Raw genomic sequence first — 138,212 nt, 5'->3', positions numbered from 1 at the left:
TTCCCTACAAAACCCATCATCACATCGTGCAGGAAAGGTTTCATTTTAGCAGCGTGTGTGTCTTTCTGTTTTTGCATACGCTTCTCCATTGGAGAGACATTGAGGCCAAGTCTCAAAAACAAATATATGTATATATATATATATATATATATATATATATTTGTATATATATATTGCCATTATAATTGGGTGAAGACTCAACTTCAGAGGCCACCTGTAAGTTAAGTTAAGGCCTTTGACACGTGGTTGCAGTTCAGGAAAGGCTTTAAATTGGCCTGAACTAAACAATGTAAACATGAAATCAGTGTAAAGTCCTCACTAGAGACTCTGCTTTGTGTGTGTGTGTGTGTGTGTGTGAGTGTGTGTGTGCGCACGTGTGTGCGCGCGCGTGTTTCGGCCATACGTTGCTTCAAAGAAGATTAGAATCAAACTCGGTGGAACAATGTGGTTCATAGATTCAACTGCAAGAGTTGAAACAGCTACTGTCACATGTTGCGCTCCTGCTCCTTCAGTACCCCCCCCACCCCCCCCCCCACACACACACACACGCACACGTGCACACGCGCACACATTCACACACACACACACACGCACACACACAATGGAGAGGAGAGCACAAACATCAACATGCTGGGGAATGAGGGGTTTCCTCCAGTCGGCTTCAAGTGTCTTCCTGCCGTGGTATGCACGAGTACACACACACACACACACACACACACACACACACACACACTGGTGCATTAGCCAAACCACCCCTGGCCAGAAGTGAACAATGGGAACAACTGTCACATGACCGCCGTTAAGAGCCAGCCTTTGTTGGTGTGTGTGTGTGTGTGTTGGGGGGGGGGGGGGGGGGGGGGGTGAGGTGTCCCTGCTGCGCTCTTCAGTGTGTGGGCCCACCAGAGATGTGTTTGTCCAGCACGTTTGCAACATGTTGATGAAGCCGCGGCTGAGATCCCACGGAGTCCCGCAGCTGCAGCATCGGAATCTTTGCGCGGCGCTCATCGTGTCGCTCGTGCGCCCACTCACGGCGGGAACAAATGTCCACGTACAGTCGGCGATGGTCGATGGCCAAATCGGTCACAAGAGGAGAGGAATTCTACGCGGAGATGTCACTCATGATCAACTCGAGAGCGGGTGGACGACATTCAGAAGAGAAAAGAAAGACGTTCCGGCGAGATGAAAAGGACCCTCGCGTCGGACGAGTTTTAATGCATGACGCATTAAATGATGGTGTAATGTGGGAAACGTGATGGATAATCATGTGACGACGTTGATAAGATCTTGTTGTTATGGGTCATGCTGCTCGCAGTCGGCCCGATAAGGGATTCACCAATTGTTGCAGTACTTGAGCGGGGGACTCAAACTGCACTCTGAGGCTTCATTTCTTCTCTTCCAACTCGGAGGTGTTTACCTCCTCCCTTGTGTCCTTGCGTTGAATGAAAGAATTTGATCCTGCTCAGACATGATAACCCACCGACGCTGCTTCTCTCCCTCAAAGACTCGTTTTCCAGCGACCTTCGCTGCCACATTTTGGCCTTTTTGCGGCTGGAATTTGAGGCGCACTTTGAGCGGTTTTATGGAGCGTGACGAGCCAGCGTGACCAGAGGTGGCAAAAGTACTCACATTCTGTACTCAAGTAAAAGTACAGATACTTGTGTGTAAAAAAAAGAAATACTCTGCTCGAGGTAAAAGTACTTTTACTTAAGTAAAAGTAAGAAAGTACAGGTTGTGAAACTGTGAAAGAGTAAAACTTGGGATTTCGACGTTGCAATGATAAGATGAGGTGTCAGTCATAATCTCCCTTTAAAATATGATCCAGTTTTATAGTTCACTGCACACAAGCGTCATTCTCATACCCCCCCCACCCCCCCACTTAAAGCAACAACAACTACAATAGTGAGTGAGTTACTTTTCACACAATTTGCACCTTAAACACTTATGAACACAAAAGTAACCAGCATCTAATGTAAGAAGTAAAAAGTCCAGATATTTGTGCGCAAATGTAGCGAGTAAAAGTCAAAAGTCATCAGCGAAAGTGCAGAGGCCTGAGAACTCGACTGAAGTACAGTCGCAAAGTATTTGCACTTTGTTGCTTCCACCCTCTCTGAGCGTGACTGGCATGCAGACCAGTGATGACGTCGTCCGACTGTCTTACCGGTAACCCTGACCCAGCAGGTCAGTGAACGCAACACGCACAAACACACAATGGTCAACACAAGTGAAGCGTTTTTTTTTTTTAATCCGCCATGACTCAGCTCCTGATCAGAGAGTCGGCTGTAACCTTCTGTTTGTTGCGCCTGCTGGTTTTAGACGAGGCGACCACCCCGCTCGGCCACACGCGTGCGCTTTCGGCCCTGCGACACTCGCGCACAGATGTGTGCGCGAGCGCTTCGTCACACTCATCGGCTCCTGGGTGGCTCGCCGTTCAAAGACGTGCGGCCCGCGCGGCTTGAGGTCGCAGTCCGAATCTGAGCTGCCGTCACTCAACCTGTTGGAGCGCGACTGAGCCGCTTGATAGCCGATACTGCAGCTCTCTTGGCTCGGTGGTGACTCGTACTGACTCTGACTCAGTGGCTTGGGGACTCGGCGTTGACGCTTTGCTTCAGCTCCAACTGAATTTTCTGACGCGCACTCTTAAATTCTATATTCTGGAGTCGAAATTCAACACGAATCAGACCTGAATCAGGCGGAAACGTGAGACTTTTTGATCCTCCGAAACGGTGATTAACCCAGCAATTTAAAAACATCGCGTCTAATCAGTTTCATTTCACCTAATTACTTCCTGTCTGCCTGGACTTTCCGTGCAGTGCAGTCAGTGGCACCAAACCCCAGCGGCCACAGTTACGCCCAGCGCCCTGGGACCACAACTTCAGACTTAAAGTCCAGTGAGAGAGTGGAAGTGAGGCTGTAAACAAGCAGGGGGGGGGGGATGATGCAGGAGTTGCACGGACGGCTGAGGGCGAGAAAGAGCCGCGCGGAATAAAACATCTGACAGGTTCAGAGGAGCAAAGATCAGAAATGTCTGTTTTTTTTTAGTTTTTTTTTTTAAAAACATTTTAGATGAAAAAAGTGTGAAACTTGGACGGCAGCAGCGCCCGGAGGCGGAGATGACGGTGAAGACAACACACACACACACATGCGCCCATTCCTACACACCCCCACTGTGCATGATGCTGAGAGTGCACCGCTCCTACCTGTGCTGTCAGCGTCCCCTCCTGCTCTCTTCCTCGCTTCCCTTCTTTGAACAGTTCCTCAGTGAGTGCTCCTCTATCTCCGCTGTCCCATCTCCTCGCTGTGGCTGCGCTGGACTCAGGGAGCCGCTGTCACGCTGGCTGCTCCTCCGGATGGGCGACAACTAAGCAGCGCTGCGCTCTCCTCGCAAGCAGGCTGCCCTCCTCCTCCTCCTCCTCTTCCTCCCCCTCCTCCTCCTCCTCCTCTCTGGGGCCAGTGATTAGTGAGCGCCCGGCGGGCCCCTCCTCCTGCTCCGCAGTGTATGGGAGGAGTTTTCTTTCTTTCTTTTTCACCAGAGTTGCCACCCCCCGCTCCCCCTGTGACCCCCCCCCCCCCCACCCCTCAACACACACACACACACACACTGAAGAAAAACTTCTGCCCCCAGCACTGAACAAAACTCTCCCCCTCCCTCCACCCCCTCCTCCTCCTCCTCCTCCTCCTCCAGCTCAGCCTCATATTTCACGCTCGCAGCCCTTTTCTTTTTTGTTGTTTGGGACGTCTGACACCAGCAGCACCACGGGCCGCTCCGGCGCTCGGAGAAAGACGTAGACGTGACCTAATGTTGCTATTTGCACAGCGGGGATCTCAGCACGGCTGGCGACATGTTTGAGCAACTTGAAGTCCCATTCAAGACAGGAGGGGCTTTTCTTCTTCTTCTTCTTCTTCTTCTTCTTCTTCTTCTTCTTCTTCCTACTACCTGGCGTTGTTGGCTGAAGCATAAATCAGCTCAGTGTGAGAGTCATGAGTCCTGCTTCAAATGGAAAGAATGTCACTGCTAAAACACGTAAAGTTTTGTTTTTAGGTCAGTTTTTGTTTGAATGCACCGGCGATCACTTTTGACCAGACGCAGCGATTACTTAACGCATCTCTTGGATTTGTGTTTTCTCTTTTTTAACCACCTATTGGTTCTCTAAAACATAAATTAGCTCAGGTTTAGAATTAAAAGTCCCCTTCAAGTGTTCCAGCCAAACTGAAATAGAAGGATTTTTTTTTTTAAAGAAGAACAAAACTCTCAGAAAGTTGAAACAATATTTTTTTGTTCCATTTCAAATCATCATTAAGCCAGTTCAGTTTTTCACTATTGATCGCGTGCAACATAGTGTGTCCCGAATAACTAATTTAAATTGCACATAACATTTTTGTTATTTGGGTGCCGAATGAAAAAAATCAAAAGATAAAAAAAAAAAAAGTTTCCAAGGGTATAAAATTTCATCCAGTGCACAGATCAAAAAAGATGATCGGCTTGCTTGTGTCACCACATCAGGTATGAGGTCATCGTGGGTGTGTGTGTGTGTGTGTGTGTGTGTGTGTGTGTGTGTGTGTGTGAGCCCCTGAGGACGGCACTCTCTCTCCTGCCTTTGTCCTCCTGTTCCTCCATATTGTCTCGGCGTGACAACACGCAGACACGTGCATGCGTGTGCGTGCGCGTCTGCGCGCGCTTCCTCTCAGACAATACGGGGGGGTGGGGGGGGCATCCTGCCGCTGCGCCAGCCAAGACGATCAGATGGCCCGCAGGAGATAGACGCACACTGGCGTGCCAACTTGTGCACGGATGCACATCACACAAGAAGATTCACAAAGTATTTCAAGACTTCCAGACCGAGAAAACCACTTTAAAGGTCCCAGATTAGACACTTTTTACACTGTATTGGGGCGATTTTGCATGCTTAGTTGTCTAAAAGAGACTTTTACACCGTATATTTAGCCCTTTGCTTACAGTCTCCTGCAAAATAAAAGATCCTGATGTTTCCACCTGATCTTGTTGTACCTTCCTCATTCGGGGGAAGAGAAACTCTTGGAGGATGCAGTCAACACCTAACCAAGCATCTGCCTTGGAGCGGTATCAGTGCCCCTTGTGACATCAGAAAGGGCATAACAGTTTAGTTTAGCCAACTTCAATCAATGGTGCGAAGCGCAAATAATAACAGATAGATTTTCTCACATCTGTGCCGTTCATTACATATATTATTATTGAAAAAAGATATTTTGCAATTGTTCTGCGCAGGCTCTAATTTGCGTTGCAACATTCTATATCTATGTTCTATATATATATATTTTTGCTTTTGCATAAATTGAATTGAATCAAAACAGAAGATCATATAAACGTACAAAAGATTCACCTTTAAACTTGACGCATGTTTAAACTGCACCTCCCACCTCCTGCAGGTGTTAAGCGTGATCGCTGCTGAGTACATGTTCAGACACCTCGGCCACTTTTGGTTTCACTCTCAAAAAAGTTATTGTGAAATTCCACGAAAACATTGCATTTGTTCACCTCCTCCTCGGTGGTGAGACTGACTCCAGATCGCACTGCAGTGGCCATCCATCAAAGGTGTTTTTGCTTCCCAAGTGGTTTGGCAAAGGGATGCTGGTGTTTACTGAGGCGAGCTGATTGATTTTTCTAACATGCATAGAATGCTTTTTTTTTTATGATTTACAACTTCACAAGGTGATATCGGTGTTTTTGTATTTAGTGCTTGTGGGGGGGGTAAACAATATGTAGTAAGTCTTGTAGGGAATGAGACATTTGAAAAGCTTTCATCGAGTACTTTACCAAATGGATGCTTGACGTCCATCCTCAGGGTTTTGGAAACGCTCCATCTATTGTGTCGGGGTTTTTTTTTGTGTGTTTTTCTTATAGGAGGCCAACAAACAGTCACAATAATCAGTCACTGTAACGTGTCACAAGTGAAGTCCTCCTTTTTTTCAGCGACAGTTTGTCTAATACAGTTTAAAGCAGTTGCAGTAAAATGCAGTTGCAGTAAAAGGAGTTTGGGTGCAAAAATACTCGACTGAATATTTTCTTTTTTTCTTGAGCCTTATTTTCACGCACGGCGTGTAGAAATTCTTGGCATTTTGTGTTGGCGCGAGGGCGGCGCTTCCAGGAAGACGTACGGTGAGTCAGGAGCTGAAGCCTCTAATCATCTCCTGAATCACCCGAAACCTTCCAAAAAAAAAAAAAAAAAAAACACAACAAAAAACTGTTAGCAGAAGAGGGTTTTGTTGCGGATGAGCCCCCGCAGATCAACCGCCGTGGATGACTTGAGACTTGAAAGAGCCGTTTTCAGCCGAGGCACCAGGAGCCATTCAACACACTTCCTGTGAGTGGGCTTCCTCCGAGGCCGAGGCCTTTGTGGCCCGGGCAGCGCTGCGTGTTGGCACAACACCTCGCTGACTCAGTCATTTCACAACACTGACCTCCGTTTCTACCTTCAGGGCAGGCCAACCATTAAACAGAAAGCGTTTGGCTTCCACACCCACTGAGGGGGACACCTGCGAGTTGGCACATTTCAGTCTCTCCTCGGTCTTCTCTTCTTAACCACTTCGCAGTTTCTAAAGGTGCAATAAAACACATATTTATACATGTAGATGATTAGATATTTAGGTAGACAACTATAAATCATCCAACTGTTAGCGCATAAGCCTTAATTCTCGGAAAATCTCGTCCCTCTAGATTTACAAGAATTGCGTTTTGCTTTTGTCTGTTTACATTTGTTTGCTGTCAAGAATGGTTGTTATGTTTTTCTCTTTGATTACTTGCAAAAAAATGTTCACTTTCCTCCTCAGTCCATTTTCACTTGACGTGAACTGGTCACATGACCCCGTACGTCGCGTTCGGTGACTTGTAAATGTGAATGGATATGGATATCACGGACCTCTTGACAGCGTCAAACCCTTTCAGCGATATTTGAGAGGTTTTTCAAAGTTTAGGTGTCACCATTGACAGTTTTGTATTGCAATATTTAGGCTTTGCGCAAATTTAGGAGTAATGGAAACGCAGCCAGAGTTTCTGTAATTATGAAATTTTCCCCAATGTGGGATCAATAAAGGCATTCTCCTCTCTTCTCCTCTCCTCTCCTCTCTTCTCTTCTCTTCTCCTCTCTTCTCCTCTCCTCTCCTCTCTTCTCTTCTCTTCTCCTCTCCTCTCTTCTCCTCTCCTCTCCTCTCTTCTCTTCTCTTCTCCTCTCCTCTCTTCTCCTCTCCTCTCCTCTCTTCTCCTCTCTTCTTTTGTTTTGTGGAGTTCTTGTAGCTTCTTGGAGAGGAGATATAAACAGCGCAGGGCACATTCTCCTCCTCGTCCTCCTCGTCCTCCTCTCTCCCCCTCATTCCATCTGCTCATCGTCTGCCTCTTCTCTCGCCTCTGTTCTGGCCCTAAAATCCTTTTTGTTCCCCTCCCCTCGTGAATTCGTATCCTTGCGTTCCAGTGCATGTTTCCAGGGAGGAGAACGTGTAAATAGTCAAACGTTCACTCCTCATTCCTCTCGTTGCAGCTTGATTTTAAAAAAAATAAATAAATACATAATAAAATATCATCAGTCATGTAAGTCTGTTCAGTTTTTCTGTTCTGTTTTTTTTTTTTTTTTTTTTTTTGTCTCATGCAATGATGCCTTCGAGGGAGGTTATAGACATGGATATTTGAGCCACAAGACTCATGTTGGGTATTTTAATTACGCAGCTGAGTATCACAAGAGCATCGCTCAGGATTCATGGGCAGCTTTTATGTAACGCAAGCGCGCTGAGGTCGCAACACAGAGTGGCCTGGAGCGACGGCGAGGGGGCGGCTCTCTTTCAGCCATTTAATCGCTTAATGGCTGCTGTACGGCACCGTGCGCATCACGTGATGGCTTCAAGGATGCATTTCACGCCTGGGACATCAGTGACGTCATATTTAGTCCACACTGAATTAACACACCTCATATTACACCGCGGCTTGAGAATTCATACAGAGTCACACTAACACATTACCTCACCTTCACAGAGGTGACATAGTCGAGCAAACTGTAGTTGCTGGATCATTTAAATCATAGTTAAGACTAATTAACGAAGGCCACTGCACTGCAGTGCACTGGAGCCTGCAATGTGGGTTCTGCTGGCCTAAGGCAGATATCATAGAACCTGACAGCGCAAGTTCGCTGAAATATGATTGGATAAAAGCTTTACTGTAATGCACAACAATGGAAGCAGCGCACGCAAGTGGATATTACACGACGTGAAGAGAACAGATGATGGGGAATGACTTTATGATCATATTTATGGGAAAATGTGCTTCTCCAAGCATGCTTTAGGCCAGCGGAGAAGGCCCCACTGGCCCCGACGACCCTCCACTGCATTTGTTCAACTGCCAGGATGATTTAGTCACTGTTTTGGCACCGTGGCCGAGGCCAGAGTGTTTGCGCGTGTGTTACATTTGGATGTGCTGTTTTGTTGGGCTCACCTAAGGCAGCGTTCCACTTTCACCCCATAACAACCAGGCTGGGCTCCCCCTGACCTTCAGTGCAGGGTGAGTTGTTGAGAACGCTCTCCGACTGCTTTGACGGTTACAGGTCCAAGGATTTTCTTTTACTAGCATAGAAAAATTCGTCCAAGGAGTTTTGGATTGTGCGATGGAAAAATCAAAAGAGGAAAGCTCATATAATCCTCAAAGATGTCTCAACAAGAGTAGATATTATATTGCATGATGGCAGGTTCCAGTGCAGGGGTAGGTGTGCCAGTGCACGTTAATGGTGCATGTGCAGCGCGTTTACCGTGAAGCTGACTTTAGTGTTTGTTGACGTTTACGCACATGATTGATGGCGATGATTGATGATGACGTGTCACCGAGCTGGGTCCCACCGCTACCCTGTCACGTCAGCGAGTGAAAAAAGAAAGAAAAGAAATCCCACCATAAACAAAATCAAACAGTGGCCAACGCAACAGAGAAGGACGACCTTCACAGTCCCAAACCCTCCGTTCTCTTTCTGTCTTTGTGTCGTTCTCAGTGCTATCTGGCAGCAGTCTGAGTCTGGGAACTGAATCTCCTCCTTGTTTTGACACGGCAGTGAGAAGATAACACCTTCAGACGGTCAGACACGAGAACATGTTGATAGTACACTCAGTATTAACTCTAGGTCGTGTTGGTTAGCCTGTCATCTCGGTGGCAATTCAGCATGTGCTGCCTCCAACCTGTAATAACACGAAATGTTTCGCTCTCATTTCGAGAGAGACTGAAATAAAAACAGTGTTTTGAGTTGTGATGCGTGTGAACAACTTAGTGAAATCTAGCTTTTGGCCGTGGAGATGGTGATTAGTCTGACTGGAAAGTGGCAATATGTTTTGACTCCTCAAAGTTACATCATTTAACATGAACACACTGTTTACCAGAGCGACACACCACTGTTTCAGGGGGGTGGGGGGGGGGAATGCTCCAATCTCTGTGGTCTGATCCGAAGTAAAAACACATTTCGTAACTGCAAATGAATTAATTAATGGTGCAAATCTGGAACAGTCAAAGCAAACAATGAGTCATGATGTCAATCCGAACCAACCGCGCTGGTTTTGGAGGCGTGCTGTGGCTCTCTGACCGCTGTTACAGCTGTTAAAGAGTTGAGTGTGATATGACAGGAAAGACAAGCTAACAAAAAAAAAGATCAAACCAGACCTCAATGAAGTTGCTCACTGGAGTGCATTCGCCAAAAAAGGTTTTTGGCTTCCACATTAACGCGCAGTAGTGTCACTTCCCATCATGCCTCTGTGACCAACGTGATCTAGAGCTGAGACACAGCAGCACTGTACAATATTGTGACGTCGAGCTGGGAATAAACTCTTTTCTGCGGATTTTCTGGCCTTCGTCATTTTTCTTAAACAACTAAAAGACCATAACTGAAAAACCTACAATAGAAAGACTTGCTATGAACCGTGTATCAGGCCACAGTCATCTTGTCAGCCGTTTTAAAGGTGTTTAGTTTTGTAATTGCGGTTTATGGGAAAAATGCTTTTTGGGCCTATGGGATTTTCTTTTTACTGCAGTACCTCGAGTGGCCACTGGGAGAAAATTGGTGTGCCTTCATATTGCCATTCCGGTATCCACTTCTTGTAATACACCCGTGACCTGAACGCCTAGCTGGCCTTGGTGTGTTGGACGAGTGAATAAATGCCTGCGGCCCGCGAGCTGATTATCGTGACGAGCGATGAGCACCGCTTTGAACCGCCAGCTAACTCCCGACTGACCGCGGCAGGCGTTCCGCCGCCGTGGCAACTCCACTGCACAGCTTGTCAACCAACAAGCAAACAACTCTGTCGGAACGAACACCTGCCGCCTCCCGTTGACACGTGCACATGCACAGCAATGTAAAGCTTGCGTGTGAAACCGTGTTCGACATGGTGTGGTTTACCACTGCGGCATTTGTGTGTGTGTGTGTGTGTGTGTGTGTGTGTGTGTGTGTGTTCTGGATTTCTCATCAGCCGCTTCCTCTCATCAAATCTGAGGGAGGGACAGTGTTCATATGACCCTCAGAGGGCGCCGCCCCCCTTAAAGGTCAGTGAGGCAAACGCTCTGCAGTGGAATGCGGTTGGATAAGCCTTCAGCATTGTCTTGTTGTAAACACAAGGAAAGCTGTTGTGACTGTACATTGCACCATCTATTTAGATGTATAACACTTGACCCCTTGCAACCGGTGCAATAATACACCTCATAATACCCCAAATACTGTCAAAACTTTCAAATAAATGGAGATTTTTAGACATTCGTCCAGCAAAAGTACGCTACGTCAGCTAATACACACATTTTAAATTGCAAGCGATTCCGCAATTTACCTCCTCCTCCTCTTGCTATCGGCTCTCTGGAGTTAGATAAGTCAATCCGGCTCTTACGAGTGCTTGTCCAATCACCAGCTAGCGAGCCTTGGCATCGCAGACTCGCGATCTGATTGGCTATCGTAACTGACAGTGGTCCGTTCACAGCGCACGGGAACCTGCAACGTGGATTCTGCTGCTGACAATACAAGCTGGCAGATTGGATAAAAGCTTTACTGTGTTAAACAACCCTGGAAGCAAAGCAGCGCCACCAAGTGGTAATTATGATGAGAAAACAAAAAACTGGCTATGGAGAGTAACTTTATAATCGTATTTATGGGAAAGAAGTACGTTTTCTGCTTCCAATAATCTTGTATGCACCAGTTTGACTCTGTTCATGTCTCCTTCCAGCAGCAGTGGTAAAAATGGTAAATGTACTGCGCTTATAAAGCGCTTTCCAGCACCTTCACAGTAAAAACTGAACGCGAGAAACATCGCATTGCCTTTGGTGTTGGGATTCTCCCCGCAGGCGGCAGGTGTGTGGTCTGTAGAATCCTCGAGGTTTTTACGAACTTAGAAACGAGCAGCAGAAATCGTCCTCGGGCCTCTTCTTTCGGCGCATTTAGAGAGAGAAAAAAAAGAAAAACAGGTTGAAAACTCGATAATCGCCGGGTGTGCGGCCGTGCTTAGCAAAGAGGGCTAAGCTTCGTAAGAGGCTTTTAAATGCAAGGCTGTTTTGTGGAGACCTATAGAGGGTTGTTAGTTGCTATTGGTGCACATTTGCTTCCGGATGAAAAGCAAAGATCTGATAAAGGATCTTAGAATTGACCCACAACCAGTGAGAAATCGATACTCTGGCTGTGTGGTGTTGCATCATTTGTGTGCAGGAAAACCAGGCGCTTAATTAAATGACAACACATTCATGCCAGATGTGTGTGTGTGTGTGTGTGTGTTTGCGTGTGTGTGTTTTTTCGATGTATGGCTTTGCAACTGCGCCACAGGCAATCTTAATTATAGGCGTCGAGACGAATCCGGCGGCAGGAAAATTGCTGCCATCGATTTCATCTGAGCCCTGAGTGTGTTCTTCTTCTTCTTCTTCTTTGCTCCGCTGGACCCCGACACAATAAATCAAACTGTGCGTTTTCCTCTTTGATTTCGATCGAGCGAGAAAGATCAATTTCTGGTCATATCTCCATTCATTTTTTTTTTTTTTTAAGAGCCTGGGGTTCGAGCCGCCGTCTAAACCAGTGGTCATCAATTGGCGGAGTCTCAGGACCAACGTTCTCTTTCCTTATCACGAAGGCCCGAGCCAAATTTATTCCACAGCACTCACAGAAATGAAAAGGCCAGCCCACTTTCAAGTAAATAAATGAATGAAATTATTGAATCAATTTGTCAATTGTGTGTCCTGCAAAACAAAATGCGCCTACATTTTCTCTATAAATATATGATTAAAAAAAAAAAAAAAAAAACTGCCCATGAAGCCGCGACCCTATCAAAACAGCTCGGCGACCCACTTTTGGGTCGCGACCCACCAGTTGAGAAACACTGGTCTTAAACGTAAAAAAAAAAAAAAAAAAACGTCTCCAAATCAGCAACAAATGCAAAAGAAACCAGAAACCAAAGTGGCTTGAATGTTGTGAAACATGCACACGTTTGACTGATTCTGCTTATTTCACCCTCTCATTTCTTTTAATTGGCGATTCTTGTCAATTCCTCAGCCAACGGGGAAAGTACCAGACGCGCGCACAGTCCGACTCCCAGCCGTGTAATCAAACTCCGCTGCTGAGAGACGGTGCTTCAGTGAAATGAACACGCAGCACATTTCACCTCTTCAGCTTTGTACTGCAGCGATCCAGTCTCCATCTCAACCGGGTCAGAGTTAACAAACTCAAAGTATCTCCCGTTCTGTGAGTTCTTATGCAGGTTTTTAGAGCAGCATCTCTCAACTGGTTTGCAGTTTGATTTTAAAGTACTTATATTCACAGAGAAAATGTTGGGCATTTATTTTGCAGGACATACAATTCAATTCAATAATTTCAGTCATTTATTTATTTATTTATTTATTTACTGTTTTTATTTCTGCAGAATAAATTTGGGTTGCGACTTCATGGTGAGGATAAAAAAATGTGGGTCCTGAGACTCCACCAGTTGAGAACCACCGATTCAGACAATGCAGGGTGGTGTTTTATGGCACCGGGGACATTTTGGGCCATCGTCAACAACTTTGAGCTGAACACTCAGCAGCTTCAGACGTCCAATGTATGAAGTGCAGTTCAGTAGCATTAGGCGCCTTGTGGCCGTGAGCAAGGATTTAGACTCAGGCTGAACAAAAGACTGGAAAACTGAAAGGAACGTAATGTAAAGTCCCCAAAAAAGACGGAGAGATGCGTTTGTGTGTGTGCCGCGCACACGCGTGCGTGCGCGTTGGATACCATTAGCTGAACAAATCGGGCCTTTGTGCTAATGATAGGGGTGGCAAGCTGCCATGCAGACAGATAATACCACAGTAGTTGGTGACAGAGTGATTTCAACCACAGGCTGCTTCACCTCAGCAACAGGCAACCTCCAGCTTCAAGGTTCGGCCTCGGCGCTCACACAGGGATCTCAGGAATGTCAACATGTATGTGTCTAAAGTGGCAATCTCACTTTAGACTTCAGCCGCTGCTTTGTACGTCGGGCTGCTGGGAGCTGTTGGCTTGTCAGGGCAGAGCCATTTCCTCGGACACTTTGTTTGTCCCGTTCCAAGAGCTTTAGTTTATTTTTCATTCTCGCCCTTTTTTTTTTTTTGTGAATTCATCACCAACCCCAATGGGTTCAATGTGCCGTTGATAATCCATCCATCCTACACATGTACATCCTAGACCAGGCATGGGCAAACTACGGCCCGGGGGCCATATGCGGCCTGTTAAACTTTTTAATCCGGCCTGCTGAACTTGAAATTAATTAATGAAAATTGTTCATTTTTTGGGGCGACACGGTGGCGCAGTGGTTAGCGCTGCCGCCTCACAGCAAGAAGTCGTGGGTTCGATTCCGGGGCCCGGACCTGGGACCTTTCTGTGTGGAGTTTGCATGCTCTCCCTGTGTCTGCGTGGGTTCTCTCCGGGTTCTCCGGCTTCCTCCCACAGTCCAAAAACATGCATGTGAGGTCAATTGAACACTCTAAAATTGTCCGTAGGTGTGCATGTGAGTGTGAATGGTTGTTTGTTTCTATGTAGCCCTGCGATGAACTGGCGACTTGTCCAGGGTGTCACCCTGCCTTCGCCCTAAGACAGCTGGGATAGGCTCCAGCAGACCCCCGTGACCCTGAATAGGAATACGCGGGTATAGAAGATGGATGGATGAATGTATTCATTTTTTGTTCATGTTCTCTGCTGCTTCTTCTTTTAAAGACAGGTCTTCTTGATCTGAACGTGCACTCACTTGATTACTGTGTTAAAAGTATTCTCATATTCACCTCTCTGAGGTCTCAGCTGAGCGAGCAAACAGAGAATCCGCGACAAGCCTGCGCTTGCATGACAATCCGCCAGCTGACGAGCTGCTCCTCAACGCTTCAAATACTGTTCTTAGTCCCACTGATCCCGTTTCCAGTTTTTCTGGCACTGCAGCAGCAGCTGGATCGCTGAGATTTCAAGTTTGAAATGGTGCAGATCGGTTGCTGAGCGCCTTTAGCCGAATCGCATGACGTTGTCGTCGACAGTTCATGCATCACCTTTGTTCAAAAAGGTTCAAAAAGGTTCAAAAAGGCAGTCTGGCACCGGAAGCAGTTTCCTCAACTTCTAGCAACAAGTCTGTCTGCAGTTCAATTTTTCCATTTATTTATGTTACTGCGAATCAAACCTGATTCATGATCGAATTACACGAGCAGTCAAAAGTTTGGACGCACCTGTTTCTTCTTTATCTTTACTCCTTTCTACACTGTAGATACTACACACTGAAGACATCAAATATACGACCAAGATATGTGGATTAATGTGGCAAAAGAAAAAAAAAAGTTAAAGGGTCGAATTTCTAGATCACCTAAAATATAAAACTTGTTTGAGTTTATTCACACTTTTTTTGTTGAATACATATTCCATATGTGTTCAGTCATACTTTTGATGCCTTGAGTGACAATCTACAATGTAAACTAGTCATGAAAACGAAACAGAAACCATCAAATCAGAAGTATGTGTCCAAACTGTTGACTGCTCGTGTACATCGCTGTTGCTTCTTTCGGGAAACGAGCGACTCAGCAATTTTATCGCCTCTGGCCGGTTTGCTGGAAAGAAACCACATGTAAGCCGATGACCAGAGCGTATCTGACGCACGATTCTGGTTGCTAACCGCTGGATCATCTGGGAGGAGGGAGGGGGGGGGGGTCATCAAACGTAATGTCTGCAAAAATAAATGTGTCACTCGGAACTGGCAACTTGGGACCGGCGGGTGCGCGGCTCGGTCGCCAGGACGACGGTCGGACCTGCCACTATAACGCATGGGAAAGGCGGCAAACAAAAGCAGGCCGTCAGCGGCACAGAGAGAGATCTACACACACTTTAAGGAGTGATTAAACCCAGCAGGACTGCAAGCCTCAGCACTATTCCCTCCTTACTGTGTGTGTGTGTGTGTGTGTGTGTGTGTGTGAGTGAGAGAGCGCCACACAGCATTGTCCTCCACACCAGACAATCCCCCCCTACCACTACCGACGACCCCCCCCGGCCCCCCAGGCAGGAGCATGTTGCTACATGACAGAAATGCTATCAGTCTCTGTCTTTTGGCTGACAGCGGGTGGGGGGGGTCGGGGTGGGGGTGAGCGGGGGTGTTGTGTGTGTGTGTGTGTGTGTGTGTGTGTGTGTGTGTGTGTTGGGGGGAGGGGTGGGGGAGGCTGAGACGGAAACTTGGAGACAGCGAGCGCGGAGCCAGGATCAACAGGCTGAGGCTGATGGGACGGATAAAGGGCAGACCAGCGTGCGTCTGCGGGGTTTACCTCTCCTCCTCTCACGCTCCTGGAGGAGGCGCAGCGACGTGAGAAGGTGCAGCCGGTGGAGGTGGTTGTGGACTCCCGCCTCCAGCAGGTCGTACTCCGAGATGTGGAGCAGGTCCTGCAGAACCACAACAACAAAAAAACAAAACAAAACAACAAACCAACTTGAGTCTGGAATGATTGAGCAGTGATGCTGTATCATCCAAATCTTGTGTATTTTGCCGATAATTACATTTTACTTGGCCAATGTTGACGCTCAAAATGAAATACCCCCAAAATGAGAAAAGTCCATTCTTTATGTGTTCAGTGTGCTCCACTTGAGAGAAAACCCTGCATCTTAAAAGCAGCCCTTTGTGATGTCACCCAGGGCACTGAAACCTGCCTCGTTTGTGTCCCAAATATGTGGATGGTGGAAGATCCGATTGAAGATTTGAATAGCTTTGGATTTCGATGATTACTCATCACAGACGGTAAGTAGATCTAGAACTGCACTTCTGACTCTGTCTGTATAAGGACAGTGTGTATATAGATGGATTGATGGATGGATATTGTTTTTTTCAGGCCCCGTGGACAATTTGAGAGTCGGTTTTTGCAAGCTGCCGCCTCAGTGGGAAACTGTTAACGTGAGGCCGGACTACCTGCTGCAACCGTCGCTCACGTCGCCCGGGTGGCTCTAACCTTTGCACAGTGATGCGGTGGCCCTACCCAGCGGCAGGTTGAGCCCTGAATTAGGTGGATAAAACAAACTCAACAAAGGCGTAAATGGAGCAGAAGTAAAGCCGAGCACACACAAGTGAGGTTGTAACAGGCGATGCGTCGCTCACCACAGGATATTAAAAATGATCCATCGTGCGTGACCTCATTCGCAGCCAGTGGGCACTAAATGACTGTCGTCTGACAGAGCAACCTGTTGTCGTGCATGGCAGCGAGGGGGAAACCAATGCCAAAGGCCAGAATGGGTGAAAGTCTAAAAGGAGGAGATGAGTCTATTACAGGGGTGGGCAAACTTTTTTGTCAGTGTCTTGGTATCGGCACATATTTCACGAGTACGAGTAGAGTACTCAACCCCAGTGTCGGTACCAATACGCGATACTGTTATTGCGTATATCGGTACGATACCGGTATCAGGGCATCCCTAAAAAATTGTTTGTATACATTTGTGGGAAAAAAAAAATTCGGCCTCAGATCCAATTTATTTTTATTTTTATTTATTTAATTTCTTCAAGTTCGGCCGGCTGGATGAAAAAGCTTAACAGGCCGCATATGGCCCGCGGGCCGTAGTTTGCCCATGCCCAGTCAATTGTAAGTGGTCATTATGAGATTTTATTGTGAGTATGTGAACAAAATTTAAAAACTGAATTCAAAAAAAAAAAAAGTCGACACCTGTTATAAAAGTAACAACCGACGCCTTCAGGGCCTCCGCACGTGACCTCAGGACGCGGTCACTCTGAGAAAACCAGACGAGTCGACGCAAAAAACGGCATTTGGTCGAGTCCCGGGATGTTGTTTTGAACGGTGGCAGCGAAGGGGAGACCCGGGCTGTCTAGACGGCTCAGCGGCTCCGCGGGGCCGAGCCGCCGTCCCCACCTCCTGTCATCCACAAGTGTGTCGTCTCCTCCCCTCATCTCGCTCCTGTCATTACGCCGTTGACTTGAGCACGTGTGCAGAAAACCACCCTCTCCCCCCCCCCGCCCACCTGCACATGCCCGGCCACCGTATCGATCCCTCACTATGCCATTAACGCTAAATGGCCCCTGAAACGGACCAATGAGGGGAAGCCAACAGAGTCTTTGAACCACCAGTCAACCTTGTGCTGGAATGGAGTGGCACCTAAAACAGACATGCATCTAAATCTCTCTCTCTCTCTCTCTCTCGTACACACACACACACACGCATGCACACACACACACACACACACACACACACACACACACACACAGTGCTATCACAGACCGTTCACGGCTCAAAACAAGGCCTTGTTATTTTTGCTCTCTCAACAATACGGCTATTCTCTTCATATCGCAAACACAGCTCTATTTAGGCTACACCCACCATCATGTCAGCATGCAGCTGGCAAGTCCTTGAACACTCATGTACGCGCACACACGCACACACAGACAGGCCCGCGCACATGCAACAACTCACGTGAAAAATAGGGCAGTAAGTCACTCTTAGTCACACATGGCAAGTGTGAACTTTGAGACGCACCGGCTCCCTGGAGTAGTAAAAGACTCCTCATAGACACACACACGCATCAATGCATGCGCGCACGTACGTGCACATAGGAAAAAGTTTGGAAAAAAAATCACTGAAGATTGCACAGAATGTGGACAAAACAACAAGAATTGCTAATAAGATGCTGAAATAGCCAATAAAGATTATTTGTGGACACACATACACACACACACACACACACACACACACACACACGTGCATGCAACCAGCCAATCATTGAGGTCAACGTGCCTTGACAGCTCCAACCTAATAACATGTTAGCAGGTTGGAGACACTATTCGTCCAGCCGATGATGACCCCAGTAGCACAGTTACGCGCACACACACACACACACACACACACACACACACACACCAGGGTTCCATTGTCTGAGTACCTGTGTGTGTATTTGCATCAGGCCAGTCTAACTAAACTGGGCCGACCTTCCCTCGTCTCCCTCTGTGTCCAGCAGCAGGCTGACATGTTGTCCTTGTGCTTTCTCTCTGCACTTTGCGCCGAGCGGCGCCACATTGTGGACTCACACAGCCGACCTCAGGAGAGTTGACACAGCAGCTATCGCTGTTGGCTCTGCCTGTGTGAATGTTGTTGTAGCAATTATTTGGCGGGAATGTCAACCAAAAGGGCAGTGACAAAGTTTTGCTGTGAAGATTTTGCGTTAAATCAGTCGGAACTCGTCCTAGTTTGCCATCGACTTGAACGCATCTTTATTTTTCAGTCAATGCGTCTGAAAAGGTTGCGGCTTGTGGCTTTAATTTTGCATGAAAAGCAATCCGGTAGATAAATCCGTGATTAAATGACAGTCATTAGTGTGTAGCCTGTTTTGCGGAAACTGGCTGTGTTGATTTAGCCAGATAGCTCAGAAGCACTGAGCTGGATGTTGTTGTGATTATATTGAGAAAGAAGGTTATTCCCGGTGAGCCCGCTTCACCATGCATGCATGAGTTATGGCTATAGAGGGGTCAGACCGTGGTTTTCGGATTGCATTGTCTCCATAGCAGCAATCATTGACCGGCATGAGTGAGACAGCGGCGGTGCAGCAGACGAGAGCTGCTGATGTTTGACTTCCAAAAGAAAGCAAAATGTTGAAAGAAAATCTAAACAACCAATGAAATTTAAAAAAACAAAAAAAACAAAAGAAATGTTAACAATATGATTGAAAGAATTGTCTGAAGCTTCAAATGTATCTTCATTTGATCGTAAGTCAGTCTTGGGCCAATTTGTGAAGGGCGTCACTCAGTATTGAGTCAATACCAAGCGCAGTAACACAGATTTAGTCTTGTGGTGGAATTGTTAAATAAATGTTCGCAGTGTCCACCAATTGGTGTAATGTTTTTTTTTTGTTGTTTTTTTCAAGTTTTACCTCTACTCCGTCATATTCCTGCTCCAGCACCAAACAGTACTGCGGCAGCCCCAGCTGGCTCAACCATCTGGAGATGGACTGGTGCTTCATTTTGGTGCTCCACAATATATCAATGCCACAGAGGTACGTGCGCAGGTGGACCTCAAGCCGCTTCTCACCGTCTCAGCAGACCCTGAAACACAGAATGAGGAACCTGAGATGACCTGGATGACTCGAAGAAGAAACATCCCAGACAGAAACATCCGCATCGTTGCCAAAAGTCCACATTTAGAAGCCGTTGTTTTGTAACGTCAGACTCATGAATCAGTGTTGTCTGCGGGTCTGGTTGTTGGGAGAGACCAACACGACGGTGGTGATGCACGCTCGCATTGTTTCCTGGTGTGGGGACCTCCCAGTCGATACCGAGACCTGTAATTACAGGCAGCGTGCGGTGGGTTCAGCCGAGAACTTGGAAGCCATCACACCAGGCGAGGCGTCGTTGACTCTGCTGAACCTCTGCTGCAGTGAATATACTCCAGAGGAAGATAGAGGGGAAAATGGATTAAGTGGACACAGCGGTGGTGCAAATACATTGTCACTGTACTTAAGTAGATTTTTCAGTTGTGCTGCAGGTGCACTACTCAGGGCAGCAAATTCAGTCAAGATTATTCTGTCGCAACTTTTCAATTCTTGCAAATTTGTCAATTTGCTTTGGTTCAATAATGACCCAAAAACTTGTTCTTTTTTACTTAAGTACGTTTAAAAACCTCTACCTTCATACTTCTCGTGGAGTGAAGTATTTTTTACACAAGTATCTGCACTTTTACTGAAGTACCGTTTCTGAACGACTGCTTGTGACACCTCTGTTAATGCAGTTCTCCATAAAAGCGAGCTGTGGTTCAACAGCCCCAATCATGTCTGGCAGCTACATCTGCTACCAATGAAAACTTCATACGGAGAATCTGGAGCATTACGCAGGATTAACATTATCTAGGCACCTCAGCACAAACTGAACATTTCGTGATTTCTTTCCACTGTGAGACGGTTCTGTAATCAACTCTTTATCAGGCCTAATGAGCGATTAGCTGGATCGCTGCAGACGCCTGGAGGCGATGAAGCCCGAGTCTCAACAGGAGGCTGATACTGCGGCCGTGAGATCAGACGCTGCGTCTGTGTCTGCTGCCGCCGGCCGAGATAAAGGCATGAAACACTGAACGTGCTGTTCCCCACAGCACCAACTGGAACTGGACGCTGGGAATCAGAGCAGCTCTCAAGAACGCACCTGTGTTTGTTAACACAACATGCTGTATTTATAATATATATTTCTCAATCAAGACACGTATGAGTTGCACTGCTTGAGGTGATAAAATCTGTACACGGTGCTTTATTAATAAATCCTGCATATTTTAGGGTTTCAACACATCCAGAAACCTCAGAGTCAGAGGATGTGAATTCACAAAGGATTTCTTTTGCTATCGCAGATGGTGTTTTCTTGGGAAATCCAGATGCCAAACTGAGTGCCTGAATCCTGAGTCACTCGCCAGTGCACTAAAGTATGTTTCTGATTTACACGCCAGCGTCCAAATGAAGCGCTGCACTTGTTGCGTGTGGAGCGGCGGCAGGCTACGATCAAAGACATTCACATTTTGGTAGTCATTTTTGCTGCTGGTTCATTGGACACAAAGGCATGATTTTCTTTTAGCTTTGATCATTATTGTTTTTTTTGTTTTTTTTTTATCTCAAACAACATTGATAAATAGTACACGGAGCAGTGACGCTGAAAAGGAAGACGTGAAGGGCTGTAATCAAAATGTTTGTAATGTTTCTTGGGATTTCCTTTAATTAGACTCTCACTCAAGTCAGTTTTAGCTTTAAACCACGTTTAAACCAAAGCTTTCCCTTTGTCATTAGTTGTTCAAAATTACCAGGCAGACTGCAGAACAAGAATATTTTACTTTTCTCCAAAAGAATAAACTGAAAGGGATTCAACTAAAATATCTAACAACAGCGCCGAAGAATCCCTTGAAATCTTTGGCACTTCATCTGTTTTGTAAATAATCAATTTTAAAATCAGTTGCTTCAAATGCCGTACGTAACATTCTCTCATTATCTTAATAGAGTTATTTCTCTACACAATCAGGATAGCTGCTGCAGCACAAACCGTATAGCAGGAAATGTGCACATCCAGATGGTTTCCTGTTCCTGTACATTAGCAGTGTAATGAAACAAACACCAGCAAAAAAAAGAAAACAAAAGAATCCACTGAAATACAAAAATTTGCATTATGGATTTTAGCAATTTCTCTATAATAAATGTGGTTCACCTTAATCCGGATCGATGTGAAACCAATTATTCTGGATGGAAAACAGTGAGGTAAGGTTGTGTTTGAGCAGCGCTGTGCTGTGCTCCTGGTGGAGGAGTGCGGCCGCTCGCACTCTCACTATGTTTTATTCATGTGCACGCACGTGTTTATGTCTCTATTCACTTGGCTGTGGAGGTATATCAACAATAGGGCAGCAGCTGAGCATGTGCGGCAAACACCCCCAGCCCCACCCAATCACACTAAGTGATGTCACAGGGATGCACATGATGTCACATACGCACATGTGAAACACACACACACACACACACCAGCCTACTCTCTCAGCCCCATCAATCCAATCTCCGTGTGTGTCATCATGTAGATTACTGAAGTCGTTCGTACACTATATGGACTCCCATCACAGTTCAACCTAATGGAGAAGCCGAGGACGCTGAGGAGGATGTATGACCTCTAATCCTGCAACAGCGAGCCTTGAAAGAGTGCAGTACACACACAGGCTGCACATCAAGTAGCCTCTTACCCTCCTGTGGTAACAGAATGACATCGTCAGTCACAGGCTTCACACTTTTTCTCTTCCCACTTGAAAGATAATTACGTTTTTACAGAAACTGAGAAAGTCTTCTTGTCGTTTATCATCACAATCAGTTACTATAGAAAGTGAAAAAGCATTTGATCCGATATCTCAAAGCTTTTATATAGTCCATCCGCATTATGTGCATAAGAGTCCCATGGTGCATTAGTTCCATGAGCAATATATTTATTTGAAAAAAAAAAAGTTTTGATCATCGTCATCATGAAATTCAAAATAGAGCATCGACAGCGTCACAGTTTAGTAAAGATGAATTACTGGATCATTTGCATAACTGGCTCAGTCCTTGTGGTGCGCCAGGTAACACATCATGCTGACGTTGCAAGTACACACACTGACATATCTCATCTCCATCTTGCAACTGATTCAGATTATGTTCTTAGACAGTACTGAAGGTCACTCAGATGTTGCGGTAAATCATGCAATGCCACACGCTGCTGTTGATGAATACAACAAATCAGTCCACCCATCCATTGTCAATACCCGCTTCCTCCTGCACGCTGGGGTGCTGGGGTCTGCTGGAGCCAGAATGAAAAACATTATTCACCCTGCAATATTTGCATTGGGAGAGTTTGTCTGGTTCTAATAAGCGCTTGCACCATATAGACCATATCGTGTTTGCTGTCTCACTCCATCCCTGGTTTGTCTCATCCTACTGTATTGCGAGACTGTACTGATAACACTGCACTTCAGCAGCACTGATAGTGACTGCAGCTTGAAGTGGTGCTGCTGCCTGAGACATATTTCCCCTGAGGCACAATAAAAGTTTATCCGGAGATCTTGAGGTCTCGGCTCCCTCCGGGTGCTAACCATAAAAAAGAATGTGTCGTCAAGTTCCTACTGTCTGGTTTGTGCTTGATTGAGGAGCATGTGAAGGAGGCCGTTACCAATGAAAACCCAATGAAAACACACACACACACACACACACACACACACACACACACACACACCAGCTGCATCTTTCAGCCAGATGATCCTTGTAACTCTCAGTTACAGTTACTCCGTCTTTTTACAGCTGTGTGCCGTTTGAATGTTGACACTATCGCCTGAAATTGGTAGCGGTGAACTCCAATAAAATTTCCAATGGGCTTCCCGTGGCTGGTAAACAGCCGTGACAGAACCCATCCAGGCCATTAAAACTCTTGCTTTTAATTTCGGGGAGATGAAAGGAGAGGAGGAGGTTGAGGGAGTTGATGGAAACCACTTTGCTTGGAGTGGAGAGAGAGAGGGGGGCGCAGTCTGTGATTGGCTGAGTGACCTGTGAGAAAGTTGGATGTCTTATACCGGAGTAGAAACAAACACTGGTTGTTCTCATACGTCAAGGGCAGCTCAGCCGGGATGCACTCTCGCTGGCCAAAGGAATCTCTCTCTTTTTTTTTTTTACGACTCTGGCATTTACATAGTAGGGAGGGTACGCATCCCCAGCAGTGCGGACAGAAGGACGCTAGGGTATTCGGGTAGTCGACCAACAAAAAGGAAGCGCTGCGAAGGAGCATTTCCCATATAAGCATTCACTGTGAATCCCTAATGTCCCGGGAGACTTCTTCTTCCTGTCTGGTCCCTTCCAAGCTGCTTCTCCTCTCTCTCTCCCTGTTGGTTTGACCTCAGCTCTTTCCCATGGCCACAGAGATTATAGGACCATTGGATTACAGGAGATAAATTGACCTATCCCAGCACTTCATTCACTAAATGATCCAAACAAAGGCCACCCATTTGACAGGCGCTCTCTAAATTATGGAAAACATCAAAGGGCGCTCAGCGTTGGAGGACAGTATTCCACTCATTCACTCACTCACTCACTCACTCACTCACTCACTCACTCTCTAATGCCCGTTCTGGCTGCCTTCTTTAGTCCAAGGGTATCTGTTTTTGCCAATCACATTAGCCAGACCCAATCCAACCAATTGAATTACGCCGCAAAAACAACATCAGCATCGCCACCAAGGCCAATTCCAGCTCCAGCAGCTCCTGACCCTGGCAGCACTCGCTGTGGCTTCCTCCTTTGTTTTATAAGGGTTACAACGCACGGGAAGGGGAGGCCCTCTCAACGTCCCACAGTGTAAAGTCAACCGTGCCTGGGATTGTTGCAAATCAGCGTTGCTCCCTCCCATCTGAGTTAAATGACTGATGGAAGAAAAAATGCTTAAAGAAAAAACATGGAGACATAATGAAATTGTCTTTAACAGCATTACAGGAGTAATGCCAAGTTTAGATATCTTGCACATTTGGCATTTAAAGTATGTTACACTTAATATTGTCCCACGTGTCATGTTTTTGACATTGAGATCAGACTTCTCTCCTTCAAAAACACACCTATCCACACACACAGACGCACACACACAGACGCACTCACACACAGGTGCGTATGGAACATGGCCAGGCTTGCAGCAAAGTAACCAAACCGTTGCAAGCATCTAATTTGCGTGAAATGCTATGATTTTCATGGTATCTGCTGTGCTACAGAGTGGCTATTATCACTGCACCTTTTTTTTTTTTACCCACAGTTTTCATTAGTTAACATTGAGTTTTTACTCACTGGGCAGATTACGTTTTAATCCTGGCTTTCTTCCCATTGTGAATTTACACCAACTTTTTATAGCCAATTTATTTTTTTTCATCATTTTTCCAGGACTTTTAACTGGGATACAATTTAGTTAAAATGAATTGTCTTACAAATGTTGTGGTCACACCTTACGTTTTATTGCAAATGCAAAACTATATTAAAGGTATGTTTCCAGGAATTGCAGCATGCTATGGAGGTATGGAAGCTTGTGGTCTGGTGATAACAGCCCCTCGATAGGTGCTGGGAGAGGGGAGCTATGATTTGCATGACTCAGCTCTGAGGTAAGGGCATTCCTCGGCAAGGCTGCCTGACTTCTGCACATACTAATGATCCAAAAACCAAACCTTGTGTGCAGCATCTGTTTTCCTTGCAGGAGCTAAAGACAGTGGACACAGAAAGAAACTACCCTATCCTACTGCATATTCAACACACAGCACAATCAATATAGGAACTGCATTTCCCACGGAAAATAAATAAATTAATACATGAAAGTTATGAGTGCACAATGTCAACAGGAGCCGTTTTAAAACCCATTTCCCTTAATTAAACGGGCCAATAAAGTGCGCTTAAAGTGCATGCATCCCCAACCTGCACCCAAAATTGCATCCTGCCAGCTGGAAGCATGACGGATGAGTTGGCTAATAGTTTTTCCGAGGACGTTCTCTCTAAATAAGAGAACGCTTTAATCAATCTGAAAGGTCTTACCATAAAGTGGATGCAGCAGATGCAACAACACTCGTGCTGATCCATACAGGCTGCGCACTTGCTGAGGAGGAGATGGACTGAAGTCTGATGCTCTTTGAAAATCCCCCGTTAGAGATGTGATTGCTGTCGACTCTCCTTGGCACGTCCCACTCGGTGAAGTTTCAGACAGCCAATGCCATCAACTTGCTGCTCACCACCGCGGTGCAAATCCGCAAGAGTACCTGTCGGCATCAAAGAGACGGAGAGAAGAGGGGGGAGAGAGAGCGAGAGGAGGGAGATAGGGGAGGGGAGAGAAGAGGGGGAGAGATAGTGGAAGATGATCATGGTGCTGCCAACTTGTGCACACCATGATTAAACCTCTCCTCCATAACGTTCCGATCAGAGTGGCACTTTATTTTCAAGCTTCATCTTGAACATTTTCATTCTAATTAAATTTAATTTGACGGCTTTAATTTTGGAAGCCTTCTCATGGCAGGTAACTGAGAGATTTCTCTCTCATTACCTCTCCATTTTTAGACGTAGACATGAAGACCCAGCCAAGCGTTTTGCATCAGTGTCTAATGCGAAATAGTAATCTCATTAGTTCTTGTTCATACTGGTGTTAAATCAAAGGCCAACACGATAACCACCGTAAACCATCAGCACGCTGTACCATTTAGTGAGCCCAAACAGTCACTGTTATGGATGCCACACATTTCCGTGACAACATCTCACCTGAGTGAACCACAGCCTAGATTAATAAGTACCGTTTGCCACCACCTGTGTTTACACTCGATCTTGCCAAATGTTGTGGTGAGAAAACACCTATTGTCTGATGGTCCGGGCAGCCTATAGCCGCTTGGTTCTCCTGCTTTTGCAACAAGAAAGCAACAATTTTCATTCCAAAGTAAAACACTTCCTTCCTAAAAGGCTGCCTCCTCACTCTGGGCTCCATGTGACCAAACAAAACAGACCTTTGCGACACTATTAATAAAGACAGAGAATTTGATGTGTAAGCCTTTATATTTTCCACGCAATTGTATCCGTCAACTTCACTGTTCCCATCAATTGTACCGCCTCAAGATTTAACAAAAAATAATGTTTGACCCTCAACACACCTGATTATCTCTTTCGTAAAGCAACCCCTCGATCTCCCTTTGTTGTTAAACTCCTGCCCCTGTGTGGTGTTTTATAGTTACTACATCAGTAAGAAGAGACTCGATAAACACATTATTATTGTTGTCAATACGCGCTACATTCTTAACATCTGTCTAAAATCCTTCAAATAACATTTTCAGTTTGAAGTGTAAACAATGAGCAAAACATCACTAGGTTAAACGAAAAACATCCCCGTTATTCGTACAGAAATACGTTTATGTGAAAACTACACACAACAAAAACAACACAACAAAAATAAGTTTGTAGATTTGTATGTTGTATATTCCTGATGCTTTAAAATAAAGTATCTAGGTTCGCTCCCCAAAACATGCAGACAACTAACTGCAACAGTCAAAACGAAAATCCTGAGACCGTCAAATCCACCGAGGCTTTTAGTCGTTAGCCAATGAAAACTTCAAATGTGACACAACCAAGTGTGTGTGTTCCAATGAGATTCGGCGGTGGGCGGGCACTTGGTTGTTGTGCCCATAGATATGTCTATGGTCGCGACGGCTCACTTCCTGCTTCGATCCGCCAAATCAATCAACTGAAGGAGACAAACGCGAAGCAGCAGGGACCGAGAAGAAAGTGAGTTCAAAACCCTCCAGAAAAGTAGGTGTGGCACGCGGAGCTGTTTACACTTTTAAACATCGACCGAACCGACTTTAGTCGCCTGTGCGCGACACAAGCCTCGGGGAAACGGAGAAGGAAATGAGTGCAGCCGCACAACCTCCAGTCCACCGGCCGCTCACAAGACTGCAGCATGTGATATCGATTAGAGAGAGAGAGACACACAGACACACACACTGGGTAGCCGCAGCCTCGCTCCTGCCACTGAAACGCGTCCATCTTCGGTCAAATCACATTGTTTAGTTTGTCCGTAAAAGGCTGTAAAATAAATAAAGATTTTAGAAGATAGAATATGTGTTTTGTTTTTGTTTTTAACTGTGAAATAAATCTTCATTTCTGAGCGTATGGAGCGGTCAGTGCGAAGTTGACAGGAAGACAACTAAAGGAAATGCGGAGACTGTATGCTTCAACTTCTAAAATCATCGTTCGTATTCAAGACATAGACCCATGGGGTTTATTAAAAGTAAAAGCAATATTATTCTCAAAGAGTATAAAAGATAATTCTATTCCTCTCCCATTTTTATAACATGATGCCATTTTATATTATGACCATTTCCAACAGTGTTACACCAGTACATACATCTTCAAAAAGTTGGCATCAAAGAAGATTTTCTCTCTCTTTCTCTCTCTCTCTCTTTCTTCTTCTTCTTCTTCTTTTCTTTTCTTTTCTTTCTTTTTTTTTTTACAGAATAGGCGGGTCAAAGTTCCGGCCCAGTGTTGTACAGCTTGGAGATTTCCACCCTGGATCTTCCCGGTTGATAGAGTGAACTAAACATGGTGCACGTCTACAACTGCCACCCTTTCTCGTCGCAGAGGATCGTGCAGGTGAGCCGAGCTCGGTCGACGCCGCGGCGAAGCGCAGAGTTTGAACAGAAACACCTCACGCCCTGTCGTATCACATCAATCTGCCTCCGTGGTGCAGGTGGAGCAGGAGCCTGGACTGGTGTGCTGTGGAGGTGGAGCGCTGTTTGTCGTAGCCACTGGAGGATGCAAGGTTACCGTTCTATTCTTCTCTAAGCCGCAGCTGTTGTTGACAAGAGTGCTTAAATGCTGGTAGTTCCTTCTTGAAAATATATCAAAACTACCAACTACCGGTTTGACACAGACAGTTTACGCTTGTGATGTTCGAATTTGAATTTGTGATGCGTCCGTGTGGAACTGAATCCAGGTGGAGGCCTACAGTGTGGAGCAGGAGGGCTGCCCGCTCATCTGTCGTTTTGCGACCATGGGCACCGTGAGGAGCATCAGGCACAGCCTGATAGGTACAAACGCTGCCGACGTCTCCTAGGAGGCCGGGCAGATGGTTTCACATCGGCACGAACTGCAAACTGTACTGTTCATCACAAAACAATCCAGATTTCTAACAACTTTGTGCTCCAGGGGATTACCTGGTGACCATTGAGGAGAAGAACAGTGCCACCTACCTGAGAGCCTACACCAACTGGCGCTACCAGGTGAACAATGTCCAAACCAGCAGACATACAAAGGAATGCATTTGAACTCAACTTTAACTCGCACCGTTGATGCCAAATATTGATTTCAAGGTTTCAATGACGTGATGTTTTTCCCCATCAGGCTGAGGAGAAGGCCCGGGTCGGGGTGCGCTTGTTAGGCCACCTCTTGCGCGGGGCGTCTGTGCGGGGTGGAGTGCAGATGGAGATCATTGAGATTCCTCTGTCGGAGCGGCCCATCGCTGTGGCCTGCTGCCCTGTGAGCGGTGACCTTCTGGTCGCCTGCGAGAAAACTCTGGTTCTGTTTACTCTGAGGAGACAGAACCAGCAAAGCCTGGTAAGCCTTTTCACATTCACTGGACTTCATCTGTAGAGATGAACTTATACTCGACTCGTCATACTCGACTCACACTTTATTCTAGTTACATTGGTTTTGGTTGTCGTCGTGCGTCGTCATGAACTGACGTTGCAATAAGTTGCTGTGTTGCGCACTGTGTTTAGCAGCAGCTAAATGTTTCTCTGTGTGGATCAACAGCAGACACAGACTCAGCAGATTGTCCAGAGCATCTGGCCAAACAGTCAGCAGAACTCCACTCAGAGTCAAGGTAACTTCCAGCCACTTGTAACCTTTTTTTTTTTTTTTTTTGAAGTAATGAAACGTTACAAAAATGACAGAACTCCAACACACTTCATCACTTTGCCATCTTGCCAGCCTGTAGCAAGGAAGCCAGTTGTTAATATTAGTCTAATATTAGATTTCCAATATGCTGCTCTCTCAAAGCGTTCTGTTTCTGCTTCATCGTCTCTTGGTTGTTGTAGGTGCTGCATCAAGTTCACAGCAGAATGTTTCTGTCCTGGATTTTGAACGTTCAGTCATCCTTCACCTTCCTAAATTCAAGCCTCAGCGGGTATTTTCACAAACACCTTTCATCCTTTTTCAGTATGTAATTGACAAGTGTAGTTATTAACATTTTCCTGTGTTTATATAGTAGTCATTACATACAGCACTGTAGTGTTGGTAGCACTGACTGTTCAAGGAACAAAATCCCATGAGATGAAAACTCTCTCTGAAATCTTTTTTCCCCCCCTAGGTGGCGCTGTGTGCAGGTTACGTGGCAGTGCAGGCAGAGATGGAAGTGTTGGTCCTGAAACTGGATGCGTTGTCTGAGTCCAAACCCCAGGAAGAATCTACAGACACCAAAAAAGGTTGTAGCAACAACAAGGCAGACTCACTGCTGGTGCAGAATCATAAAATAAACATTGGAAAAAATGTATTGAATTAATTATTTTTCCCTCTTGTTCAGTTCACTTCCCATCCGATGAGCAGCTGGAGGAGCACTCTGACTTCCTGGTTGTCCCGAGGCACCAGGAGTTGCTGGGCGACCGAGCCAAAGAGTGCGACATCCATGTCAGCATGGAGAAGACGAGTCTGGAGGACGGAAGACATTACCTGCTGTCTTATGTCCTCTTCAGGTGTGTGTGTGTGTGCTCTCCTGTTTATTTTCCCTTCTTACTCTCTGCCATGAGTGTGTTTTGGATGGGTAACGTGCGTTGATTTGCTCTGTCCTGCAGGCGTTTCACGCCAGAGTTCTTCCAGGGCTGCAGTGTGGAGGAGACTCAGCTGCACTCGCTGCAGCTCCACCCACTCTTCACCAGTCAGTACCACACATCAAGCAGAGAGGCGCTTTGGTTTACTGTTTATTATCATCAGGGCTGCAAGTCCTGGTTAATTGGTCTGCACGTTATTATTTTACACGCTGCCAAGTAAGTTGTTGCTTTTTAACGCAAGGAGATTCTCTGTGTTCACCACTTTACAGACACAATAATGATTAATTTTTCGGTTGTTATTTACTTTTACACACGCATGCATCACCACCATACATATTAAATGACAGGATATGGTAATCTTATGTTTCTGTTTGTTTCCATCAGGCAACCAGTCGGTGTCTCAGGAGGAACCAGCCTGTGTCTTCTGTTTTGTCTCCCTCCCCAACACCGGCTACCTGTACAGCCTGAACGGGGGTGTGGAGCTGTTCTCCACCTATCAGTATCCGGAGAAGATCCTGGAGGCGGTGCTAGCCGACCACCTGTTGCATGTCATCACAAAGTGAGCTTCAAGGCATCCATACATCCGTCCTTCATTGGATGACCTGTCCAGCAAAAAATCTCCAGACAATTTATCCGAAGCTGAACATTTGGATTTCGGAGGGGGAAAAAAATCAGTTTGGATAAAAACAAAATGTCACTTTTAAAATGTCTTGTTTCATTACAATTCATGACAAACAACCCTGAGTGCAGGAGAAGCAGATAGATGTCTTTTGCATCATATCAAGTTAATCAGTCACTTCCAGGGAAAAAAGAATGACAGTAATAACACTTTTTCCGTCTCTCTTGGTTGCTGTGTTTTCTGCCAGGAATGCATTGCAGTCCTTCACAGTGCGCTGTGCAGCTCTGGCAGCCAGGATTGAAGACCCTTATATTGACACCACCATGAAGGTATGATCTGGTCTCTCCTAACCTCTTCTTAGTGACTTACACCATGATTTAGTTACATTTAATTAGCTTGTTTCCAGCAGAGAACAGCCTCATGAAATGCTTGCATGACTATTGCGAAAAGAATAAAGATGAAAAGAAAAGGCAGGTGAGCAAAAAGGTTCAAGGTGAATGCAGCAGAAACGGCAACTTTCAGACGGGCTTGTTATTGAACTCGATCTGACCCTTAAAGATTCAGTTTAAAACTCTTAATTGTATGTCAGCTTTAGTGTTGCTGCCCTCTAGTGGTATAAAAAGTTTTGTCACTGTTATAGTTAGTAAAGTGTTAGAATTAAAAAAAATAAAATAAAAAAAAAGTATATGTATGTTTGTGTGTGTGAAGGCGTGCCCACCCTGCAGCCTGGAGACGTGCGCGCTGAGGATGCAGCTCTTCATCGGCCTGAAGTCGGTGTGCGTTGAGGGCTGCCACGTCATCCTCCTGTCCACGGCCGACGCGGACGCACCGGGGGAGTCGGAACGCACCACGCAACGCAGAGGCCTGTATGTCACAAACACACAAACCCTCAGCCAGCCGCAGACAAAACACACAGCGGTGAATAAATGAAGAGGAGCTTCAGCGTCAGAGCTTGTAGTTGGTTTCTAACTCGTTTTAAAGGTTTTGAGTCATCAGTGTGGGTGCAGTGCACGCGTGTACGTTTTAAAATGTATTTGCCGTGTGCACCTGTGTGTGTGTGTGTGTGTGTGTGTGTTGTTTTAGCGAGTTGAAAGAGCACACCATGCTGACTGGTGTTCTGCTGGCGGTGGGAATCGATCCCGCTACCACACCAGCTCTGGAGAGCCTCCTGTCACGCCCCTTCCTGTAAGACTCGTGACCCCTCCGCCCCCTCCTCTCCAGATCCCACCCCCACATCAAGACCCCGCCCCCTAGTGCCCCCTTGTCGCTTCGAGACCGAGCTTGTGGGACAGCCGTCAAACACATGTTTATTATCCAGTTTCTTTAGTGGTTGGGTATTGGAGAATGCAATTCATCCCATATTTTGTTCTGAATAATTTATCAGCTGCGATCTTTAAAGGCCAGGTTGAAGAACCTGGCGTTTAAAATTTGAAAGAAACATGATAAAGTCCAGCAAATTAGATGACAAATAGGATCTGGATGTCCCTCTTTGGCCACTGGTTGCTTTCTCAGCAGAATTGCATTGGTTGCACTAATGTCCACCAGCATGGCCAGCTATTGACAGAATATCTAAATACAGTTTGATTACAAAAGTTGTGTTTTACTTGATCTTGTGCGGAAAATGGATCATAAACTATGTTGGTCTTTGATGTGCGTTTCTCTCGGCAGTCGCTGTTGTTAGTCCCTAAGCTCCTCCCACTAGCAGCTGCCTAACTGCCCCTAGTCTGTGTGTGTGTGTGTGTGTGTGTGTGTGGCCCTTTGCTCACAAACTAATGTCACTTGAGCCCAAGTTTGAAAAGCTTGGCATGTTGCTGCACTAATTTTAAGAGTTTTGGTGTTGCTCACATGAAGGCAACACCAATGACAAAATGTGCATCCTTGTTTCCAACTCACTAGTGTGTAGGCAGTCGTATTCACACACACACACACACACACACACCCCTCAACATACACGTCTCTCTTGTGTTAATAGGGACAAAACTAGACATTAACCCCAATCACTTGTACTGCCGTTGGATTAGAATAACCTCATTAATAAGGAGTGTGTGTCGGTGTCACTGATCCTGCAGGACCTCCACTTCAGGTGTGTGTCCGTCCTTAACAGCATGTGAAGTTACAAACAGTTCGGATGAAGACACTCGTACAAAAACAAAGAAGAGGAAAACGGCAAAACGTCATTAATATCGGGCCGCCGTGTGTTTTCTCATTTTTCCAGCGCTGGAAAAAAAAAAAAAAATGGTGATGCAAAGCATGTTGTCATCACTGAGTCTGTGCATTGTGATCCAAAGACATGAAGACAACACTGACCAGTGTGCAGATTGGGCAATGTGATGCTCTGATTAATTGATTGATTGATTTTCCCTGTGTGACCTCTGACCCCAGCAGCAGGAAGTGGACTCTGTCTTCTCCCAAAGAAACCACGACAGTCGGCCACGGCTGGAACCTCTATGTGGTCGACACCGTCTCCCCGCTGGCTCTCTACCAGGAAATGGTAAACAACACTCCTGCCACGCCCGCTTTGCCAAACTGTAGAGCGCCTGTGCGTTTTGTTTCACTCGGAGGTAGAAGAACAAACATGTACAGACACGTGTATATACAGTATACACTACCAGTCAAAAGTTTGAATTCACTCTGTGAAGTGAATGTCTTTTCTTTCATTCTCATGACTCATTGACATTGCAGTTTCTCACTGAAGGCATCAAAACTACGTATGAACACGCATGGAATTACGTAGGAAACAATGAAAGTGTCAAATAACACGTTTTATATTGAAATTCTTCAAAATAGCCACCCTTCATAAAAAGCATGTTTAGAGTTATTGAACGTGTTTTTCTTGCATACATCTTGCTCATGTATTGGATGTCTTCAGTATCTATCTGCAGTGTAGAAAGTTGTAAAGATAAAAAAACAAAATTGCACGAGACGGTGTGTCCAAACTTTGTATTTTCCATTAAATATTCAAACTCAGCTCTCGCCACCTCCTCACGTCACAATATCAGCTGTGCTTCTTGTCCTGTGTGTCAGGTCGAGTACAGCCAGCGGTACGCCGAGGCCACCCCACAGGCGCAGAGCCTGCGGCACCTCCTGAGCGAGGCTCACCTCCTCCTCCGCGCCGCCTTGCTCCAGGCTGCGGCCCGGCAGCGGGATGGCCAGAGCGGCCAGGACGCGTGCGTCAAACCTGGAGGCGAGCAGGCCGAGAGGGAAGAGCTGGAGGAAGCGCTCAGGCTCAATTGCGCACAGTTGGCCGACTGCTTCAGCAGGTAGTGAGCGCACGTAAAAGTCGCTTGATTCTCTTTTGATTCGTGACATTTGCAACGAGCATCTTCCATCTGTGAGTAAACAAGTGAGTTTACCTCCTGAAAAATATTCCCTGCATATAAACTCAGGGTGTTTTGACATCATTTGTGGGCGTGGTTGAAGCTGACAGAGTGCCGAGTCTGCCCTATATTACCTGTTATTGGGATGTAGTAGACAAGTAGACAAGAAAAGCTTATAGTTTCAATAGAAAGAAGAAAAAAATGAGGGTTAGGAAGTCAAAGCTTTCTTTCTTTGTCTGCAAATAATTAGAAATGTGTTAAAAACGCCCTTACAGAAAATTTCAAAATATTTTTCAACCAATAAAAGTCTTTTAGATAATCATCCAAACCCTCCATGGATCTCTGTTGGAAGCTTGTCCAGCCTTTCTTTCACCGTCCTGTGAATCTGATGCTTTGCTGTATTTCACACATTTGGGAGAGTGAGTGAAGTATCACTGACCCCTCAAGACATCATAAAGGCACAGACCTCACCCAGCAGATTGACTTTTGTCAGCAGTGACAGGCTGGAGCCACATAGTATTTCCTTTTAGTTGATTTTCATTCTTCTCAAATAAGATTGACAATTAAAAAGCAACTGTGCAGAGTGATTTTTCATCATCACTTCTCTTCTCCCCCTTCCTCCTCTCTGTCAGGGGCAGCCAGAAGGACTGCCACCTGGCTCTGCCCTACTACAGGATGTCTGGCCTGTCAATCACCGATGTCATCTCCAGGAACCGCCCATCTCCCAGCAGCCTTCACTCCTACGGCTCCGGCTTCCTGTTTTACCTCAGGCATTACCTGATAGAAGAAACTGAGCACAGCCTCAGCCAGGTGCACCACATCAGTGTTGTGACAAGACAGTGTCTTATTGTATTTAATGTATTTATACTCACCTGGGCCTCTTTAGATGCACACAAAGCTGATATACTGGGAGGAAAATAGACTTCCATTAATTTTTAAACACAGTCACTTCACAATGAACTAAGATAGTCACTCAGATGCAACATGTGACTGCTAGTAGTTTATTCGTCATCCTATGTTTCTGGTGTCACAACAATGTATAACTGACGTGAAATCTGTACCAGGGATTTAACTATAGTCCTTCTGCAGGAAACTGCCGACGAGATCATCGACATTTTCAGCCAATCGGAGCCGTCGCAGCTGGTCGGCGTGTGCGTGAGTCCCGCCCTGATCAACGTCAGTCCTGGCCGGACGCTGCGGATGCTGCAGCACCTGGAGGACACGGCGGGTGTGTCTGTGGCGCTGACGATCGTCATGGCGACCATGGCGCTGCGCATGGACGACCTGCCGCAGTACACGCAGCTGATGGACCGGCACACTGAGGTGAGAGTCTGGGTGCAAAGAGATGGACGCAGCTCTTGGTTTTTAGAAAAGGAGGCAGACACGGAAGTACCTTTAAAAAGAAAAAAAAAAAAAAAAAAAAAACTGCATTCTACAGTTTGGCCAGCAGGGACCGCCAAAGGTGGTTGCGAAAAGGCTAAAAATGACTGGCTGTCATTATGCATTAAGATGGTGCTGGTGTACGGATTCATCGAGGAGTCGCGGCTGCTGCTGCACGGCGGAAGCTGCGGCCAGCAGACGCCCGCCCGCCCCACAGCGTTGACCTGCCAGATGGCGAAGTCTCACCCGGGGCTGCTGGTGGCCGCCATGGTGGCTCTGCACGAGAACAGCAAAGTTCAGCTGGAACAAGCTGATCACATTTTCAAGGTGCGCAAACGCAATTGAGCTTATTAGTATTTAAAGGTCCAGTGTGTCATATTTAGCTTGACTTACCGACTTTTATTTTGGTAAAAGCTTAACATACTCACTAGTAAAAGTGTATAATCACAGGACAATGAATATAATTTTGTTTTCCTACCCTTAGGACAGTTATAAATATATGTATATTTAGTATTATTATTTCTATTATTTATCATCATGCTGCACAATTTCGACATGTTTGTGCGTTTGTGTTTGGCTGCGGCCTTGTCGCAGGAACTGGGCTGTGAGAATTGCTTACTGGTGGATTTCTGGGAGGCGATACTCATGGCCTCGTCCCAGGAAGCTGTCATCCAGGAGCTGCTCTTCAGGCTGACCTCCGTCTACATCGACCGGCTCACAAACGCAAGCTTGCAAACGAGCGCCAAGATTCCACAGACGCCACAGAGACGCAGGCCTCTGAAGACGGCCGAGGACCTGGTGCGGGGTTTGAAATCTCATCCTAACCTCGTCTTTTTCGGGTTTCGGGCTGCTTTTTGCGTTGTACAAATGACATTGTGCGTCAACAGAGGGTCAGAAGGTCAAATCAAAACATCAGACATCTCCGTCACACACTTATACTGACTAGTTGTTGTTGTTGGTCTTTCAGATCAACTCCTGCTTCCATTATGGCCCCCTGTACCCATGGCTCACAGTGCTCAGTCCAGCGTACACAACCAGCTACCAACACCAGGAGGCGCTCCACAAACTGCAGGTAATGCGTCCAGGATAGAGGTGATCCCTCCAAAGTGCTAGAAGTCGACTCACTCAGTTGTCCATCCAAAATCCCTTAAAGTCAATTATAGATCCATGTTCAGGCTCATGCAGTGTCAGGTTGACCTTTAACCTTTTGACCCCAAGCGCAAACATTTAGTTATAAATAAAGAGTTCAGTTCCAGTTACGGAACAATTCTGTAATTCTGTCAGTGAATTGTGGGTTTTTTATTCTTACAGATTTTTTTTTTAATGTATAGGAAAAGAAAAATCTGTTAATAAACCTGTTATACCCTCTAATTAACAACTCTACATTTACATTCTTTTGAAAGGATTTGAAGATTTAGAGGTTTGGACCAAAGCATGAATAAAATAAGGCAGATCAGAATCAGTCAGTGTCTATCTGCATCCTTCAGTTTGCCAACTAACATGACAACATGAGCGACGCCTCTCATCTGAATGAGTGAATGAGTGAGTTTGTTCTTCTAATTTTTCTCCCTCCTTCCTGTGTGGTCTCCAGTCCCTCCTCTGCGGCCCCTCCCTGTCCGTCAACTCTGTGCTGCCTCTGCTGGAGCAAATCTCTGAGACCGACACCTTGTGGGGCTTCAGCCTGCACCTCCTCTGCTCCACCAGAAGGGGGCAGTACGAAGGCAGCATAGAAAAGCTGCTGGACAGATGTCCGCAGGCTATCATTGCTTATGCCAATCACCACTTGCAGGACAGAAACATGGTCGGTGGCCTGAACAGTTTCCCTTTGCCATTTGATTCCTGTTTGTTTGCTTGCTTGGGTTTTTCAGTGTTTTTCTCCTCTGCAGGTGTTGTGGTGGCAGAAGCTTCTCCCCGAACTTTGCGAGCGGACCAGAGCGGCAGCAGACAACAGCATCCTGTTGGCTGCCCTTAAAGGTACAGCACTCTTTGGATTTTGAATGGTATAAAGGTCCAGTGTGTAAACTTTGACTGAATTCATGATTTTTACATTGGTAAAAGCTACACATACAGCCCATAAATACATCAATAAAAGTGTATACTGACAGTAGAATAAAAGTCATTTGGTTTTCCCGCCCTGAGAATCTACATATGATGTTTCTTTTTAAAAAATCTCCAAATATTACACACTGAACCTTTAAACAATGAGGTTTGTCTGAGGTCAACTTTGCTTTTCCTCCAGAGATCATTCAGCTACATTACCACCGAGTGTGCACAGCCTCTGTGTGTAGTTATTGTGTGTGTTATTGGATATGAAAGATTTAATGTTGCTTCTTTGGGGTGAATACATTTATGAATGAATATATAAATATGTACCTGTTTTATCAGCTCTAGGTTAAAAAAACAAAAAAACAAGAAGATGCTTGTGTGGATTAAATAGACCGATGGTGTGCATTCATCTGCCAGTGCTTACAGGTTATTGTCTCATTACTGTCTTCATGACAGTCAAGTATTTTTTCTAGACAACAGTTCTGACCAGCAGCATTGTACATATCATCGAATTACTTTTTTTTTTTATTGTTAGGGTGAAATCTTTTGTTATTGTATAACTATTGTATTCAATTTTGTTATTTTGCTATTGTATCTCGCTGCCATCTGATTATCAACAGTGGAGAAGAAGTCTTCTGCAGAAAACACCTTTGTTTTCTTTATTTTGCCTGTCTTGTTTTTTTGAAACGCAGCCTCATGAGCTCTCATTAATGATTGACTGGCATTCACTCAGGTGATAGCGTGCAGCCCTGTGACTCAGTGCATATCAATGCTGTCCTGGATTTAAGTTGTCAGTCATCACGGACGGGCGTTCAATTTTTTATTTTTATTTTTATTTGTTTGTTTGTTTTTTTTGTTTTCAGAGACGCTCATTGTCGTTGCCACGGAGACGAGTCCCGCCGAGTTCCTGGAGCTGCTGCCCGACGATGGCACCGCATCCTACTTTCTACCTCACCTGTTAACTTGCAGCCAGAGGCATCAGCTGGCCTAGACACACAGTAGCTGCGGTTGAACGACAACTTCCGCGACGGCGTCCTACATTTCCTGCCAGAGCTGCAGCTCAGCAGTCTGGTCGGTGTGAGAACAATCACAACCAACGCTTTTAATCCAAATAAAACCCAGGACCGGCTGATAAAATAATTAGAAAAAGTTGCTCGGCCGGTGCTTCCAGTTCACTTTCAGGATTGTGAACCTCAGCGACACTCTTGGCACACCTGCAGTCTGAAGCCACCGTGTTGAAGCGCTAGCAATCAATTTCAGCTGCTAATGCTGAACAGGTCCTGCTGGGATGCCGCCAGTTCAGGCTTGCACAGAGTCCTCATCTCTTCCCTGTGTGTGTGTGTGTGTGTGTGTGTGTGTGTGTGTGTGTGTGTGTGTGTGTGTGTGTGTGTGTGTGTGTGTGTGTGTGTGTGTGTGTGTGTGTGTGTGTGTGTGTGTGTGTGTGTGTGTGTGTGTTTCCAGCTGCGTACTTTTGAAAATGTTTTACATCAGCTTGAAAATTCCCCTCTGCCGATCTCGCTGTGTTGAGGGTTTTACTTTCTGGGACGTGAGGCCTTTTTCCCCGTCTTTCCCTCGAGAGGAGCTCTTAAAACAAAAAAAAAAAAAAAAAAAAAAAAAAAGTGATCCACTTGATGCGGCAGGTCTGACTGGCTGAGGAGTGTCAGGCCCAGGAGGAGTGTGAGAAGGAAAAGCTCTTCTGCTATTGTAATGAATCAAAGCTGCTTTTTCCAGAATGTTTGCTGTATAGACGGGAGGATAAAAAAAAAAAAATGATTATGAACACGGATCTTGTTGCAACCTGTGAAAAGTAAACTGTCAACAGATGACGGTCACTCTGAAGGCTTTCCTTTGTGTGAAAGTAAAGGTTCTTTCCCGTTGACTAAGCAACTGGCGTGTGATCAGCCAATGAGGAAGATATTTAATCCACGTTGCGCAAAGTGGGAGGCTGTACTTTGTCCTGAGTGACAGAAAAGTATGAAAGTTGTCTCTTTTACAGTACATCACTTTCAAAATATTTATTTTCTGGATATATTCTTTGTATATTTATGTTTGACTCACAGTGTTATTTCTGAGGTTGTTTCGACAAGTTTTAAAGTTGTTGTTTTTTTGTTTTTTTCAACTAATCATTCGCAGCGGATTGGATGTCAAGAAAGCAGTGTTGTTTGTATTCATGCTGAAACAACAGGTAAAAAAAAAAAATCTATCATAAAGATACTGCAGCTGTGACCTCGTTTCCTGTGTTCTTTCACGGAAAGCGTCCACAAGCACCACAGTCAGCTTTAAGCTGATCAGCCGTCACAGTCCCAGCTGACGACCCATCCATTCTCTCTCTCTCTCTCTCTCTCTCTCTCTCTCTCTCTCTCTCTCTCTCTCTCTCTCTCTCTCTCTCTCTCCCTCTCTCTCTCTCTCTCTCTCTCCCCCGACCGCCCGACTTTACCTGAGTAGACGACAGTCACAGAAGCCAGACGACTCATCAGTTTGCATTCTGTTCTGCAGATGAAGCTGATAGCGTATCTATCTCAGAGGATGAAGCAACGTCGGTAAGGCTTGATGAATCAATAGCTGAGTGTTTGCAGAGTTTCTTTGTTCACAGACGAGTAGAAGCTGGTGTCAGATAAAGCTGATGAACTCCTGACCTGCGGTGTCACGATGAGAACATGAGACTGTCGGCGGAAGCCAATTGTGTATTTACAATTCATGAGGCAGTGCGCGTTCTGTTCCTTTATTTATCCCCAAAAAACAGACAACCAAAGTTACCAAATGTTGTTGTTGTAATGAATTGCAAACACATGTTTGCAGGCCCCAAAATACAAATGGAGCACTCTGCCTTTTAGACTTTTTATTTCAAACTAAATGTATTTATATATTTATTTATTTATTTATTATTTATTATAACTTCAACAAAAAGTGGAAAATAAAAGTTGTTGAGTGCTGAGGGTCTGATGGGGCAGAAGTCCCCAGTGTTGCCACTGCAGCTGTTTGGCATGTTGATCCAAGATCACCGGCTGTGCGCTTCAATGCCGTTCAGATCACTCCTTCAAAGGAGGAATGATGATGTTTGTTGTTGCGTCTCATGCCAAACTAACCACAACCTTAAAGTGACGGCACTCACCGGCCAGCACAGTCTTCATTTTGGGAGCGGCAACATGAATAGGCATTTTAAGAAAGGTTAACACTTCAATACACTTTTTTTACTGAGCGAGCTGAATTTGCTCTTTTGAGCATTTAATGGAATTACATCAAAGTGAACATAAAAAAAAAAAACTGATCCAATCTGCAAGTCTGAAAATATTCAACAATTTTGTCATCATTTCGAATACAATTAAAACAAACAACAAAGGCCTCCAGAAGTCCATCGTAATACCGACCAATGAGAGCCCCAGAACTGAACCAATCACCGGTGACGCACCTTTGAACCAATCAGGGTGTTGGACTCTGATAGCTCTCAGCTTGTGGCAATAAGACCTCAGCTGGTGGATGTTTGGAAGGCTGCAGTCACCGAAAGGCCACTTGGACCTTGGACTTTTTATCCCTAATAAATAAAATTCAAGACAGTGAGCGAGAGGGAGAGAGAGAGACAGAGTAAAAAGGAAAATTGACAAAGAGGGAGATTCTTCACAAGAGAGCCCAAACCAAAGAGGTTTCTAGTGTTTGACAGGATGAAGAGTGAGAGGAAGGAAGCGCTGCTGGCTATCAAGGAGAACATTGAGATGAAGCTGTTCTCCTCAGAGGAGCGCTGCACGGTCATCCAAACACAGGAGGAAAAGAAAGACAACACTTTTGATCAGGTGAGCGAAAACTTGTTGAAATTCCCTGGAAGGAAAAACGAGTCGATTCCAGGACTTTTTTCCACCATTGTATTCACAAACATCATTCAGGAAACCTTCATTGATGGCTTTACAAACTGAAAACTAAGTCACTCCTGAAGGATGATATATAAGAAGAACTGAAATATTAAATATTCAATGAAATATTAGAACTGAATCTGTGATCTGGTATGAGGGTTGCATTGGGTAAATTCAGCTTGTTTGTTTGTTTGGTTTTTTTTCATTAAAAATTTTGCTATGGACGGTTCTCTGAAGAAAAACTGACATTTCAACAGTCAGTCAGAAAAAACAATACAGCATATATGCAGCATACAGCAATAGCATGGAAAATACTTCATGAAAAAGGCTTTGTTCCCCCCCCCCCCCCCACACACACACACCCTTAAATATAATCATAAAATAATCAGATTTCAAGCTCATGTCAATTTTTTCAGAGTAAGATTGCGAGATGTTTACACACTTGAGGCCTGTTTCTGTTGAACTCAGAGACACCGGGAGCATCCTCTGGTCGCTGACAGTGAGGAGGAACCAGAGTCGGAGCTTCAGGCTCAGCCAAAGCAGCAGCAGCAGCAGCGGCAGCTCAAGCTGAGGCCCAGGAAGCCACCTCTCGCCCGGTCAGCGGCCAAGCCCTGCCGTCTCCTGCCAGCCATCAGAGAGGAGGTGGAGATCGAGATGGAGGTCTGCAGAACCACCCAACCTCACTGAGCCTCTGTCTGTTCTTCTTCTTCAATGTTTATTTTCCTTCTTTGCAGCTTGTCCCACCCATCAGAACCTATCAGAGCAAGCCAGTGGAGGTAACCGAGCATTATTGTTTTATCAGAAACATATCATCTATGCATTTATATTTTCATTTGTGTGTAAAAGACAGAAAAGTTTTGTTTTTTTTGTCTTTTCAAAATTTCTACTCGTACTGAATTTTTTTTTGGAAGAAACACTGGGAAGTTTGTCATTTCAATACTCAACAGTTTGTGTTTTTGTGACAATACGTTGTGCAGCAGTCCTCCAACAAAGTCACCCATCTCAAATGGAAAAGAAGGACGTCCCCGAAGGCGGCGCTGGTGGTCAGAGACGTGGTGTGTCTGCCGAGGGGCCACTACCTGGCGCAGGCCGACAGGTGAGGACGTCCCTGGTTCCGCTTGATGGGAGGACTGATAGGCTCGGCTTGTTGTGTGCCTGCTTCTGTGGTGTTGTCGTGCTTGAAACCGGTCTCAGGGACTCGTAACATTCAGTGAATATCAAGCAGCAATCTGACTGTAACTTCCAGGAACTAAACATTCAGGTTTCTATTGACTGCTTGCAGCACTGTTCTGCAAGTCGGATCACGTGTGCAGGTTGACTTGCGTAAGATGTTGCATTTGAAGAAACGTGTCATTGATATATATTTAGTTTCATGGTCCATTAGAACTTTGACAGTTTATCCACCGTATTTATATATGTACATTACCATTCAAAAATGACCATTCTGCACCAGTAATGTTCTCAGAGCATTTCAGTAGATTATGTCATGAAGCTGTTTATCACGGAGTTCAATGCAGAAATGAGTCAGCGACCCCAAAAACCTTTGAACGGTAGTTTACACATATATGTTTATGCAATAATGAGCCCATAGATGGTGATATGTATTCCCACTGTGATTCTTCTTGGCCTCTCTGCCACTCTGTCTCCGTCTCCACCTCGTGCTTTTTCAAGCCAGTGGGTCAATGCAGACCGCTCTTCAAAGGCGTGGGTCTTCTCAAGGTTTCTTCCCCCGAGCAGGCTTTTGTTTTTGATATTGTGCAAAGCGCTTTGAGCTGACCTGTGATTCAGGTCTGTATGACTAAAACTTGATTATTGATTGATTGATTGATTGATTGATTGATAAGAAATGAGGTCCAAAGGCACAAATACTAACCGTGGTTGTATTTTCAGATACACAGTTAAGGAGCGATCACCTCCAGGGGCCAAGGGGATCACTGCCCGCATCACCATTGACTCCAGCTGGACAGCCAGCCAGATGCACAGTCGCCTGGTGCTGCTCTTCCGGGGCTGGTTCGCTAAAGGTGGCCGTGGGCAGAGGTTCTCCTTCACGTATCTGCAGGTGCGCGCGCAGTGTCGTCTCATTCCTCTGCGAGCTCTCGTGGTGTCGACGCCGTGAGGCTGATGGGAGTCTATTCCAGTGTACGCAGGGTTCCAGGGTGCTGTTTGCCCCAGTCACCCCACCAGAGGGCTGGACCGGGAAGCACGTGCTTAGGATCTCTGAGCACAGCGCTCTGTACATCCTCAGCCACCATGAATACCTGCAGGTAAGCATCAGCTGCTCAGCGAGTCTCGTGGAAAGAGAGGAAGTTAAGGCCGACCGACAGTCTGTAATCAGGGTGTTCGCTTGCGTTTTCAAATAAACGAACAGAGAAGAAGGTGGACGAGGTATCCAGGTTTGGGTGCACAGGCCACCGTAGCTCACTGGCAAGCTCAGGAGGGGGGGGGGGGGGGGAGAGAGAGTGAAAGACACTGCAATCTGAAATGTAACCACTTAATGTCGCAGTTTCTTCTTCAAAATCTCCAAATATTACACTCTGGACCTTTTAAAGAAGAAGAGAGAACAGTATTGAAGTACTTCCTCGGGTTAAAAAAAAAACAGATGCGTTTGCTTTCCTGACTGCCTGGCCAAGATGGTCGTGAAAAACAAATGAACATGAATAAATGACAATTTTGCCCAATACGCAACTGGGTTGCTAGACACGAAGACACACATTCCAGTTAGAAACTGTTCATATGTCCAAACCAAATGAAAATGTTCCATGTGAACACCTCATTGGGAATAAATGCCAATAGGAATTTCTTTCCGTTTCAGAGCTGCTGATGTAAAGGAAAGTTCCATCACATAATCGATGAAACTGAATGTTGTGTGGCTGCATTCTTTGTCGCACGCACTGTTTTGATGTAGCAAAGAGACGTTTCTTCACACCTGCAGACGTGACGTCTTCCAGGCAGAGCAGAACGTTGCGTTGGGAAATCTCAAAGATTTTAACATTGTTGCACTTAGATGGCCCCAAAACTCAAAATGGTAAACTTCAAAGTGCTTCCACTGGCAGTGGCCAGCTGTTGCTTCAATAACTGCGTGACACATCCGTCTTCAGTCCTGTGGCGTTTTGTTTTACCTGCGGATGTCACACGGCTGTCTAAAGTCCTGACTGAATAAATGCAGTGACAAAACCGGTGCAAAAACCAGATGAGAAGACCTTGTGAGATGCGTAAACATAGCGTGGGCTTATATAGATTGACAGAAGAAACGTTTATTTTCCCTGTAAAGTTTTAATCAATTGAATATTTTTTGCTCTTCAAATAACATTAAAATTGACTGGCACCTTTTCTGGGTCGTCAACAGGCACAACCAGAAAGGTCGATGAGAATGAGCACCCTGATGAGGTGAGAAAACAGTTGTCTCTACCTGCGTAAAAAAAAAGTTTGGGATGTACTAAAAATGCGTGACAGAAATAGAAGTCATATTTCTTGTCCCTGGTAAAAAAAAAAAAGAAAGCCCTATCTAGAAACCTCAGTCGTGTCCAGCGCGAATGAAAAAGAAGAGACCGGAAGATTAGAAGAGCCTCAAGTCCTCAGCACCACGGACAAGGTGAGTCAGTTTGGTAAAGTAGCAGAAATTACAACAACAACAAAAAAATGAGTCCAAAAAGTCTGCGATTAGTCTGAACACGCTTGTCTCTCGTAAACCATTTGCTGTGAAGGCTCGGCTCAACCTGGACACCATCATGAGCCACATCAGATGGAAGAACCAGGATCAGAAGGCCAAAACGCACGTTCACGTGAGGAGAAAAGAGCTGCTGCACGGCACCCTGAAGGCCATGAGGGGTCCGGATTTCAGCTTCAGGAAGACGCCTGTCATCCTCTTCACCGGGGACGACACCGAAGACGACCGCGAGGAACCAATCAAAGAGTTTTTCAGGTCATGATCACAAATCATGGGGAGGAGTCGCTTCTGTGTGTTTAGGAGAGGAAAGAAACGACAACTGGTTTTCTGTTCTTCCACATCATAGATTAGCTTTGCAGGAGCTGCAGAAAAGTCCAGTGTTTGAGGGACCTCCGGGACGAGTGTTCTTCACCTACGACCTCACGGCTCTGGAGCAGCGCAAGTATTTTGAAGCAGGCGTGCTGATTGGCTGGTCCATGGCCCAGAGTGGACCAGGACCTCGCTTTCTCCACCCTGCACTCTATCAGGTTATTGATGATGATGATGATGATGATGATGATATGGCTTTATTGTCATTGCAACACGTAAATGTGTACAACGGTATTATTATTATTATCGTTATTATTATTATTATTATTATTATTATTATTATTATTATTATTATTACAAAAACTGTAAAAGCTTTATGTTACTCGTATTTTATCTCAAAGTTGATGTGCGGCCTGAATCCATCGCTGGAGGACTTCAGCTGGACTGATATTCCTGATTCTGATACACGACTCCGACTGCAAAAGGTTCAGCTCTCTCCTTTCTTCTTTGTTTTTTTGTCTGTAATTTTGTCATTTGATGTGAGAAAATAGAAAAGACACACGCACACCTCACTCACTCACTCCTTTTTGTAGCTGCAGAGTTGTGCCGATGTGAAGCAGCTGCCTGCTGCTCTGCGTGCCTGGATGTCCAGCAGTGGAATCCCTGGAATCTCTTCAGGCTATTCTGGTGGAATACAATCTATGTACTGCCAAATGGTCAAACATTACATTTACCATAGGTAGGACACCGCGGCCCACGCTCAAACTTATAGATTTGAGTGTGCGCGTTCCACTCCTAATGAATTCCGAATGTGATGAATGCCACTGTGTCGCGATGGCGACCGCCTGTGTAGCTGCCGGCTTGAAGTAGGTCTGCTGTCGCTACAGGGTGGCCAGCATGATCTCCCAGTTCAAGGAGGGCCTGAACAGCTGCGGTGGGTTGTGGGATACGGTGCAGTCCCACTGGAGGATGTTTCTGCCGCTGATGACGCACACGCAGCAAAAGCCGCAGACGCTGGAGGAGTTCAGACAGCTGTTCACCGCCTGCTTCAGCCACCCAGACCAGCGGCTGAGGGAGGAGGAGGAGGCCACAGCCCAGCAGTGGGACGCCATCCTCACCTTGGTCAGAGGTACGAAGCCGATGGCTAATGCGGGTTCTAATGGAGTCTGGGAATGGTTGAGGGTCAATGAATTACCAGCCTAATCCACACCTGCTCTTGCTAGACCACAAGGCTGATTTTTCCTTTGAGGACCTCCTGACCTTCATCACAGGGGCTGAGCATCTGCACCCACTTGGGCTCTCCAGTCAGATCTATCTGCGTTTTTACTCCCAGGTGCGTAATTTCCCTGCGTCTTTGTGTAAAATATTGTTTATTTGAGGTTTTCCACAGAACTCAGTGAAAACCAGTGGTGATGACGCAACATACATGATCGTGTTCGACATTTATAAAAGTGAAGCGTCGCTTAAATTACATTCAGTTATTCTACATTTGCATCTATATACATGACCCATAGTACTGCAGTACTCGGCCATGAGTACATATAGCTATCAGCAGGCAGTTAGCATCTGAAGCGTAGTACACAGGTCTTTATTTTATTAAGTTTCATATCCTTCTACTTTTCAGTTCAATAATCTTTCAAGATCTGAAATATTACAGGATCTATTAATAGCACAATTATTTGTGTCTTTCAGAGAAGCCCATTGACATTGAGCTCTCATTTCCATTAATATCCTCGTTAAATCTTAAAAGATGTTTGAAAGCAAAATCCAAAAACGAAGCATCTCCACTAAACCACAACTACTAAAGCAATATCTTGATGAACCATACTATTGTCAAACTGCTTTTCATTGATAGTGGTATTATTGAAAGATAAATTCATAACTGTGTTTGTCCTCTCCAGGACAAAAGCGTGTCAAAGGTGCGTCTGCCCTATTCCTCACCTTCTGCCCTGGAACTCTTCCTGCCACGGGGAGTAAGAAGCGCTGCAGAGTTGTCGAAGCTGCTGAGCAAAGCTGTGCACGACGCTCAGGGCCAAACTCATTGAGGACTGCAGGCACGAGGAACCGTTGGACAAGCAGTACTGCAACCCGCCTTTAATGATTAACATTCAACTTCACTTGATGAAAGGGTTTGTTCTCCTTCGCGAAGCGTTGAACGATGAAGACAGACACACAAACACACAGTCAACATTTTAGTTTTGTTGTATAGCAATTGTTTATTTCCGACTTTCCATGAATGACAAAATACTGTTTTCATTTTTACTTAGTTTCCACTTGTTCCGTTTACATTTTTAGGGTGAATTTAATGTAAGAAATCTAATAAATAAGTAGGACTCATGCTAAAGATGTAATTACACTGGTGACAAAAACAATAAAAACAATGATCCGATGAGTTAATAACCTGATGTGAATTTTGTCTAGTTGTCAGACAGAGTTGGGTTTAAAATCAGTTAAGCATTATCTCCAGAAAAAGCACAGTGCCACCGTAAATAATTCATCATAATTATATCTATGACAAAACGTTGCATGAATCTCAGTGCAAAAATAATGCTGGAATGCTGCTCCTGCATTGCGTTGGTGCAAGGTAACCTAGTGCATTAAAATAATGTAATACAATTAATGACACTACATGAATATGTGAAAATGAATGTACTGTTAGCAAGCGCGTTGTATAATTTTATAGGTCGACTCTGTCTCCATGACATAGTTGTGGCATTATTAAATACTTTTTAAAGAGTTTCTATGTTTCCATCATTGCTGATCTGAAATGAGCATATATTTTGAGTCTCTTGAGTAAAAGTTTTAGGTTAAAATATCAATTAATAACAATAAGATGAAGAAAAAGAAAGGAAATAGAAATGTGCAGCAGCAAAAAGAAAAGACGGCTCAATGTTCAGGGTTTACGTTGTGATTACAGCAGCTCAGATGAATATATTTGAATTCCATTCAGTGGAGCTGGATTTTTCAGGACTGATTCAGACTGATAAGTTGTTCAACGTTGCCACAGTGACATGGACAGGCACTCCCACTGGGAACTGTCCACTGGTTTTTATATCAAGGGTCGGAAAACCAAATGGACATTGTTGTGTTTGGATTTTTTTCATTATTTAAACACAGAGAAAAGGTTGTCTGGTTGAGTTGCTTCAAGCATTCGACTGGCTAAATCGTGATTATCATTGCTGATACTACCGCATAACCCTCACTCCTCCCTCTGGCTTCAGGGAATTGACAAAGGCGACTTGAAAAACCAGTTGCGCCTAGAAATTATAGTGACTGCAAGCTTGACTTACAGCAGCGAGTTTACAACATGCAGCGCTGGCAAATACACGGTTTTATTCCTATTTTAACTTTTACCATGACTTTGCCACAATATCATGTTTCTTTCTTTCTTTGTTTTCTTTTGTCCTGTCTGGGCAGAATGGCGAACTGGACTGGCTGTGAATGTCTTGATGATGGCTGACAGATTTATTCTCAAAGGTGGAGCTTGTGAGCCGAGAGTGTGAATCACACAGGTCGGTTCAGGAACTACCTGTTGAGTAGCTGTATTATATTATTGTGATCCTGGCCCAGAATGGACAGAGAGTGAAAGTGAGAATAGAAAGGGAACCTATAGGTGAGGGGCAAGAGAGGAGAGAGAGAGGGAAAAAAGAGAGAAAAGGAGAGCAATGGCAACAAAACATTTCTGTGGCACTAAAAAAAAAAAAAGAGTAACATATGACCAAGGCTTTGACTACGTGTGAGAGAGTGAGAGTGAGAGTGAGAGTGACTTCTGTCCCAGATGGCCTCTCACACTATTCTCCTTGCCCTTACAGTGCCATCTATTCTGATGAGAGCCGCCTTTCTACTGTACAGGACTTTGACCTTCCTCAATATATTAATAGAGTATTATGTTGCAACATCCACCGCTCAGTAATACCTACTGTGCTTTATCCAGGAAGACGATTCAGATTTAGTCAACTATTACTCAACTATTTAGTCAACTATTACTTCGGTGAAAAGCAAAAAGAATAAATAAATAAGATAATGAAGAGTAAATAAAAGAATGAGGAGTAGAAAATCTTCTACAGCCATTGGAAGACTGTTGTTGGAGGCAGTGGTGAAATAGCACATTTTTAACACGCAATTCTTCATTTCGTTAAGTTATTGTCCTCCAGCTAGCAGGCTCGTTCACACCCGTCGAATTGTTGTCACAGTGAAAGCGTGGGGGAGGCCATTCAGCTGGGCTCTTAAATACTAAAAGAGAGGAAACACAGATCACAAATGCAGACCAGAGGACAGGTCACGTTGCCATTATGTGGTTCCTAGTTCTTTAATTAGGTCAAGCTGTGTCAAAGTTATTTTATAGAACTTTTTACATACCTCTTCGACATGATAAACGACTGTTTGTTGGCTAAGTAGTTCCCCAGCGTATTTAATCCTGATCTGTAGACGTGCCAGTATTGCAAAGCCTGTAATGATAATGTGGCAAACATATTAATACAGTGGATAATATATTGACTTGCATATCCTTGTACTTGATCATTGCATCAATAATAATAATAATAATAATAACAATAATAATAATAATTTTAAAATGGAAACATGGGGAGTGTGGATATTTCTGTTTCTATGTCCTGTGTTTGGAAGGGTTAGACCCTGGAATCCATGATATAGACATCCAAATTGTCGTCTCTAAATTATTTGGGATTTTAATTCGTTGCCATCTATAGGGAAGGTTAAAAAAAAGAAAAATACAGTCAACTGCAATTCTTGTGCCAACAGGTCAGTAGAGAATTGTCGGACAGATTTGAGATGACAGAAAGACAACTGTTAGTAAAGTATATACAGTAGTGGACTATAGTAACAGAGGACCCCGTTTGGTCCCCCTCCTGGCAGCCATGAACAGAAAGCTAAAGCGCCAATGAATGTGGATTTTTAGCTGGTAAATCTGAAGCTAACATGCCAATATGGACAAAAACATTGAAAGAATGTTTCCAGCACCTTGATCAATTTATGAAACAAAACTGAAGTTCAGAAAGCTTCCTATAATTCACCTCTGTACCGGCAAGGTCTACCTTATAAAGTGGCCAGTGTAGCTTTTGAAGTTAAATACAAGAGGTGTCCAGAGAGCCTTTCTCCAAACAATTCCTTCCTAAGCACTCCAATGAAAAGAACTTAAATGGCTTGACTTGTTGGTGGTGTTTGCCTGGTGATTTAGAATGTTGTGGTTTTAATTGAGGCAGTAGTTTGTTGAAGTGGTTAGAATTATCAAGGGTGTTTTGGCAGTTATTTTTTTTGACCAGATATTAAGGACATACATATGGTAAGAGCGACTTTGTAATCAGGTAGTCATGACGGTATCATACCTTGTGTTGTCGTCATGTCTGGAGTTGAGTGTTCTGTGGATGTAACAGGTGTTTTGTCCAAAGTTGTTGAGGTGGTTTTGGCTTCAGGTGTTGTGTTCAAAGCAGTTGTCATTGTTGAGGTGGTTGTGGCTTCAGGTGTTGTGTTCAAAGCAGTTGTCATTGTTGAGGTGGTTTTGGCTTCAGGTGTTGTGTTCAAAGCAGTTGTCATTGTTGAGGTGGTTGTGGCTTCAGGTGTTGTGCCCTGAGTTGTTTCAGCTGAAGTTAAGGTGGTTGTGTTCACAATTGCTGTGGTTGTTGGTGGTGTACTTGTGGTTCCAGGTGTTCTGTCCAGAGTTGTTGTGGCTGTAGTTGATGTGGTTGTTGTTGCTGCAGTTGTGGCTGTAGGGGTTGTATCTAGAAAAGTTGTGCCCTGAGTTGTTGTATCTGAAGTTGAGATGGTTGTGTATAAAGTTGTTGTGGTTGTTGGTGGTGTGCCTGTGGTTTCAGGTGTTGTGTCCAGAGTTGTTGTGGCTGTAGTGGATGTGGTTGTTGTTGCTGGAGTTGTGGCTGTAGGGGTTGTATCTAGAAAAGTTGTGCCCTGAGTTGTTGTAGCTGAAGTTGAGGTGGTTGTGTCTAAAGTTGTTGCGGTTGTGGGTGCTGCGCTTGTGGTTTCAGGTGTTGTGTCTGGAGTTGTTGTGGCTGGAGTTGATATGGTTGTTGTTTCTGTGGTTGTAGCTGCAGATGTTGTGTCCAGAACAACTGTGCTCTGAGGCATTGTAGCTGAAGTTACGGTGGTTGTGTCCAAAGTTGTTGTGATTGCTGTTGATGTGGTTGTGGCTGTAGGGGTTGCATCCAGAAAAGTTGTGGCCTGAGTTGTTGAAGCTGAAGTCAAGGTGGTTGTGTCCAAAGTTGTTGTTGTTGTTGCGGTGGTTGTGGCTTCAGGTATTGCGTCCGAAGCAGTGGTTGTTGGTGGTGCGCTTGTGGTTCCAGGCATTGTGTCCGGAGTTGTTGTGGCTGTAGTTGATGTTTTTGTTGTTGGCGCTGTTGTGGCTATAGGGGTTGTATCTAGAACAGTTGTGTCCAGAGATGTTGTGGCTGTAGTTGATGTGGTTGTTGTCGCTGCATGTGTTAGGTACAGAATCACTGTGCTCTGAGGCATTGTAGCTGAAGTTGAGGTGGTTGTGTCCAGAGTTGTTGTGGTTATTGAAGGAGTGCTTGTGGCTCCAGCGGTTGTGCCAGCAGTTGTGGCTGTAGTTGATGTGGTTGTTGTTGCTTTGGTAGTGGCTGTATCCAGAACTTCTGTGCCATAGGTGGCTGTGTCTACAATTGCTGGGATTATTATTTGTGTGTCTGTGACTCCAGCTACTGTGTCTGGAGCTGTTGAGCTGGTTGTGGCTTCAGGTGTTTTTTCCAACGTTGTTGTGTTTGAGGCTGCCTCGCCAGAGACTGCTGTTGTCGTTACAAAAACGTCTCCTTCCAAAGGTGTGATCTCTGCAGTAGCATTGGTCATTACAATTGCAGTGAATAACATGAGCTATATTATTTTTCTTCCTTTTGTGTTGAACTTTTGAACAAGAAATATATATCGCATAACATCTACCAGTCTCCATATCCGATACAAAGACAGACATTTTCTCCCTATTGATTACTTTAGCTTTCTTTTCATTTTGGCCCACATATTCCCAGGATCACCCCTTAAACAAGGAAATCTTACCTCTTTTGTTCATTTTATTAATATATGAGCTAATTGGCTGGGCGACGCTGTGATGCAGTGTCTAGCACTGTCACTTCACATCAATAGGATCACGCCTATCGGTGTGGAATTTGTGTGTTGTGTCTGAGCAGGTTCCTCTGGCAACTTGTTCTCCATGTATCACACTTTCTCTTTTTTTTAAGGAGTTATAGAAAATCAGTGGATGTTTTTCAGTGGCTAGTTATGTCACTTAAACGTCGATCCAACCATTCATATCACCCAGGTATGGGAACGTGGAACACAGAAATTTACATATGTTGTCTACGGCTCTTATATTGTCATTGCAATAGTTTATTTTCAAAATACTACAATCTGTTTAGAGTATATGAGTAGAGTTTCAAGTGAGAAAATAGTCAAGAAAATATTTTCCTTGTTCTTGAGAAACTAAATAATGTACGCAATTGAGTCCTTGGATTGTTTTCATTTTTCCCATTGTTAAAAAATAGGTAAATATAAAAACTAAAAAATATATTATGCGTCAGTAAAAGTCACATCTTCAAAAAGTAGTCAATAGTTACCTTGTCCAAAGCAGACACTTGGATATCGAAGCAGCAGTATCCAAAAGACTGTTACTTTCTCCATGATGTCCACATTCAGTATACCAGTGATCTCTGACCGCTGTTGGATTTTGTATTGACTCCTCCCTCAGCTAAAGAAGGAAATAACTTGACATAGCCCAAAGCACTGTCAAGTGCAAAGTCAACAAAATAGCTTGAGTGAATGATGGATGGTTTTTTTTTTTATGTCTTTATGAAAAATTATAACATGTCGTACTATTATACTATGCAGCTTCAGCTCAAAAATATTTTTGAAAATACATCGTAAGCTTTTTAAACAGAAAACTAAACATAAAGAATATAGCCATAGCTGTGGAAGTTTTTTTTTTTTATTCAAATGACTGTTTGACTATTCCCTCTTTGTCAGTCCTTTTTTGTGAGTTTATTCTTTTCATAGCCATCATACACATATGTCTTTTTAAAACTTTTTGCACCCCAATGTGTACTGCCCACTTGTGGTGGAACTACAAAAGCAACATGCACAGATTCAAGGTGGCACATAATGAGGGCTTAAGGAGGCTGCTTAACCTTTCTAGAGGCAGCAGTGCGAGCCAAATGTTTGAGTGTGTTGGTGTAGATACACGTCCTGCTGTACACTGGACTGTTCAGTTGAATGTATACGATATCTCTGTCAGCAAACAACGTCATTTCCGTCCTTGCAAATCCTGCCATAAGTATGGTTAAGTTCACCTTACAATTTTGGAATCATTGGCTCATTCATTTTACTCTCTCTCACACACACATAGGCACACCTAATATAGAATAATTGTGTGTCATATAATGATACGTGCAATAGTAATTTACAATAATTATTTACATGCAACATTATATGTGTTGAGGTGACATGTAGTAGTTTTATTTGGTCATGACACTTGTTTTTGATTTCCACAGTGCCAGATTGTGGCTTGTGATTATTTACATGTATTACGTTCCAGTCAGTTCATGTGTTAATGTTTGGTCATGTCACCATTGCTTCAAGTAGTTTGTTGTTGTTTGACATTAACCAGGCTCCTCCCCCGCCATTCATTTCTCAAATTCCACTTGATCGGTCCTTTTGTCCACTCTCCTTCACCTACCACCTTGACAGGGTTAGTCCAAGCTTTAGCTCTTAGTTTCCAGGTTTCTGCTAATGTTTGTCTTAATAAATATATAAAATAAATACTTCTTTCTTGAATTTCTTTCTTCCTCCTTTATGTCTTGTGTTTATTCATTTTCACATTGCAAGAATACACAAGAATAGATTTCTGCCTATACAGGCCAAATAAAAACTGATGTCGGAAATTATCTTAAGACATGTAATAAATATGTCGACGTAATTAAAAATATGGGTGACAGCAGTGATTTTTTTTTTTTTAGCAAACTCATTCACAGTCGGGTAGCATCAAGACAGTTTGTATATTGTTGGACTACCAACATATGTACACAGCATTGGTACTTCCGATGAAAAGTCCTCCAGCTAGCAGGCTCGTTCACACCCGCTGAATTGTTGTCACAGTGAAAGCGTGCGGGAGGCCATTCAGCTGGGCTCTTAAATACTAAAAGAGAGGAAACACAGATCACAAATGCAGACCAGAGGACAGGTCACGTTGCCATTTTGTGGTTCCTAGTTCTTTAATTAGGTCAAGCTGTGTCAAAGTTATTTTATAGAACTTTTTACATACCTCTTCGACATGATAAACGACTGTTTGTTGGCTAAGTAGTTCCCCAGTGTATTTAATCCTGATCTGTAGATGTGCCAGTATTGGAAAGCCTGTAATGATAATGTGGCAAACATATTAATACAGTGGATAATATATTGACTTGCATATCCTTGTAATATATTGACTTGCATATCCTTGTACTTCATTATTGCATCAACAATACTAATAATACTAATAATAATAACAATAATAATAATAATAATAATAATAATAATAATAATAATAATAATAATAATTTTAAAATGGAAACATGGGGAGTGTGGATATTTCTATTTCCATTTTCTGTGTCTGGGAGGGTTAGACCCTGGAATCCATGAAATAGACATCCAAATTGTCATCTCGAAATTAGTTGGGATTTTAATTTGTTGACATCTATAGGGAAGGTTAAAAAAAAAAAAAAAGAAAAATACAGTCAACTGCAATTCTTGTGCCAAAAGGTCAGTAGAGAGTTGTCAATTTGAGATGACAAAAAGACAACTGTTAGTACAGACCACTGGTTACAAGCAAGATGTGCAAAGGACAATCTCTGGCAAAGTACCCTTGAAGTAGGTGGACTATAGTAACAGAGGACCCCGTTTGGTCCCCCTCCTGACAGCCATGAACAGAAAGCTAAAGCAACAATTAATGTGGATTTTTAGCTGGTAAATCTGAAGCTAACATGCCAATATGGACAAAAGTCTCCAAAGAGTGTTTCCAGCACCTTGATCAATTTATGAAACAAAACTGAAGTTCAGAAGGCTTCCTATAATTCACCTCTGTACCGGCAAGGTCTACCTTATAAAGTGGCCAGTGTAGCTTTTGAAGTTAAATACAAGAGGTGTCCAGAGAGCCTTTCTCCAAACAATTCCTTCCTAAGCACTCCAATGAAAAGAACTTAAATGGCTTGACTTGTTGGTGGTGTTTGCCTGGTGATTTAGAATGTTGTGGTTTTAATTGAGGCAGTAGTTTGTTGAAGTAGTTAGAATTATCAAGGGTGTTTTGGCAGTTAATTTTTTGACCAGATATTAAGGACATACATTTGGTAAGAGCGACTTGTAATCAGGTAGTCATGACGGTATCATACCTTGTGTTGTCGTCATGTCTGGAGTTGAGTGTTCTGTGGATGTAACAGGTGTTTTGTCCAAAGTTGTTGAGGTGGTTTTGGCTTCAGGTGTTGTGTTCAAAGCAGTTGTCATTGTTGAGGTGGTTGTGGCTTCAGGTGTTGTGCCCTGAGTTGTTTCAGCTGAAGTTAAGGTGGTTGTGTTCACAGTTGCTGTGGTTGTTGGTGGTGTGCCTGTGGTTTCAGGTGTTGTGTCTAGAGTTATTGTGGCTGTAGTTGATGTGGTTGATCTTGGTGCGGTTGTCGCTGTAGTTGATGTGGTTGTTGTTGCTGCAGTTGTGGCTGTAGTTGATGTGGTTGTTGTTGGTGGTGTGCTTGTTGTTCCAGGTGTTGTGTCCAGAGTTGTTGTGGCTGTCGTGGATGTGGTTGTTGTTGCTGCAGTTGTGGCTGTAGGGGTTGTATCCAGAACAGTTGTGCCCTGAGTTGTTGTATCTGAAGTTGAGATGGTTGTATCCAAAGTTGTCGTGGTTGTTGTTGAGGTGGTTGTGGCTTCAGGTGTTGTGATTGCTGTTGAGGTGGTTGTGGCTTCAGGTGTTGTATCCAGAACAGTTGTGCCCTGAGTTGTTGTTGCTGAAGTTGAGATGGTTGTATCCAAAGTTGTCTTGTTTGTTGTTGGTGGTGTGCCTGTGGTTTCAGGTGTTGTGTCCAGAGTTGTTGTGGCTGTAGTGGATGTGGTTGTTGTTGCTGGAGTTGTGGCTGTAGGGGTTGTATCTAGAAAAATTGTGCCCTTAGTCGTTGTATCTGAAGTTGAGTTGGTTGTGTATAAAGTTGTTGTGGTTGTGGGTGGTGTGCCTGTGGTTTCAGGTGTTGTGTCTGGAGTTGTTGTGGCTGTAGTGGATGTGGTTGTTGTTGCTGGAGTTGTGGCTGCAGGTGTTGTGTCCAGAACAACTGTGCTCTGAGGCATTGTAGCTGAAGTTACGGTGGTTGTGTCCAAAGTTGTTGTGATTGCTGTTGAGTTGGTTGTGGCTTCAGGTGTTGTATTCAGAACAGTTGTGGCCTGAGTTGTTGTAGCTGACGTTGAGATGGTTGTGTCCACAATTGTTGTTGTTGTTGGTGTTGTGCTTGTGGTTTCAGGTGTTGTGTCCGGAGTTGTTGTGGCTGGAGCTGATATGGTTGTTGTTTCTGTGATTGTGGCTGCAGGTGTTGTGTCCAGAACAACTGTGCTCTGCGGCATTGTGGCTGAAGTTACGGTGGTTGTGTCCAAAGTTGTTGTGATTGCTGTTGATGTGGTTGTGGCTTCAGGTGTTGTATCCAGAACAGTTGTGTCCTGAGTTGTTGTGGCTGTAGTTGAGATGGTTGTGTCTAAAGTTGTCGTTATTGTTGTTGAGGTGGTTGTGGCTTCAGGTGTTGTGCCCTGAGTTGTTTCAGCTGAAGGTAAGATGGTTGTGTCCACAATTTTTGTGGTTGTTGGTGGTGTGCTTGTGGCTCCAGGTGTTGTGTCCAGGGTTGTTGTGGCTGTAGTGGATGTGGTTGTTTTTGCTGTAGTTGTGGCTGTAGGGGTTGTATCTAGAAAAGTTGTGCCCTGAGTTGTTGTATCTGACGTTGAGGTGGTTGTGTCTAAAGTTGTTGTGATTGCTGTTGAGGTGGTTGTGGCTGCAGGTGTTGTATCCAGAACAGTTGTGCCCTGAGTTGTTGTAGCTGAAGTTGAGATGGTTGTATCCAAAGTTGTCGTGGTTGTTTTTGTGGTGGTTGTGGCTTCAGGTGTTGTGCCCTGAGTTGTTTCAGCTGAAGTTAAGGTGGTTGTGTCCACAATTGCTTTGGTTGTTGGTGGTGTACTTGTGGTTCCAGGTGTTGTGTCCAGAGTTGTTGTGGCTGTAGTTGATGTGGTTGTTGTTGCTGTAGTTGTGGCTGTAGGGGTTGTATCTAGAAAAGTTGTGCCCTTAGTCGTTGTATCAGAAGTTGAGGTGGTTGTGTCTAAAGTTGTTGCGGTTGTGGGTGCTGCGCTTGTGGTTTCAGGTGTTGTGTCCGGAGTTGTTGTGGCTGGAGCTGATATGGTTGTTGTTTCTGTGGTTGTGGCTGCAGATGTTGTGTCCAGAACAACTGTGCTCTGCGGCATTGTAGCTGAAGTTACGGTGGTTGTGTCCAAAGTTGTTGTGATTGCTGTGGAGTTGGTTGTGGCTTCAGGTGTTGTATCCAGAACAGTTGTGGCCTGAGTTGTTGTAGCTGAAGTTGAGATGGTTGTGTCCAAAGTTGCCATGATTGTTGTTGAGGTGGTTGTGGCTTCAGGTGTTGTGCCCTGAGTTGTTTCAGCTGAAGGTAAGGTGGTTGTGTCCACAATTGTTGTTGGTGGTGTGCTTGTGGCTCCAGGTGTTGTGTCCAGGGTTGTTGTGGCTGTAGTGGATGTGGTTGTTGTTGCTGCAGTTGTAGCTTCAGGTGTTGTATCCGGAACAGTTGTGCCCTGAGTTGTTGTAGCTGAAGTGGAGATGGTTGTATCCAAAGTTGTCGTGGTTGTTGTTGAGGTGGTTGTGGCTTCAGGTGTTTTGTCCAGAACAGTTGTGCCCTGAGTTGTTGTAGCTGAAGTTGAGATGGTTGTATCCAAAGTTGTCGTGGTTGTTTTTGTGGTGGTTGTGGCTTCAGGTGTTGTGCCCTGAGTTGTTTCAGCTGAAGTTAAGGTGGTTGTGTTCACAATTGCTGTGGTTGTTGTTGGTGTACTTGTGGTTCCAGGTGTTGTGTCCAGAGTTGTTGTGGCTGTAGTTGATGTGGTTGTTGTTGCTGCAGTTGTGGCTGTAGGGGTTGTATCTAGAAAAGTTGTGCCCTTAGTCGTTGTATCAGAAGTTGAGGTGGTTGTGTCTAAAGTTGTTGCGGTTGTGGGTGCTGCGCTTGTGGTTTCAGGTGTTGTGTCTGGAGTTGTTGTGGCTGGAGTTGATATGGTTGTTGTTTCTGTGGTTGTGGCTGCAGGTGTTGTGTCCAGAACAACTGTGCTCTGCGGCATTGTAGCTGAAGTTACAGTGGTTGTGTCCAAAGTTGTTGTGATTGCTGTGGAGTTGATTGTGGCTTCAGGTGTTGTATCCAGAACAGTTGTGCCCTGAGTTGTTGAAGCTGAAGTTGAGATGGTTGTATCCAAAGTTGTCGTGGTTGTTTTTGTGGTGGTTGTGGCTTCAGGTGTTGTGCCCTGAGTTGTTTCAGCTGAAGTTGATGTGGTTGTGTTCACAATTGCTGTGGTTGTTGGTGGTGTACTTGTGGTTCCAGGTGTTGTGTCCAGAGTTGTTGTGGCTGTAGTTGATGTGGTTGTTGTTGCTGCAGTTGTGGCTGTAGGGGTTGTATCTAGAAAATTTGTGCCCTTAGTCGTTGTATCAGAAGTTGAGGTGGATGTGTCTAAAGTTGTTGCGGTTGTGGGTGGTGCGCTTGTGGTTTCAGGTGTTGTGTCCGGAGTTGTTGTGGCTGGAGTTGATATGGTTGTTGTTTCTGTGGTTGTGGCTGCAGGTGTTGTGTCCAGAACAACTGTGCTCTGCGGCATTGTAGCTGAAGTTACGGTGGTTGTGTCCAAAGTTGTTGTGATTGCTGTGGAGTTGGTTGTGGCTTCAGGTGTTGTATCCAGAACAGTTGTGGCCTGAGTTGTTGTAGCTGAAGTTGAGATGGTTGTGTCCAAAGTTGCCATGATTGTTGTTGAGGTGGTTGTGGCTTCAGGTGTTGTGCCCTGAGTTGTTTCAGCTGAAGGTAAGGTGGTTGTTTCCACAATTGTTGTTGGTGGTGTGCTTGTGGCTCCAGGTGTTGTGTCCAGGGTTGTTGTGGCTGTAGTGGATGTGGTTGTTGTTGCTGCAGTTGTGGCTTCAGGTGTTGTATCCGGAACAGTTGTGCCCAGAGTTGTTGTAACTGAAGTGGAGATGGTTGTATCCAAAGTTGTCGTGGTTGTTGTTGAGGTGGTTGTGGCTTCAGGTGTTGTGCCCTGAGTTGTTTCAGCTGAAGGTAAGGTGGTTGTGTCCACAATTGTTGTTGGTGGTGTGCTTGTGGCTCCAGGTGTTGTGTCCAGGGTTGTTGTGGCTGTAGTGGATGTGGTTGTTGTTGCTGCAGTTGTGGCTTCAGGTGTTGTATCCGGAACAGTTGTGCCCTGAGTTATTGTAGCTGAAGTGGAGATGGTTGTATCCAAAGTTGTCGTGGTTGTTGTTGAGGTGGTTGTGGCTTCAGGTGTTTTGTCCAGAACAACTGTGCTCTGCGGCATTGTAGCTGAAGTTACGGTGGTTGTGTCTAAAGTTGTTGTGATTGCTTTTGAGGTGGTTGTGGCTTCAGGTGTTGTATCCAGAACAGTTGTGCCCTGAGTTGTTTCAGCTGAAGTTAAGGTGGTTGTGTCCACAATTGCTGTGGTTGTTGGTGGTGTACTTGTGGTTCCAGGTGTTGTGTACAGAGTGGTTGTGGCTGTAGTGGATGTGGTTGTTGTTGCTGCAGTTGTGGCTGTAGGGGTTGTATCTAGAAAAGTTGTGCCCTTCGTCGTTGTATCAGAAGCTGAGGTGGTTGTGTCTAAAGTTGTTGCGGTTGTGGGTGGTGCGCTTGTGGTTTCAGGTGTTGTGTCTGGAGTTGTTGTGGCTGGAGTTGATATGGTTGTTTTTTCTGTGGTTGTGGCTGCAGGTGTTGTGTCCAGAACTACTGTGCTCTGAGGCATTGTAGCTGAAGTTACGGTGGTTGTGTCCAAAGTTGTTGTGATTGCTGTTGAGTTGATTGTGGCTTCAGGTGTTGTATCCAGAACAGTTGTGCCCTGAGTTGTTGTAGCTGAAGTTGAGATGGTTGTATCCAAAGTTGTCGTGGTTGTTGTTGAGGTGGTTGTGGCTTCAGGTGTTGTGCCCTGAGTTGTTTTAGCTGAAGGTAAGGTGGTTGTGTCCACAATTGTTGTTGGTGGTGTGCTTGTGGCTCCAGGTGTTGTGTCCAGGGTTGTTGTGGCTGTAGTGGATGTGGTTGTTGTTGCTGCAGTTGTGGCTTCAGGTGTTGTATCCGGAACAGTTGTGCCCTGAGTTGTTGTAGCTGAAGTGGAGATGGTTGTATCCAAAGTTGTCGTGGTTGTTGTTGAGGTGGTTGTGGCTTCAGGTGTTTTGTCCAGAACAACTGTGCTCTGCGGCATTGTAGCTGAAGTTACGGTGGTTGTGTCCAAAGTTGTTGTGATTGCTTTTGAGGTGGTTGTGGCTTCAGGTGTTGTATCCAGAACAGTTGTGTCCTGAGTTGTTGTGGCTGTAGTTGAGATGGTTGTGTCTAAAGTTGTCGTTATTGTTGTTGAGGTGGTTGTGGCTTCAGGTGTTGTGCCCTGAGTTGTTTCAGCTGAAGTTAAGGTGGTTGTGTCCACAATTTTTGTGGTTGTTGCTGGTGTGCTTGTGGCTCCAGGTGCTGTGTCCAGGGTTGTTGTGGCTGTAGTGGATGTGGTTGTTTTTGGTGTAGTTGTGGCTGTAGGGGTTGTATCTAGAAAAGTTGTGCCCTGAGTCGTTGTATCTGAAGTTGAGGTGGTTGTGTCTAAAGTTGTTGTCATTGCTGTTGAGGTGGTTGTGGCTTCAGGTGTTGTATCCAGAACAGTTGTGCCCTGAGTTGTTTCAGCTGAAGTTAAGGTGGTTGTGTCCACAATTGCTTTGGTTGTTGGTGGTGTACTTGTGGTTCCAGGTGTTGTGTACAGAGTGGTTGTGGCTGTAGTGGATGTGGTTGTTGTTGCTGCAGTTGTGGCTGTAGGGGTTGTATCTAGAAAAGTTGTGCCCTTCGTCGTTGTATCAGAAGCTGAGGTGGTTGTGTCTAAAGTTGTTGCGGTTGTGGGTGGTGCGCTTGTGGTTTCAGGTGTTGTGTCTGGAGTTGTTGTGGCTGGAGTTGATATGGTTGTTTTTTCTGTGGTTGTGGCTGCAGGTGTTGTGTCCAGAACTACTGTGCTCTGAGGCATTGTAGCTGAAGTTACGGTGGTTGTATCCAAAGTTGTTGTGATTGCTGTGGAGTTGGTTGTGGCTTCAGGTGTTGTATCCAGAACAGTTGTGGCCTGAGTTGTTGTAGCTGAAGTTGAGATGGTTGTGTCCAAAGTTGCCATGATTGTTGTTGAGGTGGTTGTGGCTTCAGGTGTTGTGCCCTGAGTTGTTTCAGCTGAAGGTAAGGTGGTTGTGTCCACAATTGTTGTTGGTGGTGTGCTTGTGGCTCCAGGTGTTGTGTCCAGGGTTGTTGTGGCTGTAGTGGATGTGGTTGTTGTTGCTGCAGTTGTGGCTTCAGGTGTTGTATCCGGAACAGTTGTGCCCTGAGTTATTGTAGCTGAAGTGGAGATGGTTGTATCCAAAGTTGTCGTGGTTGTTGTTGAGGTGGTTGTGGCTTCAGGTGTTTTGTCCAGAACAACTGTGCTCTGCGGCATTGTAGCTGAAGTTACGGTGGTTGTGTCTAAAGTTGTTGTGATTGCTTTTGAGGTGGTTGTGGCTTCATGTGTTGTATCCAGAACAGTTGTGCCCTGAGTTGTTTCAGCTGAAGTTAAGGTGGTTGTGTCCACAATTGCTTTGGTTGTTGGTGGTGTACTTGTGGTTCCAGGTGTTGTGTACAGAGTGGTTGTGGCTGTAGTGGATGTGGTTGTTGTTGCTGCAGTTGTGGCTGTAGGGGTTGTATCTAGAAAAGTTATGCCCTTCGTCGTTGTATCAGAAGCTGAGGTGGTTGTGTCTAAAGTTGTTGCGGTTGTGGGTGGTGCGCTTGTGGTTTCAGGTGTTGTGTCTGGAGTTGTTGTGGCTGGAGTTGATATGGTTGTTTTTTCTGTGGTTGTGGCTGCAGGTGTTGTGTCCAGAACTACTGTGCTCTGAGGCATTGTAGCTGAAGTTACGGTGGTTGTATCCAAAGTTGTTGTGATTGCTGTGGAGTTGGTTGTGGCTTCAGGTGTTGTATCCAGAACAGTTGTGGCCTGAGTTGTTGTAGCTGAAGTTGAGATGGTTGTGTCCAAAGTTGCCATGATTGTTGTTGAGGTGGTTGTGGCTTCAGGTGTTGTGCCCTGAGTTGTTTCAGCTGAAGGTAAGGTGGTTGTGTCCACAATTGTTGTTGGTGGTGTGCTTGTGGCTCCAGGTGTTGTGTCCAGGGTTGTTGTGGCTGTAGTGGATGTGGTTGTTGTTGCTGCAGTTGTGGCTTCAGGTGTTGTATCCGGAACAGTTGTGCCCTGAGTTATTGTAGCTGAAGTGGAGATGGTTGTATCCAAAGTTGTCGTGGTTGTTGTTGAGGTGGTTGTGGCTTCAGGTGTTTTGTCCAGAACAACTGTGCTCTGCGGCATTGTAGCTGAAGTTACGGTGGTTGTGTCTAAAGTTGTTGTGATTGCTTTTGAGGTGGTTGTGGCTTCATGTGTTGTATCCAGAACAGTTGTGCCCTGAGTTGTTTCAGCTGAAGTTAAGGTGGTTGTGTCCACAATTGCTTTGGTTGTTGGTGGTGTACTTGTGGTTCCAGGTGTTGTGTACAGAGTGGTTGTGGCTGTAGTGGATGTGGTTGTTGTTGCTGCAGTTGTGGCTGTAGGGGTTGTATCTAGAAAAGTTGTGCCCTTCGTCGTTGTATCAGAAGCTGAGGTGGTTGTGTCTAAAGTTGTTGCGGTTGTGGGTGGTGCGCTTGTGGTTTCAGGTGATGTGTCTGGAGTTGTTGTGGCTGGAGTTGATATGGTTGTTTTTTCTGTGGTTGTGGCTGCAGGTGTTGTGTCCAGAACTACTGTGCTCTGAGGCATTGTAGCTGAAGTTACGGTGGTTGTATCCAAAGTTGTTGTGATTGCTGTGGAGTTGGTTGTGGCTTCAGGTGTTGTATCCAGAACAGTTGTGGCCTGAGTTGTTGTAGCTGAAGTTGAGATGGTTGTGTCCAAAGTTGCCATGATTGTTGTTGAGGTGGTTGTGGCTTCAGGTGTTGTGCCCTGAGTTGTTTCAGCTGAAGGTAAGGTGGTTGTGTCCACAATTGTTGTTGGTGGTGTGCTTGTGGCTCCAGGTGTTGTGTCCAGGGTTGTTGTGGCTGTAGTGGATGTGGTTGTTGTTGCTGCAGTTGTGGCTTCAGGTGTTGTATCCGGAACAGTTGTGCCCTGAGTTATTGTAGCTGAAGTGGAGATGGTTGTATCCAAAGTTGTCGTGGTTGTTGTTGAGGTGGTTGTGGCTTCAGGTGTTTTGTCCAGAACAACTGTGCTCTGCGGCATTGTAGCTGAAGTTACGGTGGTTGTGTCTAAAGTTGTTGTGATTGCTTTTGAGGTGGTTGTGGCTTCATGTGTTGTATCCAGAACAGTTGTGCCCTGAGTTGTTTCAGCTGAAGTTAAGGTGGTTGTGTCCACAATTGCTGTGGTTGTTGGTGGTGTACTTGTGGTTCCAGGTGTTGTGTACAGAGTGGTTGTGGCTGTAGTGGATGTGGTTGTTGTTGCTGCAGTTGTGGCTGTAGGGGTTGTATCTAGAAAAGTTGTGCCCTTCGTCGTTGTATCAGAAGCTGAGGTGGTTGTGTCTAAAGTTGTTGCGGTTGTGGGTGGTGCGCTTGTGGTTTCAGGTGTTGTGTCTGGAGTTGTTGTGGCTGGAGTTGATATGGTTGTTTTTTCTGTGGTTGTGGCTGCAGGTGTTGTGTCCAGAACTACTGTGCTCTGAGGCATTGTAGCTGAAGTTACGGTGGTTGTGTCCAAAGTTGTTGTGATTGCTGTGGAGTTGGTTGTGGCTTCAGGTGTTGTATCCAGAACAGTTGTGGCCTGAGTTGTTGTAGCTGAAGTTGAGATGGTTGTGTCCAAAGTTGCCATGATTGTTGTTGAGGTGGTTGTGGCTTCAGGTGTTGTGCCCTGAGTTGTTTCAGCAGCTGAAGGTAAGGTGGTTGTGTCCACAATTGTTGTTGGTGGTGTGCTTGTGGCTCCAGGTGTTGTGTCCAGGGTTGTTGTGGCTGTAGTGGATGTGGTTGTTGTTGCTGCAGTTGTGGCTTCAGGTGTTGTATCCGGAACAGTTGTGCCCTGAGTTATTGTAGCTGAAGTGGAGATGGTTGTATCCAAAGTTGTCGTGGTTGTTGTTGAGGTGGTTGTGGCTTCAGGTGTTTTGTCCAGAACAACTGTGCTCTGCGGCATTGTAGCTGAAGTTACGGTGGTTGTGTCTAAAGTTGTTGTGATTGCTTTTGAGGTGGTTGTGGCTTCATGTGTTGTATCCAGAACAGTTGTGCCCTGAGTTGTTTCAGCTGAAGTTAAGGTGGTTGTGTCCACAATTGCTGTGGTTGTTGGTGGTGTACTTGTGGTTCCAGGTGTTGTGTACAGAGTGGTTGTGGCTGTAGTGGATGTGGTTGTTGTTGCTGCAGTTGTGGCTGTAGGGGTTGTATCTAGAAAAGTTGTGCCCTTCGTCGTTGTATCAGAAGCTGAGGTGGTTGTGTCTAAAGTTGTTGCGGTTGTGGGTGGTGCGCTTGTGGTTTCAGGTGTTGTGTCTGGAGTTGTTGTGGCTGGAGTTGATATGGTTGTTTTTTCTGTGGTTGTGGCTGCAGGTGTTGTGTCCAGAACTACTGTGCTCTGAGGCATTGTAGCTGAAGTTACGGTGGTTGTGTCCAAAGTTGTTGTGATTGCTGTTGAGTTGATTGTGGCTTCAGGTGTTGTATCCAGAACAGTTGTGCCCTGAGTTGTTGTAGCTGAAGTTGAGATGGTTGTATCCAAAGTTGTCGTGGTTGTTGTTGAGGTGGTTGTGGCTTCAGGTGTTGTGCCCTGAGTTGTTTTAGCTGAAGGTAAGGTGGTTGTGTCCACAATTGTTGTTGGTGGTGTGCTTGTGGCTCCAGGTGTTGTGTCCAGGGTTGTTGTGGCTGTAGTGGATGTGGTTGTTGTTGCTGCAGTTGTGGCTTCAGGTGTTGTATCCGGAACAGTTGTGCCCTGAGTTGTTGTAGCTGAAGTGGAGATGGTTGTATCCAAAGTTGTCGTGGTTGTTGTTGAGGTGGTTGTGGCTTCAGGTGTTTTGTCCAGAACAACTGTGCTCTGCGGCATTGTAGCTGAAGTTACGGTGGTTGTGTCCAAAGTTGTTGTGATTGCTTTTGAGGTGGTTGTGGCTTCAGGTGTTGTATCCAGAACAGTTGTGTCCTGAGTTGTTGTGGCTGTAGTTGAGATGGTTGTGTCTAAAGTTGTCGTTATTGTTGTTGAGGTGGTTGTGGCTTCAGGTGTTGTGCCCTGAGTTGTTTCAGCTGAAGTTAAGGTGGTTGTGTCCACAATTTTTGTGGTTGTTGCTGGTGTGCTTGTGGCTCCAGGTGCTGTGTCCAGGGTTGTTGTGGCTGTAGTGGATGTGGTTGTTTTTGGTGTAGTTGTGGCTGTAGGGGTTGTATCTAGAAAAGTTGTGCCCTGAGTCGTTGTATCTGAAGTTGAGGTGGTTGTGTCTAAAGTTGTTGTGATTGCTGTTGAGGTGGTTGTGGCTTCAGGTGTTGTATCCAGAACAGTTGTGCCCTGAGTTGTTTCAGCTGAAGTTAAGGTGGTTGTGTCCACAATTGCTTTGGTTGTTGGTGGTGTACTTGTGGTTCCAGGTGTTGTGTACAGAGTGGTTGTGGCTGTAGTGGATGTGGTTGTTGTTGCTGCAGTTGTGGCTGTAGGGGTTGTATCTAGAAAAGTTGTGCCCTTCGTCGTTGTATCAGAAGCTGAGGTGGTTGTGTCTAAAGTTGTTGCGGTTGTGGGTGGTGCGCTTGTGGTTTCAGGTGTTGTGTCTGGAGTTGTTGTGGCTGGAGTTGATATGGTTGTTTTTTCTGTGGTTGTGGCTGCAGGTGTTGTGTCCAGAACTACTGTGCTCTGAGGCATTGTAGCTGAAGTTACGGTGGTTGTATCCAAAGTTGTTGTGATTGCTGTGGAGTTGGTTGTGGCTTCAGGTGTTGTATCCAGAACAGTTGTGGCCTGAGTTGTTGTAGCTGAAGTTGAGATGGTTGTGTCCAAAGTTGCCATGATTGTTGTTGAGGTGGTTGTGGCTTCAGGTGTTGTGCCCTGAGTTGTTTCAGCTGAAGGTAAGGTGGTTGTGTCCACAATTGTTGTTGGTGGTGTGCTTGTGGCTCCAGGTGTTGTGTCCAGGGTTGTTGTGGCTGTAGTGGATGTGGTTGTTGTTGCTGCAGTTGTGGCTTCAGGTGTTGTATCCGGAACAGTTGTGCCCTGAGTTATTGTAGCTGAAGTGGAGATGGTTGTATCCAAAGTTGTCGTGGTTGTTGTTGAGGTGGTTGTGGCTTCAGGTGTTTTGTCCAGAACAACTGTGCTCTGCGGCATTGTAGCTGAAGTTACGGTGGTTGTGTCTAAAGTTGTTGTCATTGCTTTTGAGGTGGTTGTGGCTTCATGTGTTGTATCCAGAACAGTTGTGCCCTGAGTTGTTTCAGCTGAAGTTAAGGTGGTTGTGTCCACAATTGCTGTGGTTGTTGGTGGTGTACTTGTGGTTCCAGGTGTTGTGTACAGAGTGGTTGTGGCTGTAGTGGATGTGGTTGTTGTTGCTGCAGTTGTGGCTGTAGGGGTTGTATCTAGAAAAGTTGTGCCCTTCGTCGTTGTATCAGAAGCTGAGGTGGTTGTGTCTAAAGTTGTTGCGGTTGTGGGTGGTGCGCTTGTGGTTTCAGGTGTTGTGTCTGGAGTTGTTGTGGCTGGAGTTGATATGGTTGTTTTTTCTGTGGTTGTGGCTGCAGGTGTTGTGTCCAGAACTACTGTGCTCTGAGGCATTGTAGCTGAAGTTACGGTGGTTGTGTCCAAAGTTGTTGTGATTGCTGTTGAGTTGATTGTGGCTTCAGGTGTTGTATCCAGAACAGTTGTGCCCTGAGTTGTTGTAGCTGAAGTTGAGATGGTTGTATCCAAAGTTGTCGTGGTTGTTGTTGAGGTGGTTGTGGCTTCAGGTGTTGTGCCCTGAGTTGTTTTAGCTGAAGGTAAGGTGGTTGTGTCCACAATTGTTGTTGGTGGTGTGCTTGTGGCTCCAGGTGTTGTGTCCAGGGTTGTTGTGGCTGTAGTGGATGTGGTTGTTGTTGCTGCAGTTGTGGCTTCAGGTGTTGTATCCGGAACAGTTGTGCCCTGAGTTGTTGTAGCTGAAGTGGAGATGGTTGTATCCAAAGTTGTCGTGGTTGTTGTTGAGGTGGTTGTGGCTTCAGGTGTTTTGTCCAGAACAACTGTGCTCTGCGGCATTGTAGCTGAAGTTACGGTGGTTGTGTCCAAAGTTGTTGTGATTGCTTTTGAGGTGGTTGTGGCTTCAGGTGTTGTATCCAGAACAGTTGTGTCCTGAGTTGTTGTGGCTGTAGTTGAGATGGTTGTGTCTAAAGTTGTCGTTATTGTTGTTGAGGTGGTTGTGGCTTCAGGTGTTGTGCCCTGAGTTGTTTCAGCTGAAGTTAAGGTGGTTGTGTCCACAATTTTTGTGGTTGTTGGTGGTGTGCTTGTGGCTCCAGGTGCTGTGTCCAGGGTTGTTGTGGCTGTAGTGGATGTGGTTGTTTTTGGTGTAGTTGTGGCTGTAGGGGTTGTATCTAGAAAAGTTGTGCCCTGAGTCGTTGTATCTGAAGTTGAGGTGGTTGTGTCTAAAGTTGTTGTGATTGCTGTTGAGGTGGTTGTGGCTTCAGGTGTTGTATCCAGAACAGTTGTGCCCTGAGTTGTTTCAGCTGAAGTTAAGGTGGTTGTGTCCACAATTGCTTTGGTTGTTGGTGGTGTACTTGTGGTTCCAGGTGTTGTGTACAGAGTGGTTGTGGCTGTAGTGGATGTGGTTGTTGTTGCTGCAGTTGTGGCTGTAGGGGTTGTATCTAGAAAAGTTGTGCCCTTCGTCGTTGTATCAGAAGCTGAGGTGGTTGTGTCTAAAGTTGTTGCGGTTGTGGGTGGTGCGCTTGTGGTTTCAGGTGTTGTGTCTGGAGTTGTTGTGGCTGGAGTTGATATGGTTGTTTTTTCTGTGGTTGTGGCTGCAGGTGTTGTGTCCAGAACTACTGTGCTCTGAGGCATTGTAGCTGAAGTTACGGTGGTTGTGTCCAAAGTTGTTGTGATTGCTGTTGAGTTGATTGTGGCTTCAGGTGTTGTATCCAGAACAGTTGTGCCCTGAGTTGTTGTAGCTGAAGTTGAGATGGTTGTGTCCAAAGTTGCCGTGATTGTTGTTGAGGTGGTTGTGGCTTCAGGTGTGGTGCCCTGAGTTGTTTCAGCTGAAGGTAAGGTGGTTGTGTCCACAGGTTTTGTGGTTGTTGGTGCTGTGCTTATGGTTCCAGGTGTTGTGTTTGGAGTTGTTGTGGCTGTAGTTGTCAATCAACAATTAAGAATTTCAATAATTTATCATACCCAAGAAAAAAACATTTTTGTTCCTTTTGTGTTGAACTTTCGAACAAGAAATACACATAACATCAAACACATGAACTCTCTTTGTCTACATATCCGATACAAAAAACAGACATTTTTTCCCTGTTGACTACCTCTTTTCATTTTGGTCTACATATTTCCAGGATGACACTCGAAGAGGGAATGCTATCTCTGTTGTTAGTTTCAATATATGTGAGCTATTTGGCTGGGTGGCGGTGTGGTGTCCTCGCACTATTCTCTCACATCAATAGGATCGTGCCTATCGGTGTGGAATTTGTGCATTGTGTCTGAGCAGGTTCTTCTGGCAACTTGTTCTGCATGAACCACACTTTCTCCTTCGTTAAGGAGTTATAGAAAATCAATGGATGTTTTTCAGTAGCTAGTTATGTTACTTAAATGTCGATCCAACCATTCATATCACCCAGGTATGGGGACATGGAACACAGAAATTTACATATGTTGTCTATGGCTCTTATATTGTCATTGCAATAGTTTATTTTCAAAATACTACAATCTGTTTAATGTATATGAGTAGAGTTATGTAAATAATGTACCCAATTGAGTCCTTGGTTTGTTTTAATTTTTCATATGAATAAGAAATAGGTCAATACAACAACTAAAAAATATATTTTATAAATCAGTAAAAATCACACTTTCAAAAAGTAATCAGTAGTTACCTTGTCCAGAGCAGGCACTTGGATATCCAAACAACAGTATGCAAAAGATTATTACTTTCTCCATGATGTCCACGTTCAGTGTAACAGTGATCTCTAACTGCTGTTGGATTTTGTATTGACTCCTCCTTCAGCTAAAGAAGGAAATAATTTGACAAAAGTGAAAGCGCTGCCAAGTGCAAAGTCAACAGAATGGAATTAAATAATTGATTTATAAAATATACAGTACTTCCAGTCAGATGTTCTTCTCATCTTTACTACTTTCCCTCTTTGTCTGTCCTTTTTCAAGAGTTTATTCTTTTCATAGCCATCATACATATATGAGTCTTTTTTTAAACTTTTTGCACCCCAATGTATAATGCCCACTTATGGCAGAACTACAAAAGCAGCAGTATGCATAGGCTCAAGGTGGCACATAATGAGGGCTTCAGGCTGTGAAGCCCTGTGATGTGTCTAAAGGCAGCAGTGTTTGCAGTTGTTAGTGTATATACACATCCTGCTGTACACTGGGCTGTTCAGTTGAATGTGTAGGATATCTCAGTCACCAAACAACGTCATTTCCGCCCTTGCAAATCCTGCCATAAGTATGGTTAAGTTCACCTTACAATTTTGGAATCATTGGCTCATTCATTTTACTCTCTCTCACACACACACAGGCACACCTAATATAGAATAATTGTGTGTCATATAATGATACGTGCAATAGTAATTTTCTAATCATTTTGAAAGTTTAATACACATCCTGGACAATAATTATTTACATGCAACATTATATGTGTTGAGGGGAAATGTAGTAGTTTTATTTGGTCATGACACTTGTTTTTAATTTCCACAGTGCCATATTGTGGCTTGTGATTATTTACATGTATTACTTTCCAGTTAGTTCACATGTTGATGTTTAGTCATGTCACCATTGCTTCAAGTATTTTATTATTGTTTGACTTTAACCAGCCCACCACCACCCCCTTCAAATTCCATTTGATCGGTCCTTTGTTTACTCTCCTTCACCTACCACCTTGATAGGGTTAGTCCAAGCTTTAGCTCTTATTTTCCAGCTTCCTGCTAAAGCTTCCTCAGTTTTTAATTTCCTTGTTTGGGTTGTTGGTTTGGTTCCTTTACCTAATATTCTGCTACCAAACCGCGTGTTCGTTTAATGAAGAAAACAGACAAGTAGAATCTGAACGAGTTTTTAGTAAAATGAAGAACAAGACATTTGTTACAGAGATCTGATGGTGAGATCACTGGAGTCGCGTCCTGGCCGTCGCTGGGGTCAGACTGACAAACAATCTGACTTCTAATTTGAACGTCTTCTCAAGTGTCGTCCTCTGATTGGCTGTCCATTCTTCCTCCTTCAGTTACTAGATGTTGATGTCATTGTTTGTGAATGAGGAAGTAAGTCCTTATTTGGCCGTGAGCCAAATGGTTCATCCTTCCTTCCAGTGTAACCTGTTGAAACAATGTTGCGGCAAGACAAGCTCAGGCCACAAGTTCCCATCCCTGTGACTGGATGGGTCGCAAACTTTATGAGGGTCGCAAAGGCAGTTCCTTCAGCTGACCACTCTCTGGTCCCCCCAGGTCACTGTTTATGAGACTTAATGAGTTACACAGTCTTTGCTCACAAGGTTTTCAACACCCCCAGGGCACTGATCATGATCATCAAATATACACCAAAGCACTACATATCGTAACATTCAATACATTTATACATTCAACTCAATGTAATAACTCCAACATATAAATGTAATGTTACAAATATAATAGCACAATATGCAATGATGCAAGATGTTAAATATCTGATTACAACAGGGTTTCTTTGTTTGTCTAAATAAATATACATAATAAATACTTCTTTCTTGAATTTCTTTCTTCGTCCTTTATGTCTTGTGTTTATTCCTTTTCACATTGCAAGAACACACAAAAATATGCTTCTGCCTGTAACAGTCAATAAAAATTGATGTAGGAAATGATCTTAAGACATGTAATAAATATGTAACATTCATAATATGCCTGCAAAGACTTAATTAAAAAACATGGGTGACAGCAATGTTTTTTTGCAAGCTCATTCACAGTCAGGTAGCATCAAGACAGTTCATACATTTACATATATTTGACCATTTTTGTGCTTATGGTAAAATCCTTGTGATTTTGATGTGTCTGACATTGTGGTTGGTCCCTTTCATGAGCTGCTCTTTGAAAAACTAAATGAGGATAAAAATAAAGTGAATTAAATAAACATTATAAACAGTAGCTCATTGTTTTCAGCCAGCTTTTGAATTAATATGTGTGCACAAAGTTAATACATAACCCATATTAAACCTACCTGTTTAACAAGGTTAATGATTGTGGTATTGCTGACCTCTCCATTGGACCTTATCCTCATCCGTAGATGTGCCAGTGACACGAAAACTAAAAAAAACACAAAAAAATAACTAATAAAAATTATTTGGAGCATTAAAAATCACAACCACTTTTGGTGTTTTGTGAGAAGATTACGTATGCAAAAATTCAAGTATTTAGTTCTAGAAAACTTTGCGATCTACCCATATATCTCATATATCTATTTTTAAAAAAACAAAATAATGAAACAGACCTGGAAAAAAGTGATGGTACCCTTAAATTCATATTTTATTGCCCAACCTTTTGAGGCAACCAGGCAATTCCTGTTACTCTTAGTGAGACTTCTACACCTATCGACTGATGTTTTGGCCACCTCCGAGTGAGCAAACTGCTCCACCCTTTAAATAGGCAGATTACCAGTTTAAAGACACCCGTGATGCAAATGACAGGACACATCTTAGTTGAACATGTACCGATGGTCAAACAATGATCAATCGTTTCTTGGGGTACCATCATTTTTGTTCAGGCCAGTTTCAGTCTTCTTTTTTTTAATGGTTCTGTTAAAGCGCAGTTCTAAAGCTATGTCTGATTTAAATGAGTTAATTTTCAGTATTTTTTTTATTTAATTTTTTAATCATTCGTAATTTCAATGACCACTGTGAAGTTTTCTTTCTTTAACATATATATTTAAATATACTCCAAGAACCAACTCACATACCTTGCATTGCATTTTCTCCTGTCATTTGTGGTAATCTTGTGTTTTGCGCCAAGGTCATGTTGGACACATCCAGTCTGGAAATGGCTGTCGTTAAACTTGGGTTTTTTTCAGTAACCATATCGTTTGATGGAGCCAAAGTCGCATTGGATGGAAGCACAGGACTGCTGGGTGCAGTCAAAGGCGAGGGGTTTGCATTAACTGTAGTGTTGTTTGGGACCAAAGACAAGTTGGATGATGGTGGGATGGTGCTTAGAATAGATAGAGTTGAGAGTATTGAAGTGGCTGTAATATTGTTTGGGGTCACAATGGTTGGTAAAATGGTGTTTGATGCAGCCGTAGATGTTAGCATTGGAGTAGATGCAGTGTTGTTTGCACTCAGAGTAATATTGGTTGACGGTGAGGTAATGCTCGCAGCAGTCATATTGGTGGGTGTTGAAGTCCCTGGACTGTTGTGTGGAGCCAAAGTCATGTTTGTTGGGAGAACAGTTGTGTTATGTTCAGTTGAAATTGTGGGTGCTGAAGTAACTTTAGTGTTGTTTGGTGTTGTGTTGTTTTGGGCTAAAGTCGTGTTGGTTGATGGTGAAGTGACGTTACCTCCAATCAGATCTATAGGTGTAGAAGTAACTGTGGAATTTGTTGGAACCAAAATCACACTGGTTTGCTGCATGGTAGTGTTTTCTTCAGTCAAAGATGTGGGTGCTGAAGTCACTGTTGTGTCATTTGGGGCCAAAGTTGTGATGCTTGATGTCGAGTTTGTATTAGCGATAGTCAGCACTGTGGGTGCTGAAATAACTGAGGTGTTACTTGGGCTCAAACTTATGTCCATTGATGGCGAAGTGGTGTTTGATACAGTCAGAGTTGCAGGTGTAGAAGTACTTGTAGTGCTGCCTGAGGCCAAAGTCTTGTTGGTGGATGGAACAGTGGTGTTATTTTCAGTCAAAGTTGCGGGTGTTGAAGTAGATGTTGTATTGTTTTGGGCTACAGTCACATTGGTTAGTGAGGCTGTGTTAATTGCCACCGTAGTTGAAGGTGTTGAAGTCACTGCAGTATTGTTTGAGGGCAAATTCATACTGGTTGGCGGCATGGTGGTGTTATCTTCAGTCAAAGTCATCGGTGTTGAAGTGACTGTTGTGTCATTCAGGGCCAAAGTTGTGTTGGTTGATGGCGAGTTTGCATTAGGTGCAGTCACTGTGGGTGGTGAAATAACTGAGGAGCTGCTTGGGGTGAAGCTTATATTGATTAATGGTGAGGTGGCGTTGGATACATTCAAATTTTCAAGTGATGAAGTACTTGTAGTGTTGTTTGAGGCCAAAGTCATGTTGGTTGGTGGAACCCTTGTGTTAATTTCTGTCAAAGTTGTGGGTGTTGGCGTTGTGCTGTTTTGGGCTAAAGTCACATTGGTTAGTGAGACAGTGTTAATTGCCACCGTAGTTGTAGATGTTGAAGTTAGTAAAGTCTTGTTTGAGTCCAAAATCACACTGGTTGGCGGCATGGTGTTATTATCTTCAGTCAAAGTTGTGGGTGTTGAAGTGACTGGTGTGTTGTTTTGGGCCATCGTCATGTTGGTTGTTAGCACAGTGTAGTTAGTTGCAGCTATAGAAGCGGGTAATGAAGTGACTGCATCGTTGTCTGAACTCAGAGTTATGTTAGTTGATGGTGAGGTACTGAGAGCTGCAGCCAGACTTAAAGGTGCTGAAGTCCCAGTAGTGTTGCGTGGAGCCAAAGTCATGTTCATTGGGTGAACTGGAGTGTTGTGTTCCGTCTGAATGTTGGGTGTTGAAGTGACTGTAGTGTTGTTTAGTGTTAAAGTCATGTTGGTTGATGACGAGTTGGTATTACCTTCAATCATTTCCGTTAGTGCTGAAATGACTGAAGTGCCCCTTGGGGTCGAACTTATGCTTATTGATAGTGAGGTGGTGGAGGCTACAGTCAGAGTTGTGGGTGCTGTGGTACGTGTAGTGTTCTTTGAGGCCAAAGTCGCGTTGGTTGGTGGAACAGTGGCATTATCTTCAGTTAAAGGTGCAGGTGTTGAAGTGACTGTTGTGCTGTTCGGGATTAAAGTCACGTTTGTTGGTAGCACAGAAGTTTTATGTTTAGTCTGAATTGTGGGTGTTGCTGTGACTGTCGAAGTTACTGGGGTGTTTGTTGGAGCCAAAGTCACAGTTGTGTCGTTTGGGGCCAAAGTCGTGTTGGTTGATGACGAGTTCGTATCCGCTGTAGTCAACGCTTTTAGTGGCATTGTGCTGTTAGCAGTTGTCGGATTCTTGAGAGTCGAAGCAATTGTTGCGTTGATTTGCTCCAGCGTCATTGTGGTCCGATCCACGATGTTGGCAGCTGAAAGTATGTCAGTTGAAAACGGTATTAGTATTTTTGTATTTGGACTGCATTGCATATTATCTACAAGTTAGATAGTTTACACATTTTAATTTTAAACACAATTTCATCAAACCTGAGAATGAGATTAATTAAAGTCTGGTAGTGTACCTTTTTCTAAGGCTCTCCCATGGTAATTCTGAGTTGGATTGAAACCAAGAATTTTTGAAAATAGCTGCTAAAGTTAAAGATTTAATGCAGTTGACCACATTAAATTTGCTGAAATGACTCTAGGCCAAATGATTTTCTTCTCTATCTCATATATTCTGCAATCAATTCCATTCTGTAATTTCAAGTCATGAGAATGACAATAAATCTCTGATTGATCCTCAAAAGCCTTATATGCAGTCATTAAAAAAAAAAAAATAATAAATAAAAATAGCCTCACACAATTCATCATCTTCGATTGAAACTCAAAATTTCACCCACTCCAGAAATCAGATATAATCACAAAAATACTACTCTATATGCTATAAATATGTACGTTATACATATAAATATGTACTTAATGTAGCCTTTGACATCTTGTGGAAATATTTTCATTTCTTTTTTTACTTCGAGGTGGTTGATTGGTTTCAGTTTTGATGGACTATGTTTGATCAGTTCTGTCGCTACCAAGTGGCTTGAAATGGTTTGAAATTTTTATGACCCACAATCAAACAGTTTTATAAAAAATTGTTTTCAAGTTGAGTCATTTTGCTGTTCTCATTCTTTTTTTCCTCATGCTTCTCGCCACCTCCTCTTGTTACCTCTACTACGAAGACAATGGAAATTCGCCTTCCAACTGTACGTGCCCTTGTTTATTATTCGGCAGTGTCCTTGTCAAAGGCTGTTTCAGTGAGTCGTGCCATTCATTTGTGGGGGGAAAAAATCACACCGATATACAATAAGTTACTTCATATTAACCGACTTGTCATTAATGAAGGATAATTAATGAAAAGACCAGCAGTCATGTTTGCTCATTCTCACTCATTTTTCATTCTTGGAAATTCTAAGAATGACATCTTGGTGCAAAAATTATTACCGGTTTTCTTCTAAACCTAAAACTTTTTTTCTTTTTGTGAAATATTCGAAATGTCGACAGTTTGATATCACTAATTTACTTTGATAAGACAGCCTCAAAAATATAATGCACACAGGTCAAGTTCTCACAAAATAAACTATTCATTGATAGTCACCTTGCCCAAAGGATGCAGGCAAATATCCCAACAAGAAAATCCAGCCAAGAATCTTTTCTCCCATTTTGTCTTTTTTGACTACACCCTGCACAGTCAAGTATTCTGAGTAAGTCTGTGCTTATTAGTCCTCCTATTCAGTTACTCACCCTTCCCCCTTTTAAAGCTGACGCATGAAGAAATTGAGTTTACAGCTGCTTTCATGACAACCTGAAAAACCAGGCATGTCCTAGACGTGGATACGAAACACTGGACACTACAAACCAAATCATTTGTCATTTGTAGCAAATTATTTTGCGTTTAAAAAAAATAAAAAAGAAAAGAAAATATCCTACAATGTCTGTGGTTGACATTCATGTTGCACTGGTTGTTGCTATTATTGTTCGCATTGCTTAGCTCGGCTAAATGTTGTTTATGGGTGGTGTGTAGCTGTAAAAACAAGAACATTTTTGCTGTGGCTATTGTTTTGCTTTTTGGTAGTGCAGCATTTTTTCCTGTTGTGGATTCTTTGTGAAAGTCTGTCACATACACATGCAGGGCAAGTCCAACCCTCTCATTTGTACGTTTTTTGTTTTGTTTTTTTTAGTTTTCTTTTTTAAATTATCATTATTAGTAACCCATTTTTGGCATACCTGTAAGAAACAGTGTTTATTTTCTACTGTATAGGTAGATAGAACGATAGATAAATAGTGTGGTTTGTTAAGCAAATTATTCACGAAAGCTACTTTTTGTAATTTCTGAAGCTGGTCCTAAAAATAATTAAAACTGAATTATCCACAAGGTTCTTTGGGCGTACTTTTTGTTGTTGTAATTCAATGGTTCCTACACGTATGTTGTTTCTCACGACTGGAGTAAGTGTAACACACAGTTTGCGCATGCGCAGTACGTACAGCAAGGCGACGGGCAAACATTTAAGTCGTTAACTTGCTCCTCTTGCAAATGCACATGCTAATATTATTACACTTTCGTTTGGCTTTTTGAAAACGAACGTGATTGTGGGATATGTTCAATTTTCCGGCTGGCTGGCGAGAGCTTTAAAACAAACGACTTGAAATTCTTCCGCTTTCGTTCGTGTGTTAGCATAACTAGCCCAGCTAGCCAGGCGGTGCAGAGCAGTGCAATGCTGTGCTGGAGTTAACCCACTTATCGACCTGTCCAGTAATGTGGCTCTTATCTATGGGAGAATGGACAGAGAATTGTTGAGGCAGTGTCTGGCTTATCACGGAGAGCCGCTGCTCAACAAACTGAAATGCGAGCAGACAGAAAACCCCGACTTCCAGGCTGTGGCTTCCGATCTGAGCAAAGCCACGTACGAGAGGTACGTCGAGTCGACGAGCGCCTCTGTAAACGTGCAGCTACTCAAGTTTACGATGCATTCCCCAGAAAAAAAACGTTCCAGTGATTTTCCATTACCCGCCACCCACGTTTATCACTTTGGAGTATAAATACTTCATCACTTTGTTTCACTTTTTTTTTTAGTTTTAACTTTTCTAAATTGTAACTTACGTTGTATTTCTTAAATGACTGAGAGCTGCAGCTCATTGCCCTTTTTTATTTTCATTTATTTATTTTTTGTCCAGGTTTGCACAAGATAATGGCGAATGTTTGCTCACCCCTCTGCTGAATAGCTGTGTTTTTGTATTCATATTTTTTTTTGGTTGTTGTCTAGGAGTGAAGAGCACGGGAACCCCCTCATAGAGCAGTTTATTGCCAGGAAGGCTGACCTCCTCTTCTGTCAAGCATGGAAGACTGTGACCCATCAAGAGGACGCGCACGAAGAAGACGAGGAGGCTGCAGGTGTTGGTTTTTTTTTTGTTTTTTTTAAACTACAGTGAACCTAAATGTCTAGATTGTGTGTGTGTTTTAATTTTGCATCTGTTTGTACTTCATACTTTCTACCTCTGAATTTTAAGGCTGCATTGTTGCTTGTTCATCAAACTGCTTGTTCGTCAAAATCCTTATTCATATTATTCTTGCCTTTGCTTTACCTAGAACCGTGTGCCATCATGCCACCGTTGGAGTTATTCATGGAGGTGTCTTATGACGAGAGGAGAGCCATGCTGTATCGGGATCTGGAACGAGGAGACGTCGTGGTGGGAAGGATCAACAACATTCGAGAGTACGGCTTCTTCCTCACCTTGCTTTGCACGGCAATGGGGCTGAAGAGAGACATCGAAGATCTAGAGCTGTCGGTAGGTTGAAGAGACGCATTCATCTTGTGCACAACTAAACCATGACGGCATCGTTTCAATTTCTCCTCCTTTCCTTGTTTGACTTAGTTTCTGCACTGTGTTGTAATTGTTACTAAACTTGGTCTGAAAACAGTTTGTTCACAGTCACTATTCCGGACATCCTTTCTGAATCTGTAGTTGCACAACAAATTTCAATTTAGCAATGAGCAGATACTGTTATGACTTGCTCATCCCTAATCCCCCCCCCAAAAAAAAAAAAAGAAATCTCAAGGTCTCAAGAGCAAAGGACCAGGAAGCAAAGGAAGCAAACGTCTTCCTCCGCAGCAATTCTAACTATGATTACATTCATTTCCCCACCAGGCTCTATGTCACATTAAAGAGATTCCGTCTACTGGCAGCCACGATGATCCTTTGTCCTACTACCAAGTTGGTGACCTTATCAGAGGTAAGCAAGATTCATATTGTCTAAGAATCACTGCAAATGGACTGCAGCTTGTCACTGCTGGGTGCTGCCGGCTAGTGGAACAGTGACATCAACCACATCAACAGATCTGATTAACTTGTTGAAATAATGTGAGGGTTTTGGCTAAAAAAAGGAATACAAAAGCTACTGTTTTCTCTCTTGAATGCAGCTGTTTCTACAAGGCAAACCAAGCAGATGGGAGAATAATAGTAACATTGATTCAATGCATAAAAAACTGTTTGACACTTCAGTCAAGCTTTGGTCAGAATTAGTTTTATTATCGTTTTAATAATTTGCTGAATCATTGTAAGGTTCCCAGTACTTCCATTAGTATGAATAATAAGTGATCAGAAGTAGAAGGGGGGGGGGAGGAGAGGGTTGTCTAACCAACTTTTTTTTTCCCTGATAATTTCCATCATTCATTTTATTTGTGTTTAACATCTTTGAGCAAAACCATTTAACCAGCCTTTAATTTTCTCCATTTGCCTCATTTCTGACACCTTTGTCAAATTGTGGGTGGGGTGGAAACCTTTTGGTATCTCGAGGTTATTATAATAAGTGCGCTCTGAAATGTTTTGCTCTCTTCTTTTGCAGCTGCGGTGAAAGACATCGACCGCTTCCAGGAGAAGATCACCGTCTCCCTCCACCAGGCCGCGCTTCCTCCCACCCTGGAGCACATTAAACTGGGTGTTGTGGTGCGGGAGGAGCTGCCAGTGCACTACAGGCAAGTATGCAGCAGGCCACACCCAGTCCAAGAAGAACGCTGATATTTTAATGCTAGAATGAGCTTGTTTAGTCAATATTGGGCCAAATAAATTAAAGTGTGCCTGAAACAACAATTTTAAAAGAGAGGATTTTTCTTCAATATTTTGTGAAGCTTTAGAACAGTGTTCTCAACTGGTGTTGTTTTTTCTTAATAAATTTGGGTGGTGACTTCATGATAAGGAAAAAAAAAGTCAGTCCTGAGACTCGACCTGCTAAGAACCACTGATCTAGAATACATTGAATAGCATATCTTTATTTGTTTTTCCTCAACTTGCTTCTTACAGTCGGAGTGTTCGAGCAGCTGCAGACTCCAGTCAGACATATGAACACATACTCAGGGGTTGCCATGGCTACCACAACCCCTCTGTGGTTGACTTCCTCCTGGAGAAGGTGGGAGTCAGTGACATCTACCCCCCGTCGATGATGAGAGGCCTGCAGAGGTGAGAATCCCCTCAATCCGCTGTCTTGGAGAAAGACGTTTGTTGGTTGGAGGATGGCGGTCTCGACCTGTCGGCAGCAGGCTGACCGTCTTTCGACAAAGGCTGATTTTGAAATGAGAAATTTGTGAAACTGTTTCGACAGATGTTTTTTTATTGAATAGAAAATATTTTCCCAACATTTTCATCTCGGAAAGTGCAGTTTTTTTTTTCAGAGAGAAGAGAAATAAACATTTCTTGAGGTTCAATATTAGATGAATTATTTATTTAGTTTTCATCCTTGACTCTTATCTTAACAGTGATCTAAAGGTAACATGTTTTCAACCTAATGGATTATGTTGTCACTTTGTGCTCTCTCTTCCTCTTCCTCTGTGCTCCTGACAGCAACGTGTTTCAAAAGGAGGATTTTGCCTCCGTCATCAGAAAGAAACAGTCTGCGTCCTGGGCCTTGAAGTGGTAACGGCAAACATTCATCTGAAATGCTTTATTGTTGACTTGAATAAACTTTTTTTTTTACCTGAATTTTTCTGTTTATCTTTCCCACTTTTTGCAGCGTGCGCGCAGGTGTGACCCACTTCAAACACGGCCGCCATGTCGAAGCCATGAACGAGTACAACAAAGCCCTGGAGATTGACACCTCTAATGTGGAGGCCCTGGTGGCTCGAGGAGCCCTGTGAGTTCCGCATGCATGATCGCCACTTATCACTGGTCTGATGCTTTGTCACTGTCTGTTGGCAAGCCTATACCTGTGTCCTTTAGGAGGAAGTAGTGAGTGGTTTTATTCGAACCTGTGTGTGTGTGTGTGTGTGTGTGTGTGTGTGTGTGTGTGTGTGTGTGTGTGTGTGTGTGTGTGTGTGTGTGTGTGTGTGTGTGTGTGTGTGTGTGTGTCGTTTCTTGCGTAATGAATCTCTACGTGCCTATTACAGGTATGCTAATAAAGGCAGCATCATGAAGGCGATATCGGACTTTGAGTTGGCTCTGGAGAACTGTCCCGATCACCGCAACGCCAAGAAATATCTCTGTCAGACACTGGTGGAGAGAGGAAAACAGTAAGCAGTCAAGACCGCCCGCTAGCATGTCTTGTGTATAAATTATTAAATTAAATTAAATTGAATTGTGTGTCCTTCAAAATAAATGCCCAACATTTTCTCTAAATATAATATTTAAATAAATATATATAATATAGCTCCGCGACCCACCAGTTGAGAAACACCGGTATACAGTATATCCCGGCGCACCTGCTATTGCATCATAACCTTCGTGCGACTAACGAGGCAATTAGTCGTGTGATTACGATCTGTTGCGTAATGAAAATACAATGACGGCGGGAGCGGGCGGCAGAGTCCTCACTATCTTTGGCTCGGAACAGCAACTGTGTCACTTTTAACGATGGGCGCCCTCGTGTGTTCCAGGCTGGAAGAGCAGGAGAAACTGGTCACGGCCGAGGGCCTGTACAGGAGAGCGCTATCGCTCGACGAAACAAACCCAGAGGCAAAGGAGGCGCTGCACAAAATCACCGAAACCATACAGGTGAGCGGGCCACATTACACAAACACACACACACCAGTGCATCATGTTAGCAGTTTGGATTCATTGCACTTTACTTTAAAGTGTGATGGGGCAGAGCAGTTTGTTCCTGACATGGTTCTGTCCTTTACTGCGTTCATACATACAGACTCAGCCAGAATAATGCAGAAATATTTAGTTTGTATAAGAACTTCTATACGTATAAATACTTGTAGTGGCCAAAGGCAGCCTGTATTAATCTTGTGATGTCTGGGTGGCTTTGGTATTGAAATACTTACGCAAGTTTTTCTTCTCCTGCTTTGTGTATACATTATTTTGCCCGACTCTCTGGAATATTACACAGTGTTAGTATAATTCATCCATGATTTACTTTATAATTACCTTTTTGTGTCACGCTATAAGACAACAAGACAGGAACGCAGGTAGCCTGCAGATTGAAGCCCGTTGCGATGAACTTCCTCCAGAGTAAAACGCAACAAAGTGATTATGAAGGTGACACGTCACTTTTCGGTGCGTCTGGGCAATAATCGCATTTGTTTAGTCCTGAAAATCAAACCAGGCCAGGTTGCCATGTTCAGTACAGAGTGGCTCACGCAGGGGGCGCTGTCGAGCTTCCAGGCCGCCGCTGCTGTGAGAATCTTCATTGGCCTTGGCTGTGGTTTATGTAATACTGACAAAGTCCTCCGGTGTGTGTGTGTGTATCTGTGTCTCTCTGTGACCCTGGGACCCCTCGCCCCCACTGACTCTGCCATCTGCCTTGGTCGCCCCCCCCCCCGTCCTCTGGTGGCCAAAATAAAAACTGCACGACCACGACCACGACGACCGCCGCCGCTCCACTGAACTCTGTTGTTTTCCTGCTGCGTCCGCGTAACAAACACGGTAACTCTGACACCTTCCCCGTCTCCACGGGAACCGACCGCTCCGTCGCCCTCTCTGCCCTGCACTCCTTCCTTCCCTCCATCCCGCCATCCCTCTGCCGACTACTGCGCTCTGGGATTTACACCGCTGTGGTAAATAAAACGGCCCCGCCGTCGTGTGTCTCCGTCATTCCGTCATCTGTGAATTCTGTGTGCGTCGTTCCCACCTTGGGCTGCGCATTTCAAATTTGCTTTATTTTTTTTGTTTTGTTTTGTTTTTAACCCCCCCCCCCCCCCAAAAAAAAAAAACAAAAACAAAAACAAAAAAACAAACAAACAATTTTTCCCAAATAAATGGCTGCTTTGCGCTCTTGGGGGTTTCCTGTCGCATGCCTCTGGGTCATGCTGTGCGCATGTTGGAATGCGTCTGGGTGGATCTCTGCCTGCCAATGTCACGTCCTTGCCTTTTGCCTTTTCTGGCAACTGTGAAGAAATCGATTCGCCTGCGGGAAGAAATGCAGGCGAAGGAGCCGGCGGTCAAAGCCAGCAACAGCCAGATCAGCGCCGAGAAATTGCGTAAGATCCTGAAGGAGGAGAAGAGGTGAGTTGGTTCTGATCTCGTGCGGCCGGTGCGGAAGGTGAACGCAGAGTTGAAGGTTTTTATTTGCCACGCGTCAAATCACATTTGGCTGCTCGTGTATTATGATAGTGTCAGTAAAATAATAATAGTGGTAATAATAATTGCAGTGTAATATTAATAGTGCTATAGTGCGGTATCTAGTTGACATAATAAACAGTAATTTGTTACGTTATTTATAAAATATAATTTGTAATATGTTTAATTTTTTTTACATCGCCGATGATGAATTCAGAAGCGTTCACATCTGCGTCTGGAGGCGAGCGTCCCTCTCACGTCACGTTCTCACGTCCGCAGGATGAAGAAAAAACGCAAGAGGTCGACCTCTTCGTCGTCCTCCACTTCCTCCAGCAGGGGTTCCTCTTCCTCCTCCTCGTCCTCGTCCTCCTCCTCGGCTCGCAGGAGGTCTAAGAAGAAGAGGAAGAAGAAGCACAGGTCGAAGCGCAGGGTCTCGTCGAGGAGTGCCGAGGGTAAGGGCAGGAAAGAAAGGAAACGGGGGGAGGAGGAGGAAGAGGAGGAGGAGTTGGAATGGTTCCCCGCTCCGCCCAACACCTCGGCCACCTTCCTCAACCAGAGTGGAGGCCCCGGGTTCGGAGCCGAGGAGGGCGACGACGCCGAGGAGCGGCGCATCGCGTCCTTGTATTCTTTACCAGGAGCTTCGGACGACGACGACCGCGTTTCCAACTCCTCGCACCGAGGGAGGAGAGGAAGAGAGACGGAGAAGACGGGCGAAGGGAGAAACAGTCGGGGTGGAAGCGCAGAGCAGGCGGAGGGAGAACGCAGGGACAGGAGCAAAGAGGCAGGGAGGGACAGCAGGGACGGAGACTCCCGCAGGAGAAGCAGCCTGGACGGGGACGCCAGGCGAAGAGAGTCCTGCTCCTCCACCGAGCACGAGGGCTCCAGGAAGCCCGGCGGCGCCAGAACCCAACCCTCCCAGAACCAGAAGGGTGGCCGGGCGAGGCAGGACGCCTTCAGGAGGAACTCCTCGGACGGGGGTAGGTATGAGAGCAGAGGGCGAGGCTGGATTCAGGAGGGAGGGTCCTCGGCCGGAGGGCAGGGCGAGGGCAGAGCAGCCGCAGTGCAGGGCAGCAGAGCAGCGGGCAACGGAACCCGACCAGAACAGAGCGCTTCGAGGCCCAAGAAAGAGCTCCCGCCCAACCTGCTGGACATCTTCAGTCAGATCGCCCAGTTTGAGAAGGAGAAGGGCGGCAGGCCCAAGCTGTAACGGCCAGGGAACCTCCCAATAAGTGAAAGCTCCACCAGTGAAGTTCAACATTCAAGGCTCTACGTCACGACTTCGTCTGTTCAGCTGCTGCCAGTCGTCTTCAGCCTTGCAGAAAATGTGTCTATTCATTTTTACTTTTTCCCTTTTCCCATTTTTTCTTTTTTTTTTTTTGTTGCTAGATTTAAGTTGTGGGAGGAACTGCGGCGAACACAGTGCGAACTTGACGTTGTATTATCGACCGACTTGAATTTCTCTTTCGGGTTCATCTCCTAGTTCAAAAAAAAAAAAAATGATTTCCCCTTTTGCAGTAGCAGAGAGTCGGACACTGCATGCATTTACTGCCTTGTGCCTTGTTGTGCGTTTCCTCGGTGGCTTCTGTCAGATCCTCTCTCCGGCAACCTGTTAGCTCGGCCTTGTCATGGTTTACTCTGCAGATACTGTGTGTGATCCATTCACTTAAGTAAAATAGACTAATAATAAAACGTGGATTATCAAATTGATTTGATCGTGCCTGTTGTTTTTTTTCTTGCCTTTCTCCCTGTGTTGACAACTGGAATGCTGGAAGAAAATGCACATAATCTTGTATGATCAACAAAAATGTGGCATCCTTGCTCTTTATTTAGACAAAGCGGTCACTGTTTAAAACCTTGATAAAGCTTCTCATGAATACTGGCCTCACGTGAATGTCAGTGTTTTGAAAGCCTCATTTGCATCTTTGGTGAGAGGTGCAGTTAAGTAACTCCAAGTTCAGTTTCTTTTTTCAGACACTAATATTGAGTATCCCACCATAGCATGTATATGCTGGGTGTACTTTCAATTTTCTGTTGGATATTTTGTATTCAATCTGCCATCGCTGTCCCAGTCGGGATGTCGGTGTGTTTTGATGCAGAGCATCAAAAGAGAGAAAAGAAGCTCACTCGAAATAAAGATAAAAAAAAAAAGAAAAAAAAGAAATCGTAAGCACGAAGCACTGAAGGTCAAATGGTCTTTGGGCTATTAATATTCCTCAAATTTAACTCGGCTGTTGCAATAGGCTTGCATGTCTCAGGCGGCAGCCTGTGATGATGTAAGGCGAGCGGTGCTGAAAACCTCCAGTGGAAATCTTCAGCTGCAGGCTGTTTCAGGCCACTTGCGCCGGATACAGCTGCCAGAGAAACCCCACTGCATTTGGAGAGGCCCAGGTCCCTCCTGCCTCACTAATACGTGTGGAAGGAAGTTCATTTACAGAAGGATATTGATCCTGAACATGCATGGAAGCGACTGTATGTCGGCCCTGTTTGATGTTCAGGGGAGTGCCAGCACCACTGGCTTGGCTGGAGTTTTCCTTCCTGCTTGTTCGCTGGAGTCGAACTTTGCTCAACAAGATTTTGGGAAAGTCCAGAAGTAAAAAGCTGAGAGACGCACAGCAGCATTGCAAATCGGAGATCAATGATAACGGCTTGCTGGTCTCTGTCCACTTTCATTTCAATGTTTTGAGTACTTTTGTGATTGATATGAATATAACCTGTGAACGATAAAGGGCAAATTTGGAAATTAAACAGTTAAGTAGATTCTCCTGCAGACTGGCTCCTTAAAGTGACTCCAGACTTTGCATTCTAAAGCAACTTTGATTAAAGGCTAAAACGTAGATGTATTGTATAAATGTGTATACATATATGTATATGTATGTATATATATATGCACATATATATAATTTCTGAGCTCTAACTTTTGTTTCTCCAGATTGTTTCAAACATCCGCTGGTCTCACATCCTCAAACTTAATGAACTAGACCCCCCCCAAATGGCATTATGGCTTAGTTTAGCGGCTGCTTTAAGCTACTTGGTGTCACATATTTGATTAAATAACCGGACTCTCGCACACGCTTGCAGCTTGCGCGACCAGCCGTGCGTTGCCCCGTGCCAAAGTAGCTTACTTCAAGCTTAGACGCCAAACTCTGGGCTTCCCTCCTCCATCATTACCAGCTCCATCATCAGTGATGCAGCTACATGTCCAAGTCTATCTTGTTAGGGCAGATTAACCACTAATATAGGGCTCTGTTCATCTCACCCTGGACACACACACACACACACACACACACACACACACACACACACACACACATACCCCTGATCCTGCCCTGCCTGTGTCTGGTGTCTGACATCTTAATCTGTGTGACAGTGCACTTCTTGCTTTTATTTTTATTGAGTGCTCACTCTGCTGGTCATCAGTGGAGGCGCAGCTGGTTTTTTTTTTTTTTTTTTTTTTTGGTCCAGAGCAAAACGCATCGCTGAGCACATGGATTATCCTGGTGCCACTGTGTCCACAGTAATAGGGGATATGGATTTTTCAATTACAGTTGTCAAATACTGTGAAGACAACAAAGATTGGCAGTGAAACGTTGGACGTTGAAATCAGGTGTCATTTTATGTATTTTAAAGGAGCTGTTTATGATCTATTTGCCTGTTTCAAGCTTCAAGACAGTAGTTTTAGTAATATCACATTTGATATTTAGACTTTGAAGATTTTCCATAAGAATTTTTATCTTTTATTAGTTTAATGAAACGCTAAATGCTTCTGAAAGAAAAAGCTTAACTATTGCTTGTAAATGCAAATAGCTTATCAGCCAATCAAATGGCAGTCAGTCAATTGATTCAAAAATGGGAAAACTGACTGAAACTCAAACCTAGTTAGAATGCTGCTTGGAGGCCACTCGGTTAAGAACTAGAAAGAGGCTGCACTGGAATTGGACTGTAGAAAATTTGAAAAGCATTTCCTGGTCAAGGCCCAGGTTTCTCCTGCAACATTTGGATGGTAGGTTTAAACTTTGGCATAAACAACCTAAACCCAGACCCGTTTCTTAAGTTCACACTAGTCAACTGGCCTCCAGCGGCACCAGATCTGAGTCCTATGGAGATGTGGATGGGGATATTTGCCTCACAGATGTGTATTCAAGAAATGTGCTGCGCCGCCAGGGTGTAAACATGGTCAGGATGGAGCAAAATCTCAATTTTTCTTTCTAAACATTCCATGACGAGTCAAGTCCAGATTCATTCCCGATGCCCCTGCAGTAATGTAAATGTCCACTGGAGGGCAGTGGTACACCGTGTCTGTATTGAACTATTTACGTGGGCCGCGCACAGTCGTGTTCTTCCAATCCACGGAGACAAAATTGATCTAATTTTGTGTAAGAAATCAATTAATTACAGATTAGAAGCAGTTCTAAGTAACCTTGAACAAAGTATTGTGCCAACAGTTGTTTCTAATAAAGATCAAGCCTTCAACCAATCCTGGCATGATATTTATCAATCCATCCATCCAACATCCATCCATCCATCCATCCATCCATCCATCCATCATCCATCCATCCATCCATCCATCATCTATCATCCATCCATCCAACATCCATCCATCCATCCATCCATCCATCCATCCATCCATCATCTATCATCCATCCATCCATCCATCCATCCATCCATCCATCATATTTCTTTGTATAGCGAAAGTTTGCCAAAACAGCTCTCCTCAAATTTCCCCACTGTGACCCTTCAACTGGGTAATGGTAACCATCACAAATATACGCAACAGTCCTTTTTTTATAATTACACTCAGCTACTGTTACTGTTTGTTTATTTTCATAAATTTCCCTTGCAGACATTGACTTTAAAAGCAAAACAAAAACCCTGTGCCTTTCATAAAAACGCAGGATATATTGGACACTGTAATCAGAAGCAGTTCTGCCCCTTTCAGCCAAATTTGTTCGCTGTGTATGATGAAGCTTCTTTACTCTTCGAAAATACTGAGCATGGGGGCTTTTGTGGGAACTGCTCTCACTGTTTTTGTTTGCATCCCTATTAACATAGAAAGCTTTGCGCGCACACACACACACACACACACACACACACACACACACAGTCGTGTGCACTGCGCGCTTTGGCCGACCGAGAGGCGAGCCGTCGCTGTTCTTTCCTGCAGAGCTGAAGGACTTTAATTCTCCGGGAGGTTAAGGCCTGACCCTTAACGCCGCTGCTATAAGCTGAGAGCGGAGGGGGGGGGGGAATTGTCGAAGAAATGAAAAGAAAGACTGACCGAGGGAAGGGAGTAAGGCAGGGGCGGTGTGACTGACTGCAGGAGAGAAGGGAATAAGAAGACCTTTGAGTCCTTGGAGGTGTGGGTGCCTCCGCTCGTTCCGAGGGGTCAGCGGCGGGAGCAGCTGTCCCGCTCCACTGACTCTGATGAAGCTGCAGATTCTCTCCTTCGTGAATCATCCCGCGCCATTCTCCTCTGACTAACCCCCCCCCCCCTTCCCCTTTCCCCCCCAAAAACCCCACCACCACCACCACCACCACCACCCTCCTCCAAGTCCTCCACTTCCACCTGGACTCCTTTTCACAAAGCGAGGGGGATTCCTTCCTCTTAGGCCTTTTTCTTCTGCACTGAGGCAATCAGACTGTTGAACATGCAGAGAGAGATGAGACATTTTAAATTAGTGTTAAGAAAGGGGTTGGGGGGGGGGGAGTGAGAGAGAAGGGGAAAATGACATTTTTCATTTTCCACAATGAAAGGCACTACATTGAATTCTCGGAGCATGACAATGTGGAGGGGTAAGTAATGGAAAAGGAGCAGACGTGGTGTCCGCGTGTTAGTGGATAATGAGGAATTTAAAGATGTAGGGTCCTCTGCTGCCATTCAGTCAGACCCTCCACCCCCCCACCCCCCACCACCACCACCATCGCCGGCCCTCGTCTCAGTGCTGACACAATACTGCCAGTCCTTTCAAGGCTTCTCCACACACGCACACACAATTAAAAAAAAAAAAAAAAAAAAAAAAAGTCATTTCTGAGGTCGACCAGAAATGGTCAATGAGGGGGGAACCCGCTCATCCGGTTTTCGTCCTAAATTCAGGCGAAAAACTACCCTTGCGACACAATAGTAAGTACCGTTGCACGATGAAGTCTTTGTGGAAAGTAGGACTGAAGCAAGTGTCGTCAGGACAGATCGCATGCTTTGGAAAACACAGAGAACAGGCGGAAAGACAGGAAAGACCTGCTAGTGTTCGGAGAGACGCCTGCGTGAGACACCTACAGGCCAGGAAGCAGTCTGCGCCTTCAAATGAGTGAGAATGAGTTGAATTAGAAATCGAACGCGTGACTCAACCCACAACTCTATAGAAAACTGAAGTATTTTTTCCCTGATAGTTTTTAACTGTAAGATATGTGAATCCGCCTCACGCTCTCAACCCCCAAGATGCATTTCGTAAAGACAAACAACATGTCTTGACAGATGTGTATTAGTTGTCGGAACCACCTTCCTTGACAAAGACGGGCCATCAGGGCCATCAGGGCCATAAGGAAAATAAATGACAGGAAGGAAGTTTTTTCAGTTTCCATTTTGAGTTTTAAGTTGAAAGTTTGTGAAAGTACTCCACTCGGCTCGAGCGCAGAGCCGTTCAACTTTATTCTTTATTCATTTCAACTTTAATCTTGGAATTTCAACTTTACAAATACGAAATTTCGACTTCATTCTCGAAATGTCCACTTTATTCTCGTAATTTTTTACTGTCATCACAAAATTTTGACTTTACAATTTCAATCACGACATTTCAACTTTATTCTCGAAATGGAAACTTGACAAAATAATTCTTTCTTGATATCTTTAATTCCTGTTCTGCGGTATACGTATACGCCTGGGATAGCCTCCATCACCCTCCCCAAACCTCCGACTTGAATGCAGGACAAGCGGTAACAGAAAATAGATAGACGAATAGATCGACGCTAGATGTGTAAACTAAAACAGATTTGCCAATGTATATAAGCTTCATCATTGCTACTGGCGGCGGCGGAGGGGGGAGGGGGGAGGGGGGAGTGGTGGTAAAGCTTTTCAGAGAGTGTTTATTTTTCATTTCCACCCAAACTATATGCTGCTGGTGTCACAGAGAAGCGTTCCAAACTGATAGCATGCCTCTGGGATTTTTCTTTTATTTATTTTTTTGCTCAGCCCTCACACTCTGTAATAATAATAACCACAGTATTTGGAAACTATGCTATATCATTTAGTAACATTACGCCGTGACATCACCACAAAGCGGCACGGTAATTTCAACTTCAGCCCCTCCAGCATAAAGAAGACCTGTCAAGCACACTGAGGGCCTTCCTTCCACCCACCCCCCCACCCCCCCTCGCCCGTAACAGAAATATTCCGTGCCCGTCGCAGCCTGTAAAACACTGTTTTGACATAATTGCCGCCTTGAGAGTGCATGAAGTGGAGTAGGAACCCTTATTTATTAGAGTCTTAACATCCCCCACGGCGACATTTTCCACCCGGTGAGCCGTCATTAGGAAGCATTCGCACAGCGGGATGTCCCCCCCCACCACCACCACCGCCACCGCCACCGCCACCGTAAAATGCAAACATCATTGTCCTACGTCTCCTTTTTGTTGCTCCTCGCTGCCTAATGGCGTAATGTGCCCTTTTTTTTTTGCCATTTTAAAAGAGCCGTTCATTGTCGCCACGCGTGCGCCGCCAGGACTCGAAGACTCGTCCTCCTGCACAGAGGTTCCGACATTGTTTTTTGCAAGCGTGCAGTTCGGGCATCACTACTGTGGAAAATAAAGTAAAATAAAAACTGAGTAAAGATTCTCAAATGTACTCAGGGGAAAAGTAAAAATGTTTTTCTCATTGACGAAACAATACATTCATACATTAACGATACGTACGTTCGTAATTTGCGACATAATATTCTGGACTGAATTGACCAGACGTCTTGTGTGACCATCTGGATCATTTTTAACAGCTTTGGTACTTTCAATACTATTGGTTTTTTTTTCTCTCTCTCTTTTTCAACTGCAGCACAACAAAACGCAAATCAGTGATAGTTATGACCAGCGAGCCATTATTGGATATTTACACTTAAAAATGACCAAATGTTATTTTATACATGTGTACTTTTCTTCTGTACTGAAAACAAACTGAGCAGTGACCCCAAAGCCAAGGTACTCAAGTCAAGTACGGCTACCTGAAAAACTACTACTACTACTACTACGACTAAATACGGTCACCTTCGAGTGCTCAGTTCACAGATTACACCCCCCACCCTGACCGACCCCCGGCCCTAATGAGTTCCAGTTTGAACATTGTTTTGTTTTCTTTTTTTTAATCTCCTACCACCTCCACCACCACCAACCCCCACCACCACCACCACCACCTCCGTCTCCGCTCATTATTGAATTAGAGCCACGAAGAGGCCCGAGTTGAGCTTGGAGAGCGGCTGCACGAGCGTCCGTCAGCACGTCCTCCAAGCGTGCGGAAATAAATGAGAAAAAAAACGAGAATGTTCTCGAAGCGTTCAAGGCCAAGCGGGGAGGGACTGAGAGGAATCTGTTGTTTGGCTCATGGAGCAGAGGTGGCGAAGAATATACAGCACCTTCTATACAAAAACACTCCCACTCTCGCCTCTTTTTTTCTCTCTTTTTACCCTACACACTCCACTTAGACGCCGTCCATCGCAGTCAATGCCCCCCCTGCGACATCCGCAAATACTGCAGTCGACGACCACCACTGATATTTTCCAAGCCTCCGGTGTTCTTTTGAAACATCCTCGGCCCGTCTGGAGATGGCGGCGGCGGTGGGGGTGAGGAGGGTGAGGTAGGGGGCGAGGGGCAGGGGTGCATTGTGAAGCCGAAAAGGAAGATTTTTCCTTCCAGCGTCAAAAAATAACACTTGGCGACAAAACAAGCCTGCACATCCACAGATAGAAAGTACACAGATTGCAGAAGCCCCCTCCGCCCGCGTTGGAACACAAGTGCGCATTAGCATACACGTAGATAGACACACGTGCAAATGGATGTTCTCATAGGGGCTTGCAAATTCCATTACACTTCAAAAACTCCCAACACCCCCCCCCCGCCCCCTCCCCAAAACAAAAAAAAAAGAAGAGGGATTTAGGTTAATTTAGTAAACACTGGGTCAGAGATGCCACAAGAGCTGGGAGGAGGTGAATGTGCGAGTGTTTGCCTGTGCGCGTGTGTGTGTGTGTGTGTGTGTGTGTGTGTGTGTGTGTGTGTGTGTGTAAGAAACGCTGACTGTGTGAAGCAGAGTCCTGGCAGCAGCAGCAGCAGCAGCAGCAGCAGCAGTCTAAACCCAGCCACTCTGTGCAGAGATAGCGCTTCTTTCTCATTTGCTCCGGCCCTATTTTAATAATAGCTGTGCATAAGTAATTTCTAAAAGGCCAGGCAGGCACATGGGCGTAGGTGGGTGTGTGTGTGTGTGTCTGTGCGCGTGTGTGTGTGGAGGTGAGGGGGAGTGTGTGTGTGTGGGGGGGGGAAATTAAACTCATTTTATCTGTGAGCAGGTGGATTCCTATTTATCATTAACATGCATAGAATTTGCACAATGTTATTTCTTGCTGCTGCCACTGATGGAACGTCATCCAAATAATGTCGGAGGAGGGTCCGCCTTTTTTCTACCCCCCCTCCGCCCTCCCCCGTCCTGCTCCTGCTTATGCCGGAGTGAAATTCATAGATAAAAGTACTAGCGGGTTTTTTTTTTTCTTGCAATTTTCTGCAAACGGAAACTAATTCTGGGAAGCTTCTTATTACGGTGCAGGCTCATTTGGTTTGCATTAAAGGGAAGGTGGGGTTGTGGGGGGGGGGGGGGGGGGGGACAGGAGTGACATTAGGATTTCTGCCAGATTTCCAGGAGATGCTTCAATATTTGCTCTTATATCATTAGCAACACCCCCCACCACCACCATACTAAGGCCCTCTCCCACTTTAAACTTGCATTAAACAATCTCCGCTCATTATTGGGCCAATAATAAAACCAGAATATATTCGACTTCCCGATTTAGATCCTATCAAAAATATTGGAATTTAAATTTGCAATTTTGAACACATGATATGGAGGTTAATAATTGCTGGGATAATCTCTGTGTTATTTTAGCATAATTCGGCGGCCGGATTATTTGTCATTTAAAAAGGAAAAGAAAGAAAATAGGATTGAGCTTTTTAATTTGCTTCGGATTGTTCATTTCTTTTTTTTAATGTGTTACATTGGAGGAAGCTGTTTCTGTCCTCAGAACATAAAAAGATGTATGAGTCACAGTTGCTTATAAGGTGCTTTTCGTTCATTCATTGATTAATTCCTTTTTTTAAAAAACACACAACTTCCAATCTGACAGTTGTCATTTTTTTCCTCATCAACAGCCTAAAGTTCAAAAATACAGATTTTTTTTTTGTCATGTGTTCAATGCATCTCCATTAAAATGTCAGAAATTGTAAATGTCTCCTCAGCAATGGCCTTAAGTTCAGAAATATAGATTTTTTTATTCCCGCATTTTAAGGCCTCGTCTTTGGTTTTAAGCGGCTAAAATTACAAGATCACTGCAAACAACCTGATCACTGCAGCTTTGACACGCCTCGCCCTTGCACTGCCAGCTCAGAGAGATGCCCCGTTTGAAACTTTGAAGGACATGGAAACGCTCTCACACCCCATCAGCTCGCCATCCGAGTCGGCGCTGCTGCTGCTCCTTCTTCTTCTTGTCGCCTTTGTCGTCGGTGCGATGGAATAACATCACACGCCACTCTCTTGGATGCCGGGATCACAGTCGCAGTCGGGATTAGACTCGCCGCTTCACGGGGCGATGAGGAGCGAGATGATGATGCGCGCTCTCTCTTGCATCCCCACCCCCCACCGCTCCCCCCAACCCCGCCTAACAAATAACAGCGTGGCGACGAGCTCAAGGCGGCCTCGCAGCCCCCTGACAGCCGTCCAAGCAGCCGAGCAGCCAGGCAGCCAGGCAGTCAGCCATTGTTTTGTAATGTGTTTCACTCTGCCAGAGCTGATCCTTGCTAAGGTACTTACCACGCCATTGTTGTCTAAGTATGCTATTTTCTGGCTGGGCACCTCCACTATAGAATTGGACCATTTCTTTCTGTCATTCTTATTTTTTTTTTTTGCAAAAGAGAGGTTTGTTACAGTCGCCGCCGCGCTAATCCTTGTGTGCGATATGTATACGTGTCAACAGAGAGAGGGAGAGAAGGGGGTCTCAGCCCCGGCAGACAAACGGCGCGAGTGGCACCGAGACAGATAGACAGACAAGTCCCATTCAGGCCCCGCTGTCCCCGCTGCCGCCAAATTACTGTTTATCGAAATATGACGAGCGGCATAATAAGGATACTTTTGGGGGTTGGGGGGTTGGGGGGTGGGGGGGGGGGGGGGGTAGCGCCGGCTAATGCGCCTTCAGTTGTGAGTCGGGTCGGCCTCGTGGCGTTTCAGCTCGGAGTGTGATTGAGCAGGAAGGGAGTGTGTGTGTGTGTGTGTGTGTGTGTGTCTGGTCAGTGATGCAAACACAAGGCTAATGTTTGCATTTCAAATCAAAATTTAAGATGAAGGTCGTGTTTGTTTTTTTGTTCCAACCTAGAGGCCTGCGGTTTATCACCGTTTTCGAAACACGTTGGCTGGTTGTCCACCTGAGAGGCGGCGCAGTTATTATTGAGACTAGCGTAACTTATCATATGACCTATTCAAAAGGAGAGATCAAGAAAGCTGAGCACAAGCCTCCTTTGGCCAATATCAGTGATTATGCTTGTATACTGCAATGCTTGTTGCCAGTCGGTCAAATTTGCTGTTGTCTTTTGTGCATGTGGATGAAGCTCTTGAAAAAGTCGAGAACCAGGCCCAAGCAGTGCGACCCAGGAGCGGCTTCATGACAGGCCCTATGCATTATCACTGTAGTCGCTCTTCAAGGTCGACTTCACGTCCTTCCCACCTGATCCCTGTGAGGAAAAAGTGGGGAATGTCAGAAAACCACGAAGCGCCATGGAGATGACGGCCATCAGCGTTTGAGGAGCAACCTCGGCTCCTTCTGCTAAAAGTTGTATTTTATTTTTTTTTAAAGGCAGATCATCTTATTGCTTAGAACGACTCAGAAATTATATTTCCCAGTACACTTCTACAATTGCAGTGCGTAGTGACTGAACTGCTATCTCAAAGCCCTCTTTTCTGTGTCTCATTGGACTCGTGAACAAATACCTTCCTTTGATTTTTCTCGATTGGCAGCGGGGGGCAGTGCGCAGAATTCCAAGCAGTCAGATGTATGAATATTGACTGTGAATGTACACACACTTCACACAAACTCATTATGGATAATCGGTGTAATTATACCTGTCAGGTAGTGCAAAGAGCCAAAGACAACAGGACATAACTGTTTTTTCCTCTCAGTTATGTCATCCATCGCTTCAACATCTCCACCTTAATTAATCGCCTCTCCGAAAGCTTTTTATTTTTACCAGTTCTTGTTAAGCGTGCACATTCCTCTGGCCCATCCTGATGCCTGGCGGGGGAGGGGGGGGGGGGGCGGCTGGAGCGTTAACAAGCCTAATATAGAAACATATTTGAACCTTGCTCCTCGCCTAAGTAGATTATAAACATTTATTATAGCATGTTATGATAATGTCCCGCGCAGCATATTGCAAAACTTCTATGGGCCAGTTTTCTCCGGGTGCAGGGGGAAGATCATAGTTAATTCAGCCGCGTTATGGTAATGTAGAGGGTCTCTATCTGTCCCGGCATCACACATACTAACAAGCTTAGGATAAGCCCGGGCCTGGAATGGTATGAGGTTTGAATTTCTGGAACCACTGCAGTCTCTGCAGCCAAATCTCTCCTCAGCAGAAACCGGTGGGGTGATTCCTCCGCTTAAAAAAAAAAAATTAGTGCTAGTGCATATATTTTTTTTTGCAAGGAAAGGAGGTTTGCTACCTTGCGGGGAGAAGGGGAAAAATGCACTGTATGTAGAAAAAAAAAATAATATTTTAAGGGTGGCAGAAAAATCGTCTTGAGAGGGGGCTAATCAGCTGGCAACTCTGAAAAGCCTGTAATGTGCATTAAGAGATTTATACGTGGCGCTGAGGCAAAGCCTCGCAAACATTGTTGACTCATTTAAAGATGCCAACATCTCAACTTTGTGCACTGTTAACAAATGCGCACATGTTCGCTCGGTGTACTCTGCACTTCTCCTGCCTCTGTAAATCGCAGGGTATCTGCCATAAGCGTGTTACGCACCCCCGGGGCTCATCAGCACCATGTGATCCCAGGCAGGGCTGCCACTGTGAGACAACATGCTAAATCCTGTTTGCGAGACTTGGCTGCTCTCAGCGCTCAGACTAATCTAACCACCCCTTAACCTGCACCATTGGAGAGGTGCGTCTGTCGATCCCCAGCCGAGCAAAGGCGGGTGGGGTGCGACACGGAAGCCGGAGTACTTCAGCAGGTATGAAAAGAAGAAGGGTTGAGTGCCAATGATTAAAGGTCCAGTGTGTCAAATTTGGCTTAACTTTTATATTGGTAAAAGCTTAACATACTCCCCATTCATATATAAATACAAGTGTATACTCACAGTACATTATAAGTAATAGTAATATAGTAATTATCAGTAATAAGTAATATATCACATATTTGTGTATATATATACATATGAAGAAGAAGGTGGACGAAGCATACGGGTTGGTGCTCGCTGGCCACCGTAGTTCACTGGCAAGCTCAGAGAGGGGAGGTATGGAGTCCCTCAGGGTACTGAAGCGATAGAGCGCTGCAATCTAAAATGTGACCACTTGGTGTTGCTGTTTCTTCCTAAAAAAGAAATCTGACAATGACACACTCGACCTTTAAAGCACAGCTCTTTGTTTATTTACATGGCTGGCAAATATTCCCAAGATGGCCTAAAAAAAAGAGGAAATTTAAATGAAAAGCTCAGGAGGCCAAAGTGGCATCTATAACTGTCTTGTCCTGGCTGACCGAGTCATTTAAAACTCAATCCCACTTTTACCTCTTGCTGACATAAAAGCTTTGTGATTCTTCTTCTTCTTCTTCTTCTTCTTCATAATAATAATAATAATAATAATAATAATAATAATAATAATAATAATAATAATGGGAAAACTAGAGGATTGGAGGGGGGAGGAAAAGGGAAAGAAAATAGTCAATGACACATCGAGTGGTTTACTTTACACAACCATGTTTACATTTACACAACCATGTTTACATTTACACAACAACTGTCATTGTTCATGCTTCTGCTTGCAACTTATTCAATTGTGCAGACTTTTCAGCCTTCAGGCTGAGGACAGGGAGGATCTTTGTTAACACAGAAAGTTAGTTCACGTTCAGTTTTGGTCTCTGTCTGTCTGTCTGTCTGTCTGTCTGTCTGTCTGTCTTTTCCTTTGCCTCTGTCTGTCAGCCACCCCCCCCACGCCCCCCCACCTCCCACCTCCCACCCGTCTCACTCCTGGTCCTTTCTCTCTGAGTGATAATTCAGAACATCACAGATTTTGGCACTTGTAACAGGTCTCGCTGGAAAAATTAATTAATGCAAACTCCAAGTGCTATCGAAATTATACATTTGAGGCGCGGGCAGATACAGATACGGGCGGGAGCGGGAGAGAGAGAGAGATGTGAGGACGGTCTGGTCTCATTAAGAGAGCAGGCAGAGTGGAATTAGTCTGAATATAATGACAGGCCACACTATCTCATGTAAAAACAGCCCTGTTTTCCTCTCTCATTCATTGGCACTAGTAATTAGTTTTGCCCCTAAAACTGTCACCCTTTACTCTGGGAAAAAAGGCAGATGTGATTTGAGGTGCAATTTAATCTTGCTTTAATGAAGAACTAATGGACGCATTGCAAATTACTTTTTTTTTCTCTCCCCCACCGCCCCGCCGACAACCCCCCCCGTGCGATTGAACAGGGGCTTGGGAAAGAGAGAGAGAGAGAGAGAGAGAGAGAGAGAGAGAGAGAAAGAGAGAGAAAATCTATTTCCTGCTTTTGAAAAGATCAAGAGTATCTTTGATAATGGCGAGAGCGTCACCGGGCAGCTTCATTGCATCGAGCCAACAAGCTCTTTTAGCCGAATCACAATTCAGTGGAGAGGAGGCCACAATTAGCGACAAAGCAGAGGGGGCGCTGCAGGGCCCGGGCGAGCAGAGAGCGTCCCGGTGCTCCAGGGCTCCTTGTCAGCAACAGGCCCCGGAGGTGTCACACAGGAACAATGAAGGCTGATAAATTACCCACATCCCCCCCACCCCCCCTCCCCATGGCTATCCCCCATCCTCAAACCCTCCACACGCACACCTCCATGGAGAAAAAAAGAGAGAAAAAAAACACAGAAAGGATGTACTTCTAATTTTCAATTACAACCCATCATGCAGTCTCAATTGCAGCCACAAATTGGAGACGTGTGGAGAAGAAGAACAAACAAGTCATGGTCTCAATGCGCGGCTTCCTGTTTCCTAAAGTTGTGTGAGCACGATTTGGAGATTTTACTTTCAGGCAAGAGAGGGGCGCCAAACAAGGTCTCGTCATTACATTTCCATTGAGTTTTATTATGAGGATAATCACAGGGGCCTGCGAAAAATGACATTTATTTTATTATTTTTTATTTTTATCTTTGGAAATGATGTTGGGAGTAAAGAACATTTAGAGGACTTGGACTTTGTTGAGCTGCAACAAAAGTGTGTGCACATGTATGTGCATGTGCATGGAGGAACTGTGTGTGTGTGTGTGTGTGTGTGTGTGTGTGTGTGTGTGTGCGTGCGTGTGCGTGTGCGGCTCTCGGAGCCACTCCAAGCACACAGTGTTTCAAACTGGCATCGCTAACGGATGATGTTGTGGAGGAAATATCAAGGCCAAATAACAGTCCTTGAAACGGGTGAAAGGGGATGTGAGAACTGAGAGGGTCAGACGTGTGGAACATGTGTATCCTTCCCCCTCCCCCCCGGCCACCTTCTGTGTGTGTGTGTGTGTGTGTGTGTGTGTGTGTGTGTGTGTGTGTGTGTGTGTGTGTGTGTGCGTGCGCTTGCACGCGCGTGTGCAAAAGCAAGGCAGAAAGCCTAATGGGAGTGGGCTTAACTCTTGCACACAGCCCCGCTACATATCTGATTACTGGGACCAGTAATTTTCTTTCCTTAAATAAGGAAGAAATTGGATAGGATGAATGAAATTTGGCTGTCATATTGCAGTGATGGTGCAGCAGGGAGATTATGTGTTTCACATAATCGTTCATCATTTCCCAACCAGTGTTCAGGCTTAGCATAATGGAATTGGTAAACTGGTTTAAATCGGAACGTGAGAACAGACTCTCCGGCAGACTGAGGAGGGTGTGCGCTTGGTGTCCTCACCACCAGGAGGAATATTTTCCAGCGCGAGCTGAGCCCGGTGGAGACAAAGTGCGTCGGCAGAGGAACACGGCATCTTGGTCTGGATTCCTGAGAAACTGCCCTTGACACGGCCAGAATGGCTATGATGCTTACATATAGTGCGTTTTGTTCTTCTTAACCTGCTTTATTTTAAATTCTGTCTTTGACTTTTCATCCATTTTCATATTTTCAAGTTTTACCTACTCAAAATTTATTTATTTATTTATTTATTTTTTACTTTTTTTGCATGATTTTTGCATCCATCTGTAGATTTCCTGTCACTGTCACTTTGTGCCGCCCTTAATTACACACACACACACACACACACACACACACACACAAACACAAACACACACACAAAACATACAACAACCTACAGCTAATCTACTTTCTTACTTTCTTGTGTTTTGACTTGCCTCTGCCTGCATGGGATGAAACACCTGCTCATACATATTGCCCTGAGATACATTGCTATAACACTCTGCAAATATATAATATGAATATTTTTCAGAAAATGTTTCAGAAAATCTTTCTATCAGAAAAACCTACATGCTTATATGCAGTATTGCCAAATGCATGTTGTTGCATAGTAGAGTTGTACACAGAGACGGCATTACTATGGTTTGTTGGAGTTGCACATTTTCTTTGTGTTTTCACTCGGCTTAGGGTTCAGCCAAAGATTTTATTTTGGCATCATATTGTTAACCACTCATCTCAGAATGAACCTTGTGATCTGCCTGAATTTGAATTTCAGACCGATGGGACATTGTTGTACTGTTCCATATTTATACAATCACCTTAAATACGATGCAGTATTTAAACCTCAGCTTGCTCTGCGTCTGTACCGCAACCTGCTGGTAGATTCAGCCTCTCTGGTTCACTAACACTGCTGCTCTTGGAAGTGGCTCGAGCACATAATCATAATCCTGCTAGATTTGTACAATTGTATTGGGAGTTTCTATTGTAGGAGAGATACAAGTCGGATGCTCAGTGAAAAGCTAATTGCATATTTTGTAAAGAAATAACTGTTTTAAGGTTCGGAGGAATCAATACCATGAACATTTCTATTCCATATTTTTAAAAGGCGTAAGTCAAAGTTTCTTGACGCTTAGTTTTATGATATAGAATTCAAATAATTGACACTTTTGCAAATGTTTTTTTTACATTTTCTAGGTGATGAGAGTTGAGATGTAAAGTGTAATATGTAGTGAAGAATATTTTTTTTTCCATTGTAGTAAAATTAGTTTTGTCCAGACGCATCCACTACATCAGTTTCCTCTGACGTGTCAGGTATATCAGGTATTAAAATCAGGTATTTATTCTGATTTATTCTAAATGTACATTTTTTTGATACTTAAAAACTCATACAGTTCTAAAGCCAATTTTTCACATTGCACCTGCAGTGTCTCCTTATTTGCTTTAGTTTATATTTGGGGGCTATTTGTGGTTGTATTTGTTGGCATTTTCTTCACTGTTCAGATGAAAACAAGTTTTACTTTCAATTTAAGTATATCCAGCATACGACTCATTTCAGATGTAACAACAAATTCATGATAAAACGGTTGGTGTTTGTCTAGCACATAATTACAGTGAACATAAACTGATTACATTTTTTTTTTTTACCCCCGTCATACACACATTTCTACACCGATTTCACTATTGTCTGATGCAAAAATGACTTACCAAAGTTGATTCTATAAGTGTTTATATTATGTGTGAGATTGGATTTCATCAAGGGAACCGTCCCCAGGAGGTTCATAGTTGGCCACTAGGTGTCACAGTGGTTGTTTCTAAAAATCACATCCACGGCAGTTCTGTTTGGCTGGCCCTGTGTAATGTGTGTTCACCTGAAGGAGCACGTCTGTAAAAAAAAATATAAAATATAAATGTCTAAACATCTGTCATAAACTATCCAGGGCCTTGACGCCCTCAGTCAAGCGTGTTCAGTCTTCAAATGTAAGGGGAGGTAGGCATCGTTTTCCCCCCTCTCGGTTCTAACCTGGACAAAACATATTTGTTTGAGCTTTAAGTGGTTAAACTCTTAATACTTTTGACTGACAAGGTCCTCACCAAACATAAATATACAACACAGATACGTCCAAGGCGGATCCATTATGAATACGTCACATGATGTGGCTGACAACACTCAAGTGTTATGTGGAGTAAACAAAGTCTTGTGATTGTTTTGTATTAATTAGCTGCTCGTTTGTGCAGTGTGTCTGTCAGTAGTTAGTGATTGACGTCCTTCTTATGGTATAACTTATTAACTCTAACTATTTGATAGCATCATCGTACGCTCACTGTTCAGCCGGTGTCATGATTGACAAGAGCAGAGCGGAAGTACACCCTCCACGTGAGAAAAAGCATTTAAACAATACATTAAATTACATTGAATTCAAATGTGCTTTCACGTGTTAATGTGCTGAGGTGCATCACCATGCCGTCAACACCACAGTTGAAAGTTCCCCCAGTGCACAGCATTAAAATATAAGACAATGATACAAGTTCTCGTGGTGATGAATGGATTTCATGAAGCTCTCATGAGGCACTCTTTTTGACCATTTCCTTTATGGCCGTCAGTTACAAGGATTGTTAGTTTGTCTGCCGCAGAATTTATTTCAAAAGTTTGCGACGATATGATGACATGTTTCAAATATTTTGTGCGATCGTTCACGTCCAAGGATATATATATTCAACAAATCCCAACAGAGTTTGTGAGTCAAGTGTCAGGCACATTGAGTACTCCGCGCTAGAAGAAAGGTATATTCGACCTATTCTGGCTCAGTTTAATTTAGAAAAAAAAAAAAAAAAAAAGAATGGTTAGAGGACATTCCACACAATAAATGTCAAGAGCTGGAGAGAAAATAGCACAATTTCTGGCATAATACTTCAGTGCCTGCCATGATTAAACTAAATGTAATGTGCATGAAGCGATGTTTGAGGGAAATGGCTGTAATAAATGACACTTCACCACATTGTTTGCGCTGAAATATAGAAAGGCATGCCATTGGATATTAACCTCCATGCCACAATAATTGGTAGTGTTGTCGTTTTGATTTTAAATTCTAAATCTAATAACAATAACAAATACTGAGGGAGCAGAGATCTGGCCCACATCACACCTGACGTCCACCCACCTCTGTTGACCATTAATGGGAACCTTAATACCTAATTTCTAGAGGTATCACGTCTCGTGTTCCGTTATTTTAGGTCCTCAAAGCACCGTCTAGAATTCCATTTACCTTTAATCTGTGCATCTTTTGTCTGAGATGTCAGTGGTTGAGGTTAATTGTGAAAAGTGCCTACGCACAGGTGTAAGTGTTGAAACACTCCTATCGGGAAAATAGACAAGTAAATAAATCTTTATGGAGTGTTTTGAATGTGAAGGACAATTTGATAAGTGGATGAATAATGTTATTTTGGTGTTTGTCATTTAACAACGTAGAACTACCCCATGTCGGCCACAGTAGATGATGTGTTGTCACGTGCATCTTCTTCCTGTCTGGCAAATGTTTACAATTCCCCATTTATGATCACAATTCAAAGTCTATTGCCTGATCAACTCTTAATGAACTGAATTTGACTTATTTGATTTTACTCAAACTCGTAACTAGAGGTTTAAAGCGAATAGTAGCACTTTGTGCAGTTACACGGATAATGCAACTGCACAAAGTTTGTTTAATGTCCACCCACAATTGTAAATAACAGATTCTGATGTTTTGCTAAGGGTTAAGCGACACTTTGTTGAATAAGTGAAATATTGTCAAGATTTTCTTGTGAAATGTACCAAGTTAGGAGCGAGCACAGCCCTGCCCTGCTTTACCTCTCAGCTAACGTCACTCGTGATGCTTTAAGGAACACCTGTCGTCCCAACATCCTTTGCGTGTCCAATATGGAAGAACTGGTGGTGGAGGTCCATGGCTCCAACGGGGCTTATTACAAGGTAAATACCGGCGTATCTATTCGGAAACACGAAAAACAACATACTGCGACATGACGCGCTGGCGTGTCAGTAGACTGCGGCAGCGGTTTGCGACTGATCGGGGGAACCACTGACTGACTGACTGCTCACCATTAGCTCTCGCTAAAATTAGCCGGCTAAGCTAAGCATCGTTTCAACTCCTTTCAAACCCGTCACTGTTATATGGGCGACGTGGTGTCGTGTTCATAACGTCCAAAGCGTCGTCCCGTCGGCGGCTGTTCGACCGTTTCACAGCCGAACGCTGTTATTTGTTCGGTGCGGTGTCGATTTGTTTCGTCTTCGAGCTAAAAAAGTGAGCTAACTTGCTAGTCCCCCCTCCCCATCTGTTGACGTCAAGAGATGCGGCTTTGGGGGAACTGTGGATGGATGGTGGCGTCAGTGGGGGGCAGACTACTGTCTGTTCGCTTCATAGAGAAGTTTAATGTGTCAAGAGTCGATGTGTATACAGGGGCTGTACTTTTCTAGCCAGCTTTTTATACACCGTGGCTACTCGTTGAAGTGTATCTGCCCATCGACTTGATACCTCATCATGCCCAAGCTATTTTTTACATGTGTGAGCCAGCTGTTGTCGTCAGTCCCGACCAGCTGGCATGTCGGGAGCCTGGGTCACTGATACCAGAGACTTAAAAGCTATTTCTAGACTTGCTGCCTGCGACAACTCTGTCCACAATTTGAGATCTTTTCGAAGTGTTCCCCCTCCTCCTACCCTCCCTCCCTTCCTCTCCATTGTGGGCTCATTTCTTTCCAAAGCCTCTGTGTTACTCACCTTAATTGTTTTCCCCGCCCTCCTCCTGCTTTAACCTGTTTATCCAACTTGGGTTTTGTAACTGGCTTTGTTTTGAGCTGGCTGCCGCCAGAACTGTGGAATTATGCGACACAGATGCAGTGATTCGGTTGACATGCGTTCTCAATGAAAGGAGAACGTAAATACTGCTGTCCTGTTGGAAAACAAAGCAGTATTTCAGAAATAGTGACTGATCCTGCGAAGGTTTGAGACAGCAGGCAGGGAAAAAAAAAGTTGGACTTTTGTGTCGGATCAGTAGTTTTGTGCCCGTAACAGCCTTGGACACGAGTGAGAAAAAGGCCGCCGTTCTGTTCTGACTCCTTGTTGCTATGTTGTTGGTATGTTAAACACATCTTGGCAATCTGGTGGAATGTTCAAAACATGTCTCTTTGAAAGATTCCAGAGGTGACAAAGTGCAGACATGATCAAGCACGAACGAGGAATTCTTGAAGTCCTGAGCCGAGCTTCTTACTGCAGTTTGTGAAACTCAATTTATTCTAAATGGCTTGGAGACGGTTCCGTTCTGTGTTATGTACACAGACGTTTGGACACAACCTCTCATTTAAGGATTTTTCATTGTCATAACTATTTACACTGTAGATTCTCACTGAAGGCATCAAAACTATGAATGAACACGTGGAATTGTGGTGAAAACAAACAAAAATTTGAAATAACTCACACAAGTTTTAGAATTTAGATTCTTCAAAATAAATATTTAGGGTCATTCATTGAACATATGTTTCCTTGCTACATAATTCTGCATATCTTGCTCATATATTTGATGTCTTCAGTATGTATCTGCAGTGTAGAAAGTTTAAAAAAGATAGAGAAAAAGCCTTGCATGGCAAGGTGTGGCCATACTTTTGACTGGAAGAACTTGCTCATGGAATAGCTCAGAATGTGGAACTAAAATTGGAGGCTCTTAGTTTCTCTCAGCTGTCACGTAGATATACTAAAGTAAGTGTGTGCGTGTGTGCGTGTCCCCTGCAGGGCTTTGTCAAAGACATCCACAGTGACTCTCTCACCGTTGCCTTTGAGAACAAGTGAGTTTTTCCAACACTAAACCAACCAGCCCGTGTTAAAAAAAAGAAATATCAGTATCCAAAACAAATGATGGGCTTCAGTCAGAGCGAAATGTCAAACCATCACTTTCTTCCCAGTTGGCAGCCAGAGCGCCAGGTGCCCTTCAGTGATGTCCGGTTGCCTCCACCCGCCGATGAGAAGAAGGAGATTGGAGAGGGCGAAGACGTGGAGGTGAGAGGCGTGTGTTCCGTACCTGATGTCACACTCACCCCACCACCACCACCGCCACCACCACCAACCTTAATCCATGTCTGTCTGTGCTTCTGTGTTTACCTCTTGCCAGATCTTCTCCAGAGCCAACGATCAAGAGCCTTGCGGATGGTGGCTTGCTAAAGTCCGCATGATGAAGGGAGACGTGAGTGACGTTCATATCCTGCATCAATCTCTTGGCTTGAAGCAACGATGAATTCCCACTGCGCTGTAGAGCGAGTTTAAAACATGTTTTTATTTGGAGTTTTTATGTTTTAAGTTTATAAATAGTTTTTTTGTGAGCTTGTTAGGATGTGAAAATGTGCAAAATATTCAAGACTTGATTTGAATTAAAGGCATTGATTAATCTTAGAAGTGCAGCTGTGTCTTTTCTAAATGTGCAACTGTCATATTGAAAGTGTGTAAACTTTCAAGTAAGTCATAACTTGAAGGGGTGGTTCAGATGTTGACTTTGGACCTAATTTCCAAGTCAGCCTGTGAGCTATTTATCCATTTCAACACCTTGCATCCACTCCCTTCGTTTGGCAGAGTTCACTGGTGCTAGGCTAGTGCAAGTCAATGCTTTCTACTAGCCTGCCCAAAAAACAACCTTACCCATAAATAAATTATAACTCCAGACTATCAATGTCATTGTCTGTGTTGTTAGAATAAGGTTAGAAATATAAAACTACCTCTCCATCGCAATGATTGCACTACTTTCTAAGGGACTAGTTTCTCAGCATCGGCAGAGTTTTTACTTTACTTTGGTTAGCCGCACCACTGTAACAAGCTACGCCGTAAAGTACACATATATGTGTTAGAATATACATAGCGCAATAAGGGTCTTGCTCCCAGTTAAATGCCATCTTTCACCACTATTTTTGAAGGAAGCCCGGCTGACGGTGCCCTGAATACGAGAGATGCTGTCAGGCAGGCTTCCTTAAATTCCGGATTTCCTTAAACAAAAATGTTCACACTGAACCTGTAAATAGCAAACTGGCTCGCTCGCAAATGATTCCTATGTCCATATGTCCATGCATCATCCCTTCAATAGATTGTCATTGTTTTTTTCCTTCAAAGCCACACAACAGCTCTTTCTCTCACCTGCTATCATCAAACTGCTGTGGATTGAGACACAGTGGAGTTTTTAAGCATTTGACACCGTCAGCCGAGAGTGCAGTGCCATTCACTTCTCACATTAACAGCCGGTTACATCACTGTGAATCATGTGATGACGTTGCTGTAAAACTATTACTGCTTCTGCTAAACTGTCGCTTGTTTTTTTTAGGTAGCTGCCTTCAGTTCAATTGTACGTATTATGCGTGGACCTTGGAGAAAATAAAGTTTCAAAGATTGCAACCACTGCGCTTGCCTGTCTTCTCAGTACTACGTGATAGAATACGCAGCGTGTAACGCCACGTACAGCGAGATTGTGACCTGCGATCGCCTGCGTCCCGTCAACCCCAACAAGGCCATCACCAAGAACTCCTTCCACAAGTGCACTGTCCCTGTCCCTCAGGATCTACAGGAAGCGTACGTGCACAACTTTCCCTCCGACCCAAACTTCTGATTACGTGTGAATTTTAATCGGCGCGTCTTGTTTGCGTTCGGTACAGTTGGTTGCTGTAGTCCAGCGCGCGTCCGAGCGCTGTAATCGCCCTCTAATCTCTAAATGGCACACCTTCCTCATCTTGCAGCTGCCAGAACGAGAGCGCCCACAAGGAATTTAAGAAAGCTGTGGGAGCCTGTTTCATCTCGTACTGCCCTGAGACCAGCCAGCTAGTGATTGTGGTAACAAACTTGTGATTTAATCCAGTTAACATCCACAGTGCTTGGTGACAACTTGCAGCTTTTAACTTCTTTTTTCTTTCTTCTTCTTCTTCTTCTTCTTCTTCCCACCCCTTCCTGTGCACGCGCAGTCCACCAATGAGGCCACGGTAAAGCGCGTGTCTTTGCTGAGCGACATGCACCTGCGCAGCATCAGGACCAAGCTGCTGCTGATGTCACGTAACCACGAAGCCACAAAGCACCTTGAGGTCAGTCGGTATCAGCGACCGGCTAATGGGATTTTTGTGGAATGCCACGTCACGGGTTGGCAGACTCCCTTTCAGTAGCTAGCTAACCTGTAAATGTGAAAAAGTGTTTCCATGACACTTTAGCGGTGTACCTCTATGTTGATACGTCTGAATATCCACATCATGAGAGCGCCAAAACCTATTAGCCAGATTTGAGTTGAGGTGTTTCCATGACCAGTTTTTTTTTTTTATTGCGATATTTAGGTTTTGCGCAATTCTAGGGGTCATGGAAACGCAGCTAGTGTCGCTGTCCAGCTAATCAAACGCTGAAAATACAGAGGATTCTTCACCTGGTTCTGTCGCAAACGGAGCAGGAAAGATAGTTTTGTGGGAGAGTTTTGCTGAGATAGTGAGTTATTTTACAACAGATTTACATTATCATCAGGTCAGTGCTTTGTCTCACCTTGCCCCCCCCCCCCCCTGTTTTATGCAGAACTCCAGGCAGCTGGTGTCGTCCTTCCAGGAAGAGTTTGTCGTGAGGCCCGACCTGATGGGCCTGGCCATCGGCAGCCACGGTGCCAACATCCAGCAGGCGCGCAAAGTAGCTGGTGTCACTGCCATCGAGTTGGACGAGGAGACTGGCACCTTCAGGATTTATGGAGAGGTGAGGTTGTGTGGGAAGTCTGGTCATAGTGCGAGTATGTAGGAGTGTAAATGTCATGGGGTCCTCTTCGTATAATTGAGGCAGTTTAACTGTCAGTTGCTTCCACCCTCTGGTTCCACAAAATAAACACAAACATGCACTAATAACATTATGATAAAAATAAATAAATAAAATAAAGTTAAAATTGCAGATCCTCTCGTGTTGATAAAGAAGTTTGCCAGAATATCACACAACTTTATCTGCAAGTGACCGCCGAGCACGTTCGGCTCCGGCTGCGCTGCTGATGCTCACTGATGACTGTTTAAAGTTTTTTTTTTTCTAGAGTTCTAACAAATAAAAACTAATCAGGGTTTTTTTTTTTGTTTCTTTGTCTCAGTCAGCAGAGGCGGTAAAGAAGGCCAGGAACTACCTGGAGTTTCTGGAAGACTCCATCCAAGTGCCCAGGAACCTTGTTGGTATGTTGAGGCCTTTGAAAACACTGAAACTGCTTCACAAGACAACTGGACCGTTGCGTTTAGCGACATGTCCGGCCACTCTTGGTATTATATGCCTTTTATTTACATGAGTCCACGTCGCTTTTCATAGACAGAACATTACCAGTATTTCTATTGCGATATTTAGGTTTTGAGTAATTCTAGGGGTAATGGAGACACAGCCTTTGTTAGCCATCTTCCTCTGAGCGCTCACTTCCCTCCCTCTTCCTGTCCCAAGGCAAAGTGATCGGGAAGAACGGTAAGGTCATCCAGGAGATCGTGGACAAGTCGGGCGTGGTGAGGGTCCGGATAGAGGGAGACAACGACAGCAAGCAGCCCCCCGCCAGACAGGAAGTAAGCCTGCCACTGCTACACCTGTGTCGGTGAAGGACAATACACAACTCTCGACTTACTTATACTAACATGTGCTGTTGTGCCTTTGTGTTTTGTTGACTCAGGGAATGGTCCCTTTTACCTTTGTCGGCACCAAGGAGAGTATTGGCAACGTCCAGGTGTTGCTGGAGTATCACATCTCCTACCTGAACGTAAGGACACTTGCTGTGCCTGTGTCTCTCTGGGAAAGTTTAAGATTAAAAAAAAAAAAAAACATCTTTTCAGAATATAGAACAGTTTGGATTTCTGTTGTTCTACCAAGATTAAAAATATATTCACTACCAGTCAAAAGTTTGGACACACACTATGAATTGAATGTCTTTTCTTTCATTCTCATGACTCATTGACTTTGCAGTTTCTCACTGAAGGCATCAAAACTACGTATGAACACACATGGAATTATGTAGGAAACAAAAGTGTAAAATAACTAAAACATGTTTTATATTTCAATTCTTCCAAATAGCCACCTTTCATAAAGTGCATATTTAGAGTTATTGATCGTGTTTTTCTTTGCTGCATAATTGCATATCTCTTGCTCATCTGCTGCTCCGACCCCTCAATCACATTTTACTACGTGTTTACATGCAGTAAAAAAACAAACTTAGTGATCTGCCTGGAGAATGCGCTGCTTTCTTTGCCTTTGACTTCGCCGTCTTAAATCCTCATTCATGCAGTCGTTGCTGCATGAATGAGGAACCTCTGATCATTTTGCCTTTAACCCATTGTTGGCTTGTAACCTTTTCAAGTTAAGCTGTTTATTTCCACATCTTTAAAACAGATAAATCAGCCAAATTTACGACAAATATTTACCACATTTCTGCTTTTTCTGATTATTGCCAGAGGTTAATCTCTCAAATAATCATTTTGCTGCTTTAGATTTTACCTTGCATTCAAATCGCATGAATGTCTGTGTGTGTCTGTGCTCTTTGCATGCCTTGTGCCGTTATGGTGCTGTGTGTGTGTGTGTGTGTGTGTGTGTGTGTGTGTGTGTGTGTGTGTGTGTGTGTGTGTGTGTGTGTGTGTGTGTGTGTGTGTGTGTGTGTGTGTGTGTGTGTGTGTGTGTGTGTGTGTGTGTGTGTAGGATATGGTGAAGCTGTTTGCGGAGCGCCAACAGCTCGAGGAAGAGCTGAAGCAGGTTGTGGATTTTACACAGGGAGGCAGCCTAGCAGGACTCAGAATGAGCAAGAGAAGGCTCGCTGCATGTGATGTAGATGTGTGTATGGCGATCACGCACGCGCTTCTCTCAAAGAACATTTCCTGCACTCGTTCTGCCTCATCTGCCTCCCCTGTATATATTTTATTATACTATATCTCCGTTGCATCGTGTACGTGACCGTTCCCTCTTGTGCTTCCCCAGGAGGTGGAGCAGCTGCGTCTGGAGAGGATGCAGATTGACGACCAGCTGCGGCAGATCAACCAGGGTCACCGGCCGGCCGACCGCGAACGAGGCGAGCGAGGCGAGCGAGGAGAGCGAGGCGAGCGAGGCGAGCGAGGAGAGCGAGGCGGGGGCTACAGCAACGACGGCAACGCAACCGCCTCCACCGTGCACGTCACCCGCTCCTACAACGGCCGTGGACGGGGACGTCGGGGCTACAGCACCGGATACGGTAGCAATGTTTAAATTGGAAATGAAACCTTTAGGAAACTAGAGAAGACATTCAAAATGAAAAGGCACATTTTCTTACAACAATTCTTTCTCAGCGGTTCAGTGCTGAATATTCCACCTCACAACTCCTGTTGCTGCTTTCTTTTAAGTTTTTTCCCCCTCTTTTAAGTTGCCATAGTTTCAGGGTTAAAAGGTCCTATGCAGTATGTGTGAGTAAGTCTCTGGCATCCTTGACCGAACCCTGCGCCCTCTTCCAGGTACCAACTCGGAGCAGTCCAACGCCTCCGAGACTGATTCAGAGCGCAAGGATGAGATCAGCGACTGGTCTCTGGCCGGGGAGGACGAGGACAGGTGGAGTCACCGTTTGAAACTTGACATTAGATTAGATTCAACTTCACTAGCATTGCACACATCACCAGTACAGAGCAACGAAATGCTGTTATCATCCAAGCAGAAGTGCTGAGCAGTGAATTAAATACAAATATACAGTATACACAAGATACATGTATGTATGTATGTATGTATGTATGTATGTATGTATGTATGTATATGTATATATATATGTATATGTATGTATGTATGTATATGTATATATATATATATATACACATATATATATATATGTATGTATGTATATGTATATATATGTATGTATATGTATATATATATGTATATGTATATATATGTATGTATATGTATATATATATTTATATGTATATGTATGTATATATATATTTATATGTATATATATATATGTATATGTATATGTATGTATGTGTATATGTGTATATGTGTATGTATGTATATATATGTGTGTATATATATGTGTGTATATATATGTATGTGTATATATGTGTATATGTATACATATATGTATATATATACATATGTATACATATATATGTGTATGCATGTATATATATGTATACATATATATTTATATCTAAATATACACACACATATATTTTTTGACACATGTCTGAGCACAGAGTCTGATTGGCTGCCTTGCTGACTGACTTGCAGGGAGAGAGGTCCGCGCCCTCAGAGAGACAGCCGCCGGAGGCCCGGTCCCACCAGAGGCCGAGGGGGGCCTGGAGGACGAGGCAGAGGAAGAGGAGGGTACACCAACAGCTCTGGTAAACTAAGACTCATCTAAACGGTAACATTTCCCTGAGTAGCCAGCATGTGGCTGCATGACTCCACTGCACTCTCACTGCAGGGCCTCGGAGCACCGCGGACAACCACGCCTACGGAGCCTTGGAGACGAACACGGAGACGGACCAGACGGCCGACACGGACGCCAGCGAGTCCAACCTGGCCGCCAACCGCCGCCGGAGGTCCCGACGACGCCGGACGGACGAGGACGCCACCCTGATGGACGGCGAGTCGGACAACGCGTCCATGAGCGAGAACGGAACAGGTGGGCAAGCGGCCGTGTTCACCTCGCACGCTGGTCAAAAAGCCTGCAATGACAACTGGGTGGAGAGGAAGATGGTTTCTGTTGAAAATCGAATTCTATAGACTTGTCATTCAAAACAGTGTTTCTCAACTGGTGGGTTGCAGCCCACTTTTGGGTCTCGCAACTGTTTTCATTGGGTCGCGGCTTCGTGGGCAGTCTCCCCCTTTTTAAAAAAGTGCCTTCATAGAGAAAATGTTGGACATCTCCGTGTGTCTGCGTGGGTTCTCCAGCTTCCTACCACACTCCAACAACATGCATGTGAGGTGAATTGGAAACTTTCAATTGTCTGTAGGTGTGTGTGTGTGTGTGTGTTAGTGTGAATGGTTGTTTATCTCTGTGTGGCCCTGTGATTAACTGGCGACCTGTCCAGGGTGTCACCCTGCCTTCACCCAATGGCAGCTGGAAGAGGCCTCAGCAGACCCCTATTACCCTGAGTGCAGGAGCAAGCGGGTATTAAAAATGGATGGATGGCATTTATTTTGCATGACACACAGTTCAGTTCCATCATTTCAATCATTTATGTACCAGGCATGATAGAAAGTTGGGTACGGTTTTCATTTTTAATTTTTATGGAACAAATAAAAAAAGCTTTCACGATGAGGAAGATAATGTGCGTCCTGAGACTCCACCAGTTGAGAACCACTGACTTAAAAGCAACTAAATCCCCGACTTCATGGAGTCGTTGTGATGTACCGACTCCTGCCCCCCCCCTCCAGATGACCCCGAAGCTAAACCTCAGCATCGTAACCGTAGTCGACGTCGCCGCGATCGCCTGCCTGAAGGCAGGCAGCCAGGTAACGGCAGCCAGTGTTGTCTTGCTGCGCTCGGCCTGCCTCGGGTTCTTTGCACCAAGTTTGGAGGACTTCATTCCTTTTTGTGCCTGTGTTGCGTTCTGCGTATGCAGCAAAATGCCTCACCTGGTATTAACGGAGTGGTCACTGATTGCTGTTCTGCTCTACTAGCTCTTACTAAAATGATCCAGAGCGGTTGGTTTGCTGCTTGAGCTCAGTTACTAAGACACTGACTCCATTTACATCTGTGTAACAGCTGTTTTGACTTGTGCACATGGAACAGGGACAAATTAATCCTTTAGTGCTTTATGCTCACATAGTTTTTCCCCTCCAAGTCACTGTTTACATAGAAAATCCAGATTTTTTTTGATTTTTTTTTTTTTCGAAGTCAGTATTTACTTATGAAAAGCTGATTTTCTTTTTACCCAACTCACTGTTTACTTATAAAATCCAGAACTCAGCAATGGAGCCTTCGTCGCCCCTCGGCTTGATGCCGCGGTGCCGTGATTCCGGTTTAAAACCGTTTGTGAATCACTTTGAAGCAGTTTCTCCACAGTGTGTGTTGCGGCCATTTCATGGTGCACACGTCATCTGTTGAGATTGCAGACCTTAGTTGTACTAATTGCAAATCTGTGTGGAGATTTCATACCTTCATGTGAGGAACACGGAAACCGCCAACGCTTAAAAGCCCCGTTGACTTGAAACTTGCTGACAAATGATACGGCTCGCTTTGTTGTCTTGTCAGTCGGTATCTTGTGAACCTTGTGCCAGTCAGTAAAAACAACTTGCCATCTGTTTATTGAATTGTTTGTGGGCGTTTTTCTGTCCAGTGACTGTGGCTGACTACATATCCAGGCCTGAGTCTCAGAGCAGGCAGACCACCAAGAGCAAGAAAACCAAGGATCTGGTGAGTATTTGTGTTGTGATGTGTGAAAGGGCCGAAAGTCATTAGCTGCATAGCTCTCTTGTTTATGCAGGCTGTAGTGATGTTGGAGTCAAGTTCGCCAATGCCTGTTTCTTTCTCACTGAGGGACATCAATGTATGTTCAACCACAGAGGCACGCAGAGTTTTCTCTGTTGTCTTCGAAGCAAAGAAATTTGGAAGAATTTCTCGACTCCATCGCACCTTTATGGCTTTTAGCACTGATTGGGAAAAAGGTTAAAACCACCCCGAGCACATATACCACGGGGGAGGGGGGGGCACGGGCAAACTACGGTCCGGGGGCCATATGCCACCCGTTAGGTTTTTTTGATCTGGCCCGCTGAACTTGAAGAAATTGTTATCATAGTAAGTAAATAACAAAATAGCTGTGTGTCATCATTTTTCCCCCCAGTGTTTTAAGAGACATTTAAATACTGTTGGGCTTCAAAGACAGACGTGTCGTTGAAACGCTGTTCATTTTCAGTTGACATTAAAGCATATAAGGGATATGTTATCTGCATATCCCATGATAGATTTTTCTCTCCGATGAGGTGGGCCACCGAAACACTCCATCCATCTGCTCCTGCTCTGGCCCCGGCCGTCACATTTTACAACCCACCGTGGCCCTCGATTCAAAAAAAAAAGCTTTGCCCACCCGTCGGTTTTTGCAAATAAGAAAAAAAAAAAGCAAAATGTCTCTTGATGCACAGCATGCAAAAAATATTATGGAGCGTCGCCCATTTGGTGGAATTATATCCTTCTGTCAAACTCCGTGGAAGTGGATGAGGAAAAAAACCAAGCTCCTCCGTCTGTTGAAACTCTTGATGACAGTTGTTTCCCCGCACGCTCCTCTCTGCAGGCCCAGGTGGAAGCCATCGCCGAGCAGCCGTCGGCGTCGGCCGACGCTCCCACCAACGGCTCCGAGCACAGCGGCGGCGACGGCGACGGCGATGGTATCGGCAACCAGGCCGTCGCCGCCCCCAAACCTGCCGCCGAGGAAGCCGACAAGGGGGACGCCAACCCGGAATCTTCCGTCAACGGCCTCTCCTAGTCCGGCTCAGGCTGGTTTCACATATTTCAAACCGTTGGGGCTGCACTCCATTTGATATTCTTCTCTCTAGCGCAGCCTTAAAAGTCTCATGTTTAAATACATCACCTGCTGTTCCTCAGCAGCACCGTTCTTTTCTTTCTTCTCTTTTTTACTCTGCAAAGTATTTGAAACTGGTTCTAGTGCACAAGATTTACAGGTCTGACTCTTAACCTTCGACTTTACACACATTGTCTGTCAAAAGCATTAATTTTTAGTACAGTAAAGATTTGTTTTCCTTCTTTTAAACAACAAAAGTTCTTCCTGTATGAGCTTGCCAAAGATAGCCGCACACACACACACACACGCACACGCACACACGCACATGCACACGCACGCACACGCACACGCGCGCACACACGCGCACACACACACACACACACACACACACACACACACACACACACACTCACAGCTTCACTGTAAAGTTCAGTCCACTCTCAGAGATATAAAGGCAGAAGTTGGACTGAATGCAGTATTTTTCAAAGACGCCCACATGGATTCTTCCCAAACCCATACAGTGGTGTGAATGCAGCATCTCCTTTTTGTATCGGTCAATATTATATCATAGCAGGGTTTTAAAAATGTAAAAAAAAAAAAAAAAAAAAAAGTCAACTAACTCAGAAAGATGCTTCCACAGAAACCTGTTCACGTTGCCTCGTGCATCTGAAGTAGTTTGTGAAAAAAAAAAAATGTTCCACGGGAGCAGTGCCGCAGTGAAAGCTGATTATAGGGGGGGGGGATAAAACAAAAGCTAAACAAGCAAACCTAAGTATGTTTGACATACATGTGATCAGCTGTCGTGCCTTGAGAGTAGATTCAACATGTCCTTGCCTGGCTCTGTGTGCTCTTTTTGACGACCGCCATCGAACGCCCCACCCGAGTTCCCGTCGGCAAAAACACAGACAGAAACTGGAAGGCTTTCAGAGGGTATATCTTTTTAAAAACAAAAAAAACAAAACAGGTGTGTTTATTTTCAGTGTGGGGGAGGGGAGGGAAGGGAAGGGCGGGGGGGAAAAGAAGTCTGGTGTTCCTTTAAGTATCTCTGTTAAAAGAGTTCTTCTACCTTAGCTGCTTTCTGTTTTTTTTTGCCAATATGCAACCACTTCAGGCATAGAGGAAAATGTTACTACGGCATGTCAGGAAGTGAAAAAGATAGTTGTTGTTTTGTTTTTTTTCAATGCACTGAAACAGTAACTTTTCTGTTTTAAAAAAAATGATTGTAATTAAGTCTGGAAACTGGCCTGTTGCTGTTAATTGCTGGACAGAGATGTAGCCATCGCTGCTAGGTTTTCTGGAAACATCCCATTGCTCAGTCACACACACACACACACACACACACACACACACACACACACACACACACACACACACACACACACACACACACACACACACACGCACGCACACATTTGCATCAGTAATGACAAAAAAAGCATGCACAAAACAACCCAATTTCTAGAACTTTTTCTTAAGTCCGCCTTCCTGAAGGCCGTTGTTGCAAATGGAAAAATACCCACTTTGAGAACCGAGGGACAAACAATGCTGCTGTTGAGTTGTTTCCAGAAAACACAGCCCAGATGACGGTGATGTTGTTTCTCAAGGTTCTTCCACAGACTGACTGGTGTGAAACTGGTCATGACTGTTCAATTAATGAGATTTATTTGGTTTATTTATTTAAAATGTGTACAGTATTTAAACAAAAAAAAATACAGACAAACCTAAAGCGCTTTTTTTTTGGACACTAAAACATACTGAGCGTTTCTTTGCTTTTTTTTTGTTTTCAACACAATTGGACTACTGAGAGTTGTGACTTCCCAAGTGTTTTTTTTTCTGTCATTTACAGTATTTTTTTCTTTTTCTTTTTTTTTTTTTTAAGGATTGTTCTTGTTGGTTGATTGAGGTGCAATATGTTTTGTATGCCTGTAGTTCTTAAATAAATGATCTTCCATGTAGATCTCAAAGTCACGTGTGTCTGTTTCTTAGCTGCCAGAAGTGGTGGCCTCACTTTACAAATTCACAGCAGAAAAGACTCTTTAGACCAGGGCTGGGCAAACTTTTTGATTGGTGGGCTAAAATGGCTTCCAAAGTTTGACATTATTGTAGTCACAGTGCATGTGAACGTTTTTCTCTATGAGGTTGTGATCTACAGCTCCGCCTTCCTCCCAAGACATCAGATATAGGCTTCAGAACATCACCCCCAGACCCCAACTGCAGGAGAAGCTGTGATAGGAAATGGATGAATTAAACTATTATCACTAGATCACCAGCACATCCTCCAACCCAGCCGTATCTGATGATTACGTCTTTTAGTGATTTGCTAGTTCCAAGATTGCTGTCAGTGCCGCGGAAATGTCTTCTGCGTTACCTTTACTGAATGGTTCGGCTCCCTTGGTGTTGGTTCCACATGTCCCAGTGGATCCCTCTGAAAAACGAGCGTCTGTTCATGACCTGTCCAAAAGCAATGCAAAAAGTTGCCAAAGTATTCAAAATACAACTAATTGGAAACCTGGATAAACAATATTTCATGTGAAATTATCGTGAAATAATCTAAAAAGTAATTGAGTTGTGACAATGGATTAATAACATGTCACTCATAGCACCAGCACCATTTCATTTCTATTTTTCTATCTGCCAATAAAACATTTTTGCTTAATTTATCTTTGCAAGATGCTCAAAAAGACCCCCTTGACATCTTGGCTAGCAACGCCCCTGGCCAAAGGTGTCAAAAGTGGCTGCAGACGAGGGAGACCTGTCAACCAATCAGAAAACAGTATTGCTTGTTTCCGGAAGTTAATTTACGCGGTCCGACGCGGCCTACGAATGGATGCAAAACGCTGTGAACGCCCTCACGCCGTCATTGACAAGCCGTGACAAGTAGAAGACCTTCGTCGGGTAAATCGCTGAATGTAACACAGTAGTTGCTGATTAAAGTGCGAGTGTAGCGTGTAAACTGAACATTTGCTTTTACTGGTCTATTTTAGATTTCACACGCTAACACATTATCGTCAAACCTCTTCAAAAACACCCCCTCCACAAAAAGTCACTCCAAGTTAAGTTTTAAACTTGTCGGCCTGAATATATTGTGTAACTGCAACACAATAGTCGTACTTGGCCGCACTTCAGGTCGCGCGCCCCCCCCCCTTCGCAAGTGTCGCAAATTAGCTGTGAACGTCACGTGGCCTGTATTTGGTGACTGAATGCTAACCCCGAACTTCTGTCAATCGCGATTGCAAATGATAATCACGCCGCGTAGGAATTCCATCAACTCAAAGGTTTTATGTCGCATGTGTTGAAGTTTTGTCGATTTGAAAGCAAAACCGTTTCGCTTTGGTCACATCACGCACTTTTTTAATCACAAGAAGCGAGCTACCTAAAGGCCAACTGGCACAATCGTCCAACTGTTGAGGTCATTCTGAAGTGTAGGAGCCGTCGTTTAGTAAAACCCAAGCAATCCCTCTGCTTTTCCAACACTGACTTTGTTTGACAGTTGTATGGATTGTGGACATAATCCAAACTTTGAGTATCTAACTCAGATGCATCTTGAAATCATTATTTTTAATATGTTTTTTTCCCTCATGGACAACTCACAGATGAACGGAGTTGGCCAAAGGTTTTTTTTATTTTTATTTTTAAAACAAACAAACAAACAAACCCTGAAACATCTTGCATGGCTCGTGGACCTAGAAGCAGCTGAACTGACTAACAGGCTAACACGGGTTAAAGATGCTGGGCCCTGAGCCAACGGGGCAGCTGTAGATTGAGGCGTCCACCGCTGCCACTGCCGCCTGTGGAAGCGGACTGACACGCTGTGACGCTTTTTTTCCCAGTTCCGAGGCTGAAGACGCTGAGAACATCTGCAAAAGGCCAATTTAGCCCCCCGACTGTCCTCTCAAACGCGCCCTGCTGTGCGTCTCTTGCCATCCCACCGAACCCCAACACAATGGGACAGTGAGGGGACTAATTATTGCCCGCCCCCACCCCACCCCTATCATTTGCATAATTACAATGTTTTTTTCCTCCTTGTATAGAAATTGTAAATTGTGGCGGACCTGCTGTCTCTCCTTTAAGTGGGAAGTCATATTTGAAAAGGAGCGAAGCAAGCCAGCAAGCCAGCCAGGCAGCCGGGCAGCCAGGCAGCCGGGTAAGAGGTCCCAGCCAGCCAGCCAGCCAGCCTGCCTGCCTGCCAGCCTCACACGCTGCTCATTCAAAAGGATTTAAAAAGCCAACTGTGTGGAGAAATGAGAGTTTTTCTTTTCCCCTCCTCCTCCTCCTCCTCCTTGCACCGCCCCACCCCCTGACCAAAATCATATGGAATTACAGTTGCATATGTGAGGGGTGGGTGGGCACAAAGCCCCCCACCCAACCATCCGCCACACAGGAAGCAGCTATTTTCTGTGTGTTTTATTAACCCGAGCGAGCAATTTAATTCTTTTGTTCGGGGGAAGTTCTACTTCATTGATTAACAAAAGCGGGATATAATTTTTTCAGGCCCCCCCTTTGAAAAGCCTGAAATGTCAAGCCTTTTAAAGGAGATTATTCTGCCCGCGCGCGCCATGAATGGAGCCCCCGAGTAACCTTTTGTCTACAATTAAATATTCCGGCATAAATATAAAAGGGAAATCAGAGATGGTGCGTGTGGTGGTGGTGGGGGGGAGAGATTGAGTCAGGAGAGATTGGCGGAGGTAGATCCTCTGCCCCGATAGCGGCGGCGGCGGCGCCCGGCTCTAATTAGATATGCCAGGCGAGGCGCGAGCAGTCGCTCTCCGCCGCACGCCGAGAGAGGAGGCAGCCTGAGAGAGAAGGAAGGAGGAGGACGGAGGGGGGAGAAGCAACCTATCTGCTCATCTGTCTGTCCAGCCAGCGCCTCTCCTCTGGGCCGTCGGCAAGGTATTTTTTGGCGGGGGTGGTGGTGGTGGTGGTGGGGGCGGGGGTGGAACGGGGACTCTGTTTTGTTTTGTTTCGCGCTTCCGTTGTTTGTTTTTCCTCGACGTCCAGCCGGGGAGGGAGAGTCTAAAAAGGCAATGCCTTCTGGGAACTGCATAAACAGAGAGGCATGTGGTTTCTTTTCTCTTCTGCTTCTTCAGCTGCTTAAGTTTGCAGATTGTTGGCGATTCTGAATGACAATAAGTCACTTTGGGGACGGACAGATTTCCTCCAGGCTTCAGGAAGAGGGCACGGACGCTGCCAAGTTTTTCTTCTCTTTTTTTTTTTAATTCACGCAGGGCTGCGGGGTTTTTTTTTTTTTTTGATTGTTGTTTTTGTGACTCGCATTTGCATCGTGTGCCGGCGTGGCTGGGATTTGCATGGACCGGAGTGGCCGGCCATGCTCTGATGTGGATGAAGTGAGCTTTGCACAGGTCACTTTGAGGTGGTTGTTCCTCGGATGAAACTTCTGCTGCAAGTTGGTCTGAACTCTACCAGGGTCTCGGCCGCGGCCACCGTTTGTCATATCCTGGAGCTTTTCACAGCTGGCTTTTAAAAGCGGACGGTAAAGAGGAATATTTGCTCGCGCTTTAACTTCCTGTCAGAACACCGTTTTCCCGTCCAATCATTTTCGAGGACGACTCCGTGAGAACACCGGGAGGCGTGGCGCTGGTTTGGGCTTTTTGACGGGCTCGTGGGCTGATCACCTCTCACTTAAGCCCGTCATCATTTTCATTCTTGAGCCTTTTGATACTTTTTTTGCTTGAATTTTAAAGATATGTTTACATTTACATTTTTTCATCACACCTTTTCCCATTTCAAATGCCTGTTGATCTGCTTAGAAAAAAACAAACCAAGAAGTAAGATGTCCGATTTGCGCTCAGCAATTTCATTCCTTAAAGTTTCATTGAGATTTATTTAACATGAATTGTTATTTCATGCATTGCAAAGGGCCTCAACTAATTGTTATTGTTTATAAATTACTTGCCCCATTACCAGCATTTTAGATTGTTCGTTTTTGATCAAATAACTGCACGTTTCGGTTGGTCATGCAGGTTCTAGCAATGAAAGTAAAACTCTCAATTAATTCAGAACAGAAACATGAGATATTTTTTCTAAATGATTGACGAAGAGTATTAAATAATCATCGCAACTTGTTGTTCTTTTCTTGAAGAAATTTTAACCTCAGAAATGGGAAACTACAGTTTCTTTCATTCATTACAGTTAGTCAAGGCTAAGCTTAAACTTTTCACCTCAACTGCTCCTATAACCTACAGAACTGGAATCCTTTCCAAACTGTGGTCAGCCTCTCCTGTCCAGGCCTTGATGTGCTACTGAAATAACTGTGTTGATGCAAAGCAAAATATATATTTTGTTGTCTGCTGGCTAAATAAAACATGCGCGTCACTTTTGTTTCTGCAGGTTGTTTTTTTTTTTTTTTTTTTTTTTTAATGATCACTCATTTTTGTCTAGTAAATCTTTTCCGACGTCACTGACTGACATTTAGTGTTTGACTCTGAGAGTTTATGTCTCTGAATGCAACAATTTTATTGGACAATGCTTTAGATCAGAAATGATACCATGCTCTTGCTCTAAGTGAGGCAGTTGATGTGGGAAGGGATGTGCCAGCACACTGTGTGCTGATGGAAGAGACGTTTTTCAACAAATTGCTTAACTAAATGGAAAGAAGTAGACCAGTCCTTCTAGTATGTGGCTATATATTTAAAAGTGTGTGTTTTTCTGTCTGTATACTGTTGCAAAGTATCAGTGTTCACAACTCCAAGTTCTTTTGAGAACTATACATATATGTATTTGCACCATATGTCTGGGTCAATAGTGCTGCATGACCCCTGAAACTGTCCACTGATCGGCCACTTTATTTGGTAAAATGTTCACAATTACTTGTTGGCACAAGTAACTAATCTGCCAAAAGCATTGATGATGAGTTCAGCGTGGCTTGGTTGTCATTGCTTCCTCGTTCACACAATCCTGAGTTCAATTCCTGAGTGGGATTTTTTTTGTTTTTATTATTTTTTAGTATTTGCATGTTTCCATCACGTCTGTTTCTCCCACAACCATCAAACGCATCATTCTCTATGAGCTCTGGACCAGATGTGCTGGTGAAGTACTTCTGAAGTCTGTAGTTCATTGATTAGCTCCATTGTTAAAAGACACTAAAGTTTTAACGCTGATTTAAAAAAAAAAAAAAAAATCAAAACAGTGCATCTCATCTGATCATTTGTTTTGGTGCACATGCAGTGCACCACTATGACATCTAGTGGTGAAGTTTCCATCCATCCCTCCATCCCTCCATCATTTCTTATGCTGCACTCTGAGTTATGGGTGAAGCCTTTCTCAGGTGTCTTGGGCTGACGCTGCACCAGGACAGCTTGAGGCCGTCTAGGATCAAAGTCACGTGATAGTGGTCCTGAGACCGGGACCAAGATCAAGGCAGGTCCACTGGTCGGTCCGTTACTCACCTTGGCATGATATTCATTTGTGCAGCAAGCACAATTGCTTTTTCTGTCATCTCTCGTATTGTCTGGTTGTTGTTTGCAGCGTTTGGAGTCTTTGGTTTCCCTCTTCCTCAACCCATTTGGTTCTGATTGATGTTTGCAACTGTCATGACTGCAGGAGTTCTCTGGAGTTGGGAAGAGTTTGATAGTAGAAGCTGCTGTGAGTGACAGAGGCACCAATGGCGCACCTTGCTCTGACGTTGCCCCGTCATAAATTCTGGTCTGCTTTGAAGTTCAAGTTGACGTTAAAGTCCCAGTGCAAAATTTGTCCTCCGCATTTGACCCATCGTCCCCCGAGGGAGCGGTGGGCAGCAGCGGTGCCGCCCCCGGGAATCATTGGCTGATCTAACCCCCCCCCCCAATTCCAACCCTGAATACTGAGTGCCTAGCAGGGAGGCAATGGGTTTCATTTTTACAGTGTTTGGTTTGACCCAGCCGGGGATCGAACCCACAACCTACCAGTCTCAGGGCGGAGACTCTACCGCTAGACCACTGAGCTGGTTCGGACCAGGCGGACGTCTGTGTTGTAGTCCATCTATCCATCTACTTGTGCCGCTTGAGTCGTGCAATATTTGTTGTTCCTCTAAATCTAAAGTCTACAATTGATTTAAAATGTCTCTTGTGCAAATATTATATTTTTGTTTGCCACATTTTTCTTTTGTGGCCCTGCCATGAACTTCAGCAAAGCAGGAGAAATTAGGTAGAAGATGAATGGATGAATGGATGGATGGATGGATGTCATGCATTCCAACATGACATCTACAGTCTCCAGACAGGAGTCTTGTATTCATCCTTTATCAAGAGACATTTCTGGCAGAAGCCTTCACTTCATCATTTCCTCGTCCTTTTTTCATTGCCATTACCAACATTGAAACTCATTGATCATGAAAATATTTTTTTTTCTTGTAATAAAAAAAAAACAAAAAAAAAAACAGTTCGGTCTTGGGCCAAAGCCTGATGTGACTTTGACAGAAATGGGTACACACTGACGTTTTCAGTGTCTCATTTTCTCTCGCTTACTAGGTCACCGACGTCGGCGCGCAAAACTATGAATGTGAAATGCTGGTCCAACGCATGCATTACATGCTTTTGCATGATGAATAGTCAGAATGAATGGCTCCCAGAGCGAAACATGTGGTACAAAAGGTTAAATGTAGCTCTTTCATGTGCACATGGTGTAACTTCAACTCGCATACCATGTAATCGCCCAATCATTTTGTCACATCAACTCGATATTTTTTCCCAATTCCAAGTGAAAAAAAAAGGCCCCAAAAGAAGCAAACTTAAATGTCTTCCTGTGATGTTTACTAAATAACAGTGGACTTATAGGCCTTTAAAGAATAAAGTATCAAATCTATTAAAATAGTTTTATCTTTTTATGACCAACAACGATTTCTGTCAGCTTGTGGGCTTTCTGTGTCAGACCCCATTGCCCCCAATTTCTTTTAATCTTAAATCTAATAAAAACCTACTGCACTAGTTTAGAGTTTAAATCCTAAATGCTGCAGCTGAAAAGTTAAGTATTTTTTTCTCTCCCAAAAATCCTATTCTATCTTTTTTTTTTTTCATTATTATTATCAATGTGAAACCTCTCGTTCTCATACGTATGAGAACATAATAGAGCACATACACACAGCACAGACACGCACACATACATCAATCTAATGTAACCTCTTTTCCAGCTGCCTGCTTTTTTTTCTCCCAGAGGGTTTTATCAGAGCTCTGGAGGGCTGATTGGAGGAGGCAGCAGTAATGACTGCAGGTCACAAGGTTGCAACCCTGTTATGATAACTAAACTGTGAGGTCAAACGCCTGGGAGTGCCTGCTGATGGGGCCTGATAGCAAGCGGATGAACACTTATGTTGACATAAGGACACTTTAACTAAACATTCATGTATTCCTGGAAATACATTTTCACAGTTTGAGCCTCCACTCTCTGTCTATCATTTGGTCTGCTGTGAAATATATATTCGGAACTTTTCAATTCTCCCAAGCCCTGAATAGAATTGAGCTTTACTGCATGGCATGACACTGTTTTTCCCGTTTAAATTCACACACAGGGATTTTGCAAATAACCGAGGCTACAATGGTGAAAAATAACAGATTAGAATTTTGTTTCTTGCCAAAATAACTTTTTTTTTTTTTTTTTTTTAATGAACTTTGACTCTAATTAATGAAGATGCAAAAAGAAAAGCATTGCTATGCATTGCAGACTGTGATTAGGTTATTATGACCAAATTTACAGAGAAATCATAAAATAAAGAGGAAGTTGTTCAAATAATAAGCAAAAAAGAAACATAAACATTAAACTAAACTATAGCGTCGCTAATGTATTGTCTAACTGTTTCTCCTTTTGGAATAATGCTCTAAAACCAGAGCATGAGTAGTTTTACTATGGCTCAAAGCACAGCGCTATACGTCTGAGTGCATTTTACTTTTACGTTTTCCAACATTAACCGTTTACTGTTGTTTGTTTGGTGTTTTTTTCTCACCTTCCCTGGCAGTCTGCTGCAGTCGAGCCTGCAGACGGACGGCACGGGCGGACTGACTTCCGCAGACGGTGCGAGCACATGTGTAAATCTGGCATAATGCTGATTTTTTACTTTCCCCAAAGAGGACTGCTAGTCTGGCAGAAAGGAAACAAGAATTACCCAATCAAACGGCTCTCCTTCCATATCCAGATTTTGACTCCGGCAGCATAAAGCTCGCTGCATAATCCTTTTATCAAACCTCGGGGACGGAATGCTCTTATTGGAAATGCCCAGAGAGAGAAATAATATTAAGGTCATTTCTATCTCAAGTTTATTTTCTCCCCCGTAAGAAAAAAAAAAAAAAAAAAACCTCACCCCTGCTTACCCCCTTTTTTTTTTTTTTTTTTTTTTATCGTGAGACAATAATTACTTGAGGGTTGCGGACAGAGGTAACTGCTGATTGTGGACGCTCTCTGACCACTGAGGGAATCTCTGCCTTCATCAGTAATAAAAGAATCAAATTGTCCTGGTTTAATAAAAAAATAATATATATATATATTATATATATATATCTTGTGGAAAGTATGTCTGTCTGTACCTTTTTTACCCTCTCAGACAGGTTTGAGGGGAAAATGTGATGTGGGTCGGCTGGTGCTGATGGCTGCCAGTGTTAATATCTCTAAAGTAGTAGATATGGAAGCGTGAGAGCTGCTCTCCTGTCCTGTCAGCGCTTTACAGCTTTATATCTCTGCTCTGGGAGCAGTGTGTGTGTGTGTGTGTGTGTGTGTGTGTGTGTGTGTGTGTGTGTGTGTGTGTGTGTTGGAGAAGGTACCAGGCTTCAGCTTGGAGTGTGTTGAACAGAATTTAGTTTTAAAGAAACAAATTTTTTCTCGTGCCAAAGCGGATGATATTTCAGTTCAAGAAGTGCTTTACGTTTGTTTGCTTTGTTTTGTTTATCCCTTGAGGCATTTCCTGTTGTTTGGTGTTTGATGCAATTCAATAATACATGTCACAATACTTCATTTTTATTTGTATTCTAACAATGTCACCCTTTGCTAAGCTGTTATCCTAGAGCGCAGTTTTAGATGCACTTTATGAGCGCCCTATTGGAATTTTTTATTTTTAAAAATCACATCCAACCAATATACTCCAGTTCATCCTGTTGTGTCATCTCCTTGTACTATTTCTTTTCTGTGGCCTCCATTCTGTCCGTTTATGCTGACCTCTGACCCCTTGACACCAACGAGGCCTTTTCTTCCACAAGACTGCTGCTCACTGTATGTTTTGTCTTTTAAACACAGTTCCATGGTGCAAATCTCAATAGATGAGCAGGTAGTGAGATACTCACCGGCTCATTTGGCAAACACTCCAAAAAACCCCTTTGAGGAGAATGACGGCTTAGGCGCTTCGCGCCTTTCAATGTAAACACCTGCAAATCGCAAATGTACGTTGTTGAAATTTTCAAATTATTGCTGTTATTTTGCGAAAAACTGTAATGGAAACTCAGCTATTGTGTCAGTTCCTCTTCTTATCTGAGTGATGAACAGACTCGGCTAAAGTACGAGTACGAGAAGGTACATCAGTGGGATCCACGGTCGCATGTAGATGCCCCGTCTTTAGCCTGTGATGGAGGTCACTTCCTCAGACCTCGTGCTCTGAGCGAGGGTCACGGCCTCACCACACCAACCGGGAAACCACTGCTTGACCCCCTGTCCATTAGCTGGGCTGATACCGAGCGACCCAAGTGCCCGAGTCCCCTCCCAACCGCGGTGACTGTGATGTGTGACTCGGTAATGGCTCAGCCTGGCAAGTTTCTCTGCTGCCACGGAGCGCGGCCGTGGAACAAGAGCGACTCTATAGACCTGTAATTATCCCCCTGAAGGAAACAAGTGCAACGTGGAGGGAGGGGGTCCATTGTGAAAGCAGGATTATAGCCTGTGAGAGAGCGGAACACTTTGTGCTTTGTGATGGCTAATGTTGCTGAGCTCTGTCTGAGCTTTGAGATTTGATCTGGATATGTGCGTGCGCGTACTTTCATGCGCGTGTGTGTGTGTGTGTGTGTGTGTTTGCATGTGCACCCAAGACATTAAAATGTTGCCTCGTGAATTTTTAATTTTAATCAATTTAGATGACTTTGTTGTTCTGGAATGTGTCCCAGTGAGGAGCAAGGACAGGTGGTTATTAACGTGACAACACACACACACACACACACACACACACACACACGCACATGCAAATGCATACACACAAACAACCTTCTTTACTTTGTTTTGATTGAGGTGCACAAGCCCAGAGAGAGAGAGAGAACGAGAGAACGAGAGAGAGAGTCTGAGGTGCAAAGACAAGGAAGAAGCCAAAGAAAGAGGCGAGAGAAAGAGACGGCAGCCTCTCCTCTATCAGAGTTCCCCCCTCCGTGTCAGTCGTGTAAGAAAGCCGCCAAACCAATAATTTTGTCAAGTTCTTCTTTTAGCCGAGCGGCTGAAGCTGCCTTTGGATTGCCACGCGTATAAAGGCGGCCCCGTATAAAGCCATTCACAGTCGCTGAATGAACACGCCATCTGTGGGGGCTTTCTTATTTCCTCTTCTCTTTTCTTCCCCTCCGTTTTTCAAGCCTTGTAATCAAATTTGAGCAAAATCAAATGGCGGGAGGATACAGAGGGAGCGGCGGTGGCGGCGGTGGGGGCGGGCGGTTTCAATGAAAGTACCTTTTGTTGGCCTGAAACGAGCAAGTAATTTACAAAATGCCCTCCCTTTGTACGGGGGGCTAAGGGAAGAAAGAAATCAGTAGCTTTTAGAAGCTAGGCCTTGCGCTGCGACGGGCAAGATAATGAAAGCCGTCTTGTGTTTGTGGGCTAGAGAGCATCTCAAAGGCAGACCGGGCCCCGGCTCAGGGTTAGCTCTGCTGGAGAGAAGAAGAAGAAGCAGAAGGAGAGAGAGGGAGAGAGAGAGAGTGAGAGAGAGAGGGTAATAAAAAAAGAAAAAGAAAAAAAAAGAAGCCTACAACCCTCTCCTCTGTGTATGCGCTTGCGTGTGTGTTTGGCAAAGAGCAGCTCAAAAAAAAAAAAGAAAAGAAGAAACAGGACGGTTATACCCGGCTAGTCTTGGCAGAGAACAGACAGAGTTGTCGGGGGCGACTAGAGACGAGGGATGAAAGAATTGGTTCTCACCAGCCCGACGCTGAGGGTCTCCTCTCCTCTCCTCTGCCGTCCGGCCGTGCTGCAGGTGGGGCGCCCGGCCGACACGGTGCCCTGTCAGACGGAGAGCGTGAGAGACGCCAACGAGGGGAGGAAGACGGAGGATTACGAGGAGCAGGGGAGAGGATTTCTCCTCCACCTGAGCCACTGGAGGGACACTCACCTGCGCTGCTGGATCTGCCGGATTAATACCTGAGCGACACCTGGGCAAGTTTCTAATGATTCACCGGTCAGAAAGAGTTTTTTTTCTTTATACGTTGCCAAACTTGTTGACTGGAGAGACGGAGTGAGAGAAATATTTTTTAGACGGAAGCTCGTTGGCGCATCAGGCTTGTTGTTTGATCGTTGAACTCTGAGGGTAATTGGTAAATTGCTTGACAGCCTGAAACAAGGTTGTTTATGTTAGCGGCATAATTAAGCCGTTCATAACACACCACTGACATGCTTTTAAATGTCTCTCTAATGTCTATTTTTTTTTTCTTTTTTTTTTTTTCTTTTACTGGTCTACATTTTAGCTCCTGGAGTGCAGCGAACGTCACCTGGGGTCCCTTTCACTCCAATGGTGAGTTGTGGCAGCTCTAATTAAAAATGATTATAGATGGGAGGGGTGGAGGAGGTGGAGAGGTGGGGGGGGGGCTGAGTGAGCTACTTTCTCTTTACTTGGAAGTTTGTCTTTTCACCTCCTTATATTTTAATACATAAACATGCCATGTTGCTCTAACTGTACCGTCAGCCAGATCAGATCATGGAAATGCATTTTGTTGGCTTCATTCCTGCCTTACTTTTGACTTGAGGAGAAATAGATAACTGCCTACCATTTGACAACTCTGTGTTTGCGTGATGGTGTGTTTGTGGGGGGGGGGAAGAAACCCCTCTCTTAACCTTAGTACTATTTTAATCTTTTCATAGTTGTGACTCCATCTTAATTGCAATGAACCGTCAAGGGAACTTTGCTCCCCATGTTAAGAAGATGCTTACCTGAAGTTACGTCTTGGTCTTGGTCAAGATTTGGTCACGTCATTGTGAAACTGTCCCATCACCAGCAGCTTTCCAGTGAACCCATAAGAAGGAACACAGTTAAGTTCCATCGGTGTATGGACCATGCGCCCAACACAACATTCACGTAAAGTAAATATAGTTTCAATAGTATTAGTACTATGAGTTGGATGGAGATATTGCACTATAAGGATATCAAACATCTCAATACAAAGTCCAAAGACCATGGAAGGCACGTGTTTGCATAGAAATATGGAGTTGCTGTGTTGTCACTGTGATATATTATTATGGTTTGACTCAGACCCAGTCATCATGAAATTCTAGCCACCCGCTAGTGTGTTTCCACTATTAGCCGGCGCTAACAGTTGTAGTTGTGAGCATATCACAATTCATTCACTGCCTGACATCTCGATTGCGCTGTCACTGTCACTGTAATTATGTGTTGTGTATTTCGGTTGCTACACCTTTTATATTTTGCTCATATGACATCAAGTCAAAGTCGGAAACCCGTCTCCACCACACTTCCTTTTCCAATCCAGTTTGACCCCAACCAAAGTAGCATCTTCTCAGAATAAAATTAGCAATTGTTTTTTTTTTTTTTTTTTTTTTTTTCTTTTTCTACAGCGAGAGGACACTGCATCTGTGAAAAGTTTCACCGCCCCTCAATTTTAAAGAAAACAATAAACAAGCATACCCATTTAAATGAGCTGATTCCTCTGTTGGCATATTGAAATGTCGGAATTTGCACTGAAACAAACATGCTGGTCAGGATCCAACCGGCACCAAATAGATAATGAGCTATCTCACTGTTGCCACGCAGTAACAGGCGGTCCCAGGCTGTCTGGAGGGTCACAGTCACTTAGTCACACAGCACGCATCGCTGCATTTGATTGTTACCAATAATCCGCCCAGGCTCTCATATCCCTGCAAAAGGTGTGTGTGTCTGTCTGTGTGTTCAGCAGAGTGACTGAAATGGGAAAGGACCATCACTTCCTGTTTTGTTTTAGACTTTATCATCGTCTATTAACGTTACTTTCCATATGAATCCAAAAATTTAAAAAAACAAAACAAAAAAAAAACAGTTATATCTATTTAGTGTAGTGTAAGATTTTTACACAATCTTTTACATTCAAGTACCATCTTGTTGAGAAGTTAATGCAGGATTAAATGTATTTTAAAATGTCCGAGCAAGAAATGAAAAGTGAAGAAGTGTTTTGAGAGACGTTCATTTGGTTAACAAATGTTGAGAGACGTTCATTTGGTGAACAAATGCATGATGCGTGAAGGGAGGTAAACATATTGCTCCCTCGCTCCACACTGAACTGAGCAGAGTAACATTAAATCAGCATAGATCTTGCACTTTCTTGGTCATTTTTCTCTCTAGTTGGGGTAAAATTACATTTACAAGTGTCGTAAACAAACGTGCAGCAACACAGTTTATGTCACCTCGGCCTTTGTAGCAGGCTGTCATTTTCTGGCAAGAAGCAGACATGGTGGGAGTGTAACTGCAGCGAACAGCGAGAGACACATTCTGCATATGATGAAGGAGGTCCACACTATGGTAAACATAGCCACCACAGCCATACAGTGCAAGGATATAATGGGTGTAACATGACCATCATGGCGCGCAGGCTCGCACGCTCACAACCAGCCCGTCTGGCACCACCAACCACGTTCACCACATCCAAAGTGACTGAAATCCACTTTCTCGATGCTCTTCAGCAAGTCATCTTCACTATGTCCACGTTAGCTGTTGTGTTAACTAGCAATAGAACAGGTGAGCGTCAATAAAGGGCTGCTGAGACGACTAAAAGTACTGCTGAAATTGGATTACAGTACAGTACAGAGGTTGTATTGAGTAGTGATTCACTTGTAATTAAAATTAACTGAACATTTATCAATATAAACATTCACAACATTGACGATTTCAAACAAAACATCTTTAATAAATCAACAAAAGTGACATTCTACTGGCAAGACCCGAACCTAGCAGAAAAAGAACAGCTGACATCTCGCTAAACACACAAACCCGTGGTACTGGAGCCAGGTGACATCATCGGGACAATGCATGCCACCATACCACAGACCGGCTCAAATCAGCTGAATCTGAATTGTAAGGCCGACAGGTCAGCAATAAATCACGTCCAGACTCGGGGTTTCCTGCAAGGACAATATATTTTAGCCATGATCAATACGTTGCACATCACCAACCAGTGCTTACTGCTTGGAATTACCTTTACCCAAGTATTACATGTCACTTTATTCATTTAAATGCACCAAGGAATGTCTACTTACCGGCTTTATTGACAAAGTCATTTAATCAGTATAAAATTTGCTTTTGGTGCACCAGAAAATAATTGCGAATTCATTGACGTGATGGCTTTACTTTTTCAGACATTAATCATTTTATAAACACACAAACAGACAGAACACAGTTCATAATCCTCAAGTTGGTAAAAAACATCATCATCATAACAATGATAACGACTGAAAATTTAAACAAATGCTTAACACTTCTCATTGCTTCTTCCATGCACACTTCTGCCAGTGAATTTGTGTCATAGACCGAATGGTTTGGGTAGTTGGGAGGGCAAGATGGGTTTAATTGGTCCAAAGTCAATTACGGGGAAATTCTAAATGACCAATTCCCCAAATGGCTTCCTCAGAGAATTCAAAACACCAGTCAAAACAAGATTTTTTTTGGAAGCTTTCAGTGAGACATTGGGTACGATGAGACAGGTAGAACACAAGAGGGTTTACTAGTAAATACTAAATGCAGCACACTTTGGAGGAAGTGTCAACTGACAAAGACTGACCACAAATTAAAATGGCACATTCACAGATAAAAGACATACAAAGGAAAAATGGACATCCAGCGTGGCAGCTCTGACAATCTGCAGCTGCAATGTCTCTATTAAATCCCACCGGCGGTTCTCCTGTGCCAAGCTAGCCGTGCGCTCTGACCCCTGCGGCCCCCTGCAGACCCTCTAATAACGGCAAATGGGCCGTTAAAGTCGCGATCGAACCTCTGACACTCGGGCTCGGATGGTCGGGTCTCATCACCAAATTACAGCTCATTGAAGGCGGTGGCCCCGGGGCCGATTCCAAGTGTAATCTGCGTGAGTGCTCGCGCGCACCTGTCAGTCAGACTCCTCTCCTCCCCTGCTCGCCGTACCAGGGCAGTCATTAGCGGGTAGCGGCAGCCAGTCATTAAGCCTGTCATTTCCCCAGCCTGTCAGCTGACCTCCTGATTCGAACAGCTTCCGCACTTAACCTGTGAACTCCCGCGATTCGGCGAGTCACTCTGCATAGTGGGTGAGTGCTCTTGTGAAAACAGTGGCAGTCCCTGCAAGTTTTCACATTGTGCGCGGCACAATGAGGCTTTTGCGAATGGATTTGCGCTAATTGGTTTCATGCTGCCCATGCCGGCTGATAAGGGTTGCAAACAGCGCTCGGGGTTGCTCTGCAGCAGGGTTTACATGGGTTACTGGCTAGCGATTGATTTTGATTGATGCAGAAGGTTTAGCACAGACGGCCGTTTTAAAACTGCAACGGGAGCAGAACTCTTTGTTGGCTTTCTTACCCATTCAGTCTTTTGAAACCAAACTCCGGTCCTTGGATCAGTGTAGGGCTAAGTTGTTACCCAGAAGATTGTAGTCACACTATGAAAATAGAACTGTAGATTTTCTATTTGCTGTGGTTTTTTTGTCACATGCAAATGACAATGAAAACGCTGCCTCATTTTTTTAGACATTCATCAAAATATCAACATTTATATTCCTGTAGTGTGGTCTTGTGTATATGTGTGCCAATGTTGATTGGACATTTGGGACGATATTTTCTCGTGTTTTCTCGGTTCCTTCTTTTTCTCTCTTATCTTCAGGCTTTGCAGAGGCAAAACGCCAGCAAATTATATTCTGCAGTACCTTTGGTAGACCTTGTAGTGCTTCTCCCTGCATCATCCTTTTTAAAGTAGCGTTCATCCTGTTTATCATTCCAACAGGAACTGGCTGCGCACCTGCTCACTTTTGCAGTTTTGCCCCGTGCATTTTTGCATTAGGAGAGCTCCCTTTTGAAATAATGTATGTTCAGCCCCACCGAGGCTTTAAAACAGGTGTGCTCCCATCCCTTTTATTTAAATTTCCTATAATACCTTTTGACTTCTCCGGTGCCGGGATTAACCTCACGCTACTTTGTCTTAGCCGCTTGCTCAGTGTGGCTTTTCCGGAAGCCCCACTTCCTCCCCACTTCCCCACCTCCCCAGAAGCCCTGCTAGCAGCGATAGAAGCCGAAATTAGGCAGCTTTCTGTCCCAAAGCCGCTGCATTAAGACAGCCCTCACCTTGGCCCGAGAGCGCTGCGTTAGCCTCGCGGCTAATCCAAAAGCTAACAAAGTCAATCAGCCAGGCCTCATTCCGACTAAAGCTACCTCTGCTCTGCCTTAGATAAGGTAATGAGGATACAGAGGGGTTAACGTGAAGTTTGGTGGTCCTGTCTGTGTTTAACTCTCAGGTGCCGTGTGTAATGGATGACCAGTGAATATCTCCGTACATACAGACTTCTGGCTAGGAGGGCGAAAAGAAAAAAAAAAATCAGAGGTATTGTCTTAAGATGATAAGGCAATGAGGGGCTTACAGAGTTGTATCAGTGGACGAGGATGGGGAGCCTCGCTCGGTAATACCTGCCGCTATCTTGATGTGACACCACAGCTTGGCCCCAGAGCGAGCCAGGTGCTGTTAATATTCCCTTTTGTCTTGTCCAGATAAGCTAATGAGGGTTATAGCGCCGAGTGACGAGTGTTAAGTGCTGCATTAGTGGACGCTGGGGGGGGACAAGGGACAGGCAAGCTGCTAAACCTCCAGGGGAGATACTGGGAGGAAGCTCACGGCGCCAGGTGTTGATCAGAAAGGTTGCATGCTGATATTGGAGAACAGGTAGGAGGGGCCACCAGGGTTGAAGTTACTTGCTACAAATATACAAAAATCAAAAGATTTACTCCTACAGTGCCACTGAAATGTATTTTAAACGATGCAGGTGGAGGCGCTGTTGGGCATTTTTTTTTGCACACATAGACAGTGTGTGACAGCCGTGTGAACAACAGGCAGTTGTCCCCCTCTATTCGCTGATATTTCAATACTCAACCCTTGAATGAAGGGCAGCTTGGTTAATCATTCATTTAAAATAGAACATTTTAGCACATGTAGAGAATGTATTAGTATTGAAACTGATATTAAACCGTGTAGAAATAAAATATTACGATACACAGAAAGTGTGTTAGCCATCGCACTGCTGGTCAAGGAAAAAAATGGAAAAGACAAAGTGAAGCAGACTGCGTGTGAGTATGTGAGTGTGTGTGTGTTGCGCACTTCCCTAGATGTTGACTAGATAAACAGCAGAGCTGTGTGTGTGTGTGTGTGTGTGTGTGTGTGTGTGTGTGTGTGTGTGTGTGTGTGTGGATCTATAACTAATGGCGCAGATGATGAGCCGGAGGACGAGGCTTTGAGTAATCTTCTGCCATCCATCAAACAGCAAGCTGACAGCATCACAATACAAAGGCTGTGGAGGGGAGGGGCCTAATGACCAGTGGCGGGGGGGCAAAGTGACACGCACGCAAGAATGCAGCCGTACACACACACCCACACACGCACACGCACGCATACATAAAGTGATGCAAAACACAATCTGTGGTTCGAGACAATTTATGGAAATGTTACATTACAGTCTGCTAATGAAGGGTTGGGGATGTTGGCTTTCTGCTAGACATATATCTATGTGTAAGACGCACAGACCCCCGCGCACGCACACACACACACACACACACACACACACACACACACACACACACACACACGTCTGGCTAGAGTCCTTCATCTGAGTGCAATTACAGTGATTCCTCAGAAACATATTGATAGCGTGATAAATCGTTTTTTATGTGTTATTTTGCTGGAGGGAGAGTGCATTTCGCATCGTCTTCCACAAAGAAAAACATACGCGCTGCGGACGACGCGCCAGCTGAGCCTTTTAACAGTCCCACACCTAATATTGATTGGAACGAGCGGCCGCGTTTGTGTTCTTTAGCGCACAGGTGTCTTGCATGCCTGCCGCCGCCGTCGGCTGCTGCTGATGGCGTTGTGAGCCTCTTCAGACCTCAAGGCCTCTCGGCAAGCTCTCGCTCTAGCTCTCTCTCACACACGCACACACAGAGTGCAAGGACACACACAGGAGTTGGCCTTACACACACACACACACACAGACACACAGACACACACTGGCTGGCACCCCGCTCTGCTTTTAGAGCCATTACTGTCAAACAGCTGTTAGCGTGTCGGGAGAAGTGCTGTTGATGGGCTGGAGCGAAGGAGGGAGGGGGCGAGGCTGAGGGTGGGGTGGTGCTGGGTGCAGGAGGAGGAGGAGGAGGAGGAGGAGGAGGAGGTGGCGGCGGCGGTGGCTGATGGGCTGAATTGAGGGGGTGTGGAGGGAGGGGCGTCTCTGAGTGAGGACAGATTGATGTGGGTGTCAGAGAGGACTCCGGAGAGGAACGGCCCTTTTATTTGACAGTCAATTATCAGATAGACCCCGATGGCCTCGCAGTCCAAGGCCGCCGCCCTCGCGCACGACGTGAGTGGGCTTCAAACGCCAGCGCGGGCACCTGAGCAAACAAGCGGAATATTCAGCGAGGCCCGCGCACCCGGATTGTGTGTTATTGTTTTGCGTGAAGTTGCGTGAGGGAGATGAGGTTTGGCACTTTTTTTTTTTGTCCTTTTGTGAAATGGCAGAAAGAGCGACTGGAAAACACATTTTGGTCCCTCGAAAGGGGGCGTTCACACCACAGGAACATCGGGATGATTTTTCGCCCCAAGCTCCCCCTACCGATCAAAGCCAGCAAAGGCTCGATTGTCTGATGTTTGCAAACGACACTGTGTCCGATTGTCTTGTGGCATTGGGTATGAGTTGAGAGTGATTTCGGCCTTGGAAAGAGAGATCGTAAATAATGAACATGTGTAGAATTTGTGACTGGCAATCCTGTTTGTGTGTCTGGGGTGTTTTTTTCCGAGGGGAGGTGATCACGCACAGTGTGTAATGTCACGTCTACAGCCAATCACAACGCTACCTGAGTCAGCTGACTGACGGAAGAGGAAGTAAAAGTGCACACGCTACTTACTATAAGATCAGAAGGGCGAGGTCTTACGCGACCTGTTCCTTGTTATCGTCACGTGTGCGTGTCTCCAAATCTGTGAAGGTTTGAAGAATTCCTGTAATACGTGTGCCAGCCTGTAGGGGTCGCCACTGCAAATTGAGTTGCACTGGATTTTATGTAGGATTCCTGAAACAACCCTTGCATTTAACTTGGGGCCTGCCACAAGGAAGCCCATCTTGAGGACGTATTGTTTTTTTTGGTGTGACCTGGCCAGGGCCGGAACCTTGGACCACTCCGTTTCAAGGCGGACGGTGTCACACTATGCCGCTTTCACACGGAATAACAAATGACCGACCAAATGAATCCCTTAAAAACCGATAAAGGCACCCTCAGTGGCAAGGAGGTTCTATCAGATCAGCTCTGTAGTCAACCAGGACAAGAGGATTCCCTCTCGCAGGAGGATCCCCCTCAGCGTGGTACCAACGAACAGGGAATTCAACAACACTGAACCTTCGAGTAAATGAGATGAATTGCTGCACCACAGACGTAAACGTCAGAACTGTAGGATGCAATAAAGAGTGGATGTAGCAAAACTTGTTGAAAGGAAAAGCAGAAACATCAAGTGTTCTTAACCTTATGCGTTTGCATGGATTCTTTATTCATCCACATATGGCACTGTACGTCAATTTAGAATGAAGAAACTTACGTCAATCAGCAGCCGACGCGATCTGTGACCCCCCCCCCCCCCACTACCTTTTGGCCCACTGGCCTTGGAGCTTCACAGAGCACAGCTTCCATTCTCTTCAAGTGGGATTATTCAGGAGTCAAAGTCGCCTCTTGTGTCAGGAAAGTTTCAATTCAGTCTCCTTGAGTGCCACTCAAGCGTGAGCCCACGACCCTATCGCAGCTCTCATTTGTACAAACGCAACTGTTTTGCAATGCAATGTGGCGAGTCGTACCAAACAAATAGAACAACAGAAGGGTGACGCTACGCCCACTTGTTGGGGATTTTTCTTTTCACCTTACCGCTGTTCCTTTCTGTAACTTACAAAGTTTCACTGAACACGCAGCAGGATCGAACACTGCTGTATCGTTTCAGTCCAGTGGAAAACAGCTGACCACTTCTCATTTCTTGACATCTCAAATTATTTATTGTTATTATTTGATGATTCGAGCTAAAATCTGAAAAGAAAACTGTAACACTCTTGTCTTTCTGCCCGCATTACCGTGTCATCAATGTCAGTGATATTTTTCACACCTCTTGCTAAGGCGTCAGTTGATAAAGGGACTGGAAGTCCTAGCCCCCCCTTTTCATTAGCTCCACCAATGACGGCGTCATAGCAGATTCCTTTAGAGCAGCAGCTCTGCTAGTGGCAGGCTGTTGCTGCTCTTTGGTGAAGCCTCGTGTGCTATTCAGCGCTTCGCCTTGAGCCTGTGAAAACACCCATGTCTTTGCGCACAAATTGATGAGACTGACACCTGCAGAAATGGGATACATAAAAACGGATTCACCGCGCAGTTGTTTAGTTTCTGCCAATTACTGCCAGTCACGGTCATGTTCCGCTTAAGCCATGAAGTGCTGGCGGCCGCGGGGAGCAGAACAGATAGCCTTCAGTTGTAAGGCAGGAGCATAAATTCCCCACTAGTTTCAAAACTATTTAGATTTCAAGCTGATTCTTGACTTTTAAGTCAGTAGTCATTGTTGATGTTCAGTGAACATCTACAATTTGCACCTAGTAGGACCAGAACCATCACTACGATCTGTTTGCAGACAAAATAATGCAAAAGACATTTGGGAAGTTTTATTTAACCACTGATGCTTCTGTCATTTGACCACATTAGGAGTAATATTAGAGTTATGCTCCAAGTTACGTTCAAGATTTATTGTATTTCCCCAACCTGGCACCAGCTTTGTACTGTCTGGTTAAACCAAACACTGAGGT

The 138,212-nt window shown here is 44.5% G+C and overlaps 11 protein-coding genes across 17 annotated transcripts in view; 4 read left to right on the top strand and 7 right to left on the bottom strand.

Moving 5' to 3' along the window:
• LOC142900650 (breast cancer anti-estrogen resistance protein 3-like) overlaps positions 1-3,381 on the bottom strand; it is a 42,181-nt gene extending 38,800 nt beyond the window's left edge. Inside the window, exon 1 of the mRNA XM_076045057.1 lies at positions 3,198-3,381. The gene's annotated coding sequence lies outside the window, so the exon portion shown is untranslated. The remainder of the gene's footprint in view (positions 1-3,197) is intronic.
• A 21,588-nt stretch (positions 3,382-24,969) lies between these two features.
• hps3 (HPS3 biogenesis of lysosomal organelles complex 2 subunit 1) lies at positions 24,970-39,859 on the top strand. 4 transcript variants are annotated; one of them, XM_076045383.1, is made up of 25 exons: positions 24,970-25,081; positions 27,966-28,097; positions 28,195-28,266; positions 28,441-28,534; positions 28,653-28,726; positions 28,848-29,060; positions 29,259-29,328; positions 29,543-29,631; positions 29,815-29,929; positions 30,028-30,196; positions 30,296-30,378; positions 30,656-30,830; positions 31,138-31,219; positions 31,599-31,756; positions 31,974-32,075; positions 33,273-33,381; positions 33,915-34,150; positions 34,840-35,017; positions 35,297-35,530; positions 35,717-35,914; positions 36,182-36,385; positions 36,555-36,659; positions 37,179-37,388; positions 37,474-37,561; positions 38,497-39,859. In XM_076045383.1, the coding sequence occupies exons 2-25, from the start codon at positions 28,047-28,049 to the stop codon at positions 38,622-38,624; spliced, it is 3,237 nt and encodes a 1,078-aa protein (XP_075901498.1). In that variant the 5' UTR covers positions 24,970-25,081; positions 27,966-28,046; the 3' UTR covers positions 38,625-39,859. The 4 variants fall into 4 exon arrangements, with proteins under 4 accessions (XP_075901498.1, XP_075901496.1, XP_075901499.1 ...); XM_076045381.1 differs by lacking the exon at positions 24,970-25,081 and adding an exon at positions 27,101-27,230; XM_076045382.1 differs by lacking the exon at positions 24,970-25,081 and adding an exon at positions 27,112-27,254.
• Positions 39,860-41,110: 1,251 nt separating this feature from the next.
• On the top strand, positions 41,111-47,851 carry LOC142900652 (uncharacterized). 2 transcript variants are annotated; one of them, XM_076045065.1, is made up of 15 exons: positions 41,111-41,421; positions 41,947-42,138; positions 42,213-42,254; positions 42,459-42,574; positions 43,369-43,537; positions 43,617-43,742; positions 44,825-44,865; positions 44,974-45,070; positions 45,183-45,400; positions 45,492-45,672; positions 45,856-45,939; positions 46,048-46,193; positions 46,342-46,583; positions 46,678-46,787; positions 47,356-47,851. In XM_076045065.1, exons 1-15 carry the CDS (start codon positions 41,293-41,295, stop codon positions 47,497-47,499), a joined length of 2,037 nt encoding a protein of 678 aa, XP_075901180.1. In that variant the 5' UTR covers positions 41,111-41,292; the 3' UTR covers positions 47,500-47,851. The 2 variants fall into 2 exon arrangements, with proteins under 2 accessions (XP_075901180.1, XP_075901178.1); XM_076045063.1 differs by having other exon boundaries at positions 42,456-42,574.
• On the bottom strand, positions 47,682-53,402 carry LOC142900656 (uncharacterized). The gene is made up of 5 exons (XM_076045070.1): positions 53,050-53,402; positions 52,066-52,269; positions 50,800-52,005; positions 49,814-49,902; positions 47,682-49,687 (listed from the first exon to the last, which is right to left on the bottom strand). The coding sequence occupies exons 1-5, from the start codon at positions 53,111-53,113 to the stop codon at positions 49,622-49,624; spliced, it is 1,629 nt and encodes a 542-aa protein (XP_075901185.1). The 5' UTR covers positions 53,114-53,402; the 3' UTR covers positions 47,682-49,621.
• An 853-nt stretch (positions 53,403-54,255) lies between these two features.
• On the bottom strand, positions 54,256-59,478 carry LOC142900649 (uncharacterized). Its single transcript, XM_076045056.1, has 3 exons — positions 55,852-59,478; positions 54,750-54,838; positions 54,256-54,623 (listed from the first exon to the last, which is right to left on the bottom strand). The coding sequence occupies exons 1-3, from the start codon at positions 59,342-59,344 to the stop codon at positions 54,558-54,560; spliced, it is 3,648 nt and encodes a 1,215-aa protein (XP_075901171.1). The 5' UTR covers positions 59,345-59,478; the 3' UTR covers positions 54,256-54,557.
• Positions 59,479-59,759: 281 nt separating this feature from the next.
• LOC142900994 (uncharacterized) lies at positions 59,760-61,173 on the bottom strand. The gene is made up of 2 exons (XM_076045643.1): positions 59,935-61,173; positions 59,760-59,773 (listed from the first exon to the last, which is right to left on the bottom strand). The coding sequence occupies exons 1-2, from the start codon at positions 60,935-60,937 to the stop codon at positions 59,760-59,762; spliced, it is 1,017 nt and encodes a 338-aa protein (XP_075901758.1). The 5' UTR covers positions 60,938-61,173.
• A 224-nt stretch (positions 61,174-61,397) lies between these two features.
• LOC142900993 (uncharacterized) lies at positions 61,398-65,887 on the bottom strand. Its single transcript, XM_076045641.1, has 5 exons — positions 64,954-65,887; positions 64,126-64,228; positions 63,235-63,321; positions 62,344-62,430; positions 61,398-61,539 (listed from the first exon to the last, which is right to left on the bottom strand). Exons 1-5 carry the CDS (start codon positions 65,750-65,752, stop codon positions 61,398-61,400), a joined length of 1,218 nt encoding a protein of 405 aa, XP_075901756.1. The 5' UTR covers positions 65,753-65,887.
• A 55-nt stretch (positions 65,888-65,942) lies between these two features.
• LOC142900992 (uncharacterized) lies at positions 65,943-68,957 on the bottom strand. The gene is made up of 3 exons (XM_076045640.1): positions 66,889-68,957; positions 66,268-66,370; positions 65,943-66,171 (listed from the first exon to the last, which is right to left on the bottom strand). Exons 1-3 carry the CDS (start codon positions 68,684-68,686, stop codon positions 65,943-65,945), a joined length of 2,130 nt encoding a protein of 709 aa, XP_075901755.1. The 5' UTR covers positions 68,687-68,957.
• A 2,594-nt stretch (positions 68,958-71,551) lies between these two features.
• LOC142900653 (uncharacterized) lies at positions 71,552-76,468 on the bottom strand. The gene is made up of 5 exons (XM_076045066.1): positions 76,312-76,468; positions 74,068-75,094; positions 72,761-73,302; positions 72,026-72,111; positions 71,552-71,903 (listed from the first exon to the last, which is right to left on the bottom strand). The coding sequence occupies exons 1-5, from the start codon at positions 76,373-76,375 to the stop codon at positions 71,829-71,831; spliced, it is 1,794 nt and encodes a 597-aa protein (XP_075901181.1). The 5' UTR covers positions 76,376-76,468; the 3' UTR covers positions 71,552-71,828.
• A 709-nt stretch (positions 76,469-77,177) lies between these two features.
• ttc14 (tetratricopeptide repeat domain 14) lies at positions 77,178-84,681 on the top strand. Its single transcript, XM_076045631.1, has 12 exons — positions 77,178-77,626; positions 77,978-78,105; positions 78,301-78,500; positions 78,861-78,945; positions 79,558-79,687; positions 80,013-80,168; positions 80,550-80,621; positions 80,719-80,838; positions 81,092-81,214; positions 81,578-81,695; positions 83,041-83,150; positions 83,484-84,681. Exons 1-12 carry the CDS (start codon positions 77,493-77,495, stop codon positions 84,409-84,411), a joined length of 2,304 nt encoding a protein of 767 aa, XP_075901746.1. The 5' UTR covers positions 77,178-77,492; the 3' UTR covers positions 84,412-84,681.
• An 18,695-nt stretch (positions 84,682-103,376) lies between these two features.
• fxr1 (FMR1 autosomal homolog 1) lies at positions 103,377-116,429 on the top strand. Of its 3 annotated transcripts, none has more exons than XM_076045633.1 (18): positions 103,377-103,524; positions 105,338-105,390; positions 105,508-105,601; positions 105,714-105,785; positions 107,004-107,152; positions 107,317-107,410; positions 107,539-107,655; positions 108,128-108,298; positions 108,675-108,753; positions 109,010-109,125; positions 109,230-109,316; positions 110,522-110,771; positions 111,028-111,121; positions 111,794-111,906; positions 111,990-112,190; positions 112,946-113,023; positions 113,851-113,927; positions 114,802-116,429. In XM_076045633.1, exons 1-18 carry the CDS (start codon positions 103,474-103,476, stop codon positions 114,991-114,993), a joined length of 2,088 nt encoding a protein of 695 aa, XP_075901748.1. In that variant the 5' UTR covers positions 103,377-103,473; the 3' UTR covers positions 114,994-116,429. The 3 variants fall into 3 exon arrangements, with proteins under 3 accessions (XP_075901748.1, XP_075901747.1, XP_075901749.1); XM_076045632.1 differs by having other exon boundaries at positions 109,224-109,316; XM_076045634.1 differs by lacking the exon at positions 112,946-113,023.
• The last annotated feature ends 21,783 nt before the right edge of the window (positions 116,430-138,212 follow it).

The sequence above is a fragment of the Nelusetta ayraudi genome, unplaced genomic scaffold (genome assembly GCF_046127955.1).
Source record: "Nelusetta ayraudi isolate G7.1 ecotype Tasmania unplaced genomic scaffold, CSIRO-AGI_Nayr_v1 ptg000084l, whole genome shotgun sequence".
In the NCBI taxonomy this organism is placed as follows: Eukaryota; Metazoa; Chordata; class Actinopteri; order Tetraodontiformes; family Monacanthidae; genus Nelusetta; species Nelusetta ayraudi.
Note: the sequence above shows the minus strand (reverse complement) of the source record. Positions and strands in the feature narration are given on the sequence as shown.

Excerpts from the sequence above, each read along its gene's own strand:
- LOC142900994 (XM_076045643.1), bottom strand. The coding sequence starts at position 60,937 with ATGCCGCAGAGCACAGTTGTTCTGGACAAAACACCTGAAGCCACAACC.
- hps3 (XM_076045383.1), top strand. The coding sequence starts at position 28,047 with ATGGTGCACGTCTACAACTGCCACCCTTTCTCGTCGCAGAGGATCGTG. Across the intron at positions 28,098-28,194 it reads CGTCGCAGAGGATCGTGCAG|GTGGAGCAGGAGCCTGGACT; the intron begins GTGAGCCGAGCT and ends TCCGTGGTGCAG. Across the intron at positions 31,220-31,598 it reads ATATTGACACCACCATGAAG|GCGTGCCCACCCTGCAGCCT; the intron begins GTATGATCTGGT and ends GTGTGTGTGAAG.
- LOC142900656 (XM_076045070.1), bottom strand. The coding sequence starts at position 53,113 with ATGGAGAAAGTAACAGTCTTTTGGATACTGCTGCTTCGATATCCAAGT. Across the intron at positions 52,006-52,065 it reads TGGCACAGAAGTTCTGGATA|CTGGAGCCACAAGCACTCCT; the intron begins CAGCCACTACCA and ends CTGGCACAACCG. Across the intron at positions 49,903-50,799 it reads AGACATGACGACAACACAAG|GCTTTGCAATACTGGCACGT; the intron begins GTATGATACCGT and ends TTATCATTACAG.
- LOC142900649 (XM_076045056.1), bottom strand. The coding sequence starts at position 59,344 with ATGCCGCAGAGCACAGTTGTTCTGGACACAACACCTGCAGCCACAACC. Across the intron at positions 54,839-55,851 it reads AGACATGACGACAACACAAG|GCTTTCCAATACTGGCACAT; the intron begins GTATGATACCGT and ends TTATCATTACAG. Across the intron at positions 54,624-54,749 it reads TCGTTTATCATGTCGAAGAG|TATTTAAGAGCCCAGCTGAA; the intron begins GTATGTAAAAAG and ends CCTCTCTTTTAG.
- fxr1 (XM_076045632.1), top strand. The coding sequence starts at position 103,474 with ATGGAAGAACTGGTGGTGGAGGTCCATGGCTCCAACGGGGCTTATTAC. Across the intron at positions 107,411-107,538 it reads CCAGCCAGCTAGTGATTGTG|TCCACCAATGAGGCCACGGT; the intron begins GTAACAAACTTG and ends GTGCACGCGCAG. Across the intron at positions 109,126-109,223 it reads AGCCCCCCGCCAGACAGGAA|ACTCAGGGAATGGTCCCTTT; the intron begins GTAAGCCTGCCA and ends TGTGTTTTGTTG.
- ttc14 (XM_076045631.1), top strand. The coding sequence starts at position 77,493 with ATGGACAGAGAATTGTTGAGGCAGTGTCTGGCTTATCACGGAGAGCCG. Across the intron at positions 81,215-81,577 it reads CTGGTGGAGAGAGGAAAACA|GCTGGAAGAGCAGGAGAAAC; the intron begins GTAAGCAGTCAA and ends CGTGTGTTCCAG. Across the intron at positions 81,696-83,040 it reads AAATCACCGAAACCATACAG|AAATCGATTCGCCTGCGGGA; the intron begins GTGAGCGGGCCA and ends GCAACTGTGAAG.
- LOC142900992 (XM_076045640.1), bottom strand. The coding sequence starts at position 68,686 with ATGCCTCAGAGCACAGTAGTTCTGGACACAACACCTGCAGCCACAACC. Across the intron at positions 66,371-66,888 it reads TTCAGCTACAATAACTCAGG|GGCACAACTTTTCTAGATAC; the intron begins GCACAACTGTTC and ends ACAACGACGAAG. Across the intron at positions 66,172-66,267 it reads CACAACACCTGGAACCACAA|CCACAACCACCTCAACAGCA; the intron begins GTACACCACCAA and ends CAACACCTGAAG.
- LOC142900652 (XM_076045063.1), top strand. The coding sequence starts at position 41,293 with ATGAAGAGTGAGAGGAAGGAAGCGCTGCTGGCTATCAAGGAGAACATT. Across the intron at positions 42,139-42,212 it reads AGGTGGAGATCGAGATGGAG|CTTGTCCCACCCATCAGAAC; the intron begins GTCTGCAGAACC and ends CCTTCTTTGCAG. Across the intron at positions 46,788-47,355 it reads ATCTGCGTTTTTACTCCCAG|GACAAAAGCGTGTCAAAGGT; the intron begins GTGCGTAATTTC and ends TGTCCTCTCCAG.
- LOC142900653 (XM_076045066.1), bottom strand. The coding sequence starts at position 76,375 with ATGGGAGAAAAGATTCTTGGCTGGATTTTCTTGTTGGGATATTTGCCT. Across the intron at positions 73,303-74,067 it reads CCAACCAACATGACTTTGGC|ACCAAACAACACTAAAGTTA; the intron begins CTCAAACAACAC and ends AAACAACACAAC. Across the intron at positions 72,112-72,760 it reads AGGAGAAAATGCAATGCAAG|TTTTCGTGTCACTGGCACAT; the intron begins GTATGTGAGTTG and ends TGTTTTTTTTAG.
- LOC142900993 (XM_076045641.1), bottom strand. The coding sequence starts at position 65,752 with ATGCCGCAGAGCACAGTTGTTCTGGACAAAACACCTGAAGCCACAACC. Across the intron at positions 63,322-64,125 it reads CACAACACCTGGAACCACAA|ATACAACCCCTACAGCCACA; the intron begins GTACACCACCAA and ends CAACTTTTCTAG. Across the intron at positions 61,540-62,343 it reads CACAACACCTGGAACCACAA|ATACAACCCCTACAGCCACA; the intron begins GTACACCACCAA and ends CAACTTTTCTAG.